Source organism: Crinia signifera, chromosome 2 (genome assembly GCF_055691185.1).
Source record: "Crinia signifera chromosome 2, ASM5569118v1, whole genome shotgun sequence".
In the NCBI taxonomy this organism is placed as follows: Eukaryota; Metazoa; Chordata; class Amphibia; order Anura; family Myobatrachidae; genus Crinia; species Crinia signifera.
In genome coordinates, this window is record NC_139218.1 from 389,181,206 (window position 1) to 389,325,384 (window position 144,179).

General features: G+C 47.5%; 3 protein-coding genes across 5 annotated transcripts; 1 reads left to right on the forward strand and 2 right to left on the reverse strand.

Moving 5' to 3' along the window:
* The first annotated feature begins 2,323 nt into the window (after nucleotides 1-2,323).
* On the forward strand, nucleotides 2,324-47,577 carry CCDC90B (coiled-coil domain containing 90B). Its single transcript, XM_083170318.1, has 9 exons — nucleotides 2,324-2,516; nucleotides 9,325-9,444; nucleotides 25,463-25,566; nucleotides 30,452-30,553; nucleotides 38,374-38,415; nucleotides 40,240-40,311; nucleotides 43,116-43,169; nucleotides 45,825-45,939; nucleotides 47,224-47,577. The coding sequence occupies exons 1-9, from the start codon at nucleotides 2,432-2,434 to the stop codon at nucleotides 47,277-47,279; spliced, it is 750 nt and encodes a 249-aa protein (XP_083026444.1). The 5' UTR covers nucleotides 2,324-2,431; the 3' UTR covers nucleotides 47,280-47,577.
* An 808-nt stretch (nucleotides 47,578-48,385) lies between these two features.
* Nucleotides 48,386-81,722, reverse strand: ANKRD42 (ankyrin repeat domain 42). Of its 2 annotated transcripts, none has more exons than XM_083171350.1 (12): nucleotides 81,575-81,722; nucleotides 79,443-79,609; nucleotides 78,363-78,470; nucleotides 76,090-76,209; nucleotides 75,815-75,950; nucleotides 75,114-75,314; nucleotides 69,179-69,304; nucleotides 68,325-68,430; nucleotides 66,833-67,002; nucleotides 65,959-66,085; nucleotides 63,372-63,513; nucleotides 48,386-48,610 (listed from the first exon to the last, which is right to left on the reverse strand). In XM_083171350.1, exons 1-12 carry the CDS (start codon nucleotides 81,597-81,599, stop codon nucleotides 48,503-48,505), a joined length of 1,536 nt encoding a protein of 511 aa, XP_083027476.1. In that variant the 5' UTR covers nucleotides 81,600-81,722; the 3' UTR covers nucleotides 48,386-48,502. The 2 variants fall into 2 exon arrangements, with proteins under 2 accessions (XP_083027476.1, XP_083027477.1); XM_083171351.1 differs by lacking the exon at nucleotides 48,386-48,610 and adding an exon at nucleotides 59,679-59,900.
* A 6,456-nt stretch (nucleotides 81,723-88,178) lies between these two features.
* Nucleotides 88,179-108,665, reverse strand: PCF11 (PCF11 cleavage and polyadenylation factor subunit). 2 transcript variants are annotated; one of them, XM_083170320.1, is made up of 16 exons: nucleotides 108,280-108,665; nucleotides 105,333-105,458; nucleotides 103,947-104,132; nucleotides 103,565-103,762; nucleotides 100,241-101,328; nucleotides 99,953-100,136; nucleotides 99,369-99,819; nucleotides 97,524-99,268; nucleotides 96,710-96,812; nucleotides 95,778-95,888; nucleotides 94,856-95,000; nucleotides 93,948-94,131; nucleotides 91,966-92,121; nucleotides 91,783-91,875; nucleotides 90,158-90,193; nucleotides 88,179-88,647 (listed from the first exon to the last, which is right to left on the reverse strand). In XM_083170320.1, exons 1-16 carry the CDS (start codon nucleotides 108,445-108,447, stop codon nucleotides 88,432-88,434), a joined length of 5,190 nt encoding a protein of 1,729 aa, XP_083026446.1. In that variant the 5' UTR covers nucleotides 108,448-108,665; the 3' UTR covers nucleotides 88,179-88,431. The 2 variants fall into 2 exon arrangements, with proteins under 2 accessions (XP_083026446.1, XP_083026445.1); XM_083170319.1 differs by having other exon boundaries at nucleotides 95,778-95,892; nucleotides 96,708-96,812.
* Between the last annotated feature and the right edge of the window lie 35,514 nt (nucleotides 108,666-144,179).

Below are 144,179 nucleotides of genomic sequence, written 5' to 3' on the forward strand. Positions count from 1 at the left end.
TAGCAATCTCCCTCATGTCACCTAGCCCACATTACACTGTTACATCATAGTTACCTCCCATCCTGCATTCTGCAGGAGACTCCCTGAAATAGCAGCAGTCTCCCTCTCTCCCTCATTAGTCTAGCAATCTCCCTCATGTCACCTAGCCCACATTACACTGTTACATCATAGTTACCTCCCCTCCTGCATTCTGCAGGAGACTCCCTGACATAGCAGCAAGCTCCCTCTCTCCCTCATTAGTCTAGCAATCTCCCTCATGTCACCTAGCCCACATTACACTGCTAAATTTTTTGGGGAAAAAGGAATGAGAGACAGACACATATACATTGAATGATCAGCACCATTTCCCAGCACTTTACCAAGTATAGTAGCTCTTACTAACTGCTTTGGGGCTCATCCACGTTTGTATAAGTCATTTTAAATTACACACCCACGCTTCTAGGTGCCACGTTCACAATTGCTTTTCACAATCTCTCCATATATGGAACTAGACACATCCTTAAGGTGGAGCATGACACGCCCCCTCAATGGGGCGCTGTGCAAAAGTCTATTCCCAACTATAATCTCCCTGAAACTAGTTTACAAAAGTAGGCAAGTATGCTCCTGTCTGACGCTGCACGATTCTGGGCCGGCTGAGATTGTTTCCGTAGTCCGCATTATTTGTTTCCGTAGTCCGCATTATTTATTTCTACCATGCCATTTATGAATGTCGGCGCATTTCATGATGACATGACAAGCAAGGCAACATTACAACCACGCCGACATTCATTATGTTGAATCTGAACATGACTGGAATGCCGACTTACCTGGTGCGGCGACTATAGCGGTGTCTTCCAGGTCCAGCGGTGACGTCCTGATTACTTCATGTCATCATTTCAACAACATGTCAACATCATAGCTGTCGATATTGCGGTGCTGACATTATGGCGGCATTCCCCCGACGGATCGTCTATGGACCATTTTGCTGACATCTCAGGAAGGGTAACCCGGGATCCTCACTACATTAGAGACAGGCTGGGTACGCACCTATGGAAGAAGTGCCACTTTGATGTAGAATTGGGATCATTAATCTCTATGCAGCAAAAAACATAATAGTGTCATCAACATGGGTACGATCTGTCACTGCAACATGCTGCATGTACTTGGGCACTCCATAGGGATCTATAATACCGGTACTGTTTACCTAGCACGGCGCCCATCGCGTTGATCGCATGTACATCGCATGCCATTATAGTGGCATGCGATGCCTGCGATGCGATGGGTGCGATTGTAACAATTTTACATAGGGAACAATGTTAAATTCCCTTCCAATCAACCAGATCAACCCAATGGCCCCGATTTTACATAGGGAACAATGTTAAATAGCCCCCAGACCACAAATTGAATAGAATAACACCCTGAAGTGTGAAATGCCCCCCCATTGTTAAGTCACCCCACGGTCAACGTCATCCCGAAGCGTGGCGAGCGCAGCGAGCCCGCGAGGGGCGGCGGTACGCGTCCTCCGACCTTTTCATACCCCCACTATCCACGTCGGCGTGGATTTAAGAATAGAAAGTGTGGCGAGCGCAGCGAGCCACCGAGCCTGAAGCGTGGCGAGGGGACGCGGATACCTTCACAGGTATCCGCGTCCCCTCGCAGGCTTCACAGGTTTCCGCGTCCCCTCGCGGGCTTCACAGGTTTCCGCGTCCGCTCGCCACACTTTCTATTCTCAACTCCACGCCGACGTGGATAGTGGGGGTATGAAAAGGTCGGAGGACGCGTATCACCATGCTTCGGGATGACGTTGACGTTACCAATGGGGGGGCATTTCACACTTCAGGGTGGTTATTCAATTTGTGGTCTGGGGGCTATTTAACATTGTTCCCTATGTAAAATTGGGTCCATTGGGTTGATCTGGTTGATTGGAAGGTAATTTAACATTACAAACACATAAGATGCATGCGATGCCTGCGATTTCCGGCAAGATACCCGCTATATAGATCTTAGGCGCCGTTCTAGGTAAACAGTACCGTAATACCTACTGCACATGGCGTGGTCAGACAGACTCCATCTTTACAGTCTGATGCTGTAACTAAGGAGGTGATTCTGATTGAAATGCAATGCTGAGAAATTTGCAGCTTTGCATGCCATTTAAACATGGTTGCCTACCTGATTATTATTATAAGCTTATTGCAAGCATCCACAGCCTGCCTGCCAACACCTGCTGATGAACCACTACACCCAGCACTACATGAAGGAAGGGGAACTAGCTGCTACCCTACATGAAACTGCTACACTCCTTGGCTTCCTTACTACTATACTTGTCTTGTACCACAGAAAACTACAATTCCCATGATGCACTTCGCCGAGCAGGAAGTGAGGCAAGGGGGAAGCAGAGCAGAGCATCAATGTGTCTGATACATTACACTGCTGGAACTGTCAGACAGAGGAGATGAGGGGGCTCTGTGTCATCTCCCAGCTGCTGCTGCCCCCCAAACACTGTGCCAGACTGGCAGCTGTTGCCCCCTGCAGGAGAGGTAAGGGCACAGCTGGGGGGGGGGGGGGGGGCTGGGCACAGGTACAAGAGATTTACAAGAGTATATATATATATATATATATATATATATATATATATATACACGAAGTCTGGATCTGTGTCCTGCACCAATGCTGAAGTCCTCTGTGCTTACAAATTGTTTCCCAGATGTTTCGCTCTCTATGTATGTTGGTTCCTGCAAGCTGTGCAAGCACACAATGTAGTATGTTTCTGTTACACCCGTGTAGTGTATAACTGTGTCTTGCTGCAGGGTGTGGTGTGTTATTGTCTGAATATATACAAAATAAAGCTGCTTTCCCAACAGTTCTTCTCACCCATTTCAGGTATGTGCCTGGGTTACATCAGGAGAGAGCAGTAGTATATGTGCCTGGGTTACAGCAGGAGAGAGCAGTAGTATATGTGCCTGGGTTACAGCGGGAGAGAGCAGTAGTATATGTGCCTGGGTTACACTGGGAGAGAGCAGTAGTATATGTGCCTGGGTTACAGCAGGAGAGAGAGCAGTAGTATATGTGCCTGGGTTACACCGGGAGAGAGCGGTAGTATATGTGGCTGGGTTACACTGGGAGAGAGCAGTAGTATATGTGCATGGGTTACAACAGGAGAGAGAGCAGTAGTATATGTGCCTGGGTTACATCGGGAGAGAGCGGTAGTATATGTGCCTGGGTTACACCGGGAGAGAGTAGTAGTATATGTGCCTGGGTTACAGCAGGAGAGAGCAGTAGTATATGTGCCTGGGTTACATCGGGAGAGAGCAGTAGTATATGTGCCGGGGTTACATCGGGAGAGAGCGGTAGTATATGTGCCTGGGTTACAGCGGGAGAGAGCAGTAGTGTATGTGTCTGGGTTACAGCGGGAGAGAGCAGTAGTGTATGTGTCTGGGTTACAGCGGGAGAGAGCAGTAGTGTATGTGCCTGGGTTACATCGGGAGAGAGCAGTAGTATATGTGCCTGGGTTACATCGGGAGAGAGCGGTAGTATATGTGCCTGGGTTACATCGGGAGAGAGCGGTAGTATATGTGCCTGGGTTACATCGGGAGAGAGCGGTAGTATATGTGGATTCGGTATGAAATCCCGAATGGTTCATAATCCCGACAAGGACAAAATCCTGACACTTAAAATCCCGACAAGGACAAAATCACAACATTTAAAATCCCGACAAGGTCAAAATACCGACATATAGAATGTACAGGTAAAACAGTCAACATGACTTTGGGTCGACAGGTCGCAAGGTCGACATGGGTTTTTTCACTGTTTTTTTACTCGAATGTCGACATGGACACAGTTTGAAGTGAACCACAGCTCCTTGCATCGCTCGCGATGCTTCGGGCACAGTGCCTCGCTGTGCTCGGCATACTATTTTGTTCTCCCACCACGCCCTAGTGCACGGCTGGGCAACACCGGCCCTCCAGATGTTGATGAACTACACATCCCAGCATTCCTTGCATCAGTTTTAGCATGGCCACATAGCAAAACTAATGCAAAGCATCCTGGGATGTGTAGTTCATCAACATCTGGAGGGCCGGTGTTGCCCAGCCCTGCCCTATTGGATGGTAGGGCATGAAATACCGCCTGTCGGCACATGTCGGGTCAAAAAAACAGTAAAAAAAACATGTAGACCTGTCGACCCAAAGTCATGTTGACTGTTTTACCTGTACATTCTATATGTCGGTATTTTGACCTTGTCGGGATTTTAAATGTCGGGATTTTGTCCTTGTCGGTATTATGACCCATTTGGGATTTTGACTCTGTCGGGATTTTGACCATCGGGATTTTGGATTACAGCAGGAGAGAGTGGTAGTATATGTACCTGGGTTACAGCAGGAGAGAGCAGTAGTATATGTGCCTTGGTTACACCGGGAGAGGGCGGTAGTATATGTGCCTTGGTTACACCGGGTGAGATCGGTAGTATATATGTCTGGGTTACAGCAGGAGAGAGCAGTAGTATATGTGCCTGGGTTACACCAGGAGAGAGCAGTAGTATATGTGCCTGGGTTACAGCAGGAGAGAGCAGTAGTATATGTGCCTGGGTTACACAGGAGAGAGCAGTAGTATATGTGCCTGGGTTACAGCAGGAGAGAGCGGTAGTATATGTACCTGGGTTACACAGGAGAGAGCGGTAGTATATGTGCCTGGGTTACACCGTGGGAGAGCAGTAGTATATGTGCCTGGGTTACAGTAGGAGAGAGCAGTAGTATATGTGCCTGGGTTACAGCAGGAGAGAGCAGTAGTATATGTGCCTGGGTTACAGCAGGAGAGAGCAGTAGTATATGTGCCTGGGTTACACAGGGAGAGAGCAGTAGTATATGTGCCTGGGTTACATCAGGAGAGAGCAGTAGTATATGTGCCTGGGTTACACAGGGAGAGAGCAGTAGTATATGTGCCTGGGTTACACCAGGAGAGAGCAGTAGTATATGTGCCTGGGTTACACAGGAGAGAGCAGTAGTATATGTGCCTGGGTTACACAGGAGAGAGCAGTAGTATATGTGCCTGGGTTACATCAGGAGAGAGCAGTAGTATATGTGCCTGGGTTACACAGGGAGAGAGCAGTAGTATATGTGCCTGGGTTACATCAGGAGAGAGCAGTAGTATATGTGCCTGGGTTACACAGGGAGAGAGCAGTAGTATATGTGCCTGGGTTACACCAGGAGAGAGCAGTAGTATATGTGCCTGGGTTACACAGGAGAGAGCAGTAGTATATGTGCCTGGGTTACAGCAGGAGAGAGCAGTAGTATATGTGCCTGGGTTACACTGGGAGAGAGCAGTAGTATATGTGCCTGGGTTACAGCAGGAGAGAGAGCAGTAGTATATGTGCCTGGGTTACACCGGGAGAGAGCGGTAGTATATGTGGCTGGGTTACACTGGGAGAGAGCAGTAGTATATGTGCATGGGTTACAACAGGAGAGAGAGCAGTAGTATATGTGCCTGGGTTACATCAGGAGAGAGCAGTAGTATATGTGCCTGGGTTACACAGGGAGAGAGCAGTAGTATATGTGCCTGGGTTACACCAGGAGAGAGCAGTAGTATATGTGCCTGGGTTACACAGGAGAGAGCAGTAGTATATGTGCCTGGGTTACAGCAGGAGAGAGCAGTAGTATATGTGCCTGGGTTACACTGGGAGAGAGCAGTAGTATATGTGCCTGGGTTACAGCAGGAGAGAGAGCAGTAGTATATGTGCCTGGGTTACACCGGGAGAGAGCGGTAGTATATGTGGCTGGGTTACACTGGGAGAGAGCAGTAGTATATGTGCATGGGTTACAACAGGAGAGAGAGCAGTAGTATATGTGCCTGGGTTACATCGGGAGAGAGCGGTAGTATATGTGCCTGGGTTACACCGGGAGAGAGTAGTAGTATATGTGCCTGGGTTACACCGGGAGAGAGCAGTAGTATATGTGCCTGGGTTACATCGGGAGAGAGCAGTAGTATATGTGCCGGGGTTACATCGGGAGAGAGCGGTAGTATATGTGCCTGGGTTACAGCGGGAGAGAGCAGTAGTGTATGTGTCTGGGTTACAGCGGGAGAGAGCAGTAGTGTATGTGTCTGGGTTACAGCGGGAGAGAGCAGTAGTGTATGTGCCTGGGTTACATCGGGAGAGAGCAGTAGTATATGTGCCTGGGTTACATCGGGAGAGAGCGGTAGTATATGTGCCTGGGTTACATCGGGAGAGAGCGGTAGTATATGTGCCTGGGTTACATCGGGAGAGAGCGGTAGTATATGTGGATTCGGTATGAAATCCCGAATGGTTCATAATCCCGACAAGGACAAAATCCTGACACTTAAAATCCCGACAAGGACAAAATCACAACATTTAAAATCCCGACAAGGTCAAAATACCGACATATAGAATGTACAGGTAAAACAGTCAACATGACTTTGGGTCGACAGGTCGCAAGGTCGACATGGGTTTTTTCACTGTTTTTTTACTCGAATGTCGACATGGACACAGTTTGAAGTGAACCACAGCTCCTTGCATCGCTCGCGATGCTTCGGGCACAGTGCCTCGCTGTGCTCGGCATACTATTTTGTTCTCCCACCACGCCCTAGTGCACGGCTGGGCAACACCGGCCCTCCAGATGTTGATGAACTACACATCCCAGCATTCCTTGCATCAGTTTTAGCATGGCCACATAGCAAAACTAATGCAAAGCATCCTGGGATGTGTAGTTCATCAACATCTGGAGGGCCGGTGTTGCCCAGCCCTGCCCTATTGGATGGTAGGGCATGAAATACCGCCTGTCGGCACATGTCGGGTCAAAAAAACAGTAAAAAAAACATGTAGACCTGTCGACCCAAAGTCATGTTGACTGTTTTACCTGTACATTCTATATGTCGGTATTTTGACCTTGTCGGGATTTTAAATGTCGGGATTTTGTCCTTGTCGGTATTATGACCCATTTGGGATTTTGACTCTGTCGGGATTTTGACCATCGGGATTTTGGATTACAGCAGGAGAGAGTGGTAGTATATGTACCTGGGTTACAGCAGGAGAGAGCAGTAGTATATGTGCCTTGGTTACACCGGGAGAGGGCGGTAGTATATGTGCCTTGGTTACACCGGGTGAGATCGGTAGTATATATGTCTGGGTTACAGCAGGAGAGAGCAGTAGTATATGTGCCTGGGTTACACCAGGAGAGAGCAGTAGTATATGTGCCTGGGTTACAGCAGGAGAGAGCAGTAGTATATGTGCCTGGGTTACACAGGAGAGAGCAGTAGTATATGTGCCTGGGTTACAGCAGGAGAGAGCAGTAGTATATGTGCCTGGGTTACAGCAGGAGAGAGCGGTAGTATATGTACCTGGGTTACACAGGAGAGAGCGGTAGTATATGTGCCTGGGTTACACCGTGGGAGAGCAGTAGTATATGTGCCTGGGTTACAGTAGGAGAGAGCAGTAGTATATGTGCCTGGGTTACAGCAGGAGAGAGCAGTAGTATATGTGCCTGGGTTACAGCAGGAGAGAGCAGTAGTATATGTGCCTGGGTTACACAGGGAGAGAGCAGTAGTATATGTGCCTGGGTTACATCAGGAGAGAGCAGTAGTATATGTGCCTGGGTTACACAGGGAGAGAGCAGTAGTATATGTGCCTGGGTTACACCAGGAGAGAGCAGTAGTATATGTGCCTGGGTTACACAGGAGAGAGCAGTAGTATATGTGCCTGGGTTACACAGGAGAGAGCAGTAGTATATGTGCCTGGGTTACATCAGGAGAGAGCAGTAGTATATGTGCCTGGGTTACACAGGGAGAGAGCAGTAGTATATGTGCCTGGGTTACATCAGGAGAGAGCAGTAGTATATGTGCCTGGGTTACACAGGGAGAGAGCAGTAGTATATGTGCCTGGGTTACACCAGGAGAGAGCAGTAGTATATGTGCCTGGGTTACACAGGAGAGAGCAGTAGTATATGTGCCTGGGTTACAGCAGGAGAGAGCAGTAGTATATGTGCCTGGGTTACACCGGGAGAGAGCAGTAGTATATGTGCCTGGGTTACATCGGGAGAGAGCAGTAGTATATGTGCCTGGGTTACAGCAGGAGAGAGCGGTAGTATATGTGCCTGGGTTACAGCAGGAGAGAGCGGTAGTATATGTGCCTGGGCTACATCAGGAGAGAGCAGTAGTATATGTGCCTGGGTTACACAGGGAGAGAGCAGTAGTATATGTGCCTGGGTTACACCAGGAGAGAGCAGCAGTATATGTGCCTAGGTTACACCGGGAGAGAGCGGTAGTATATGTGCCTGGGTTACACCAGGAGAGAGCGGTAGTATATGTGCCTAGGTTACACCGGGAGAGAGCGGTAGTATATGTGCCTGGGATACAGCAGGAGAGAGCGGTAGTATATGTGCCTGGGTTACACAGGGAGAGAGCAGTAGTATATGTGGCTGGGTTACACCGGGAGAGCGGTAGTATATGTACCTGGGTTACACAGGAGAGAGCGGTAGTATATGTACCTGGGTTACACCAGGAGAGAGCAGTAGTATATGTACCTGGGTTACACAGGAGAGAGCAGTAGTATATGTGCCTGGGTTACACAGGGAGAGAGCAGTAGTATATGTGGCTGGGTTACACCGGGAGAGAGCAGTAGTATATGTGGCTGGGTTACATCGGGAGAGAGCGGTAGTATATGTACCTGGGTTACACAGGAGAGAGCGGTAGTATATGTACCTGGGTTACACAGGAGAGAGCAGTAGTATATGTGCCTGGGTTACACAGGGAGAGAGCAGTAGTATATGTGGCTGGGTTACACCGGGAGAGAGCGGTAGTATATGTGCCTGGGTTACACTGGGAGAGAGCGGTAGTATATGTGCCTGGGTTACACAGGAGATAGCAGTAGTATATGTGCCTGGGTTACACAGGAGATAGCAGTAGTATATGTGCCTGGGTTACAGCAGGAGAGAGCAGTAGTATATGTGCCTGGGTTACACCGGGAGAGAGCGGTAGTATATGTACCTGGGTTACACCGGGAGAGAGCGGTAGTATATGTACCTGGGTTACACAGGAGAGAGCGGTAGTATATGTGCCTGGGTTACAGCAGGAGAGAGCAGTAGTATATGTGCCTAGTTTACAGCGGGAGAGAGCAGTAGTATATGTGCCTGGGTTACACAGGGAGAGAGCAGTAGTATATGTGCCTGGGTTACACCAGGAGAGAGCAGTAGTATATGTGCCTGGGTTACACCGGGAGAGAGCGGTAGTATATGTACCTGGGTTACACAGGAGAGAGCGGTAGTATAGGGAGAGCAGTAGTATATATAAGCTGATCATTATATCTTTGTATTGGTAACCAGTGTCTTTGTTGTTTTGCAGCACTTGCGACCAGCAGGGTTTTGTATAATTATGATGTCAGAAGGGTGGACATAACATCATCGGAGCAGAGGAAGTTAACGTTCGATACTCATGCTCTAGTGAAGGACCTGGAGACTCACGGTGAGTAGTTTCTGATGATACATCGTTCCTCCAATCTCCATTATAACAGAGTCGCTGTAATGTCCTCAGGCCCCCATCCATGCAATATCCCGCCACCTAACCCTGCAGCTCCCCCGCAGCTGAACCGCATACGATACAGCATATGCTGTATCGTATGCAATCCCATTCATGGCTGTGGGATCCGACAGATCCTTGCGGCAGCCGTGAGATCTGCGATTGCGATGCGCATGGGAACAAGCCTCGCATCATAATCGATTTGACACTTTTCACACGATCTGTCGCAACAATTCGTCGGAATCGCATGAAAGGTGCCCGTATCGCACTAGTGGACGGGGCCTTCACACTCGGAGAGTGTCGCTGACGTCACATGACTTCCCCTAAAACACCTGGGCGTGTCTGTGTTTTCCCTGACACTCCCAGACACGCCCACATACGCCGGCTTCCTGTCAATCACCTTGAGTACAGCCAGCGATTAAAAGAGTATCAAGACAGCCTGGCGCATGCGTATTATGCAGCCGTGCGATCAGGTGTGAATAAGGCCCATTGTATGCGTAGAGGTTGGATGAATGGCTCCGATACACACTGGGCCGAGTCTCGCTTATCCCCGTGATCTGATCATCCACTGAGGAGTATTTCGGTTCCCCCACCTTGTCTCTGTACGGGGAATGGGGATGGACTGGGTCAGGAGAATAGAACTTTAAATGGACAAGGAGGTGTGGCCATTACTTACAGAGGCGTGGCTTGAGGAATTCCCCCAAGTCTCTATATACCGAGCACTGGTAGATGGGGCTGCTCAGCTGGCCCAGATCTCTGTCTGCCTTGTGGCCGGTTTGGACCGTCAGGCCATCAGCCATTCTGACCCGATGTCCATTCCGGTCCTGTCTGTATACGCTATACACTCGTGGCTGCTATCAGGCATCCCATTAGTCATACCCTTATCTGAGTTTGCAAGGACCCTGTATATTGTTGTAATATGATGGAAGAGGCTGGATTGTAATGGCCGAGTTCTCCCATAGGCTAAATTTAGTACTGCCCAGTTCTCAGGATTCCTATTTCCACAAGCATGGCTGCCGAGTTTCCCAGCAGCCAATCATGGACGAGACTGAAGCATCGCATGGGTCTGACTGATCGGTGCAGGCTTCGTCAAATTACTGATTGAAAATGTGGTACGTTTTTCATTCGTATTTTGTGCTGAATTCACGGACGAATTCAGCTATTCGAATAATACCCCTTTCACACCAGAAATGCAGGGACAAACCCGGGAATTCATTTTCTGGGACAAGCAGGGACATTCCCGGGTTTGGACTCATTCACACCTGAAATGTCCCTGCATTTTCTGGTGTGTGAAAGGGGCGGGAAGGAGGCCGGGAGGAGGGGGGCAGTCGGCAGGATGGCGTCGGGCAGTCGGCGGAGGTGGGCAGGAGGTGGTGACAATACTCACCCCAGTTGCTTGTCCTCTGTGCAGGCTGGGGATCCACACAGGCGGCGGCGCAAAGGAGGGGACAGGCGGCGGATGAAGATGACGCAGCTCTCCGGCGCCCTCACTGCCGCCGGAGAGCTGCGTCATCATCATCCACCTCCTGTCCCATCATTTGCGCCGTTCGCCTGCGTCAATTCCCGGCCGGACAGGACACCGAGGACCGGCAACTAAATATACCCTACCCAATTCACACCAGCCAGGTCCCCGGGTTGAACCCGGGAACAACCCTGCTACCAGCGCTAGTACAGGGTTGTTCCCGGACTCAACCCGGGAATTTAGGCTGGTGTGAAAGGGGTATAATTGTAAATTTGCCGATCTGATAGAACGCTACAGCCATATGCAGCCGAGTTTTATAGATGGTGTGCTCATTCGTACAGCCATATTCAGCTCAGCTTGCTGTACGTCCAGATCCGAGCACATTTTATCACCGCAATGTATGGAGGGAAAGGACAACTGGCCGGATTCACATGGGGCCATCTCAGAATTAGGGCGTGCGTGGGGCCTGAAGCTCATCCCGCCCTGATAGAACATTCTAGCAAATATCTCTCCAAAGTAAAACCAGTTGTGTCGTTCGCTGTCTGTCCTTAAAGGAGAATTTATATAAAACACATGTGTGATAAAAGGTAATTCTAGTTTAAATAAAGAGATTTAAAAAGAAAACGTGTCAGTACCCATGTGACTGTAAGGGAGGATCGGATGGATTGTCATACGGTACATTAAGCCCAGACATGTTTCAATGGCCTCGGACCGCAATTCTGCTTTTACTGTCATGATAAGAGGAGCGCTGTGTACACACGGGACAATTTGGCATTTGATTTTGACTATATAGTCAAAATTGAATCGGGGTCGCGTATACATCGTATGGCGATCGAACAGGTTTTTAACCTTTCAATGCCGTTCAGCACTAATCAAATAGACAGTGCAGCAATGACTACAGTATATAGAACAGATCTGTACAACAGATGGGGCGCCTCTCATTTAGCGCCAGCCCTCGCCAGGTCCCCTCCACTGGCTAGAGCTGGCGGAGAGGCGCTCCAACTGACGGGGACACGCAAGCGTCTCACACACTTCTTGGCGGTGGGCAGCTGAAGCCCTACCCATCTCCGCTTCAGGGAGACGGGCAGGATTAAGGTGTGGGCACTGATGGGGAATCGGCGGTGGGCTCTGATCGAACGGGGCACGCGAGTGTCTCATCCTTCCGGCTGATGGCAGGCCCTGTCGATTGGCGATAGAATCGATTGGCGATGAATACATGTCTTTTGGCTTGCAGTGCGATTCGAATAGCTAGGCTGTTGCACCGTGTGTACACAACATAAGATTGTTCCATGCACTGTTGTTCCTGGGCAGGAAAATCCATTAGACTGAATGCATTTAGTCTAAAGCTGGGTACACACTGGCCCTTATTCAGATCTGATCGCAGTGCAAAACCAGAGTTACATTTGGGTGGGGTGTGTTGAACCTGTAATCTAAATTGCAGTGTAAAAATAATTCAGCCAATATTTACCCTGCACAGAAACAAAATAACTCATACAAATCTAACATCTCCCTGCAGCGCAGATGGTTTTGCCCATATTGAGACCAAATGTGTACTGCGATCAGATCTGAATAAGGGCCACTGTTATATATAGAAGGAGTGTAATATAGTGTGTATCTGCGATCCATCGTACCCACCCATCGTTCATTGGATTCTACCATCTGATTCTACCATCTGCTGCAATGTCATGTGATAATTAAACTGGCGACACAATGTCTGCATTATGTAACACTGCATGGCACCGGCATACATATCATATAGTACAAATGTAGCCAGCCGTCGTAAACCTCTGCTGGACGCCAAACAGGCAGGAGCGCCTGCAGCCGTGATAATCGTGGCTAAATCTGTACCATCAGTGGCAATATGTATTGGTGCATTGCACCCTCACTGGAACACACCATTGCATAACGTATACCCAGCTGAAGGGGCAGATGTAGCATCCTGAAAACTGCAGGCGTCGTCTGCCCGATGGTTTAAATCAAACATTTAAAAGGAAAAAGCAGGTTGATTTTTGCCTTTCAAATGATTGCTACTTTAAACCATTGGGCAGACTTTCCCGGAACCAGCAACGGTGCTATCGGCAAATTCAACTGCGTCCCATTTGATTTGTGGGGACACTGACCTGTTTGGCTGTAAAAAAACACAAGGATACGGGATAACTGGGTGCAGGGCAGGTGACAAAAATCCCCCATATTTCCGGCTATCTGGGTAAATTGAATGAGCACATAAGCATCAATTACAAACACAAGCTTTGGTGATGGATGCTGGATTGATGACATCATCACCTTCTACGGTGATGTAATTTCCTGTAGTCTGCCCTGCCATTGTATGTGTATAATGTAGTAATGTCCCTTCAGCCACATTATTCCTTCCTTCCGATCTGATTTCCCCAGCCTAATGCAATGCTCCCACCTTCCGCCCCTCGTGGATGTGAAGTCGGATCTTGCTGGTAACACACGGCAGCGGTATAATTGCATCTCTGAAGCCGGCTGTCTGTGTGACTGCGGTGACATTTCCTCTGTCCCACTGTCCTCGCTGTTCCTGCAATAACATTTAGCTCACACTCTTGACGCTGCTAATATTCTGCAGGAATCGTAATTACTCTGCGCAGTCAGACGTCTCGTGCCGGCGGAGGATCTGCCCCCAAACCGCGGCTGTTTGGCCACTGTTTTATGGCCGAGCGTCCACTCTTTGCTTTATGGCTTTATACGCCACGCTGCTCGCGTTCTCCCTGCTGACTTTCTGTTCTCTCTGATTTATACAGCAGAGTATAAAGATATAACTTGTACGTCCAGCCATCTTTACAGCCTGATTTGTGTCCTGTCCCCTCGGCACTGGGAGTATAAATTATGTTATTTATTTATTTATTTACAGTTTCTTATATAGCGCAGCAGATTCCGTTGCGCTTTACAATAGTAGACAGTGATAAGACAAACTGGGTAACAACAGACAGACTTGGAGGTAGGAGGGCCCTGCTGCAAGCTTACAATCTATAGGGATATAGGGGGGAAACATAAGGACAGGCACCAGTAATAGCATAGCAGTTACAAGTCCAGAAGGGAAGCTATATAATACATAAGTGCCTCGGAGGGTTATGCATGTAGAACTTAAATATGATAGGCTTGCCTGAAGAGGTGAGTTTTCAGGGAACGCTTGAAAGTTTGGAGACTGGTGGAGAGTCTTAATGTGCGTGGAAGGGCATTCCATAGGATGGGAGCAGCCCGATAAAAGTCCTGTAATAATGAATGGGAGCTAGTGATCCTTGCAGAAGAGAGACGCAGATCTTGTGTAAAGCGTAGTGGTCGAGATGGGAGATATTTTGTGATAAGTGCAGAGATATATGCTGGTGCAGTATGGTTAATAGCTTTATAAGCAAGTAGAAGTGTTTTATATTGAATACGGTAATATACAGGCAACCAATGGAGGGACTGGCAGAGCGGATCAGCAGACGATGAGCGTCTTGCAAGGAAGATCAGCCTAGCAGCAGCATTTAAAATTGATTGCAGTGGTGAGAGTCTGTTCTTGGTAAGACCAGTTAGGAGACTATTGCAATAATCAATGCGGGATATAATGAGTGCATGGATAAGAGATTTGGTAGTGTCTTGTGTGAGATAGGGTCGTATTTTGGATATGTTTTTTAGATGCATGTAACATGATTTGGAGACAGATTGAATGTGGGGAAGAAAGGACAGTTCAGAGTCGAGGATGACCCCTAAGCAACGAGCTTGTGGGGTAGGGTAGATTATCGAGTTGTCAACAGCGATGGAGATGTCAGGATGGTAACTGTTCTTAGTTGGCGGGAATATAAGTAATTCCATTTTGGAAATATTGAGTTTGAGTTGTCGACAAGACATCCAAGATGAGATGGCAGAGAGACAATCAGAAACTCGACCCAAAACCACTGGTGACAACTCTGGGGTTGATAGATAGATTTGAGTATCATCAGCATACAAGTGATACTGAAATCCGAAAGAGCTGATTAGTTTGCCAAGAGAGGAGGTATAGATTGAGAAGAGCAGAGGACCTAAGACTGAACCTTGCGGAACTCCGACTGACAGAGGTAATGAAGAGGAAGTAGAGTTAGAGAAGCGAACACTGAAAGAGCGATCAGATAGGTAAGATGTGAACCAGGAAAGGGCTGTATCATTAAGACCTAGGGAGTGTAGTGTTTGTAAGAGAAGAGAGTGATCAACGGTGTCAAATGCAGCAGAAAGATCAAGAAGAATAAGTAGTGAGTAATGGCCTTTAGACTTAGCCGTTACCAGATCATTCACCACTTTAGTCAGTACTGTCTCAGTAGAGTATTGAGAGCGAAAACCTGACTGAAGTGGGTCTAATAGGGTGTTAGAGTTAAGAAAGTTAGTGAGGCGAGAGTAGACAAGTCTCTCCAGTAGCTTGGAGAGGCATGGGAGCTGAGATATAGGACGATAGTTAGAGAGAGAGTTAGGGTCAGAATTCTGTTTTTTTAGAATAGGAGTTATCACTGCATGTTTGAGCAGAGAAGGAAAAGTACCAGTAGTAAGAGAGAGATTGCAGATTTTAGTTAAGGTTGGAATAATCCCAGGAGATAGATTTTTAATGACTTGCGCAGGTATAGGATCGAGAGGAGAGGTAGTAGAGTAAGAGGATAAGAAGAGTGCGGATACTTCCTTTTCATTTGTGGGCTCAAATGAAGAGAAAGTGCCAGAGGGTTCAGGTGTGGCAGAAAGAGGGTTAGAGATTGTGGAAGAGCATACCATTTCATCTCGGATGTTATCAATCTTGTCCTTAAAGTAGGAGGCAAGTTCTCGTGCACTGATGGTAGCCGGTGGGGGAGGAGGGGGAGGGTACAGAAGAGACTTAAAGGTGTTAAAAAGTCGCTTAGGGTTGGTGGCATGAGAAGAGATGAGAGATTGGTAGTATGTTTGTTTGGCAGTGTCCAAAGCATTGCTGTATGTTGTATGTATGTTTGTCACTTCCATTCTGCTTACAGGGTATGAAACACTGTAACGCTCACAACTGTATGTATTAATGTGCCCGTGCGCTGGCCGGTTGCTTCATTGTATATAGGATTGTTTGCAAATGATTGTTATTGGATACAAGTTCTAAATGTTCACTACAGTGTCCCTCTTTCCGTGGGAATGTCCCAGTTTTTTTGGGACGTTCCTGCATCCAGCCCGATGCCAGCATTGTCCCGCGGCAGGGGGGGGTTCAAATTGGATCCTTATTATTAAACCTGTTCTCAAATATCTTTTTAAAGGCCTGAAAATCTTAAGCCCCCCCCCCCCATAAACTTGTCCCTAAAGTAATTATTAAATTAATTAGTAGCGCTACTAGTTCCCATCCACCGCAGGGACCCTGCCGCTGACTGCCCATCTGCCGAAGGGACCACACTGCCTCCCCAGCGATGCATGGACCCCGCTGCTCGGATCCCCGTGCTGGCCAGGTACCAGGAGAGGGAGCTGTGAAGACAGAAATTGGCGGTAGGAGCAGATAGGGACTGGGCGGGTGGAGTGGAGAGTTTGTGGGCTAAAAACTGTCACCGCTCAAAGTGAAAGTAACAACTGTCACAGCTCAAAGTGAAAGCACATTGCAAAAGCCGTCATTTTGACTGGCTCTTCACTAATACAGGTAAACCAGCGATTTTCTGGCATCGGCGGTTCCAGTGCCATGACGGATTATCGATTTTGCCGGATTAAAGGATGATCTGTTAATATGTCAAATTATTTACTCATTTTGCACCTTCCGTACTTATCTAAAGCAATAAATAGTAAAATATATGCTACAAGATATTGCTTACTGAATAAACACGGTCGTGTATGCAAACTGTTTATTCCAGCTGTACCCAGTGACACTTGCCCATGTGCGGTACTTTCTGTGACCTTGGACCCCACCGATGCTCCCCTGTGTCACCTGCAGTGTCCGCAGAAGCTGTACCCACTGACACTTGCGCCTATTGCGTGTTACTTGTCTCTTTTAATCCGGACAAAGCAAAATTGTCCGGATTAAAAGAGGTTCCGGACCAACGGTTGCCGGAAAATCGGTGGTGTACCTGTACTAGATAAATTGTGTTGCCTCCTTGACCCTCAGGTGGCTGAATTAAAATATTTAGCTTTTCCCTAATTCCCACTCCCCCCAGTTAAACTAATTGCTGGGTTCTGGCGCTGAGAATGTGCTATTGGAATCCTATAACCGCTATGCAAATTATTATTAATAATTTAACAACAGCAGAATTGCCTGTAAGAAGTATAGGAAATCTCCCCTTCGTGGGGGAAACATGTAATTACAATGCACAGTGTTATATACGGCTATGTCCGATCTTCATGGAGATTGTGTAGTAGCTTTATACGTATTCTCTGTATCATTCAAATAATTCAGAGTGTTGGGTTAAATGGACTAGGAAATAACCCCGTAAGTGCTGGCTCGCTCTGTATCATACTTGCCTACTTTTGAAAACTAGTTTCAGGGTGATTATAGTTGGTAGTAGACTTTTGCACAGCGCCCCATTGAGGGGGCGTGTAATGCTTCTCCCAAAGGGCGTGTCTAGTTCCATATATGGAGAGATTGTGAAAAGAGATTGTGACCGTGGCACCTAGAAGTGTGGGTGTGTACCGCTACATCTGAGAGGAATCTTTTATAATGACTTATATCCAACTGTAGATGAGCCGCAAAGCAGTTAGTAAGAGATACTATACTTGGTAAGTGCTGGGAAATGGTGCAGATGATTCCTTATTTCCCCCAAAACGTAACAGTGTAATGTGGGCTAGGTGACATGAGGGAGATTGCTAGGCTAATGAGGGAGAGAGGGAGATTGCTGCTATGTCAGGGAGTCTCCTGCAGAATGCAGGAGGGGAGGTAACTATGATGTAACAGTGTAATGTGGGTTAGGTGACATGAGGGAGATTGCTGGACTAATGAGGGAGAGAGGGAGATTGCGCTTATGTCAGGGAGTCTCCTGCAGAATGCAGGAGGGGAGGTAACTATGGTGTAACAGTGTAATGTGGGCTAGGTGACATGAGGGAGATTGCTAGGCTAATGAGGGAGAGAGGGAGATTGCTGCTATTTCAGGGAGTCTCCTGCAGAATGCAGGAGGAGAGGTAACTATGATGTAACAGTGTAATGTGGGCTAGGTGACATGAGGGAGATTGCTAGACTAATGAGGGAGATTGCTGCTATGTCAGGGAGTCTCCTGCAGAATGCAGGAGGGGAGGTAACTATGATGTAACCGTGTAATGTGGGTTAGGTGACATGAGGGAGATTGCTGGACTAATGAGGGAGAGAGGGAGATTGCGCTTATGTCAGGGAGTCTCCTGCAGAATGCAGGAGGGGAGGTAACTATGGTGTAACAGTGTAATGTGGGCTAGGTGACATGACGGAGATTGCTAGACTAATGAGGGAGAGAGGGAGATTGCGCTTATGTCAGGGAGTCTCCTGCAGAATGCAGGAGGGGAGGTAACTATGGTGTAACAGTGTAATGTGGGCTAGGTGACATGAGGGAGATTGCTAGGCTAATGAGGGAGAGAGGGAGATTGCTGCTATTTCAGGGAGTCTCCTGCAGAATGCAGGAGGAGAGGTAACTATGATGTAACAGTGTAATGTGGGCTAGGTGACATGAGGGAGATTGCTAGACTAATGAGGGAGATTGCTGCTATGTCAGGGAGTCTCCTGCAGAATGCAGGAGGGGAGGTAACTATGGTGTAACAGTGTAATGTGGGCTAGGTGACATGACGGAGATTGCTAGACTAATGAGGGAGAAAGGGAGATTGCTGCTATGTCAGGGAGTCTCCTGCAGAATGCAGGAGGGGAGGTAACTATGATGTAACAGTGTGATGTGGGCTAGGTGACATGACGGAGATTGCTAGACTAATGAGGGAGAGAGGGAGATTGCTGCTATGTCAGGGAGTCTCCTGCAGAATGCAGGAGGGGAGGTCACTATGATGTAACAGTGTAATGTGGGCTAGGTGACATGAGGGAGATTGCTAGACTAATGAGGGAGATTGCTGCTATGTCAGGGAGTCTCCTGCAGAATGCAGGAGGGGAGGTAACTATGCTCTGTATCAGACACGGGTGTGTTATCATTGCTGCAGTCGCACAAAAAGCACCTGTTGCCGCGACCAGGCAATTTTTTGTAGTCATTTTACCACATTATACATCTGCTGCAATGTGACTAGGACGCACCAGGAGACTGAGCCGGTTAATATAATATGTGAGACTTGTGTATCTGTGTGCGACAGAGTCTCTGCGTCTACGTACCAAGTGCTGGAATATAGCAGCGGTCGCGCATTATTTTGCACACACAACAGATTTCCTGTCATTGAGGGACATATATTTCTGCGCACAGCATACTTCCTTTCACATCGGCCCGCTTCCGTTCCCAGGGGAACGCCAAGCCTTTTCATGGGGAAACCCATAAATGCTGAGCATTCCCCTGCTCCGGCCCAGTGCCCGCCCCCGGCCCTCCCTCCCTGCAGCGAGTGTGTAACTCGCCAAAGCCGTTCGTAGCCGGCGGTTTGCACATGCTCAGAAATGCGCGAACCCTGACCATCGGGGGCTGGGGATGAATACTGTATCGGAATCTATACCGTATCCCCCCTCAGCCTAACCCTAACCGTCACCTTTCTCCCGCAGCCTAACCCTAACCGTCACCTTTCTCCCACACAGTCTAACCCCAACCAAACTGCCCCCCCCCTTCAGCCTAATCCCATTCCAATTTAGGGCCTAAACCTCCCCTTCCCCTGCTGCCTAACCCTAACCAGGGCTCACTTAAGTTTGCGATGCTGCCAGTTGGGATCCAGCGCTGGCAGTGTAAGCAGTGTTGGAGTTCCAAAACCGGTCTTCTGACTAGTGTCCCTGTTCCGGCATTGGTGTTCCGGCTACCGGCACCTGGAACTCCAGTACCCTGACTGGAGCCCCATAGCAGGTATTGTGACTAGGGATGCCAATCCCAGGGCATTTTTTCAATCCCGGAATTCGGGATTGAAAAATGCCCAATCCCGGGATTCCCGGGATCCCGGGATTGGCTTCCCTAATATAAAAAACATGCCTCGGCCGCCCCGCATATGTACTTACTGCGTGGTGCGGCCGGGAGCCGGGTGGGTGGGTGGGCGAGCAGAGGAGATGGAGCCGGGTGGGAGGACGAGCTGTGTTGATGATGGGGAGCGGGCTGGTCTGCTGCTGGGCGGGTGGGCGCCGGCGGTCTGGTCTGTGGCTGGGCGGGTGTTCGTGCCCGGGGTCAGTCACAGCTCAGACAACATGGAGAAATCCTATGCGGCCTGCGCAGCGTGACCTCTGACGTCGGCACGCTGCGCAGAGCCGCGCTGTCCGGGACGGGAGAAGCCGGGCAGCTGCTGAGCACCCGCTCAGACGCTGCCCGGCATTAGACTGCGCATGCGCAATCTAATCCCGAAATCCCGATATTGGAAACTCCAATCCCGGGATTGAAATCCCGGCGTTTTGGGGGCCAAATCCCGGGATCCCGCCGATCCCGGGATTGGCCACCCTAATTGTGATCACCAGAACATACAGTAATATGAAGCAGAATGTCCTTCCCAACTGAGCTTACAATCTAAAGTGTGTGGAGTGCTACATAATGGGGGTTATTCTGGTTCACTCTCAAAGGCACAATCACTCTCTATTGGACAAAACCATGCTGCGCTGCAGGTAGGGTAGATGTAACATGTGCAGAGAGAGTTACATTTGGGTGGAGTTTGTACTTCAAACTGATATCTATATTGCAGTGTAAAAATAAAGCAGCCAGTATTAACTCTGCACAAAACCAATAAAACACCCAAATCTAACTCTCTCTGCACATGTTACATCAGCCCCACCTGCCGCGCTGCTTGGTTTTGTCCATTTGAGAAGGACCTTGCCTTTGCGAGTGAACCAGAAAAAGGGCCAATGTGTATTAAGGGCATTAAAAGGTCATAGCTGCCTCTGAGCCCCTTCACGTCAGAGACGCAGCATCCTGAACGCTGGTGCCGGTGACCAATCGATCGGAGCGGATCCGGTTGCTGCGGTGGCGGTTTCATCGATTTGTCTTTGTTCCTCCTCAGGTCCTGGGACAAGGTTGGGCGAAGGGCGCGGGATCGGCTTCTGTTACACGTATCCCCTTGCCCTGACACAGCGCCTGTCACCGTACATTGTTACCATAATGCAATTCTCTGTGTTTATGGGATGAGATCGAGTTATCTCCAGCGACGCAGCGGAATACGACACTTCAGCCGCCGCTACATTTAATTCTAGATTTCATTTTGCAGAAGGGAATTGAAAGCTATAAATGTGTGATCCGATAAATGCTTCGTGTATAATTCATGGGAACTGTCAGCTCCGTCTTGTTTTTATCCTCAAACAAAATGGATAGTTTACTATAAAAATATATTTGTTTATGGGGTTAAAGAACGCTCCCTGGAGGATTCATCGCAGGTGATAACAGAGAACAATAGCTTGTATTTTGGGTTCTGGCTTAGTCTTGTTTTACGAATTTCTACCTTCCTAAATGTCCAATCAGCGCTATCCTGAAACCTGGCACCGGTGACATATTGATCGGAGCACGTGAGGTGCCAGATTTAGCTGCTGATGTGGCGGACTTATTGATTTGTCATTGTTTCCTCTCCGCTATTGGGACAAGGACTTAAGAAGGGCAGGGATTGGCTCCTTATATGCTTAGCGGCGTGCCTTTAGGAACGGCCTGTCACTGTGTAATGTATTTCTCAAAAATTAGGTTTGTAAATGGAATGAAGCATGTCCATTTTTGTGTTAGACTGGGGGTGCTTCTCTATCTGATTCGCCAGCATGAATGGGCAGGCTAGAAGGCATGGACAGAGCCAGTGATGTCACAGCTGCTTAACTGACTGCAACATTGACCAGTAAACCTATCGACAAGGACACTGAGCTTAAGATATAGGAGGTGATATTGTACATTATAGGAGAGCTACAGAGGAATGTCAGGGTAACACTGAAAATGTAACTTCTTCAGCTGTCTCTTATGTGTACGTAAGGGACACATGGACTGTGATTAAATGTGACCTGCAGCGTCCCTGCTGGGGGTCTTCAGTTGAAAATAAATATCTGATTTTGTTTTGGTGCAATGCTTCCATATTTCCTACTAGCTGACCCGCCCGGCGTTGCCCGGGAAACCCTTGGGGTTTCTTTATTTCCAAAATTGCTGAAAAATGTCATCTTACAGTATGCTGTGCAAAAGACCTAAGATTGTAATTTGTTATAAATTCCACCATAATGTTAGAATGTGTTTGCATTGATACTCAATGACGGCAATGAAATCAGGTGTGGTGTTGTTGTTTGAAACACAACGCTCCTGAGTTGATAACTTGTATGTGTTGATGAATTCCACATCCACTCCTGAGATTTAGCACCTACTGTATGACATATCCTCCAACATCTGAGGGTCAGAAATCGGTACAAAATCAGAAAGGGACGTGGCCACACCTCCATTTCTATACTTTCAATGGTACAGTTTCTAGGGTGTGTAATTACAGGCGCTGAGTGCGTGGGGACCGGGGTGGGCATTATTTACCCCACCATAATTAATTAAAGATTCACTGCTCCCTGCCACTGCCACTCCCCTCACCAAACCTGCCTGCAGCAGTCTCTGAGGTCTGGGGATCTGTAAAGCACATGCACCGGGCATCTCCACCAAAAAGTGGGGCAGCCCCTGAGTGTGGGAGCAGGTCCACGGGCCTGGCCACATGATGTCATGACGCGACGCACACTATACGCACCACTGTAATGCCCCACTGGGAATGGGTGCAATGGGCCAAATTCTTCCCTACACCCGCCGAGCCAATCCACTGATCCAGCCATCACAATCATCAATGGGTGCATTGATAAGGTTTGAGTCTAAGAAGTTGAAGAATAAGACTGAGAAAAAGAATTGCCATGTTACAAAGTGTACAATTTACTCAATAAATCGTGAAAAAAAAATGTAAGTGTACATAGAAGTACAATCAAGAAATGAAAGTAGGATTAAAAAATAAGTTCTGATTCAAACTGATAATTGTTTGGATGGGGTGGGTCTGTGAAACAAATCTATAGGTGGGGGTATGGATATTGTGGGTATAATTTGTGTTTGTTACACCTACAGGGGACCCTCAATTGATGGGATTTTCACTACAGTGTCACAGTCACAGTGTCACCATAGGGAGATTCCCAATTGGGTTCCAGGTGGTCTTTTAGGGACCCTTTACAATCCTGTAGGTCTCTTCTCCTTGAGCTTATGGTCTCCCTTAATGATAGTCAATCACTGAGGGAGACCATAGGCTCCAGGAGAAGAGACTTCAGGTGGTCCCTAAAAGACCACCTGAACCCCAATTGGAAATCCCCCTACGGTGACACTGTAGTGAAAATTTCTCATCAACTGGGGAGCCCCTGTAGGTGTACCAAACACCAATTATGCCCACAATATCCATACCCCCTCCACCTCTAGATTTGTTTCGCAACCCACCGCCATCCAAACAATTATCAGTTTGAATCAGAATTTATTTTTTAATCCTACTTTCATTTCTTGATTGTACTGTACTTCTATGTACGCATATTTTTTCACAATTTATTGAGTAAATTGTACACTGTAATGTGACAAATCTTCATTTCAGTCTTATTCTAAACTTCTTACACTCATTACATTCAAACAAATGCATGCAGCACTCATGCCCATCGACCAAACATTATCTATGAACCAAAAGAGTCTGAGAAACCCTTAAGGCAGAGCAGTGCCTGATATCCAACTGACTAACAGGGTGAGTGCAGTGTACCCACTTTGTATTGATCAATGGGTGCATTGGCCAGGACAAAGATTTCTCAGTGCAACCGACCGGGGAGCGCAGTGACAGGCTGGAGGACTGGAGAGACGGATATGGGGAACAAAGTAAAAACGGTACATTAGGTACAGTTTTTATTTGCCGGTACAGACTTTTAAATAAACGGCAAATTTTGTTTTATGTGTTCTGTGTGTTTGTGTGTGTTGTAATGTTTTTGTGTGTGTGTTGTAGTGTATGTGGTTGTGTGCGTTGTATTGTATGTATCTGTCCAATGCGTAAGTGTGTGAGGTGTGCTATGTATATACAGTATGTGTGTGTTGTGTCTTTGTGTATCTGTGCAATGTTTAAGTGTGTGTTTTGTGTGTGTTGTACCATTTTTTGGGTGTGTGTGGTGAATATGGGTGTGTGTTGTGCTGTTAGAGGTATGTTATCTGTGTGTGGTGTGCTGTGTGTATCTGTGCAATGTTTAAGTGTGTGTGTTCTGTGTATTGTACTGTTTTTGGGTGTGTGTTGTAGTGAATGTGGGTGTGTGTTGTACTGTGAGTGGTGTGTTATGTGTGTGTGTGTGTGTGTGTGTTGTGTTGTGTGTATCTGCCGAATGTGTAAGTTTGTGAGGTGCGCTACGTATATATGTGTGTGTGGTGTGCTGTGCGTATCCTGGCAATGTTTAAGTGTGTGTGTTCTGTGTGTGTTGTACCGTTTTTTGGGTGTGTGTGGTAAATGTGGGTGTGTGTTGTGCTGTTAGAGGTATGTTATGTGTGTATGGTGTGCTGTGTGTATCTGTGCAATGTTTAAGTGTGTGTGTTCTGTGTTTTGTACTGTTTTTGGGTGTGTGGTGTAGTGAATGTGGGTGTGTGTTGTACTGTGAGTGGTGTGTTATGTGTGTGTGTTGTGTGTATCTGCCCAATGTGTAAGCTTGTGAGGTGCGCTACGTATATATGTGTGTGTGGTGTGCTGTGCGTATCCTGGCAATGTTTAAGTGTGTGTGTTCTGTGTGTTTGTTGTACTGATTTTGGGTGTGTGTTGTAGTGTGTATGGATTTGTATTGTACTGCATGTGGTGTGTTGTGTGTGTGTGTATCTGTCCAATGTGTAAGTGTGTGAGGTGCTCTACGTATAAATGTGTGTGTTGTGTGCTATGTGTGCGTATGTGGTGTACTGTGTGTGTGTGTGCGCGTGTACAATGTGTACGTGTGTGTGTTATGTATGGTCTATGTATATCCTCAATTATTTCCTAATTGTTTAAAGCCTTCACCATAATGTTAGAATGTGTCTGTCATACTCAATGACAGCAATGAAATCAGGTGTGGAGTTGTTCCTTCATCCACGGCTTCCCAGATCGTCGATCTTTTCCCCAGATCATCAATGAAGGAAAATTAAAACTTGGTGTTTTTTAAAATTCTAAGTGAAATTTTCCAAAAACGGCTTCGAGGTGCACACTACCGGGTCCAGAGGTATCTTGTTGTCAAATTTGGTGTCTCTGAGTGCCACGGTGTGTCCGCAATGCGACGGACACGCACACACACACACACACACGCACACAGACTCTTCAACTTATTATATAGATAGGTGTCACTATCTCTTCTATAATGGTCGGTGCTGCTATTACTCTTCTTGCGCAACAGTGACACCTACTGGCTGCAAGAATTGACCACGCTTCAAAAAGTTGGCATAACTAAATAGTATATAAATAATCAAATGAAACTGCACAATTTTTTTAACGGTGATTAATTCAGTTTTCTTTATTTTTTAGGGTTTGATAAAGCCCAGGCTGAGACCATTGTGTCTGCACTGGCCTCACTGACCAACTCCAGCCTGGACACGGTATATAAGGATATGGTGACACGAGCTCAGCAGGTGAGTGTAATGTGTAACCTAAATTGGCAAAGTTATATCGGGTATGCTCCCAACAGGCCAGGCTTTCAGGATTGCTTTCTGTGGAAACCGGTGGGATAATTACTGAGCCAGCAAAGTAGATTAGCTCAACTGTGTATGATTAGGAAATCCACAAAACATGGCCTGTTGGTAGAATTTTAGGGACTGGCGATCAGGGGTATTCAACACAAGGCCGCCAGCTGCTGTACAACAACGCATCCCAGCATGCCCCAGCACATGTGTTTGCTAATAAGGCAAGCTGAAATTGTAGCAGGGCATGCTGGGATGTATAGTTCCACAGCAGCTGGAGGCCGAATGCTGAATAATTCTGGATTACTGGTTTTTACACATCTATATCGGTCTCTTGCTTTTTTGGATTACTGGTTTTTACACATCTATATCGGTCTCTTGCTAGAAGGGAGAGCTGTGTACGGATCTCCGTGACATCACTGCGCACGATCCCCGTGACGTCACTGAGTACTGTGGTGTGTCCTCTGCCCAATACATATAGTTCTATTACACAGATTTAGTATTTATTTATTATCAGTTTCTTATATAGCGCACACATATTCCGCAGTGCTTTACAGAGTATAGTTGAACAGTCACATCAGTCCCTGCCCCAGTGGAGCTTACAATTTATATTCCCTACCACATGTACACGCACACAGACATTCTAGGGTTAATTTTGTCGGGAACCAATTAACCTACCAGTATATTTTTGGATTGTGGAAGGAAACCGGAGTACCCGGAGGAAACCAATGCAAGTATGAGGAGAATATACAAACTCCACACAGTTAGTGCCATGGTGGGAATCGAACCCATGACCTCAGTGCTGTGAGGCAGTAATGCTAACCATTACACCATCCGTACTGCCCCTTGTCTGACATCTCTGAGCACCGATCCCCGTGATGCCACTGAGCACCGATCCCCGTGACATCACTGAGCACCGATCCCCGTGACATCACTGAGCACCGATCCCCGTGACATCACTGAGCACCGATCCCCGTGACATCACTGAGCACCGATCCCCGTGACATCACTGAGTACTGTGGCATGTCCTCTGCCCAATACATACAGTTCTATCACACAGATGTCTGACATCACTGAGCACCGATCCCCGTGACATCACTGAGCACCGATCCCCGTGACATCACTGAGCACCGATCCCCGTGACATCACTGAGCACCAATCCCCGTGACATCACTGAGTACTGTGGTGTGTCCTCTGCCCAATACATACAGTTCTATCACACAGATGTCTGACATCACTGAGCACCGATCCCTGTGACATCACTGAGCACCGATCCCCAGTGACATCACTGAGCACCGATCCCTGTGACATCACTGAGTACTGTGGTATGTCCTCTGCCCAATACATACAGTTCTATCACACAGATGTCTGACATCACTGAGCACCGATCCCCGTGACGTCTCTGAGCACCGATCCCTGTGACGTCACTGCGCACCGTTCCCCGTGACATCACTGAGTACAGTGGCATGTCCTCTGCCCAATACATACAGTTCTATCACACAGATGTCTGACATCACTGAGCACCGATCCCGTGACATCACTGAGCACCGATCCCGTGACATCACTGAGCACCGATCCCCGTGACATCACTGAGCACCGATCCCCGTGACCTCACTGAGCTCCGATCCCCGTGACATCACTGAGCTCCGATCCCCGTGACGTCACTGAGCTCCGATCCCCGTGACGTCACTGAGCACCGATCCTCGTGACGTCACTGCGCACCAATCCCCGTGACGTCACTGCGCACCGATCCCCGTGACATCACTGAGCACCGATCCCCGTGACATCACTGAGTACGGTGTTGTGTCCTCTGCCCAATACATACACTTCTATTACACAGATGTCTGACATCACTGCGCACCGATCCCCGTGACATCACTGCGCACCGATCCCCGTGACATCACTGAGCACCGATCCCTGTGACATCACTGAGTACGGTGTTGTGTCCTCTGCTTAATACATACACTTCTATTACACAGATGTCTGACATCACTGAGCAACGATCCCTGTGACATCACTGAGCACCGATCCCTGTGACATCACTGAGTACGGTGTTGTGTCCTCTGCCCAATACATACACTTCTATTACACAGATGTCTGACATCACTGAGCACCGATCCCCGTGACGTCACTGCGCACCGATCCCCGTGACATCACTGAGCACCGATCCCCGTGACGTCACTGCGCACCGATCCCCGTGACGTCACTGCGCACCGATCCCCGTGACGTCACTGCGCACCGATCCCCGTGACGTCACTGCGCACCGATCCCCGTGACGTCACTGCGCACCGATCCCCGTGACGTCACTGAGCACCGATCCCTGTGACATCACTGAGTACGGTGTTGTGTCCTCTGCCCAATACATACAGCTCTATCACACAAATGTCTGACATCACTGCGCACCGATCCCCGTGACATCACTGAGCACCGATCCCCGTGACATCACTGAGCACCGATCCCCGTGACATCACTGAGCACCGATCCCCGTGACATCACTGAGCACCAATCCCCGTGACATCACTGAGTACGGTGGTGTGTCCTCTGCCCAATACATACACTTCTATCACACAGCTGTCTGATTCCTTCAGTAGAGAATGTGTTAAGCAATGGTATTTTGTCAGAGGGACATATTACACAGGCCCTGGCAATTTACTACTCTGTTTCCGATCAATAGCGTTGTCCTCTGCACTATACTACCAGGAGTCACTGATAGCCTGGCTCGCCTGGTTTCCACGCTCTAGGTATTGATCTGCAACCTCAGCTCATCACCAGAGAGCAATTAGCGGAGCCGCAGTTATGGCTGCTGTATGAATCAGAGGCTGGGAGGTTGCATCAGCCGGCTCCTCTACAGAGCTGTGTTATTATTAACTGGTTCTAGATGATGCGCCTATTACTGCCGGCTCCACAGTGACAGAGGGAAATCTTACAGCGGTAAAGGGATCATTTAAACCACAGGTTCTCAAAGTCGGTCCTCAGGACCCCACACAGCGCATGTTTTGCAGGTCTCCTGACGGAATCACAAGTGTAACAATTAGCTCCACCTGTGGATCTTTTAAAGGGATGCAGTTGGAATCCCGGCGGTCGGAATCCCGTTGGTCAAAATCCCGACGCCGGAATCCCGACCACCGAAATCCCGGCACTTTGTCTCTCTATGGGTGTCCACGACACCCATAGATAGAGAATAAATTAGTGTGTCGAGCGTAGTGGGGCACCAGGCCCGCTACGTGGCGAGCGTAGCGAGATCCACGTCCCCCCCCTTGTCGAGATTTTGACCGCCGGGATTCCGACCGCCGGGATTTCGTAACAATCCCCTTTCAAAATGTGTCAGTCCGTAATGAGTGCACCTGTCGGGTGACCTGGAAAACGTGAAATATATGGGGTACTGAGGATCAAGTTTGAGAACCCCTGATTTAAACCATTTATAAGATGGGTGGATTTTTAAAAAAATGATAATTCTGCTCCACATATAAGAGTGTTAGCCTTTATGTCCAGTGAACTTTTTATCATTTTTATTCCTGTCCGTTGGGCCGCATGAGTCCTTAGTAAAATACCTAGACCTGACACTTTCCCATCTATGTTTTATGCCTCACACTATCCCGAGCCTGTGATTCACGCAGACTCCTGCAGGGCGGCGCTGTGAGAGCCGACAGAGCTTATTGGCCGCTGCTTATTGATAAGTCAGCAGTTTTCAAGAATCTGTTTTATAAAATTTAAATGCACCTACAGTATAACCAGAGAATGTTTTATGAGAACACCTGCAGGGTCAATCCCCCGAGCCGCTGGCCCTTATGTTCCAATGAGCGGATCCGTCGGGGGATCGGGGATATTAAACATGTTTAGAAGTTCTGATTCCGTGATGCCCACTGGGATCTGAGAATCTGGATACATGTTTAATATCCCCCATCCCCCGACACAAATGTCAGGGGATTGCCCCAGTTCAACGCTATGTATGGGCATTTTTACATGTGACCTGTTTGTGTCCCCGCTGTTACCCCAAGAGCAGTCAAAAGGTTGACACATGGAAAAAATGCTGACTTGCATCATATCGACATAAAAAAGGTTGAAATGAGTTTTTCACGATTTTTTCCAAAAAAAGGACTGACATGGAGGGGGGATATAATAGTGCTTGAAGGATGGCGAGCAGATGTGGTGCACTTATAAGGTGTCCATGTCGACATATATGTCAACATAGACACCAAAAATCGTAAAAAAACAAAAACAAACCTCTTTTAATGTCAACCGTTTGCTTGTGTCGACCTTGACCATGTTGACATTTTTTCACGTGTCAAACTTTTGCCGGTCGACCAATTGACGGTCGACCTTAATTGTGTCAACTGAATGACCTATACCTGTGGGGCCCAGATCTGCAATCATTTATAATATTTAAGATTCTAGTGGCTTCCAAATAAAGTGTAGGTATCGCCTGTCTCTGGGTGTGATAATGGGGCAGATGTATGATGCAGTGATAAGGGAGAAGTGAGCCAGAGGAGGAGTGGCCCATGGCAACCAATCAGCTGCTCTGTATAATTTTATGTTATGTAAATTATAGATGTTACGTCAGTGCTGATTGGTTGCCACGGGCCACTCCTCCTCTGGCTCACATCTCCTCCCTTATCACTGCTTCATACTGTACATCTGCCCCCGTGTGAGAGCGTTGAACTGTGGCAGGTGTCTGGTTGTACTGCCCTGGTAATAACCCGCTGTTAAGGCCACACATTGCATTGTAGCAGGACGCAGTCGGACAGGACCTGTTGTGTCCGATCCGTGCCGCAGTGATAGAGGTAGCGGGGTTTGTGGTACAACCACCCTGTGTAAACGCACCATCTGTCCTTTCCAGGAGATCACCCTGCAGCAGATCATGGCCCATCTGGACTCCATTCGGAAGGACATGGTGATTCTGGAGAAAAGCGAATTTGCCACCCTGAGGGCAGAAAACGAGGTATTCTGAAACGTGTGCCTGCTATAAATGCATTATTATTATTATTATAATTTTATTTATAAGGCGCCACAAGTGTTTCGCAGCGCCGTACAAAGGCTGTATACAGATGTATATTGGGTGCGCCGGTGCCGGTGGGCTGAGGATATTGGCGATCAGTAACAGGAGATCATCTCTAATCAGAGACTTTGTATATATTCTAAATAGCATTTTTGGTCTAACAAATAATTAGCAAATATAGAACATTGCTACACGTGATCGGGCAACTGTAATGCCAGGCGGCCCTGCTCTGTGTGTGTGTGTATAGATGTGTGTGTGTGTGTGTATAAATGTGTGTGTGTGTGTATAGATGTAGGTGTGTGTGTGTGTGTGTGTGTGTGTATAGATGTGTGTGTGTGTGTGTGTGTGTGTGTAGATGTAGGTGTGTGTGTATAGATGTGTGTGTGTGTATAGATGTGTGTGTGTGTGTGTGTATAGATGTAGGTGTGTGTGTGTGTATAGGTGTGTGTGTATAGATGTAGGTGTGTGTGTGTATAGATGTGTGTGTGTGTGTGTGTGTGTGTGTGTATAGATGTAGGTGTGTGTGTGTATAGATGTGTGTGTGTATAGATGTAGATGTGTGTGTGCATAGATGTAGATGTGTGTGTATAGATGTAGGTGTGTGTGTGTGTGTGTATAGATGTAGGTGTGTGTGTGTGTGTGTGTGTGTGTGTATAGATGTAGGTGTGTGTGTGTGTGTGTATAGATGTAGATGTGTGTGTGTGTATAGATGTAGATGTGTGTGTGTGTATAGATGTAGGTGTGTGTGTGTGTGTATATAGATGTGTGTGTGTGCATAGATGTAGATGTGTGTGTGTGTGTATAGATGTAGGTGTGTGTGTGTGTGTATAGATGTAGGTGTGTGTGTGTGTGTGTGTGTGTGTATAGATGTAGATGTGTGTGTGCATAGATGTAGATGTGTGTGTGTATAGATGTAGGTGTGTGTGTGTGTGTGTGTATAGATGTAGGTGTGTGTGTATAGATGTAGGTGTGTGTGTATAGATGTAGGTGTGTGTGTGTATAGATGTTTGTGTGTATAGATGTAGATGTGTGTGTGCATAGATGTAGATGTGTGTGTGTGTATAGATGTAGGTGTGTGTGTGTGTGTGTGTGTGTGTATATAGATGTGTGTGTGTGCATAGATGTAGATGTGTGTGTGTGTGTGTGTGTGTGTGTATAGATGTAGGTGTGTGTGTATAGATGTAGGTGTGTGTGTGTGTGTGTGTGTGTATAGATGTAGGTGTGTGTGTGTTATCGCAGGACCCCTTAATCCGGCCCTGTCTCCGCGCACCCCATAACAGGGCACTTATGGTCTTACGCCACCTAAAGATGAACCAGTTGAGCTTAATTAAAAGTACATTAAATATTAAGAGACGCTTGTCGGTTGCTATGGGTTACAGTAACGTTCTCCTGTGTCCAGTTATTAGGTTGAACCATATTGCGTCGACCACTGAAGGTGGACATGGCTTAGACTGTACATATGAAATAGGTCGACCGGGTTGAAAGGTTGACACAAGCATTAGGTTGAACATGGCTAAGACGACAAAAGGTCGACATGAGTTTCCAAGCTTTTTTTTTTTGTTGAGGCGACAGGCGGTATTTCTGGCCCTACTATCCACTAGGGTGAGCCGTGCAAGGGTACACGGTACACTTTGACGGTGTCTATGTCGACATTCGGTGGGAGTGAAAAACTCAACCCTGTCCACCTTAGCCGTGTCGACTATTTCATTTTGAAACAAGTTCAGACCCCAAGAAGAAGAATGTCCTCGCTCGCAGTAATGTTTCAAGCCGTGGAAACGCCTTGTTACACAGTGTAGTCCTGGATCCCGTCTGTGTGTGTGTGTGTGTGTGTGTGTGTGTATGTATGTATGTATGTGTATATATATATATATATATATATATATATATATATATATATATATATATATATATATGTATCCCCAATATTCCAACTCGCGCTGTGCACTATTTCATAAATTTGAATTCTATATTTGGCAGCCTCACCACTAAGTTCCCTGAGGGGTAGGGAACATACAAACCACAATATCTTTACCCAATAGTGGTATGGCGCCCAATGTTATGATATAACATAAAATGTCCAAATACAATGTATACTAGGTGATTCATCGCGCCCTACGGGCGCTCTTCACACCGTCGTAAGGGGCTGCGCCCCCTTAATTTGTGAACATTTGTATATGAGAAAGATGGTTAGAATTGTATTAAAGATGCCTGTATTGCAACTTGAGTTATAGGTGAAATGTGTTAAATAGAGAGCATATGATGTGGAAGGGGGGTGTATTGTTTTGTTTAATTAAAAAGCGGTTACAGAGTAAGATGTACATTGATAGTGTGGATGGTACAGTGACATTTGTGGGTGTGGGGGGGGCTGTGTGTGCATGTTGTTTAGGTGTGTGTGTAATATTATAGTAGGGTGTTTCTGAGTCAGCGGCTCCGTACTGGCGGAGGTCACGACACAGGAAAACAGGAGGCTGGGTAGTGATAGGGGTGTGTGGGCATAAGGGGGACTAAAGAGGAGGGTGGGAGATACTGTGCAGCTTCTGCCAGTGGGTGAGGGTCCAGCGTGGCAGCACAGGAGTACAGGATGGTGGCCCTTAGTCAGTGTCTCCTCCTACTGGGTGGGAGTTCGGGTGCATGAGAGCAGGAGGCTGGGCTATGAGGCATGATAGTGGCATGTGGGCAAAACAGCGTCAGCGACTTCAAAGTGGTGGAAGTTACGGTTCAGGAGAGCAGGAAGCTGGGTAGTGATAGGGGTGTGTGAGTATACGGGGGACTAAAGAGGGGCTTAGGGGTGCCGTGAATTGCGGGAGGGGCGCGGGGGGTGCCGTGAATCAAGGGAGGGAGGGGGCGCAGGTGTCGGCGAATCGTGGGAGAGGGCGGGGGTCCGCAAAGCGTGGGAGGGGGCGTGAATTGCGCGAGGGGGGGTTGCGGATCGCGGGAGGGGGTGCGCGGGGGGTCTGAATTGCGGGAGGGGGGGGCACGGGGCGTGATGAATCACCTAGTTGGTTATATATTCTTGTAGAAGGATGGTAGGATGTTGCTGTCATACAGAATGCATTTACATAAACAGTAATAGTAGCAGTAAAAGATCTGACTTAAAACAGCTACAGTAAAACAGAACAGGTGTTATATATTATACAAAGAATTGGTTGATGATGTGTAGGTTGACGTGCACATAGTTGTCACTGGAAAAAAATTGCCACAAGAAAAAATCAACACAGAAAGGTCAACACATGTAAATGTTGACATAAGTGTGGCACTTCATTGGTGTCCATGTCGACACATGAGAATGAATATGAAAACATTAAAAAAATAAAAATAAATCTTCAAAAACTCATGTCAACCTTTTTCATTGTCGACCATAGCCGTGTCAGTGTTTTGCATGTGCCATTTAATCCTGGGGTTGCCGTGAATCGCAAGCGGGGGGGGGGAGGAGGTGAGGGGTGTCCGCGAATCACGGAAGGAGGGGTCGTGGGTGGATGCCGTGAATTGCGGGAGGGGGTGTCGCGGGGGGATGTGGGTGCCGCGAATCGTGGGAGGGGGGGACGCGGGGGGTTGCAGTGAATCGTGGGAGGGTGAGTCACGGGGGCGGGGGGTTGCCGCAATGACAGGAGGGGAGGTCAGGGAGGGAATCGCGGTGCGGGGGGTACCGCGAACTGCGGGAGGGGGGGCCCGGGCTGTTGGCGCCAATCGTGGGAGGGGGGTCGTGGGGTGGGGCCGCAAATCGTGGGAGTCGCCGCGAATTGCGGGGGGTGTGCTGCGAATCGCGGGAGGGGGGTCGCCGGGGGGTGCCGCGAATCGCCACAGGAAAAAATCAACACAGAAAGGTCAACACATGTAAATGTTGACATAAGTGTGGCACTTCATTGGTGTCCATGTCGACACATGAGAATGAATATGAAAACATTGAAAAAGTGAAAAATAAAGCTTCAAAAACTCATGTCAACCTTTTTCATTGTCGACCATAGCCATGTCAGTCTTTTACACGTGCCATTTCATCGTGGGGTTGCCGTGAATGGGGGGGGGGGAGGTGCATACATGACCCTCTCCAGGAGGGACACATTGCTCTGTTTCTGGACTTTCTTCTTAATTTATGGATTACCATCACCTGTGCTTAAACACCTATCTTATCAATTACCCTGTTTAAAACAGGTGATGACAATCATAAATTAAGATGGAAGTCCACAAACAGAGCATTCTGTCCCTCCTGGAGAGGGTCATGTTGGGAGGTATGGAGGTGTGGGGCGCTCACCTGGTGTGTAGCTGTGTCTTTGCTGTGTAACATGAAGAGGCAGAGGGTGTCTGGCACTGTCTGTGGGCTCACTGGGCTGGTTCTCTGTCATGTGAGTCAGTCATGTGAGTCAGAGGCTCCACCCAGCGTTACAGCTTCAGACACACTTTGAGTGACAGATGTAGCCAAATATATAAGAGATTATCCAAATCCAATGAAGTAAACGGGGAGAAATCTTCCGATATTTGTTTATTTGTTTGTCTTCACAGGATTATCAAGATTCAAATCGCATGTAGAGAAATACCAACGCGTTTCGTCTCATAGAGACTTCATCAGGGGAAAACAATAATCTTTTGATTATGATTACTGTTATGAATAAAGTTGAAAGCTTCCTTTTGTAGAACGTCTTCGATGACTTTATTTACATGGGACTTGATAAACCCTATTTGTCTAACACATCCATTTATTATCATGTGTTTGTAAAAAACTGGCAATGAGTTGCCGATAAAAATAAGTGGTTCTGGTATTTCTGTCCACCTCCTCTGTTATGGGGGTCACTACTGAACCTATATTACGGATGAGGTCCCTTATCCGATGATAAAAAGTATACTCTCCAATGGTACTTCTGGTTGCTTCAGAGATTCTGCTGGCCTTCTCTGAAGCAACCAGAAGTACCATTGGAGAGTATACTTTTTATCATCGGATAAGGGACCTCATCCGTAATATAGGTTCAGTAGTGACCCCCATAACAGAGGAGGTGGACAGAAATACCAGAACCACTTATTTTTATCGGCAACTCATTGCCAGTTTTTTACAAACACATGATAATAAATGGATGTGTTAGACAAATAGGGTTTATCAAGTCCCATGTAAATAAAGTCATCGAAGACGTTCTACAAAAGGAAGCTTTCAACTTTATTCATAACAGTAATCATAAACAAAAGATTGTGTTCCCCTGATGAAGTCTCTATGAGACGAAACGCGTTGGGATTTCTCTACATGCGATTTGAATCTTGATAATCCTGTGAAGACAAACAAATAAACAAATATCGGAAGATTTCTCCCCGTTTACTTCATTGGATTTGGATAATATACATTGTATTTGGACATTTTATCTTATATCATAACATTGGGCTCCATACCACTATTGAGTAAAGATATATATGTGTGTGTGTGTGTGTGTGTTATATACAGTATACACGCATCAGACTTACCCTGCATTATCCAGGCTCGCAGATCATTAGACGCCATTGTTCCCTCATTATTGCACAGACGTTCAGAGGAGATGTCTGGAGAGCAGGGGGCAGAGGGGCACCGGCCCCGTTTTAATAAGCAGCAAAATAGTTAATTATGGAAATCTAATAAGCTACTGTTCCCCATGTAAGGTTACCATTTGGTCGCCTTAGGGGAAGTCTCTAAAGTTATACATCTAAGAAACGTTACCACAAAGCCGCATACTTACTATGGGGGTTATTCTCGTTCATTCTTTCTGACAAATTCCTTCTTAGCTGGACAAAACCATGTGCATTGCAGGGGGCAGATGTAACATGTGTTTGAAGTGAAACCCCACCCAAATCTAATTCTCTCTGCACAAGTAACATCTGCCCCACCTGCAGTGCACATGGTTTTGTCCATCTAAGAAGGAATTTGTCAGAAAGAGTGAACCAAAATAACCCCCTGTATCGGTACCCACAAGCTGCCTCCTGTACATGGTCTCTCAGCTTCTGAGCACATGAAATGCTTCTTTTATCTTCACTTCATCTGTTTTAAGTGTCTGGTTCCTTCATACAGGTTCCCACAGGGATATTTAGGACTCGGACAATTTGTCAATGAAGAAATGCAGACAGATGGGAAGAAACCGGCTGCAGTACAACAGCGGACGTGAACGATTTACGTAGCTCAGCTGCAGGTGGCGCTAGACAGTCAGCCAATCAGGAGCAGCTAGATAAAGCTGCTGACTGGCGTCATTATCGATGCCTATCATTATAGCAGCCTATGCGATTAACATGTCCCAGTGTCCAGTTCACAATTATATTACCACACCCTTATTGGCCATAGACTAGGACATGCTAGCCTCGCATTGGAATATCCGGCGGCCATTTTGCATAAGCGGTATCGCATGCAATCCCATTTTACTCCCCCTTCTCTTCCCAAAATCGCACTAGTGTATTCCCACCTTTAGGGATATATTTACTAAAAAGACGATTTGGATGAATTTCAGTTCGCGGCCACCTGGGAGACAAATAAAGTGCAGTTATTTTTATTGCTCGTTCTCAGCGGCTTTTCTCTTGTACGATTCCTCTGTACTCAGAGTTTTATTGTTATGTCACCTTCTGTAACGCAGCCATTTCGGCCCATAACTACCCTATAAAAGTGAGAAATAGGCCGTCTTTTACATAAACGCACAGGGCGATAACTATTACAGCAGCCTAATAAATAAGCGGTAACAATAAATGTGCAGAAATGGGTCTCAGGTCCCTTTGTTGAGTCCTGCGCAAAGTGCGACTCGGGGCGGAAGACGTCTAGTAATAATCTCCCTCATTGGCACCTCCGCTCCTCGTCGTAGGGAGACATCAGTGATTGGGATCTATCGACCGTTTTATTAAACAAATGTTTCTAAATGAAGTATCCAGCATATAGATAAATATATAGAAATATGGTCTTAAAAGGACAATTATTACCGGTACAATTTTTCTAGCATTCTCATATCTAAATAAATGTTTTTAAAAAATCAAATGCAATACAAAGGCTTTCAAAAGGCTTTCTGTGAACGTAGCGGTTACGCCCCGCAGTTCCAGGCCCACCGCAGTTACACGCCCACCACAGTACACGCCCCCACCACAGTTACATTTGAAGCATACCCTTGTTCTAGTTACTTTTTAAGTTCTGCCCCCCTCACAAACAGACGGTATAAAAAGGCAACACCCTCTCCTACCCTTTATCCTTCAAAACCCTGAGTCCGACCTGGGATTTAAAAAATGATTCCAATCTGGGTTGCATCAGGACAGACCCCTTTTACACTGCTCTGACAATCCCATCGGGGGTTATTCCAGGGTCGGCGCCATTTATGTTGCACATTGGTGCAGTCTCTCTCTTCTGCCGGTGCTTGGAGATTACACTGGGCCTAATTCAGACTGCAATTTTTGTTGTTAGACAAAACTTTACTGCACTGCAGGTGGGGCAGATGTAACATGTGCAGAGAGAATTAGATATGGGTGAAGTGTGTTCAAACTGAAATCTAAATTGCAGTGTAAGAATAAAGCAGCCAGTATTTACCCTGCACAGAAACAAAATAACCCCCCCAAATATTTGCACTCTCTGCACCTGTTACATCTGCCCCACCTGCAGCACAGCATGGTTTTGTCCATCTGCAAAAATTGCAGCCTCTCTAACAGTTCTGAGCCAGGACCATGATCTCCAAGCGCCGGAAAATCTTGACCTCCTTTGACCATTGGGAATGACCAGAGGTGCTGTCTTATTACCCAGATTAATTGTGGTGGGCAGATGTCTAAGTCTTGCTTTGCTGTCTTCTTAGAAAATGAAGATTGAATTAGAGCATGTTAAGCAGCAACTATTGGTAAGTGATCAACAGTCTCCGTTCTGCATAAAATGTCTTAAATTCTGGAAATCCAACTGATCCTTGTTTTCTTATCCAGCGTAACATTGTTAATAAAGTTAATTTTAGGAGCTGAAATATTTCCAAACATTACATCATTACATAGTATCAACTTTGTCTTCAGATGGGCATTGGGGAAGACGCGCGTTTTGCCCTCGCTTGATCTCTTGATAAACTGGCCCCGTCTACTTATGACATTACCAGATACACATGTAGAACAGTCAGTGAAGAGATAACGGACGTGTACAGCTTTGCAGTTGAAATATGAGGAAAATTCAGCAACGCGTTTCTTAAGTTTCTTTTAACGACTGATTCGTAAATAATATTTACTATGGGCTTTAAATAAATATTAGGACTAAACATAAAGAAATAAATATGTACCAAGTACAGTGAAAGTCGAATGGCAAAACGCGTGGTGAACAAGCCCTTCATAGTCCCAGAATTATCACAAAACATCTTGGTAACAAATATTCAGCAAAGAATTAACCCTGTTTATCGATAAAGTTTTTAATGTTTAAGCAAATTCAACGCATCGCTGTCACCCGGGGCCATACACACAGAGCGATCCGTGTAACATTTCTAGTCAGGTCGCTTAGAAATTTTGTTGAAATCGCCCAGTGTGTACTGTATGCCCCTTTGGAGATGACCTGTAAAGAACAAGACCCCTTTATAGAGTAAGGGTCAATGGTGTCTTAAGACCAACCACCGATTGGCGGGAGGACTGATCTTGGTGCAGTTTCCATAGAAACAAACCAAGCACTCAAGTTCATCCTCTATCCTGCGCCACCGGGTTACTCACTCCTGGAGGGGGTGGGCCCACTGGGGATATCCCATTCACCTGTGGGCCAGCCTGACCTTGCTTCATGACATTCTAGTCTTCAATAATATTGAGCATTGAGTCCCAGACAATGAGTAACCGGTGAGAATCGCACTCAGTATACAGAGTAAGAGGAACATTTCCCACAAAATCCAAAAATTTCTGGTACAATTTTTCAGGGACCTAAAACTGTCCCTGAATATTATGGAAAGTGGCAAAGTAATGAAGCATTTATGCCATCAAAGAGGCACTGCCTAAATGACTGAATTCTACACATTTTTGTTGTGGCTTAAGTAATTACCCATCATCCTTATTGAATGATATTAGCTATCTATAGAGGAGTGGTATATGTTTTATTAAAATCAGGGTTACACTACATAATACATTTTACCTTCATGGTCTATATCTGAAACAATTTGGGGTCCAGGTGGATTTTTACTATAATAAACCAGTCACATGCTCAGAGTGGAGGCAGCCATTTTGTGAGCTGAGCTAATGTTGGCAAAAGTGCAGCCTTTGTATTCACTAGAGGCCCGGCTCATGGTAACCTCCTTATACGCTAATGACAATAGTTCTTATTAAGTTGATAACCTGCATTCTTATGCTGGCCATACACTACACGGTCAGCGGAGACAATCAGGGTGCCATCTTAACTCCATGTTACAAAATGGCAGCCTTCATTGCATGTTGGGAACAAATCAAGACATCGCTGCCTGCCAATACTAACATCATTCAATATTATGGCGATAGATATTTGTATTGGTTGTTGCTATAATCCTGTGGTGTGCGATTTAATTGCAGTTTCTTCTGTTTTTGTTATAATTACCAATCATTTATTTATTTTTTGCAATACATTCTTTATAACTTGGCATTTTCACGTAATGTCCTTGGTGTGTGTGTGTGTGTGTGTGTGTGTGTGTGTGTGTGTGTGTGGCAAGCTTGATAAGTGTTCTCTTCTTATTTTAAAGAATGAAACTAATCGGATCCGCGCTGATACCAAACTGGATATAAACCTTGAAAGAAGTCGCCTCACTGATCTGGTAACGAGCTCTTCAGCTAAAAGACTTAAGGAAAGCGAGAGGCATTAGATTGTCTCTGCTGCCATCTGGTGGCTATAAGGGTGACAGTACAAATATTTGCAGCAGGTGACTGATAAAACAAACATTATCAGTGTCTCATGCTGCATGTGACAGTGCTATGAAGGTACACTTAGCCTGACACGCGGATAACACTTTAGGCCTATGTTCAGGGAGTTGAGTGATTATTCGCAACTGTACATGCACGGAAAGTTCTGAACACCCCCACAGCGCGAATGATACACAGGGGGATATTTACAAAGGTGGCCGATCACAGCCGACCCCTCTACGAACGTGTACAAACCGAATCGGCCGTGATGGGACCGAAAATATGGCCTGAGTTTCCCGGCAGTCAAGTACGGAGGAGTATGAAGTATCAGTCAGATCCGTGCGATGCTTCTCTGTGTAAAAAATAGCATAACCTTTTTGAACCGGTGCTGGTTCCAGAAATACATAAACATAATGAATAGGGTCTCCTGTATTTCAGCGGGATGCGGTCATCTATTAGAATGAACTTAGGTCTACAGTCATTAGGTCGACCCCACTAGGTCGACTGGCAGGAAGGTCGACCTGACTTAAGGCCGACATGGGCCAAGGTCGACATGACTTAAGGTCGAATTGGCATAAAGGTCGACATGAGGAAGGTCGACTGGTCATAAGGTCGACATGGGTTTTTCACTGTTTTTTTGAGCCGACATGTGCCGACAGGTGGTATTTCATGCCCTACCATCCACTAGGGCGTGGTGGGAGAATAAAATAGTGTGCCGAGCGCAGCGAGGCACCGTGCCCGAAGCATGGCGAGCGATGCGAGGGTCCGATTCTCATTGCCAACTGTGTCCATGTCGACTGTGTCGACATTCGGATAAAAAAACAGTGAAAAACCCATGTCGACCTTATGACCAGTCGACCTTCCTCATGTCGACCTTTATGCAAATTCGACCTTAAGTCATGTCGACCTTGGCCCATGTCGACCTTAAGTCAGGTCGACCTTCCTGCCAGTCGACCTAGTGGGGTCGACCTAATGACTGTAGACCTAAATGCAGTCTGACGAATGATCCCATTCCATTTCAGCAATTAGCACTGGGCTCTTGGACCGGTCTGGGTTACAAAAATACAGGGGTCAAAATGGGTCCCCCGTATTTTTATAACCAGCACCGGGCTCCAACAGCCAGTGGTGTAACTTTTTAAACAAGTTCCCCTGGACAAAGCATTACAAAAGTGGCTGGTCAGGTCCCTGGGGGAGTGGGGACCCCTAATAAAGGGGTTCCTTCCCCGGCCAGAGCTGAAGCCCGGGGCTGTCCCTGGCATTCCTGGGCAGTGGGTGCTGGGCTGGTGTTAAATGTGTAAAAAATATATAAATAAAATAAAGTATTGGGTTTTGTTGTAGAACCGCAAGTCCCAGCAAGCCTTTCCCGCATGCAGGGACTTGGTGAACCACAAGTCCCAGCATGCGCAACATTAATGATTCCACTGGGACTTGTAGTCCACAACAGAACCAATACCACAATAAATGTACACAGACACCGAATAAAGTATAACTGTATTCCACACACCATCCATACATAATTACCTATCTTGAGCCCGTAGGTTCGGTCCACATGTCACGTATAAATAAAAAGGGTACCTGTGAAAAAAATGTATACTCACCACCTCTGGTGTAGATCATGTCCTCTTCAGTCCCTGTAGGTATCCATGGGGTTAAAAAAAAAAAAAAAACATGTATACACATGTATCCCTTCTGTCACTTGCATTACTCTGGTAGCCAATCAGAAGAGCGCCACGTCAGCAGCGCTCTCCTGATTGGCTGAGCTCTCTTGACCCGTTAGTCTAGCGAAGCTCACTTTCTATGTACAACAGAGAGGGATTCTCCTGTCTAAATAGGCGTGGAAACTTTGTGGTTTCCTAAACCACAAAGGTTTAATTAGGTCAAGTGTGTGGTATGGCAGCTGTGTTCCCAGACACACCCCTGTGGGAGGGTCAGGGTTAGCCTGGGGGAGGGTCAGGGTTAGTCTGCGGGTAGAGTTAGCCTACTTTCGAAAAAATGTGTTAAGATTCTAACCTTCCACTGTTGCTATACAACCGGCATCATAACCGTAGGGATCCTGTACACAACCCTACGGTTATGATGCCGGTTGAATAACAGTGGAAGGTTATAATCTTAACACATTTTTTCGGAAGTAGGCTAACTCTACCCGCAGACTAACCCCGACCCTCCCGCAGGCTACCCCTGACCCTCCCGAAGGCTACCTACGTTTAGAATAGTGTTGTGATTCCGGCACCGGTCAGAAGGCCGCTGGCATCCTGACCGTCTTTATGCCAACTACGTCCCTGCCATAGGGTTGGTATAAGTTTCAATGACGCAACCGATGATGGCGTATAAGGATGCACCAATTACTATTATAGCATGGATTTGGCCACACAGATATACAGCATGGAAGTTTGCAAAATGTGTTGTCTAAAAGGCTTTGGGAAGTTACTCGTGATGGAACATAATTACTAATATAACAAATGTGGTCACAATATAAGTCCAAACACAGCAGAAAATAAAGACAATTCCACCTACATTAACCACTGTATAAACAAGCCGCAGTGCTGTGTGTGTATCTGATAAAGCCTAACCCCCAGCCCTGAGTAATAGTAACTGGACAGGGCTGTAAGGAGGAGACGGAGCAGGACCGTGTAACGGGAGAACCTAGAATGGTATATAGACAAAACGCGTTAGTCCTAGGGGAATCCCTCCTTCCAATGACTGTTTACCTCTGCTTCAGTTTACAGATCAAGAAAAGAAGATGATGGAGTCCAGCACAGAATTCCATAAAAAGGTAAAATATAATAAGCCTAATATAACGGGTGGGGATCAGTTGGTCACCAGCAAGTTATTAGACAGTCATTGGGTCTACACCATTAGGTCGACATGCAGGAAGGTTGACATGAGTCTAGGTCAACCTAGACCTAACACTGGGGTGTTCCAGGAACGCTGTGGTTAGCACTGGCCAAAAGTGATCAAGGGAAGGACAATTGGTGAACCAGTGTCAGGGTCTTGGCACCCAAGGCTCTCGGATACGTGTGAGGAGTGAAGGCTCGTCAGTCTGGTCCTATGCCATGGACCTCTGTAGCCACAGACTGGTCAGAGTGCCCATGCTGACTCTGCCTACAATGGAAACGTGAGCATCAGAAGTGGACTATGGAGTAATAGATAATATTATGTGAACAGCTGGTGCTTGGGCATCGTTACCCTGAGGAAGCAGTAGCACCAGGATGCACTATGGAGTGATGTAGGATAAGACTAAAGATCCAGCAAATCAGAACGGGTGGCAGGTATAACCACACCTCCTTAGTGTAGATGGGACAGTGAGCCAGCCACTTTGTGCCGCATTAAACTCTGGTTATTGCCTTGAAAAAGCAGCCAAGGCGAAACGCGCGTCATCAAGCTAAACTTAGTAACTCTTCTTTACCTTTTTAGTTTATACTGGTATTGGAACAGAATAGAAGCTGCTTTTTCCTATAGAAATAAAATTGTATGTTGGAATGAGAGCTGTTAGATGATACATTGCTTTAAGTAAAATAAATTACCGACCCTATGGAGTTAGTATTGCGCTAGAACTCCCAGCATGCTCTACCAACAAGCCTGTTCCACACAGGGCAGTTTTACATTGTGCAATAAAAAGACTCTTCTCTTAAGCAAACAAAAGGGGGAATTTATGGGTTTAATCGCCTGTGTTCTCAGTTCCTGGCCAGAACCGCCGAACATCTTTTAGGATTACCAGATTTTTTGTATCATTGAACTCAATGGCGGTGATTAATCTCAGGCAAGTCTGAATTTCAGAACCGAGTGCGTGGAAGGAATTCAACTCACTACACGGCGATTACGAATCATTCCCTCATTGGGTGCAGTTAGTTCGAAGACAAGCGCCCACCACTGTGGCATAGACCTAAGGATATCGCATCGGAGGCCTGGTTAAACATAACCAGAAGTATTTCTGATTGGCCATAGGTCTTAAGCTAAGGCCTTATTTTTCGGATACGGATCATAGGGTAGACAATGTCTAGGTGGAAAGTCAATGTGGACATGCGCAATGTCTACATTGGCAAAAGGTCAACAAGCAAAATGTTGACATAGAAAATGTCAACGCATGTTTTTTTTGGGGGGGTAGTGGAGTTTGTTGTGAATGTTGACCCCTGAGCAGGTTGACCTCAAATGAGTGTAGCCCTTTGCTCGCTTGCTTCGGGTGAGGTGCCCCACTACACTTCTGCTGCGCCCGGTACACTTAACCGTTCCCAATCAGATACCATGTGGATGTTAAAGTCTAAAAAAAGTAAAAAAAATTATGGGAAAAACACACGTCGACCCTTTTCACATGTCGACCATAGCCATGTCTAGCTTTTGTCAATGTCAACATTTGCCAATGTTGACCTTTTGGTATCAACCTATTGCCCAATGGTGGTTCCAGAGGAGGGGCTGCAGCACAGTTCAAAATTCAAATATGGGAGGAGCCGCACCAACTGCCAGTGAGTCAGTTTGAATTGGCAGTTCATGGAAGTGGGTGTGGCTCCCCTATTTAAATTTTAAATTGTGCTGCAGCGCCCCCACTGGTGCTGCCCATGCTATTGACAGTCGGCTTACACTGTTGACCTATCATCGGGATCCCAATTATTCCATATGTGTATTCGCTGGCAAATCCCCAAAAAGATGATGACGACAATCGTTTGGAAACGGCTTAATCAGACAGCACAGAAAATTAATATTTTCATTTATAAATGATGGTTAAATCCACGTCCAGTCTTACCCTGAATAATGTGCTGTTTATCACATTTTTTTTTATTGCTGCAAATGAATCCGTTGCATTTGCTTGTTAATATTGTAAATTAATCTAAATAAATAGTGGGGGCCTGTAATCCTCTTTGTAACATGCGGCGTTTACCTCCAAATATATGCAGCCTAGCAAATCAGGCCCATAGTGCCAACCAATAAGACGGCAGTTGCAAGCTGATTGGTTGGTGTTTTACCTCTCTCTCCAAGCTTTGATAATGAAGTGTTAGAATTTCTTTACAGTATTAAATAAACCATAAGCCTGATTGATTTGTAGAATTCTGTGGGTGATCTGAGGGTTTGATGTATGTGTCTGTATGTGTATGATCTTTGTAGCGCTTTGGGCTCTTCTGGGGTATACGGAGAATAAGATAGGATGACGTCTTACACATTCCCGCTGAAGCGACTTGATCAGTTACAGATAAGATCAGAGCCGCCTGGTTAGGACGCCGCATTATACTCTAACACCGCAGGACGGTTTTGTTCTTCCCAAGCTTGTACAGAAATGTTTATTCCCTACATAAGAATATTGTACATCAGCTTAGGCAACCAGCAGCTGTCACAGTACCAGCACAGGGCATGATGGCTCTTGTAGTTCCACAGCAGCCGGTGAGCCGCGGTTACGGCAGAAATAATGTCACCCCTGTCATTTGTCCATTTGTCACAGAACGCTGCTACTGACGGAGTCATCACAGAAATCCACAAAAAGATCGATATAGACATTGCGTCTCTGAAGACACTGATGGAGTCACATAAGCTGGACACTGTGCGCTATCTGGCAGGTGAGCACTTGTCTCGTTATGCAGAAAACACTTCATTTGTAGGTTCTGGATGGGCCGGTGGGTCAGGACCTCACATTTCTATTAATTATGGTTTGTACGGGCGTGGTATGATTTGTTGACAGTCAGTCATGGTTGGCATGGTGAAACAGTCGACATGGAGGATGATAACAGTGCCTACGTCAACAGTCAGCATGTATACCTGGATGATACAGTATGTCAACATTATCAACTGTCAACAAACCAACCCTGCGGATCTAGTGGTCTCTTAGCTTCTCCCAGCTGCTTACGGGTTCTGGGGTCATGTCTCTTTCAGGTCAGACCACTAAGGGATGGGTGTGGTATAACACACCGACAGTCGGGGTTCCAACAGTCATTCGCCCGACGTCGGAATCCCGACTGCACAGCGGGGGGAGCGCAACGAAGCCCCTTGAGGGCTCACTGTGCTCCCCATTAGGGAGCAGTCGGGATTCCGACGTCGGTGTAATGACTGTCGGAATCCCAACTGTCGGTGAGTCGTCCGGCACCCTAAGGGATTAGCATTTTTATAGTAAGTGTATCTCCACTAGCCCTTATCCCTGCCCCTAACCTTATCTCTAGTGCCTAATCCTAGCCTTACCCAACATTACTATATTACCAGCAGATGAGGGACGGGGTGGACGTCTTCCCATACACGGGTAAAAACACCCAGTGTGTATGCAACTTTAATTTGTCAACACGTGTCTGCATTTTTAAAATCAACAGAGATGTGTCAACAGTGTGCATTGGATCTCAAGACTCTTGCCCAGGAGATACTCTTTATCCTGCTTTCTGCCAATGGGAATGTTAATTTCAGTAACGGCCATGCCATGCCCCCTTTTCCAAAGGCACTGATTGGATAGCTGTCAGTGCTGTGTATTCAGTGTCCAAATCTAGGAGTGCTGAAAGGGCTTGGATCCACAATCTCTGCCTCCCGTTACCGGAGACTGATGAGCCGCCAAGTGGGTGGCTGCGAACCGCCAAGGTCTCAGACATTGGACCTTTTCTGTTCTGGTACTGGATCGGAAGGAGGGTGACGGTTATAAATGGGAGGAGATATTACAGAATAGATTCAGTTCATTTAAAGGAGCTATGTTTTATAATGGAGGGGGTGTGGCCAGTGTGGTGTAGGTGTGGCCAATGCTATGTGGGCGTGTCCACCCCCTACACCAGTGTTAGCCAGGCTTTCACAGCCAGAGATCTACACCAAAACCTGAAAAAAAAAATATATATATATATATATCTAATCATTTTTTTTCTGTTCTCCAGCATCCGTATTCACCTGCCTCGCCATAGCCTTGGGGTTCTATCGGCTCTGGAAGTAGAACATGGGACCTCTTACCTCCTGTTCTGTGATTGGCAGCTGCTGCGTCGCAGTGAATCATTACCTCCCAGCCGGTGGGACTGCGGCACATTGCAGTCCGATTCCGGCTCGTTCTTGCTTCTCGTTATCTCTACTCCATGCGGTTGCTCATTTATCACTCACAGCGACATTATTCCCAGCTAAGGAATGAGTCTAACAGGGCTCCGCAGTACCTGTATTGAAGTGCCTTTATATATATAATGTGTAAGTTAAATACATTTGCTATTTTATACTGTTCTAATAAATATACAGAAAGCTGCTGCAGTGCGAGTGATCTATATCCTGTCCTGTCTCATACATCAAATGGTCAGAGGAGCGACGGAATCTGAATATGTTCATCATAATTGTCTCTGGTGATTGTCCATTAAAAATCTAATTTAAATGTAAAAAAAAATGATGACAAAGTAAAGAAAATAGTTCTAGAGTTTGGCAGTTCTAGATTCTTGTCAGGCAGGGTGTCCTACATTTGTCCTAATGTGGCAAACTGGTTCGGTCACGAAAAATGTGTGACAGAAACAATATATATCTTCTGAAAGTGACTACGCCCATGATTAGCAAAACAAATTGCATTGTGTAATGCAGAGCCGGTCCTAGCTGATTTGATGCCCTAGGCAAGATGTTGGTTGTTGCACCCTAGCACTGTTGTTAGTTCCGCCCCTGACCCATTGCTCCTTATTCAAATTATATCACCAAGTTTTGCTGCTTATTCACACTGCACCACACTGTATTGCTCCTTATTCACACTGCACCACACTGTATTGCTCCTTATTCACACTGCACCACACTGTATTGCTTCTTATTCATACTGGCTGGCTGCTTCTAGCTTAGTTGTATGAGCTGCATGCCCAAGGCATTCAAAATGCCCCAGGCATTTGCCTAGTTGCCTGCACAAGTGAAGGCAAAAAGAAACTTATTTGTGTTTTAAAGAAAAAAGGTGTCCTCCTTTTGAAGATGGGCCACAGACTGTGGCAATGCAAGCACTGTATGGCGCACTGATGTTACGAGGACAGCTTGCGATCGGCAGGAGAGACATCTCTGATTTCAGAGCCCCAAAAATTCATAGGCTTTGATGTCAAAATATGCTGTATATTTATTGATATATTGGGTATAAATAACATTATTGCTGTTTCAGTTGACCTGAATTTCTCTACCCATAATCCTCTGCACGTCTTTCCAGCCTCCATATTACTTCTCGCTCACTCTCCTCACAAATACGCCTCCAGGACTCTGCTGCTGAACGCTTTTCTTCCTGGGCTTCTTCTTCTCCTTATACGCCTCCGACAGCTTTTCCCCCTGGAGAGTAAACATGTCAGAAGGCCAATGATGACAAACTTGGGCAGCAGAGGTTTCATTTCAGCCCATACGTTTGCTGCTTTTATCAAGCAAAATGTGATTTATGAGGGTCACCTTAAGGTTTTCTGTAGCATACACTCGGAAAAGAATGTGATTGATGACGTATAACACTGCGAGGACTGTAGTGACTGACATGCGATACAGACAGCATTATGGTCACCGGTATACAATACAGAGAGTATATTTGTGACTTGCATCAAATGCAGAGAGCATTCTGGTGACCGATGTACAATACAGAAAGCATTCTAGAGGCTGATATACCATACTGAGGACATCTTGGTTACCGTGCTATAGTACAGAGAACACTGCAGCCACTGATATACCATACAGACAGCATTCTGGTGACCACTATACAATACAGAGGGAATTCTGGTAACTGTACAGAAAACGCTGTAGTGACCAGCGTACCATACAGAGAGCATTCTGGTGACCAATGTACAATACAGAAAGCATTCTAGAGGCTGATATACCATACTGAGGACATCTTGGTTACCGTGCTATAGTACAGAGAACACTGCAGCCACTGATATACCATACAGACAGCATTCTGGTGACCACTATACAATACAGAGGGAATTCTGGTAACTGTACAGAAAACGCTGTAGTGACCAGCGTACCATACAGAGAGCATTTTGGTGGACAATTTCCAATACAGAGAACACTTCAGTGACCAACATACTATACAGAGAGCATCCTGATGTACAATACACAAATCCTTCTTATGACTGATGCCTACGCCTCTTTAAGAATAAAATGCATTTCATGGTTCAAACCAACTGAGAATATGAAATGTGCAGGTGATGTGATGTAACCCTCCTCAAATTAAATTAAGCAGATGAGTAATGGGGGGCTGGGAGAGGGAGGCAGTGGGTAACAGGGGGTGGAAGAGGGAGGCAGTGGGTATTTACTTAATGAGTGTTCCCCTGCCCCTCTCCCCTCCACAGACATATACTATAACGTCTGTGCTCAGTGCCCCCCTCATGCTGCTTTCGGAAACTGCCCCTACTGGTACCCCTCCCCCATTCTGCACTTACGAGAGGTTATTCACAGAGTCCTGCTTGTTGAGACCTGGTTCCTCTGAGTCTGACTGCAGGCTTCCTTTGTTATCTGTAGGTTTCACATCTCAGAAGCCCCAGGACCCGGGAGTGCCCTCGCTGCCAGCCGTGTGAGCCCCTGTGAATATCTGCATGTACTGTAGAGGCGGGAGCTGGGGGTGCAGCCTGCTTGCAGCAGTGGCTGCTGGGTGGGACAGAAGGGGCGGAGCACTGGGGTGGGGGTGGAGCTGCCTAATGGCTCCTCTGATCTCTAAGCCAATGATATGAGGAGTCTGAAGTACTGTAGCAGTTTTATCAGGTGCATGGTAAGCGTTCCAGGATGGTGACCCGCTAATGTTTATAATGGGTGATGGGCCTTTTACTGTCTAGTCTTATAATGATCTTGCATGTTTTCTGTTCTATCCCTTTGTGGAAAGCCGTGTGGAAAGGATTATCAGGCTCTAGAATCTGTACATTCGCCCTGATTCACGCCCCCACCACCGAATCCCCTCTGTAACATGCAAGAGGATTACGCGGACACATCCCCTCACATGCGGATCACTGCTCAGCACACATCGCGGGTGCATCGGCTGTGTGCCGCGACGTGTTCTGAGCCATCTGTGCTTGATCACCTCGCTCAGCGCCGAGGCTGCGTCGCCCAATGGGTAGGAGGTTTCAGAGCTGCACACATCTCACAGCACGTCGCCCTATTCCATCACCTCCCAGCTAATCAGGTTTAGCCTGGAGTCACGTTAGAGCGGTGTCGGAAATCAGGGAGATCGATGTCGGTGAGTAATTAGGCTGCTAGCCAGCGTTTGCTGACACGTGACCTACTAGACTGTACCTGAATTCTCCACCCAATAATTACAGATATATTATCACCCTGACTCAGCACACACTGCCCCACAGCCACTGTCACCCCGGCCGCTCCGGGCTGATCCGACATTTCTTACATTCACAATTATTTATTTGTTTACTACCAGTTATTATATAGCGCACACATATTCCACAGCGCTGTACAGAGAATATTTGAACAATCACATCAGTCCCTGCCCCAGTGGAGCTTACAATCTACATTCCCTACCACATGTACACGCACACAGACATTCTAGGGTTCATTGTTTTATTGGGAGCCAATTAGCCTACCGGTATATTTTTGGATTGTGGGAGGGAATGGCAGTCCCGAAATCCGACAATCCTCTGATTGACATGTATACAGGTATGAGCTGTTAGAGCTGCAGGTTACGCCGGTGGAAGGAACGATAATCCTCTGATTGACATGTGTACAGGTATGAGCTGTTAGAGCTGCCGGTTACGCCGGTGGAAGGAATGATAATCCTCTGATTGACATGTGTACAGGTATGAGCTGTTAGAGCTGCAGGTTACACCGGTGGAAGGAACGATAATCCTCTGATTGACATGTGTACAGGTATGAGCTGATAGAGCTGCGGGTTACACCGGTGGAAGGAACGATAATCCTCTGATTGACATGTATACAGGTATGAGCTGTTAGAGCTGCGGGTTACACCGGTGGAAGGAACGATAATCCTCTGATTGACATGTATACAGGTATGAGCTGTTAGAGCTGCGGGTTACTCCGGTGGAAGGAACGATAATCCTCTGATTGACATGTATACAGGTATGAGCTGTTAGAGCTGCGGGTTACTCCGGTGGAAGGAACGATAATCCTCTGATTGACATGTATACAGGTATTTGCTGTTAGAGCTGCGGGTTACGCCGGTGGAAGGAACGATAATCCTCTGATTGACATGTGTACAGGTATGAGCTGTTAGAGCTGCGGGTTACTCCGGTGGAAGGAACGATAATCCTCTGATTGACATGTGTACAGGTATGAGCTGTTAGAGCTGAGGGTTACGCCGGTGGAAGGAACGATAATCCTCTGATTGACATGTATACAGGTATGAGCTGTTAGAGCTGCAGGTTACACCGGTGGAAGGAACGATAATCCTCTGATTGACATGTGTACAGGTATGAGCTGTTAGAGCTGCGGGTTACGCCGGTGGAAGGAACGATAATCCTCTGATTGACATGTATACAGGTATTTGCTGTTAGAGCTGCGGGTTACGCCGGTGGAAGGAACGATAATCCTCTGATTGACATGTGTACAGGTATGAGCTGTTAGAGCTGCAGGTTACACCGGTGGAAGGAACGATAATCCTCTGATTGACATGTGTACAGGTATGAGCTGTTAGAGCTGCGGGTTACGCCGGTGGAAGGAACGATAATCCTCTGATTGACATGTGTACAGGTATGAGCTGTTAGAGCTGCGGGTTACGCCGGTGGAAGGAACGATAATCCTCTGATTGACATGTGTACAGGTATGAGCTGTTAGAGCTGCGGGTTACACCGGTGGAAGGAACGATAATCCTCTGATTGACATGTATACAGGTATGAGCTGTTAGAGCTGCAGGTTACACCGGTGGAAGGAACGATAATCCTCTGATTGACATGTATACAGGTATGAGCTGTTAGAGCTGCGGGTTACACCGGTGGAAGGAACGATAATCCTCTGATTGACATGTATACAGGTATGAGCTGTTAGAGCTGCGGGTTACACCGGTGGAAGGAACGATAATCCTCTGATTGACATGTATACAGGTATGAGCTGTTAGAGCTGCGGGTTACACCGGTGGAAGGAACGATAATCCTCTGATTGACATGTATACAGGTATGAGCTGTTAGAGCTGCAGGTTACACCGGTGGAAGGAACGATAATCCTCTGATTGACATGTGTACAGGTATGAGCTGTTAGAGCTGCAGGTTACGCCGGTGGAAGGAACGATAATCCTCTGATTGACATGTATACAGGTATGAGCTGTTAGAGCTGAGGGTTACACCGGTGGAAGGAACGATAATCCTCTGATTGACATGTATACAGGTATGAGCTGTTAGAGCTGAGGGTTACACCGGTGGAAGTAACGATAATCCTCTGATTGACATGTATACAGGTATGAGCTGTTAGAGCTGCGGGTTACACCGGTGGAAGGAACGATAATCCTCTGATTGACATGTATACAGGTATGAGCTGTTAGAGCTGCGGGTTACGCCGGTGGAAGGAACGATAATCCTCTGATTGACATGTATACAGGTATGAGCTGTTAGAGCTGCGGGTTACGCCGGTGGAAGGAACGATAATCCTCTGATTGACATGTATACAGGTATGAGCTGTTAGAGCTGAGGGTTACACCGGTGGAAGTAACGATAATCCTCTGATTGACATGTATACAGGTATGAGCTGTTAGAGCTGCGGGTTACACCGGTGGAAGGAACGATAATCCTCTGATTGACATGTATACAGGTATGAGCTGTTAGAGCTGCGGGTTACTCCGGTGGAAGGAACGATAATCCTCTGATTGACATGTATACAGGTATGAGCTGTTAGAGCTGCGGGTTACGCCGGTGGAAGGAACGATAATCCTCTGATTGACATGTATACAGGTATGAGCTGTTAGAGCTGAGGGTTACGCCGGTGGAAGGAACGATAATCCTCTGATTGACATGTATACAGGTATGAGCTGTTAGAGCTGCAGGTTACACCGGTGGAAGGAACGATAATCCTCTGATTGACATGTATACAGGTATGAGCTGTTAGAGCTGCGGGTTACGCCGGTGGAAGGAACGATAATCCTCTGATTGACATGTATACAGGTATGAGCTGTTAGAGCTGCGGGTTACACCGGTGGAAGGAACGATAATCCTCTGATTGACATGTATACAGGTATGAGCTGTTAGAGCTGCAGGTTACACCGGTGGAAGGAACGATAATCCTCTGATTGACATGTGTACAGGTATGAGCTGTTAGAGCTGCAGGTTACGCCGGTGGAAGGAACGATAATCCTCTGATTGACATGTATACAGGTATGAGCTGTTAGAGCTGAGGGTTACACCGGTGGAAGGAACGATAATCCTCTGATTGACATGTATACAGGTATGAGCTGTTAGAGCTGAGGGTTACACCGGTGGAAGTAACGATAATCCTCTGATTGACATGTATACAGGTATGAGCTGTTAGAGCTGCGGGTTACACCGGTGGAAGGAACGATAATCCTCTGATTGACATGTATACAGGTATGAGCTGTTAGAGCTGCGGGTTACGCCGGTGGAAGGAACGATAATCCTCTGATTGACATGTATACAGGTATGAGCTGTTAGAGCTGAGGGTTACGCCGGTGGAAGGAACGTGAGTGGCAGACGAGAACAAGCTGCGTTCTAATTCCGTTACTGTTATTCATCAGCCCATCAATGGGGGGTTGTGCACCACTGGCTCAGTCTACATACTGAGCAAAAGGTCGACACATGAGAAAGCTTGACATACATTACAGGGGCAAACGCAGGATTTTCGGAAGGGGGTTTCCAGAGGGGCGGAGCAAAGCACGGAGATGGATACTTAGTTGACCCAGTATATGCCGGGTCAGTTAAAGTATTAAAGATAGACCGAATGTATATAAATAATAATAATAAAATATATATTAGACTCCTGGGGGGGTTCTGGGTACTCAGAAACCCCCCTGCGTGCGCTACTGCATTAGGTCAACATGACTAAAAGGTCGACACAAGCAATTGGTCGACATGAGTGTTTCATGTTTTGTTTTTCATACTTAACTATCCATGTGGACATAGAGGGAGAATATAACTAATTACTAATTACTGTAGGTCGATCCTATGACCCGTATGACTACACAATCCCGCTGACAGGCGTCGGCATATCTGTCTAACAGTTCATCTTTGTCACCTTGTCATTTATAATGAAGAATAAACAAAACCGGGTAAGTGTAGGGTGCGGTCAGTGTCGGCTCGTACCTTACGGTAGTAGGGGGGCTGCCGCTGGCCACGATGCTGGCATCTGCCCCCCCCCCCCCCCGCCACTCCTCCTGGTCCCCGCCGCAGTGTTCCCGGCGCCTGTACAATGATGACAGTTGCCAGGACTGGCGCATGTGGCTAACTTCTATGCGCTGCTTTGGCAACAGCCCATGGAAAGGATACCCACAGACTGCTCCTGATTGGCTGATGGCTATTATCTAGCCTTTATACCCACAGACTGCTCCTGATTGGCTTATGGCTATTATTTAGCCTTTATACCCAGACTGCTCCTGATTGGCTTATGGCTATTATTTAGCCTTTATACCCAGACTGCTCCTGATTGGCTTATGGGCATTATGGAGCCTTTATACCCACAGACTGCTCCTGATTGGCTGATGGCTATTATTTAGCCTTTATACCCACAGACTGCTCCTGATTGGCTGATGGCTATTATTTAGCCTTTATACCCACAGACTGCTCCTGATTGGCTGATGGCTATTATCTAGCCTTTATACCCACAGACTGCTCCTGATTGGCTGATGGCTATTATTTAGCCTTTATACCCACAGACTGCTCCTGATTGGCTGATGGCTATTATTTAGCCTTTATACCCACAGACTGCTCCTGATTGGCTGATGGCTATTATCTAGCCTTTATACCCACAGACTGCTCCTGATTGGCTGATGGCTATTATCTAGCCTTTATACCCACAGACTGCTCCTGATTGGCTTATGGGCATTATGGAGCCTTTATACCCACAGACTGCTCCTGATTGGCTTATGGCTATTATTTAGCCTTTATACCCAGACTGCTCCTGATTGGCTTATGGGCATTATGGAGCCTTTATACCCACAGACTGCTCCTGATTGGCTGATGGCTATTATTTAGCCTTTATACCCACAGACTGCTCCTGATTGGCTGATGGCTATTATTTAGCCTTTATACCCACAGACTGCTCCTGATTGGCTGATGGCTATTATCTAGCCTTTATACCCACAGACTGCTCCTGATTGGCTTATGGGCATTATGGAGCCTTTATACCCACAGACTGCTCCTGATTGGCTTATGGCTATTATTTAGGGTACTTGTGTATTTTGGCGGCGCCCCCGATGTCCGTCGTACGATGAACGCATCGCATCGCATCGTATGCCATGCACCCGATGGCATACGATGCGACGCGATTTTGACCCCCTATACGATCAAAAATCGTATAAGCACCCTAAAGGGTGCTTTTGAGCACCCTAATGGGTGCTTACAATGTTAAATGCACCCCCACGCCACCCCCCCACTATAAACGTGAACCCGAAGCATGGCGAGCGCAGCGAGCCCGCGAGGGGCGGCGGTACGCGTCCTACGACCTTTTCATACCCCCACTATCCACGTCGGCGTGGAGTTGAGAATAGAATAGTGTGGCGAGCGCAGCGAGCGGACGCGGATACCTTCACAGGTAAACGCGTCCCTTCGCGGGCTTCACAGGTATCCGCGTCCGCTCGCCACGCTTCGGGCTCGGTGGCTTGCTGCGCTCGCCACACTATTCTATTCTCAACTCCACGCCAACGTGGATAGTGGGGGTATGAAAAGGTCGTAGGACGCGTACCGCTGCGCTCGCCTCGCTTCAGGTTCACGTTTATAGTGGGGGGTGGCGTGGGGGTGCATTTAACATTGTAAGCACCCATTAGGGTGCTTAACATTGTATAAGCACCCATTAGGGTGCTTATACAATGTTTAATCGCATCGCATCGTATGGCATCGTATGCCATGTACAATGGCATACAATTTCAAAATTGTATGCCATCGTGCACGTCGTACGATATCGCGTCGCATCGCATACCATCGTATGCGTTATGGTATGCGATGCGATGGGCGCCGCCAAAATACACAAGTACCTTATTTAGCCTTTATACCCACAGACTGCTCCTGATTGGCTTATGGGCATTATGGAGCCTTTATACCCACAGACTGCTCCTGATTGGCTGATGGCTATTATTTAGCCTTTATACCCACAGACTGCTCCTGATTGGCTGATGGCTATTATTTAGCCTTTATACCCACAGACTGCCCCTGATTGGCTGATGGCTATTATTTAGCCTTTATACCCACAGACTGCTCCTGATTGGCTGATGGCTATTATTTAGCCTTTATACCCACAGACTGCTCCTGATTGGCTGATGGCTATTATTTAGCCTTTATACCCACAGACTGCCCCTGATTGGCTGATGGCTATTATTTAGCCTTTATACCCACAGACTGCTCCTGATTGGCTGATGGGCATTATGGAGCCTTTATACCCATAGACTACTCCATAGTGGTTGACCACTATTATCTAGCCTTTATACTAATAGACCAGGCATGTCCAAACTATGGCCCTCCAGCTGTTGTGAAACTAATTCAGCATCTCCACACTTCCGGAAGCCACAATTCACAATTCGGCAACTCCACATTTCCGGGAGCCTCCCGGCGGATCCGGGAGAGTAGGCAAATATGGGTGAGGCCTTCAAATCCAGCATTTCACATGAGAAAATGCCCCCTTCCTGTGAGACCATGCCCCCTTCCTATGAGGCCACTCCCCTTCCTGTGAGGCCACACCCCCTCCTGGCATAATTATGATGCCGTATTTTACCACCTGACTGCCTTAGCTGTAGTTGTACTTGTGGTTATTACACGACATAGTCCGCAATCCCTGACTATAGCACTTTCCTTGTTCCATGTGGCCTTTCATAGAGACCAGTCTTTATGTCACGGGACACTACTAGGCCTGACCTCCCTTATCCCGCTCGACAAAAGATTTCCTGTGACAGCTGAATGTAGAGATGCTGATGAGGGATCAGGCCTTTGTATGAGTGCAGGGCTCCAGTAATGCGGCATGTAGGGTATAACAGGCCCAGGTACGGTATCTGTACGACAGGTCAGAGCTCTTTACTATAAGCCAGGAGAACACACTCCCTCCCCCACCCAACCCTATGTACTATACTAAATCCAACCCCCCAACTGCTATAACAAACAGCCATGCATGCTAATGCCCTGTAACACGCACACACACACACACACACACACACACGCACGCACGTCATGTTCATCCTATTAACAGTCTATAATGACCGATGTCGGCATCTGGTGACACCTGACGTACCTGCAGGTCGCTGTGTACACTCGGCGTTCCCAAACCGCTGCAGAGGTTTTATATTTCTCTGTTACTGTTATCTGCGTCCATTACCAATGTAATACATCAGCATTACAAAGATGCATTTTCATTGTTATTGCAAACTTATGTTTTATAAAGTAACAAAAAATATAATCACTGTGGATCCCGCTCCTCCTATAATAACTCTCCTGGGGCAGATGCATTAAGCATGGTGAAGTGATAAAATGCAAGGTGGAATTGCAGCAGCCGGTAAGCTCCTAACTGTCATTGAATAGAATAGGTGGTGAGAGCAGCGAGCATGCAAGGGGCAGGAATGCGCTCGTCCTCCTGTCGGGCTCCTAGCAGTCAGAATCCCGACTGTCAGTGAGTTATACCACATCCATCACTTCAATAGGCTTAATACATCTGCTACTTAGTCTGTGGCTTTGAGCTGCCTCCGTTCCGGTCCTCACATCATGTCACTGTCCCTGTCACATGCAGCGCTGTCCTCACTAACACATCACGTATCTCCTGATATACTCTGTGCTGCTGGGGACCCTGCTCCTCCCACTATATAACTCTCAGTCTGTGGCTTTGAGCTGCCTCCATTCCCCTCCTCACATCATGTCACTGCCCCTGTCACATACAGCCCTGTCCTCACTGACACATCACTCCTCTCCTGATATACTTTGTGCTGCTGGGGACCCTGCTCCTCCCACTATATAACTCTCGGTCTGTGGCTTCCTGCTGCCCCCATTCCCCTCCTCACATCATGTCACTGCCCCTGTCACATGCAGCCCTGTCCTCACTGACACATCACTGATCTTCTGATATACTCTGTGCTGCTGGGGACCCTGCTCTTACCACTATATATTTCTCAGTCTGTGGCTTTGAGCTGCCTCCATTCCCCTCCTCACATCATGTCACTGCCCCTGTCACATACAGCCCTGTCCTCACTGACACATCACTACTCTCCTGATATACTCTGTGCTGCTGGGGACCCTGCTCCTCCCACTATATAACTGTCTGTGACTTCATGCTGCCTCCATTCCCCTCCTCACATCATGTCACTGCCCTTGTCACATGCAGCCCTGTCCTCACTGACACATCACTCATCTCCTGATATACTCTGTGCTGCTGGGGACTCTGCTTCTCCCACTATATAACTCTCAATCTGTGGCTTCCTGTGGCCTCCATTCCCCTCCTCACATCATGTCACTGCCCCTGTCACATGCAGCCCTGTCCTCACTGACACATCACTACTCTCCTGATATACTCTGTGCTGCTGGGGACCCTGCTGCTCCCACTATATAACTCTCAGTCTGTGGCTTCCTGCTACCTCCATTCCCCTCCTCACATGTCACTGCCCCTGTCACATGCAGCCCTGTCCTCACTGACACATCACTACTCTCCTGATATACTGTGTTGCTGGGGACCCTGCTCCTCCCACTATATAACTCTCAGTCTGTGGCTTCCTGCTGCCTCCATTCCCCTCCTCATATCATGTCACTGCCCCTGTCACATGCAGCCCTGTCCTTACTGACACAGCACTCATCTGAAATACTCTGTGCTGCTGATCTCCTTAAACTACTCAAGTTTGTCTTGCAGCTGGGGAATCCACGGCTCTTGGGGCAGCAATTTGTAGAGCATTGGCTGAGTGGTAGGTTTGTCTTGCAGCTGGGCACTCCATGGCCCTGGAAGTAGCAGTTTGTGCAGCCTTGATTGACTTGTGTTTGATTTGCAGTTACTGAGTTCGTGTCTATTGAGGCTGCATGTCTATCAACATGGTCTGATGCTGACGGAAAAATGGGTGGGGCCACTGGCATAGGGGGTGGGGTCTTGGCGGGAGGGGCATGGCCGAGCAGCACAGCCCACAATTTCATCATTTTGGGGGCGTGCCCGAGCAGCTGGTCAGCCCTCGCCTCCCCTCTCTGCACTGATTTGTCCCTATTCAAGGCAATGACAGCATCCAGGCAGAGAGTGTTACACTGACACCTGGGTATCTTATATATAACATATAACAGGACAACTGGCAGATAGGGCTACTGGCGACACCCCAAAAACAACACGGGGCTGCCCCCTACATCATGGATGTGATGGAAGAGCTGGTAATAATATATAAAATGCTGACAGTTACAGTACATCCGACTCACTGATAACTCAACAACTGGAACATGTAAACATGGCCGGCCCTGGTACTTCTGTTCCGGGTACTTCAGCTAGTGTGTAATAAATGCCGGTCACCCACTCCTTCCTGTAAATATATATATTGTATGTAGTATGTATATATGCCTCGCCCTCAGTGACGTAACTATACATTTTGCTCCCCCCTGCCAAAAAGTTTGTTGCGCCCCCCCCCCCCCCTCCAGGCTCCTCTCCAGCATGTTTCCCCAGCGTGTGACGTGATGACATCACAGGCATAATGGAGAAGCTGAAGCAGGAGAGAGGAAGAGATACCAGCATACACTGCTGCTTCCCTTGGCTCCGACGCATCGCAGGCCGCCCTAGAACGTCCATCTGCCCGCCCCTCCTGTACACGGTAGCCAATAGCCGGCTCTGTGTACAGTCAATTGAATCAGTGGGGGAATTTGTCATCTCTGCCATGGCCGCACCCGCGCTGCAGCTGACTCGCCTCCAGTGCTCAGTCAGTGGGCAGCGGCAGGCAGCAGCATGCCAGTGCATCCAGCGGGTGCCGGCGCCCATACAGATTCTGCTGCTGTTTGCTCCCCCAAGCGGCTGCTGGGGCTGCCTTACAGTAGTTACAACATGGCTCTTCCTCATCCATGTATATATTTAGTAATTTTGTGGCTCATAAACTGCACAGACATAGGTAGGCGATGGCGGATGGATGTGGACGTTGAACCCACAGGGCAAGTGTGCTGTTTGCCGGGCACAGGCTGCACTACCCCAGTGACGGCTCTGATACGTGCTATGATGTAATGCACAGATAGCGCTAATGTTGTGTAATCTGTGTGACGCCTTTTGTGCTACATTCAGACACTATCTACACCAGGTTATGCACTAAATGGCCAATGTATTTTGCTTAATAGATCTCCCACATGGTCACTGAGGAGCTCTCCCTCCCACATGGTCACTGACGAGCTCTCCCGCCCACATGGTGACTGATGGTCTCTCCTTCCCACATGGTCACTGACGAGCTCTCCCTCCCCCATGGTCACTGACGAGCTCTCCCTCCCGCATGGTCACTGACGAGCTCTCCCTCCCCCATGGTCACTGACGAGCTCTCCCTCCCGCATGGTCACTGACGAGCTCTCCCTCCCGCATGGTCACCGACGAGCTCTCCCTCCCGCATGGTCACTGAGGAGCTCCCCCTCCCCCATGGTCACTGAGGAGCTCTCCCGCCCGCATGGTCACCGACGGGCTCTCCCTCCCGCATGGTCACGGTCGAGCTCTCCCTCCCGCATGGTCACCGACGAGCTCTCCCTCCCGCATGGTCACCGACGAGCTCTCCCTCCCCCATGGTCACCGACGAGCTCTCCCTCCCCCATGGTCACTGAGGAGCTCTGCCTCCCACATGGTGACTGACGGGCTCTCCCTCCCACATGGTGACTGACGGGCTCTCCCTCCCACATGGTGACTGACGGGCTCTCCCTCCCACATGGTGACTGACGGGCTCTCCCTCCCACATGGTGATTGACGGGCTCTCCCACCCACATGGTGACTGACGGGCTCTCCCGCCCACATGGTGACTGACGGGCTCTCCCGGCCACATGGTGACTGACGGGCTCTCCCGCCCACATGGTGACTGACGGGCTCTCCCGCCCACATGGTGACTGAGGAGCTCTCCCGCCCACATGGTGACTGAGGAGCTCTCCCGCCCACATGGTGACTGAGGAGCTCTCCCGCCCACATGGTGACTGACGGGCTCTCCCGGCCACATGGTGACTGACGGGCTCTCCCGGCCACATGGTGACTGACGGGCTCTCCCGGCCACATGGTGACTGACGGGCTCTCCCTCCCACATGGTGACTGACGGGCTCTCCCTCCCACATGGTGACTGACGGTCTCTCCCGCCCACATGGTGACTGACGGGCTCTCCCTCCCACATGGTGACTGATGGGCTCTCCCTCCCACATGGTGACTGACGGGCTCTCCCTCCCACATGGTGACTGAGGAGCTCTCCCGCCCGGATGGTGACTGAGGAGCTCTCCCGCCCGGATGGTGACTGACGGGCTCTCCCTCCCGCATGGTCACTGACGAGCTCTCCCTCCCGCATGGTGACTGAGGAGCTCTCCCGCCCACATGGTGACTGACGGGCTCTCCCGCCCACATGGTGACTGACGGGCTCTCCCGCCCACATGGTGACTGACGGGCTCTCCCGGCCACATGGTGACTGACGGGCTCTCCCGGCCACATGGTGACTGACGGGCTCTCCCGGCCACATGGTGACTGACGGGCTCTCCCTCCCACATGGTGACTGACGGGCTCTCCCTCCCACATGGTGACTGACGGGCTCTCCCTCCCACATGGTGACTGACGGGCTCTCCCTCCCACATGGTGACTGACGGGCTCTCCCTCCCACATGGTGACTGACGGGCTCTCCCTCCCACATGGTGACTGAGGAGCTCTCCCGCCCGCATGGTGACTGAGGAGCTCTCCCTCCCGCATGGTGACTGACGAGCTCTCCCTCCCGCATGGTGACTGAGGAGCTCTCCCTCCCGCATGGTGACTGAGGAGCTCTCCCGCCCGCATGGTCACTGACGAGCTCTCCCTCCCGCATGGTGACTGAGGAGCTCTCCCGCCCACATGGTGACTGACGGTCTCTCCCTCCCACATGGTGACTGAGGAGCTCTCCCGCCCACATGGTGACTGACGGGCTCTCCCTCCCACATGGTGACTGACGGTCTCTCCCTCCCACATGGTGACTGACGGGCTCTCCCTCCCACATGGTGACTGAGGAGCTCTCCCGCCCGGATGGTGACTGAGGAGCTCTCCCGCCCACATGCCGACTGACGGGCTCTCCCTCCCACATGGTGACTGAGGAGCTCTCCCGCCCGGATGGTGACTGACGGGCTCTCCCTCCCGCATGGTCACTGACGAGCTCTCCCTCCCGCATGGTGACTGAGGAGCTCTCCCGCCCACATGGTGACTGACGGGCTCTCCCGCCCACATGGTGACTGAGGAGCTCTCCCGCCCACATGGTGACTGAGGAGCTCTCCCGCCCACATGGTGACTGACGGGCTCTCCCGCCCACATGGTGACTGAGGAGCTCTCCCGCCCACATGGTGACTGACGGGCTCTCCCTAACACATGGTGACTGACGGGCTCTCCCTAACACATGGTGACTGACGGGCTCTCCCTAACACATGGTGACTGACGGGCTCTCCCTAACACATGGTGACTGATGGGCTCTCCCTAACACATGGTGACTGATGGGCTCTCCCTCCCACATGGTGACTGACTGGCTCTCCCTCCCACATGATGACTGATGGGCTCTCCCGCCCACATGATGACTGATGGGCTCTCCCGCCCACATGGTCACTGACGAGCTCTCCAGCCCACATGGTCACCGACGAGCTCCCCCTCCCACATGGTCACCGACGAGCTACCCCTCCCACATGGTCACCGACAAGCTCCCCCTCCCACATGGTCACCGAGGAGCTCCCCCACCCACATGGTCACCGACGAGGTCTCCCTCCCACATGGTCACCAACGAGCTCTCCCACATGGTCACCGACGAGCTCTCCCTCCCACAGACACTTACGCTGGCTCGTGACGGGGGCTTCATCTGCTCCAGGCAGCTGTTGAGCTGGGCGACCTGTACCCTGTACTCATCCAGCTGCATCTCCATCTTCTCCCTGCGCAGGCGTTCGTACTCCAGCTGCTCCTCCAGGTCCTTTATCTTCCTGCGTACAAAGAAAGATGTACGAATATGAGACGGAAGAAGAGCGTGATCTTGGGTAATAAGATACATATAATCCATCAACCAATGTTTGCTTTACCATGATCATTATCAGCCGTATAACTAGATATTCGTAGCAAAGGTTTGTTAGGGCCCTTATGTACCAGCTAATGGTGATAAATGTATACAGCACATATAAGTTATACAGGGATGATGGGCCCCCCATAGCAGCATCCCCCCTGCACCTATGGTAGCTACACCCCTGTATTTATATACAGGGGTGTAGCTGTCACAGGGAAGGTGGCCCCTCTCAGCTCTGGGCCCCATAGCAGCTGCACCCCCTGCACCTATGGTAGCTACACCCTGTATATAACACATGTAACTGTGACAGGGAAGGTGGCCCCTCTCAGCTCTGGGCCCCATATCAGCTGCACTCCCTGCACCTATGGTAGCTACACCCCTGTATATAACACATGTAACTGTGACAGGGAAGGTGGCCCCTCTCAGCTCTGGGCCCCATAGCAGCTGCACTCCCTGCACCTATGGTAGCTACACCCCTGTATATAACACATGTAACTGTGACAGGGAAGGTGGCCCCTCTCAGCTCTGGGCCCCATAGCCGCTGCACTCCCTGCACCTATAGTAGCTACACCTCTGTATATAACACATATAACTGTGACAGGGAAGGTGGCCCCTCTCAGCTCTGGGCCCCATAGCCGCTGCACTCCCTGCACTCATGGTAGCTACACCCCTGTATATAACACATGTATCTGTGACAGGGAAGGTGGCCCCTCTCAGCTCTGGGCCCCATAGCCGCTGCACTCCCTGCACCTATAGTAGTTACACCCCTGTATATAACACATGTATCTGTGACAGGGCAGGTGGCCCCTCTCAGCTCTGGGCCCCATAGCCGCTGCACTCCCTGCACCTATGGTAGCTACACCCCTGTATATAACACATGTAACTGTGACAGGGAAGGTGGCCCCTCTCAGCTCTGGGCCCCATAGCCGCTGCACTCCCTGCACCTATAGTAGCTACACCTCTGTATATAACACATATAACTGTGACAGGGAAGGTGGCCCCTCTCAGCTCTGGGCCCCATAGCCGCTGCACTCCCTGCACTCATGGTAGCTACACCCCTGTATATAACACATGTATCTGTGACAGGGAAGGTGGCCCCTCTCAGCTCTGGGCCCCATAGCCGCTGCACTCCCTGCACCTATAGTAGTTACACCCCTGTATATAACACATGTATCTGTGACAGGGCAGGTGGCCCCTCTCAGCTCTGGGCCCCATAGCCGCTGCACTCCCTGCACCCATGGTAGCTACACCCCTGTATATAACACATGTAACTGTGACGGGGAAGGTGGCCCCTCTCAGCTCTGGTCCCATAGCAGCTGCAACCCCTGCACCTCTGGTAGTTACACCTGTATATAACACATGTAACTGTGACAGGGAAGGTGGCCCCTCTCAGCTCTGGGCCCCATAGCAGCTGCACCCCCCTGCACCTATGGTAGCTATACACCTGTATATAACACATGTAACTGTGACAGGGAAGGTGGCCCCTCTCAGCTCTGGGCCCCATAGCAGCTGCACCCCCTGCACCTATGGTAGCTACACCCCTGTATATAACACATGTAACTGTGACAGGGAAGGTGGCCCCTCTCAGCTCTGGGTCCCATAGCAGCTGCACTCCCTGTACCTATGGTAGTTACACCCCTGTATATAACACATGTAACTGTGACAGGGAAGGTGGCCCCTCTCAGCTCTGGGCCCATAGCAGCTGCACCCCCTGCACCTATGGTAGCTACACCCCTGTATATAACACATGTAACTGTGACAGGGAAGGTGGCCCCTCTCAGCTCTGGGCCCCATAGCAGCTGCACTCCCTGCACCTATGGTAGCTACACCCCTGTATATAACACATGTAACTTCTCCTCTAAGGGACAGGAACTCGGTGGAGCTGAAGTTTGGATGAATGTGAGTCTTGTTTCAATTAAAAAGACCACAAAGATTAGCCAATAAAAGTGAGTGGTCCTGAAACTCCGCTGGCCCCATCTCTATGGAGGAGCCCTGTCCTGTGCATGTCCTCTGGTATAGTGGTATTTTAGGAAATGGCATAAACACAGAAGACTGCAAAGGCTTTGGCACAGTGCCAGCTCCTGCGCCATCTTCTGTAGATAACACCTGAAAGATGGCGCTGTCCGCAGATCACGGCGGGAGAGAACCGCTGCATGATACCAGTGGGGTCGGTATTAGGTGCAGGGAGTGTATTGTGGGTCACCTGTGACCCGGGGCCTGTATCTGTCATAGATAAACCATGATAGACTCATTTACAGATACCAAGTCGGGATTTAAACACCACGTTCTGAGTAAAAAGAGACAATTAACATTCCCAGTGTGGTCACTGTAAGGAGCATCTTCCTTCCCGATATATTGTCCATGTTACCTCTCTGATGCCTTCTGTTCCCTCTTCTGCTGACTTTCTTCTTCCAGGATTCCCCCGAGATGCTTATAATTGCTTTTGGCAATCTCCAGAAGTTTCTCCAGTTCTCTCATCTTATTGTGAGCTCTCACTGCAAGAGATAGGGCGTGACGGATCAATAACCAGCGGAGGTGTGACTACAAATCCCAGCACAATCTACCTGCTAGCGGCTGCCCATATACAGTATGTATATATTGACCTAGTTTTCTGTTATTTGTCATTTCAGTGTAAATACTGATACTGTTACCCTTTTACACTAGGCAAGCCGGGTCGCACCCGGGTAACTATGGGTCAGTTGACCCGTCCCCGCACAGCGACCCAGGCTATTTTTGCAAGTGGAATCCTGGGATTTTTCCCAACGGTGACGTCATTAAGCCCCGCCCCCCATTACGGCAAATAGCCGAAATAACTGATCTCCATGGAGGGGGCGGGGCTAAAATGACACGATTGTGTCATTTTAGCTCCGCCCCCTCCTCTGTGACCCGCGGATTGCGGCATTTAAATGCCGCGATCGGGGGGGCTCAGTGGGGGTCCCCCTGATTCCGGGAGGGTTGCCCACCCTTCTGGGGGCCGGGAGGGGGGACCTGATTTTCGGGAGACTCCCGCAAATTCCGGGAGGGTCGGCAACCCTGCTATACCTCTCATAATCTCATATGGATGACATGCATTAAACCCACATGGTCAAATGGTTGACCCAGAAGGGTTGACACATGTCGACTTATCACATGGATACCATAATATACACAGGGGTCAGATTCAGAGTCTCCTGGTGTTTTGGGTCCAATGCGAGGAAGCACCCGAGTTCGCACCCAGTTACCGCCCATGACTCGGTACATACCGCGCGCCTGCTTCCGCTCGGCATCGCTCAGGTTCACGTCGTCCAGACGGTCGGTGCTTCCCTCCACTCCGTGTCTTTCGAAAAACATTGGATCATCTTCATTTAATTCTTCATCAGAATCTTCGTCCACTCTCCCACCCAGGAGCCTGACGGCTGCGAGCTGAGCAAACCTGTCACAGACACACGCAACGGACATTAGCAGGTCAGCTATGCCAGTGGTTCTCAACCTCGGTCCTCGAGGACCCCCAACAGTGCATGTTTTCCAGGTCACCCGGTGAGGGTTGATATGCGTTGGAGCCACCTACAGCACACTACACCTGCAACAAGTCTCCTCCAGCCCGGAGTTGAGCGCGTGTACTTCGCCGACACTGCGCTCCCGGAAGGCGCCGCACAGCGCCATCCGGAAGCTGCAGCTGTCAGCGTAGAAGTCACACGGATCTACAAACTGACCACCTCTGCCAGCCGGGCAGACGTCAGTGAAAGAAAAGGAGAGAGACGCGAGGGACGGTCGGAAGGATAGGAGAACTAGGGTATCAGGTATGTGTTACTAGTGCACCACCAGAGGTTCAGGGACGTCAGCCTCTGGTGCCACTCAGGCACCACCGTGACCCAACCAGAGACTCTACCCCTTCGTTCACCCGGGACTCTGCCCTATACCCACTTGGCATCACTTACCCCTACCTACACTCCGAGACTTTCCAACACCCCCCCCCCCCCCGATCCAGTGATCTGTCAACACCACTCAGGCTCAGTGAGCCGCACTGGCCCCCAAGCCCACTCCCCCTTACCATACCTACCGTATTCTGTTGTACACTTATTGAGAATTCTCAATAAATCTGTTTTTTACCCCCATCTCTTGCACCATATTACTTTCTTTACCATCAAGGGGTCATATAGCCATTATATAGCGCAGGTCTCCCTACCGTTTTTTCTATTGTTACCATTTTGAAGAGGGTGGCCTCCCCCTTCCTTGGGAGACCAGCTGCTGCACACGTAGACCATACAGAGAGCACCAACCTCCTTCTATATATTATTACACTGGCGGCTGGCATTCTACAGTAGCTCCCGGGCAAAGGGAGGAATTGTTCCCTCATTATATAATATAATGCCCCCATACTATGGAGGCTGGGAAATAACAATAGGGACTAATGGCTACATACAGGTGAATCCACAAACATCTATCCTCCAAGCGATACAAGTCCGTGTGACTGTGCAGTGACTTTTTTGTGACTTTTTCCACTCAGTAGCGTCTTATTTGTAAAACTGAGCGAATAGGGCGCACAAGCAGCTTCTTTTGAGTAAAATATGTGGTATTTGACATGCGATTCCCTAACCAGGAATAGGGGAGCTCAGGTAAGGAATCAGGGCAGACATACATCAGGTTACACAACACAAGAATAACATAAGGGATGGGAAAACAAAACAGGAAAACGCAACCTCAGGGGTCCCGGGACCCCAGAACAATGAGGTAACTGATATATAATAATATTACCTTTTAGCAATATCCTTTGGGGTCTCGCCAGCCTCATTGGTGATGTTGTAGTCTGCCCCCATTTCCAGAAGCCACTGTAGGCACTCGATCCGCCCCTGCCCTGCAGCTGGGAGAACCATGCGGGTGACACCAGGAGAATCATTTCATTGGTACATTGTATGTATTACTGCAGCCCTATGTAGTGTGATGCAATGGTGGTAACACAATGTCGCTGCTTCTGATTGGCTGTCTGCAGACTTACCCTTTTAGCTGATGCTGTAGTACAGGGCTGGCCAAACCTCTCCTTCACATCTACCAACAGTTCATGCTTACCAGCCCACCTAGCTGGTGCACAGGTGCAGTCATTACTGTCATACATGTGCTGCACTCATTCCTAACCAACACACTTTTTCAAGGTGGTCTGGAAAACCGGAACTGTTGGTAGATCTCATGGCCGCCAAGTCACATGACATTAGGGATATTTCCATTGGAATGCGTCAGGGAAGAAGATTCCCATTTAGGATCTAAAGGAGAGGACAAGACGTTTACATTTAACTGAATCCCAATTAGATTTCTTTTTATTTGTTTTTGAATTTTGGAATTGTGGATCTGTGATTGTATTTAGTAAAATTTCTATGGGATATGTGTTGTGATAGACCCTCAAGGGTAACACAAAATTCTCATTTACCACTAATACTCCTACCACTGTAGTCTAGGCCTTGTACAGGAATGGGACCTTTAAACCAGCCCCCACTGCTGCAAGTCATTACTGTCTGCACAAATCAGGGAAATAATTCTATACACAAAGAGAGACAGTGCTGTAGTATAGAATAATTGTATGTATATACAAGCGACTATCTGACAAGAATATTTACCTTTATGTAAGGGGGTGGAGCCTTTGTCATCTCGTTCATTAATATTGATGATTCCACTCTCTACCAGTTTCCGTAGGGTCACCAGGTCGCCATTGAAGGCAGCGACATGCGCAGGAAATGCCAAGTCTAACAAAGAAACGCGACCGGTTATTCGTGTTACATTAACATGGCCCCTGCCACCTACGCAAGTCAAATCCTCGCGAGAATGGGCCCCACCAATCACTAGATAGCGACTACTTCACGCCTAAATTATTGGAGACAGCCGTCTATCCATTCACTAGTCACACCATGAAATACGCCACGGGTTCTAGAGGATGCAGTTTCATAAATATATTGGTTCAGGAAACAAAATGGGCGTCTCCACAAAAGTGTCTGAGTGATGTCCCTTGGTCCAAGTAAGGTGTTTATTGTAGGAAGGCACAGAAGGGTGTGGGAAGGTTTAGGGTAACATGTACGCTTAGCCCTATAGATAGCCCATCCACATAATGACTTGTCGCTCTCTTAACCCCTTACCGCCGCAGCCTGTTTTTGCCTTCCTGACAGAGCCCTTTTTTTCAAATCTGACATGTATCACTTTATGTGGGGATAACTTTTTATTGCTTTTACTTATCCCAGTGATTTTGAGATTGTTTTCTCGTGACACATTGTACTTTAAGTTAGTGGTAAATTTTGGTCGATACAGTCTGTGTTTTTTTGTGAAAAATACCAAAATGTCGTAAAAAAATTGTCGTTAAATTTTCTGCTTGTGAGACAAATAATCATACCACTCAAAATAGTTAATAACTAACAAAGACCATATGTCTACTTTATGTTGTCATCATTATTTCAACCTCCTTTTATTTTTTTTGGACACTAGGAGGCTTAAAATATGAATAGCAAATTCTCAAATTTTCAAGAAAATTTCAAACACTGATTTTTTAGGGACCAGTTCAGTTCTGATGTGACTTTGAGGGACTTTTATGTGAGACACCCCCATAAATTATGCCATTTCAAAAACTGCACCCCTCACAGTATTCAAAACAGCATTTTGGAAGTTTGTTAACCCTTTAGGTGTTTCAGGAATTAAAACAAAGTGTAGGTGAAATTTCAAAATTTCATTTTTTTTTTGCAGATTTTCAATTTTAATACATCTTTCTAAGGAACACAGTAGATTTTACTAGAGAAATGTGACTAAAAATTGATTCCCCCAATTCTTTTGTTTTCATAAATATCCTATATGTGGCCCTAGTGTGCACGTTGACCAAACCACAGGCTTCATAATAGAAGGAGCACCTACTTGATTTTGGAGCCTCCTTTTTATGAGATTATTTTTTTAGGCACCATGTACGTTTCTAGGCACCATAAGATGCTAAAAGTTAGGAACCCCCCCACAAGTGACCCCATTTTGCAAACTACACCCCTCAGGGAATTCATCTAGGGGTATAGTGTACATTTCAAACCCCCAGGGGTTTCACCAATTTTGGTACAACTGGGCTGTGAAAATGAAAAATTACATTTTTTTACACAAAAATGCAGTTCTGGCTCAAAATTTTTCATTTTCACAAGGAATGAAGGAGACAAAGCACCCCAAAATCTGTGCCGCAATTTCTCCCGAGTACGGCAATGCCTCATATGTGACCAAAAAATACCATTTGGGTGCATGGCAGGACTCAGAAGGGAAGGAGTGATATTTGGATTTTGCAGCACAGATTCTGGTGGAATGAATGGTGGGTGCTATGTCGCATTAGCAAGACCCCCGAAGCACCAATACAGTGGAACCCCCCCACAAGTGACCCCATTTTGCAAACTACACCCCTCAGGGAATTCATCTAGGGGTATAGTGTACATTTCAAACCCCCAGGGGTTTCACCAATTTTGGTACAACTGGGCTGTGAAAATGAAAAATTACATTTTTTTACACAAAAATGCAGTTCTGGCTCAAAATTTTTCATTTTCACAAGGAATGAAGGAGACAAAGCACCCCAAAATTTGTGCCGCAATTTCTCCCGAGTACGGCAATGCCTCATATGTGACCAAAAAATACTATTTGGGTGCATGGCAGGACTCAGAAGGGAAGGAGTGATATTTGGATTTTGCAGCACAGATTCTGGTGGAATGAATGGTGGGTGCTATGTCGCATTAGCAAGACCCCCGAAGCACTAATACAGTGGAACCCCCCCACAAGTGACCCCATTTTGCAAACTACACCCCTCAGGGAATTCATCTAGGGGTATAGTGTACATTTCAAACCCCCAGGGGTTTCACCAATTTTGGTACAACTGGGCTGTGAAAATGAAAAATTACATTTTTTTACACAAAAATGCAGTTCTGGCTCAAAATTTTTAATTTTCACAAGGAATGAAGGAGACAAAGCACCCCAAAATCTGTGCCGCAATTTCTCCCGAGTACGGCAATGCCTCATATGTGACCAAAAAATACCATTTGGGTGCATGGCAGGACTCAGAAGGGAAGGAGTGATATTTGGATTTTGCAGCACAGATTCTGGTGGAATGAATGGTGGGTGCTATGTCGCATTAGCAAGACCCCCGAAGCACGGTGAAATGATGAACCTAATAATCCATAGATGTGTGGTATATTTTAAAACACTCCTTCATACATAGGCCGGGTTTGTCGGGGCAAGTTTCACAGTGGAAAATAGTTTGCTTTCTTATTCCCTTTTTATAGCAAACTTTGCACCTTTTTTGTGTCCTGCCCTTTTTTTCAGTGGAGGGGATTTCGTTAGGAAAATGCTGCCCTGATACAATACGGGGGCCAGTACTAGAAGTACTGGGGCCAGTACTAGAAGTACTGGGGCCAGTACTAGAAGTACTGGGGCCCTCTGCCTGCTGGTTCCCAAATATTAGGCCCTTTATGACTTCCTCTTGAAAGTGCATAAATGTCCTCGTCTGGCTGGTAGAACGGAATAGTACGTAAGCGTTATACAGTGCCATCTGGATGATATACACGGCCAGCTTCTTATACCATATTTTTGTTTTCCGCAGGGCACTGTACGGCTTCAGTACCTGATCTGAAATATCCACTCCGCCCATGTACTTATTGTAATCTAGGATACAAATAGGTTTTGAGGTGTGGGTACTGGTACCTCGTACAGGGACGGAGGTGGTACTGTCTCCGTGAATTGTTGTCAGTATAAGGACATCCCTCTTGTCCTTATATTTGACCAACAACATATTTTCGGTGGATTGTGCCCTGCTTTCACCCTTTCTCAGTAATTGGGCAACGTGCGTTTTTGGGAGGCCTCTTTGGTTCTTGCGCACAGTACCGCAAGCTGCTGTACCTCTTGAACCAAGGGCCTTAAACAGGGGGATGCTGGTGTAAAAGTTATCCACATAGAGGTGATAACCCTTATCCAGGAAGGGGTGCACTAAATCCCAGACAATCTTTCCACTAACACCTACGAGGGAGGGGGGGCATTCTGGCGGTTCAATTCTTGTGTCCTTCCCTTCATATACCCTAAACCTGTGGGTGTACCCTGAGGTACTTTCGCACAGCTTATACATTTTTATGCCATACCTTGCCCTCTTATTGGGAAGGTACTGGCGGAATTTAACCCTTCCTTTAAAATGTATAAGTGACTCGTCTACACAAATGAATTTTTCGGGGATGTACATCTCAGCAAATTTGGCGCTGAAATGATCAATGACCGGCCTGACTTTGAATAGCCGGTCAAAGGTGGGATCATCTCTGGGTGGGCACTGTGCATTATCGTTGTAATGCAAAAATTTAAGGATCGTCTCAAAACGAGTCCGGGTCATGGCCATACGATGAAGTGGGGTGCTGTACAGAACATCTGTACTCCAATATTGTCTAATTTCTGGCTATTTAACTATGCCCATATGTAACAGCAGACCCCAAAATGTCATCATCTCTACTGCATCTACAGGGGTCCACCTAGCAAATGATGACGTGGGGTTTTGAGCAATAAACTGCTGGGCATATAAATTACTTTGGTCCACCATTAAATTTATAAAATCATCAGAGAAAAAGACTTTGAAAAAGTCAATTTCTTTGAGGCCTGTAGTATCAAATTGGATTCCTGGGTTAGCCAAAAACTCAGGAACCTGGGGCTCAAAATTGTCTGGTGGTGGGGTCCATACGAGATCAATCATTGGGGGGGGGGGGCTCTCAGCTGCTCTACGGGGGCGTCTTTGAGGGGGTCCCTCATCACTAGAGGAGGAAGAGGAGCTTAAGACGAATGCAAATTCATCGCTTACATCACTGGCTGTGTCAGTGTCAGAGGCAATAAGGGCATATGCCTCCTCCGCTGAAAACAGTCTTTGGGATGATTGGGACATTTTTATTATTTTTGTGTTTGTGTAAGTGTAGTGTTTCAACACGTGTATAGTGTAGGGGGGGTACAAACTTTATTTCAACACGGGGGGTATGTAGTGTGTATGTAGTGCTTTAACACGTGTAAGTGCACTTAAGGGGCAGCAGCTTCAAGGCAGCTTTTGGTACAACCTTGAAGGGGTTAAAAGAAAAAAAAAAAAGCTCCTGCGCCAAAAATTGAGCACAGATGTTGGTCAGTAACGTCCGTCACTGATCAGCGCTCAGCGGCCACAGGACACCCACAAAATCACCGTGGGTGTAAAAAATTTTTTTTAAAAAGACCCCACAGCACCCTCAAAAAAAAACCAAAAAACTGCTGATCAGTCAAAGGCAACAGGAATTTGATCCAAAAAAAAAAAATTAGATCAACCCTGTGCCAAAAATGCTGATCAGTGATGTACGTCACTGATCAGCGCTCAGCAGCCACAGGACACCCACAAAATCACCGTGGGTGTAAAAAATTTTTTAAAAAAAGACCCCACAGCACCCTCCCAAAAAAAAAATTAAAAAAAACTGCTGATCAATGATGCAACACTGATTAGCAGTGAGGGGCAGCAGGCGCACAACTTTTGGTGCAACCTGACGGGGTATATATATAAAAAAAAAAAAAAAAACCCTGCACCCCAAAAAAGTTGCTGATCAGTTAATTTATACTGATCAGCACAAAAGGGGGGCAGCAGAGACAAAATTATATTACACAATGACGCTGCAGCAGCAGCAGCACAAAATTATATTACACAATGACGCTGCAGCAGCAGCACAACAACCAGGAAGCACCAGCAGCAGGCAGCACGGATGCCACCACACCACCAACGCTGATCAGGTCAGTATAAGAGGACAGATGGGCACGGAGACCGCTCTGCACGCTGTTCCTGACCGGAATGGCGGCTGCAGGGCTGTCTCCGTTATTTTCTCTGAGGTGTAATGGCTGTGATTGGTCCGTCGGTCCGACGGACCAATCACAGCCTTGGGGGCAGGTGGGGTGAGGTGGGGTGACCACCAGTGACCCCTTTACACCCAGTGGTGATTGGTGCTGTACTTAACAGCACCAATCACCACCGATCCCTGTGTTACCGAGCGCCATTATTCGCCGGTACACAGAAAACGCTGCAATTGGCTGTTCACATTTGAACAGCCAATCGCAGCGATCGCCGATGGGGGGGGGGGGCATCGCTGCCCCCCCTGGGCAATGAGGGAAGATGTCTGCTGTCAGGGACAGCAGCCATCTCCCCTCTGTCACCGCGTCTATAGACGCGGTGACACTTTAAATGCATGACGTACATTTATGCCATGCGTCGGGAAGTACATCCCGACCATGACGTAAATGTACGTCAAATGTCGGGAAGGGGTTAAACATAGAATACTCTCACTGGCTACAGTCAGCATCAGAATGGGGTCATAAATGTGCACAAAGACAACGTTAAATCACCCATTGGTTTAGTTGACCCTATGTCCACACCAGTAACACTAAGCAATGAAGAGGTATAAAGTACAACAACCACAGCCTATAACGTGGCAGATAGGAGCTGATTGGCTGGGGCTACCATGGCTTAGTTTATAGACACCTTTGTTCCGTACCACACGAATCGGGTACAGCCGTACTCACTCTCTTGTTCCTCTGGGTGGTCCCGCTCGTATTCCACACCGTCTACGTACTGGACAATCCTCTCCTTATAAAACCGCTGAGCCAGGTCCTTTGAATTGTCCCCATTACTGTTCCTGGCTCCTAACGCCTGGGTGATACTGGTGACTTTGCTGAGCAGGAATTTTAAGCAGTGCAGGTGTCCCTCCATGGCAGCTAGATGCACTGGGGGGAGGTAGACAACAAATACTCATACATAAGACGTAATGCACTTCTGCGTCTTCCACTAAAGTCAATATATTTGTATAATAAAACACATCATGTTACCTAGGAGGCATCAAGCCAATCAGCAAGTGCCTGATTCAGAGAGGCGGGGAAATTTCGCCCCGCCAAACAACACACACGCCCCCCACCACCGAGCGAATCCCCTAATTTGCATGTGGCTGAACGGGCAAAAAAAAAATCACACCTGCGTTCACAGGGTTACGCCCAGCATTTTTACAGACACGCCCATAAAACTCTGGTCCTGATGTCCACATTAAGATTGTCGACATGTCACATATTGACATAACATACACGTCAACATTCTGAATGTTGACATTTTGTACCTCAAACAATAATGGACGTGTTTCTTTTGTTTCAGGTATATATTATTCAACGTATATATATTGATGACAAGTTATAGTTATAATTTACAGCAAATATGATGGAGTTTGCGTCAATACCTGGAGAGTTTCCGTTCTGATCCACAACTTCCACAGAAGCCCCCCACCGAACCAGGAGCTGCAGGCAGCCGAGCCGGCCGTGGAAGGCAGCATAGTGCACGGGCGTCCAGCCACTGGCATCCACGCTGTTGGCGTCCTGTTAGAGATAACGGACAGGCATTATATACACCAGGATGACCTGGTCCCCACAGTCAGACAGAGTAACCCCCTTACTCAGATATCAGTAGCACCCCATATAAATGTCATCACCAGTAAGCCACTGGCACCATGCTTACCGCTCCACTACGTAGGATAGTTTGCAGAGTGAATGAATGTCCGTGGGCTGCAGCTAAGTGGGTCGGGCAGCACCCCCGGTCATCTTTGGCGGATAGGTTTGCTCCGCTCAGAACCAGGGCCTGGGAACGAGAACCGTAACGTTAGGTGGTGGTAATCTTTAATCCTGATTCAGAGGTGACAATGTTGTTTGGCCGCGCATGCATCCTGATGGTTACTGGATGGAGACGCAGAACATATTGGATTGAAAGGAGAGTGGATTTTAGTGGGTGGGAGTGGCGAGCCAAACGCGGGCTTGTCGCAGGCAGAGGTGATGTCCAAACGCACACAGGGCGCTATGTTTATACGGACAACCTGTACAATGCTGTGGGGATTTAGAACACAGCTAGTGGGTCCAATCTCAGGACTCTTCTTTTGCTGCACTCACTCCAATGCCCTCCCACGCACAATAAGACTCTCCTCTAGTCTTCAAACCTTTAAGCATTCCCTGAAAACCCATCTTTGCCCTGTCTTACAGCTCTCACTGACTGTCACTTTCCCACAGCTCTCACTGACTGCCCCTTCTCCACAGTTCTCTCTGGCTGCCCCTTCCCCACAGCTCTCACTGGCTGCCCCTTCCCCACAGCTCTCACTGGCTGCCCCTTCTCCACAGTTCTCTCTGGCTGCCCCTAACCCACAGCTCTCACTGGCTGCCCCTTCCCCACAGCTCTCACTGGCTGCCCCTTCTCCACAGTTCTCTCTGGCTGCCCCTTCCCTACAGCTCTCACTGGCTGCCCCTTCTCCACAGCTCTCACTGGCTGCCCCTTTACCACAGCTCTCACTGGCTGCCCCTAACCCACAGCTATCACTGGCTGCCCCTTCCCCACAGCTCTTACTGGCTGCCCCTTCCCCACAGCTCTCACTGGCTGCCCCTTCCCCACAGCTCTCACTGGCTGCCCCTAACCCACAGCTCTCACTGGCTGCCCCTTTACCACAGCTCTCACTAGCTGCTCCTTTACCACAGCTCTCACTGGCTGCTCCTTTACCACAGCTATTACTGGCTGCTCCTTCCCCACAGCTCTCACTAGCTGCCCCTTCGCCACAACTCTCACTGGCTGCCCCTTTACCACAGCTATTACTGGCTGCTCCTTCCCACAGCTCTCACTAGCTGCTCCTTCCCCACAGCTCTCACTAGCTGCCCCTTCGCCACAACTCTCACTGGCTGCCCCTTTACCACAGCTATTACTGGCTGCCTGCTAGACATAGCCTCACTTCTTACCAAGCCATCGCTGTGTGTGTGTGTGTGTGTGTGTGCGTGTGTGTGTGTGTGCCGGCCAACCACCACCAGTGCCATCACCAACACACACACTTTGGCAAATCTCTTTCTAAGAGAGATGTGAGGATAAGGTGGACACAGACAAAAAAAAAAAAAAAAGAATAGAACAGAGCAAATAACAGGAGCTAGAATCAGCAAATAAGAGACAGACAGAGAGAAACAGACTTGGGGCAGCGATGGGAACACATCTGTCGGTGCTTTGGAGATGGCTCCCCAAGCCCAACACCTCTGGGCACTACCCACAAACCCTCTCACCATTCAAAGGGGGGGGGGGGGCAGGGATCAGACAGAGGAGATGGGGTAATAGCGGGCGCATACGGCTGGAGAGAAACAGGGGGTGATTCATTACCGCTTGGAGAGAGATAAAGTGGAGGTAGATAAAGTGCTAACAAATCAGCTCCTGCACTTTTCCATACCCTTGTAGGCAGTAAGAAGCTGATTGGTTAGTATTTTATCTCTCTCCATAAATCTACCACCAGGTGAGGGGAGCTGGGCCATAACTAGGTGTGTACGAGAGGTGCTGTAACACGGGGCACAGCACCATCCTTGCCCCACGGCAACTGCATGTGGCTTGCCCAATGCCGTAGCCAATAGCGCTGCTGCAGAACCACCTGCAGTGTACAAGGGATACTCCAGGCGAAGCTACTCGGATTGTCGCAGCACCGGTCAGTGCTCTACTTCCCAGAACCGGTGGTCTGCCACATCATGACATCACAGGGGGCCGGCCAACACAGGACGCACTGCCACACTGTTACCAGGCTGGGATTGAGGCTATATGGCGGCCACACTAGCTGGGGTCCGGGGGGGAATGACGGTTTAAAAATAAATAAATAAAGCAAACGGAGTCCTGCTTTTGGGTGGTAATACTGCAGAACAGCTGCAGGGAACCAGAGTCACTCCCATGTTGTGCAGCACAGGATTATGTTATCACATCCCCTGTGCTATATCCGGACTCCGTACCTGCATGCACGCATCTTGGCCTCTGATAGCAGATAAATGAGCCGCCGTCCATCCTCTTGTTGTGACGTCAGTGATGTCTGCTCCGTGCCACAGTAGCCAGTGAAGACACTAAGAGGATAAACCGACAGAGGATGAACCGGAGCAGGATTGTACCATACCTCCCAACATGACCCTCTCCAGGAGGGACACATTGCTCTGTTCCTGGACTTTTCTCTTAATTTATGATTGCGATCACCTTTGGAGAAACACCTTTCTTATCAATTATCAAGGTTCAACACAGGTGATGGCAATCATACATTCAGGGGGAAGTCCAGCAACAGAGCATTGTGTCCCTCCTGGAGAGGGTCATGTTGGGAGGTATGTTGTACTCTGTATGTATAAGGAACAGTGCGATCTCTCATATTGTGACGGTGACACCTACAGGCGCGGACGTGCACGGCTACATCTGAGAGACGCGTCATATAACGACGCACATCCAATTGTAGCTGAGCCCCAAAGCAGTTAGTAACATCTGTGGGTCCTGACCCCAATGTGGGTCCCGACCTTCTCAGCATGGGGTCGCGACTCCATGTTGCTGACCATCAGGATGATGACTTTTCTAATCTCAGTCATTGATTCAAAGAGTCTGAAATATCTGTTGAGTTGTCTGTCCTCCCATCATTTTGTGCCTCCACAATGCTGCCATGTATGTGCTGTCTGCTGACTACACGTGTGATGTGATCAGCGGCGTAGCTTTGTTTGGGGCGCCCCCCCGCCGTTAATGGTGGGGGCATTGTGCCCTATGCAGAGAAATGCTGTTGATGATTCCATTTGAATGTATACAGTATATCCATAATTGCATATCCTCCTGGAATGGGCGGGAGGGTCTGGAAAATCAGGTCCACCACCCACCACCCCCCACCCCCACCCAGAAGGTGGGCAAGTCCCCTGGAATCCCCCCAGTTTCCTGCAATCACCCCTCATGGGGGGATGGGGGGGATAAGCAGCCCCCACCTTGCCATATTATCTCTGTCACCGTTCCATACAACTAGGCTACTGGGTGGCCATGGCTCTCACCATTGGTGACATATTAGCACTTACCTCCAGGCTCCCCGAGTGCGCAGCCCACTGCAGGGGGGTAAATCTGTGGACGGGATCCACCTCATTGACGTTGGTCCCATTCTTCACCATCCGGGCCAGCTGTTCCACATCTCCGCACTTCACGGCCTCATGAATGCTGAAGAAACTCCTCTTCTTCTGCACCACAGCTAAATGTATGGTTAAACGTCAATACATTGTAACGGTACATTGCAACCCCCCCCCCCCCCCCGGGTGATGTCACTGAGCATTATAAAGTCAGTGCCATAACTGAGACTCAAATGCTGTTGCTGGGAACCACAAAGCCGGGTTCTGTGGGGTTCAGTGATAGCGTCTCTACTGCAAGAGCCTAAAAACATGAAGGGGTTCATTCTGAGGCGTACGGTGCAGCGTATTCTGCCGGTACCGCTAATGTTACTTTACGGAAGTACCACTACCAACCAGGTATACAGCCCTGCATCTGAATCATGGCCGGATCCAGACTGGTGGGGGCCCAGGGGCAATGACTTTGTGGGGGCCCCCACGAGTGAATTTGCTGGCAAAGTCCCCCTCCAGTGACTGAGCAGCAGGCTGCTGCTTTACATACTATTGGACAGCTGAGCTGCTCGGCTGTCCTGTCCTATTCTGCTCAGCTGAGCACGCAGGCTGCAGGGAAACTCCGGCAGCGTGGCCTCTGAGCCTCTATCGCCCCTCCCTTAATCCGCCACTGGTCTGAATGTTCACAGGCCAAGACGCACAAGGTGCAGATTCTGCCTCAGAGTACTGCCTCCAATGTGACTCACTATGCGCCCGGGCCCTGGGTGCGATAGATAAATACGCCCGACTGCGTCTGACACCGGCATCGCGTAAGACTCGGGTAAATTTACTAAGATGGGAGTTCTATTGAAGATTGGATGTTGCCCAAAGCAACCAATCAGATTGTACTTCTTATTTATTTAGCACACTCTAGAAGATAAAGGATAGAATCTTATTGGTTGCTACGGGAAACATCCCATCTTAGTAAATTTACCACTTAGGATCAAGAGTGGTGTCAAACACAGCATTTACGTTATATTCTCTATAGCTATATCGCACTCTAGCATCGGTCTTCTAACCCGCGGTACGTTGGCGGCATTGAGCGATGCAGTAAGGTGCTGGCTCATTTATGAAGGATCGCATTTACAATGCAATCTGGGTGGAATATTACCACCAAATGCGATCCTGTCACCTGAATGTACTATCCCCCAGGCGCAGGGACAGGGTTCCGAAAGGAGACGATCCCTGCGATGTACTGAGCCGCAAGCTGGGGTCTGCGCATTCGCGGTTAGCACTGTCCCCCTGCCGACCGCACTGCACCAGCAGCCATAGCCCATAGGCTACAATGGGATATCGCCGTCTCAGAATGGCGGTAGCCCAGGGATGCGAAGCACTGCTGCCCGATGTTGATACATCAGGCAGCTTCGTATCCCCCATAGAAACCTATGCGGAGCAGGAGGGATCACAGTAGGGATCAGAGATTCCTGCAGCGGTCCCCCCTGATACATTTGGGTAATACTTAATATTTGCGGCTAACCCCCCAAAACAGGTGTTTTCAGAGATTTAGCTGCAAATATTGATTGATAAATGCGGCTAGACTTGTTTAGCGCCGTTTCCGGTCTTAATCCATTGGCCAAAGTCGCCTTCTATTGGAGGCATTATCTTTATGCCAGCAATTATATGTCAGAATTTATAAATAAGCAACATGACAGCTCCAAATTCACATATAAATCTTAGGAGTGACGCCAGCGATGCAGAATGGCGCATCATCTCTGCCTACATTGCCTTGGAAGTGGGCAGGAAGATGGACAATATTAACAGTACTGCAAAATAGGCTAATCTGTGCGCAGCCCTACACTGTGGCGATGTACAGCGCCGTGACCCCAAGAATTGCATGAGGGGGTCATGATTACAGATATAACATGCATTCAGCTCATATATATGTGTACAGACGACCAGAACATCCTGTGTCACCCTAGCTGTAGACTACAAGACCCAGCGGCATGATCTGCCTGCATGCTGAGACTTGTAGTTCCCCAGCACCTGTGTTGTATCTGGCGCTGTGGGATACATGTCTGACAGGATGATGGAGACGGGGAAAGCAGCAGGCTGGCACTCACCGTCCGCAGAAGCCGCCGCCGGCATGTTTTACAGCTCCCTGGACTTAGTTTTGTTTGGCCGCCGCCATGGAAACGGCCGCCGGCGGGATCACGTGATGAGCCCGTGTAAGCGTAGGCGCCATGTTTGACGCTGGAACTTGCCAGCGTGATCCCTGCACTTGTATAGGGAGAGCAGGTTATACAGTATGTAACTCAAACCCCGGGCCCGCTCTGGGTCGGAGAATACAGAGAAATGTAAAAACAGAGATGGATCTCCAACTGCTATTTGGAAAGCTCCAATAGACAGGGGCTGCTGAGACTTGTAGTCCAACCTGTAAACTTTATTTTTCTGGTTGGCTCCTAGGGTACCACTCTACAGTTATTTTTGTCAACTATATGGTGTTGTGTTGTGCTGGTTATTTCATACCTCCCAACATGACCCTCTCCAGGAGGGCCAGAATGCTGTTTCTGGCCTTTCCTTTTAATTAATGATTGCCATCACCTGTTTTAAACAGGTTAATGGAGAAGAAAGGCGCTGCAACACAGGTGATAGTAATCATACATTAAGAAGGAAGTGCAGAAACAGAGCATTGTGCCCCTCCTGGAGAGGGTCATGTTAGGAGGTATGCTATTAAATTTACTGACCCTGGCTCTAAGCCAGGGGTTCCCAACCACTGTCCTCGAGGCACACTCAGTTGTTTTGATTTAACCATCTGTGCTCAAACATGGATATTACTAGAACATGGTCTATTACGCGCCTCAGGGCTGGTCTGACTATTACGACAAGTAAGTGGGTATGGGTAAAAACCGGAACCAGACAGCACTCCGGAGCGATGGACCGGACAATACCTGTCATTCTGGAGCTTGTAGTGTCTGGTCCAGGGGAGCTGCCTGTGACACCTGTCACCAGGGAGAGGAGAAGGTAGAGAATAAAGCCTCCCTGCATGGTCCGGGCATGTAGCAAAAACCGGAACGGTCCGGACCACACAGGGAGGCTGTAATCTTCCCTTACCCGTGTCCGTGGTGAAAGCTATCACAGGTATCCCCCTGGATGGGACACGCCCCCCCCCCCCCCCCCCCCCCCCCCCCGGACCAGACACTACAAGCTCTGGAATGCAGTGTTTGATGTCTGGTCTAGCGTTCAGGGATCTTGTGCGGATCCAGTTTTTACTTAGTCCCGGAAGAGGGGTTAGGTTTAGGCATCTGTGGGGGAACAAAGGTTGGGGGGGCAATTTTAGGGCGAAATCCCGGGATTGGCCGTCCTAGCTACAAGTATGCATGTGAGAGGGGGTGCTGGCAGGGGCTATGTATAAATGGTGGTACATTCCACTGCCATTGTCACAATGCTAATCGCGTATATACTTACTACAAGAGCTGGCCTTTGCGGTACACTTATACAGTGTTTATTTTTAAATAGACACAGAAATTATGAAAAACCCATGCCAACCTTTACTTGTGTCAACCATTTCCATCTCGATCTTTACCCGTGTCATCCATTTCCATGTCAACGTCAACCTACTGCGACTTAATGTAAATGCCACTACAGACTCCTTCTCTTGTGTACGTAACATCGCCTGCATGTGCAAGGACTGAGTCACCTGCTATTAGTAGTCAGGCCCCGGGTTCTCTGCCCGCTGCTGCAGCACAAATAAATACAGAGAGTACGTTGTGAATATACCTTTCTATACTCCCGCACGCTGCACCAGGGGACAAGCATTATTACACCAAAGCTGTGACCATGCAGTTACGGAGCAGTGGCTGACGTTGCGGAATGCATTCTAAGCTGGAACTGGTCAGAACATTGACTTTACCTCACTCATGGTAGACTTTCTTGGGACTAAGGGCCTCATTCAGATCAATTCGGTACATTCGCACGCAGTACCGATGTTGCGCGTCTGCGCATGCGCAGGTGGGTATCTGCGCATGTGCAGGTGTATGGTGCGTGCACCCACGGCGACCTTTGTGGTCGCCGTGTGCACGCACCCATGCCGGCGGGGGGGGGAGGGAGATGGGCGGGGAGCCAGGCTGCCCCATTACCATATGGGAACGCCCAGTGTTCTCATGGTAATGAGGCAGTGACGCGGGTGTAGGGGGGCGGATGGCTGACATCACTGGATGTCAGCTGCCCGCCCATATCTGCGCCCGCGTGCACACAAATGTAAGTAACTGAAAAGTCACTTATATATGCGTGCACGCTAAACATCATTCGATGGTCGGTGACCATCATTCGATGTGGGCGGTTCCCCGAGCCATGCGAATGGATGTTTATGCAAAACATCCAGTCACAGCTGTTCGGGCGAAGCCGCACTTTGAGGGGGCGGCGGGGTAGCGGTCGTTAGCCGGGCAGGTTTTGGTGGACTCACAAGGCTGCGAATTCGCAGCCTTGCAAATCAACCTGAATAACCCCCTAAGACCGGAACCGGACAAGACCCCGGAACGCTGGACCAGACATCAAACTCTGCACCCTGGAGCTTGTAGGATACGGTCGGAGGGGGGTGTCTTGTCCAGGGGGATGCCTCCCCGTGTGGTCCGGTGATGCAGGCAGGATTTATTCTCTCTCTCCTCCCATTCCCCCCGGACCGTACACTGAAAGGACAGAAATTGATGAATGGAGCCTGTCCAATTCGGTATTACGGGGTCCTGTACGGTTACGGTTTTTACCCATACCCGACTTTCTTAGACCTGCAGCACCTGATCGCCCCTCGTATACCGCTGCTGTATGGTTATTTCCGAGGGGAGATTTAGTTGTATCAAAGTGGGTTATTGCCCCAAATTCTACCCAGAATCAGGGTAGAATGTGCCTTTGTCGCATGAAGTATAGCTAATCACAGAAGTAATTGATCTCATCATCCCTTATGAGCGATCCGAAGACCCACCATATCCTCATGAAACATCAGATCTGGACATTAGGACATCCACAGCTCCAAAACTCTACATGCTCTGCGAGGAGACTGATAAGCTCTCAGTCTGCATCGGAGACATTGTGACATTTGATGCTCTTCCTCATGTAGACACAGGGCTCAACAGAACCTTCTGATATCTTGAATACTGTTGTCAAGGTCGATATTTGTGCTTCTTGGCATTGTTGTCTAGGAGGGAACGGGAAACATCTTGTTCTTCGGACAAGCGATATGAATCGTGGAAAGCCGCTTTTGATCAGAAGGAAAAAGGTCAAGTTTTAACAAGCCTGATCTATATCATGGATTGCTGGCTTGGGGCCCCAACTACATTTCCAGAAGCAAAGTCCATATAGTATCCATAAGATGCTTTAGAGGAAACTAATAACCAATTATGTAATTTAAATAATTATCTTCTAATGGTCTAAATAAATGAATGCCAAATAATGATCCACACCACTGCTATGCACAGAACACCAGAATATAATGTAGCCCATACACCTGTGCGATAGGATGCTATATGTCATTGCAACTTGTGGTGCCCAATGTCGTGTGCACCACATCGGGTGCGGGAAGAGGGCTGGCGGGGGTGTAGCGGAGCAGGCGTCAGGAGGCATTAGCCGCAGTAGTCAGCGTGGACGGCAGAATTTGATAAAACATTTCAAAAGACTGGGCGGCCCTCTGATTGGCTGATTGTGAGCCCAATCAGAGGGCTCACATTCAGATGGTCGCTGATTGGCTGAGAGAGCTCTCAGCCAATCAGAGGGCCACCCAGTCTTTTGAAATGTTTTATCAAATTCTGCCGCTTGCCGCTGACTACCGCCGCACATGCAATTTGATAGATATTATGTGCAGAACAGAAGATCTATCAATGCGACATTCAACCCCCGGACCTGCGCATCGCATTGGGTGACACGTTCGATGTGCATACAATCCTTCGATTTATCGCACAGATGCAGTCGAAATCGAAGGATTATAAGCAATATCGCCCTAGTGTATGGGCGCCATAACTGTTGTATTTTAGGTAATAAACTGTTTATAGAAAATGGAAACAAAAGCCAAGACTAGATGATATGTCACATTCTGTATAACAATATATTGAAGATCACAGTACAATAAAACCACTCCACCCTATACTGATCCCGCCCCCTGAACATGTGAATGCTTTGGGCTGTTCTTCAGGATAGAATTGTCACATTATGTAGGTGAACAAAGCAAAGAATCCCTCTAGTAAAGGATAAGGGTGTGGTATAGGGGATCCGACAGTTGGGATCCCGACTGGCCGGACCCAGACAGCATGGCGAGTGCAACAAAGACCCTTGCGGGCTCGCAACGCGAGCCACCTATTCTATTCTCCCTCTATGGGGGTCGTGGACCCCCATGAGAGAAAATAGCCGACTCCCGTCGGGAACCCAGCTGTCTGTGTTTTGACAGTCGGTATCCCGTCCGGCACCCAAGGATAATACATGCTCCACAAACACAGCTGAGAGTTGCAGCCTTGAATCCCTTGTACATGATCTTCATATAAAGGACATGTAACCCAGACATTTCTAAATGCACTCCTCAAGGCACTTCCACAGTCCAGTGTTAACGTATAACCCCGTTTGGCCACAGGTGACTTATTTAGTAACTCAAGTCGTTTTGATTTAGACAAGTTTGGCCAACAGGTGATGTCACTAGAGACCATGGGCACCTGCAGATAAGCAGAACACCCCGAGGGATATGCCCAATGTCATTCCTTTCAGCTGGAAACAAAAATAATTGACCCGATATCATCTCAGTATGTACCAAGCTCTGACTTTCATGGACAATTGCAATCTAATAAGATTAAATATATGCCAACGTTGCTGTGAGCGAACCGCAAAATTTCTGTTAAAAATGCCAGCGCTGCTCACAGCAACTGGGTTTTTTTTTTGGGGTGGTGAAATATTTAACTAAAAATCAATTTACTTTGACGTTTTTGTATTTATTTATACTGAAAGAACAGTCCCTGATCGATGCTGAGAGTCCTAGGTGATGCTCGCAGCAACATTGGCACTCAAAGGGTTAAATTACCATTTCAAAAGCTCTGGTCACCAGAACAAGCTGATTTAACTGAAAGCCAGATTAAACGCTAAATTCAAACTTTTCACTATGACTCATTGACCGAATGCATTCAAGCGTCCCGCCGCAGATGGCAGGAAGGATCACCTGGCCACTCAAGACAGCTGAAGCCCCTCCTACATTGTCAGGATGGGATCTTAAAAAGGGTACGGCTACAAATCAGAACAAACTTTAATCATTGCAGCGCCGCTATTGTAAATATTAAACCACTGGGCCCGATTTAGATCGAATCCCAATGTAAAACCATGTGCACCGCAGATGGGCAAAAAAAAAAAAAAAAAAACACTTTATTTAAATATATTTTTTTCTGATGTAAAACTTTTTTTTCCCCCATTAATGTTTTATTGAAAGAAAAAAATTGAATCGTGTTTGTTAGAATACTGTGAAACATTGCTATGTATTGGAAACCTTGATCAACCATGTTTTAACGCTTTCTAATATTAAAGGGGAAATTATCATATAGTTCTATTGAAGATGGGATGTCGCCCACAGCAACCTGATTCTATAGGATTTGAGTTCCCAGTTTCAAAGCTTCGTAAAAAAAAAAAAATCTACATTACCTGACGATGATTCAGCAGTCAGAAGTTGTTCAGTAATGAGAAATACATTAGGATGAACGAATGTTGGTGGAGAAGCTTGATGCTAGGCAGACTTAGCACCTCTTATCTGAATCACTTAATATTGTTTATTTATAAAGACTCTCTCTGTTGTGTGTTTGCTGCATTGGTTCAGCTCACTTAGATAAAGACCACAAGCAACAAGAACATGGAACACCACCAGGGATTCCCTTACAGTAGTCTGTATTGTACCTGTAGTCACAACATATTATTTGCTTTTGTTTGGTGTAAACCAGCTAAACCCTGGCAAAGAGTCTGGAGGAGTTCTAGTGTTTATGTGCAGGGTAAATACTGGCTGCATTATGGTTACATTGCAATTTAGATTTCAGTTTCAGCACACCCCGTCCAAATGTAACTCTCTCTGCACCAGTTACATCTGCACCACCTGCAGTGCAGCATTGTTTTGTCCATTTGAGAAAGAATTCTGCATCAGGCCAAGTGTTCTGCATTCAACACATTTCTCACTCAGCCACTCGCAGAAAAAAAATCAAAAAGCCATTCAAGAATAAAACGACTCGACAGGTTTTTCTTTATTTAATGTATTTATTAGTTATTAATTAATCGCAACATCTTTTCATACTTTGCATCTAAATGTCGAACACTGAGAATGAAAAGGAGGGAGGAAAAGAAAATCACTGGCAAATCACTCAATCTGTATCTTGAAAGTAGAAGCCATTTTGTCTATGTACATCCGCAACGTAAAAGTTCTTCTCCGGGTAACTGTGCTGCTTCTTAGCACAGACTTCTTTGTTTCTTTTTTATTAATCTTTTAATTTAGTCATTACCTGTATAGACTCTTACCTTTTTTAGGCATTTATAAATTAAAACTACGTTCGATCCAAACACAAGTCACTAGTCCAATATGTAAGCATAGGAAAAAAGAAATGTCCAGAATTCTGATTGGTTAAACAAAAAAACACTTTCCAAAAAAATTACAATGTCAACCAAAGGAAGTAAAGCACATTTTTTTTTAAACCTTTTAATGGTGTGCATAAACATTACACTCCATGTATAGCAAAAATATTTTTATTTATAATTTACAGTCAAGTGAAATCTATTTTACAACACCTCTTTCTCCGCACGCATCTACAAGAAGCTTTTACACATGAAACTGTGCAGGCGTAAGAAAATTCAAATACAAAAATGTATTCAGTAACCACAACAGCTGCAACCGTGGGCCCTGCCCAGGAGGTTCGCAGGTCGGGGACAGTTCTTAGCCTTTGCAGACGCTAACTGTTACGGCAGCAATGTTTCGGTGACGTTACACAGGTTCGTTGGGCTCTGGTTTGATCTCTGATAACAAAGGAATGCTCTCGCCACAAGATGTGGCGGCAAAGTCAGTCGGCTCCTCCTTTACTTTAACAGCGGTGTCGGAAGGGTTTACCACCTCCTCCTTAACCAGGTTTAACATTGCACTCAGCGGGTTTTCTAGGAGTGCTTTACTAGGGGATGGTGTGGTGTCTAAAAAGGAGGATGTCTGTAAGAAAAAGGCAAAAAGAGAAAATATTGATTAAAACGGCAGCAGCGATAGAGAGGAAAAGATCACGGCCCCATCAAAATGCATTCATGGGTATGGTGGGAGGGGGCACGTGACTTTAGCAGAGCTGCACGATGGATTGAAGCTAGATCAGGGGTTCTCAAACGCAGCCCTCAAAGCATTCCAATGGTCAATGTTATAAGCTTATTAATGCTTGGTCACAAGTGACTGAGGAGGTTATTCGGACCTGCTCACAGCTGAGTGAATTGGCGGTGTCCACTTAGCGCAGAATTCGCAGCTGAGCGAAAATGTCAGGCTTGCCATGGAATAATTTTTTGACTTGGCAGGGACAGAGTAGCCAGGGACTTACTCTGCGGCAAATACGGGCACATCCGGTCTAAAGCAGACGTCGCACACCCTCCCATAAAAGCTTTGGGGCACCTGTGTTTTTCCTGGCAGGCCGGCATTTTTGTTAGCGCTCGCACTAAACTGTCCTTACTAACCCCCAGCCATCTGCTTCCTGTCAATCACCTTGAGAATGACAAGCGATTTCAAAATAAAAAAACAGGTGTTGCAGTGTATCGATAGCCTGCCGCTGTGTGAATTTGAACAGCAGCGATCAGGTCTGAATTGGGCCCTTAATTAGCACCCAAGCCAATTTGATTTAACCATCTGTGGGGTGCAGTCAGGTCCACGTTGAAGGACCTCTGGGCGAGATGAGGAAACTTCTGTATATGCCAAGTTTCACATCATTTTTAAAAGCCAATTGAAAGAAATTTAATCAGAGCAACCAACCGATGGATTGGTTCTGATGTCTGATGGTTAATCTGTGATTAGTGGGACTCAATTCTCCTTTAGCAGCAATTGTTTTCTTGAGGTGTAGTGCCTACGGAATGCCAGTCGAAAAAAATTGACGGTTTATGGCCATCGATGGGGGAGAACCAAATGGTTTCCCTAAATCGATAGCACAGCATTACCAATGTTTGATTTGTTTTTTTTTCCAAAAGTGCCGGGACACTGCCCTCAACAACCCTGTACCCCCCTAAAACTATCGATGGCTATCCATCACACAAGTTGGTACTAATCGATGGCAATCATCAATGGCGACTGCACCGATGGCCAACCCTAGTAGTGCCTCGGCAGGTATTCATGTTGATTGGCGGCAGCAGCCTCCAGTGAATCAGTATAAAGAGAGGGTGATACAGCAGCCTGCTCAGAGTGTCACAGCAGAGCGACCTGCCATCCACACTTCATAATGATTGGCTGGAGACTGGCCACAGGAGCGGAGACACACACAAAGGAAGACCGTGCAAAGGGATGGGACAAGGGAAGAATACATTCTTGGTTAATGTAACCAACGTTGCGTTACACTCGGTGAAACACCAGTATTATTAATTGCTGACTTACGATGTCCCATAACTAGAAAAAGGGCCAGATGACTGCGAATGTAACTACTTACGCAACCAGAACACACAGTGCGCATTACCTGATCACTACAGAAGATACTTACATTTTTATAATCTTCATAGCATGAAGGATGGTAAATCTGAAAAACACGGGTGAAAATAGATTAAAAACTACACAAGAAATCCAGCAGTGACCAGTGTCATAACAGGAGAAACCTTTTACATTGTACAGGTACTGTGGAACAAAGGAGACCACAGAATCCCTATTACCACCTTTGTACAGGCTGGGCCACTGATTCACCGGCACCTCTTATTCCAGACACATCAGGTACCAGGGGGAAGTGAAGCTGGCTATATACTGCGGCAATGTATAGCAGCAGTGCAATCTGACCCCCTTTGAACAGCCTGGCACCTTCACATTTATTTAGATCTTATACAGTGCAGCATATTCCACTGCGCTTTACAATTAGAAAACAGCGATAAAACCGACAGAGGTAGTCTGTCTGCTAACAATCTATAGGATACAGTGTATCAGAGGTTTGACTTGCTTGCAGGATCCTATCCGATGCGCACAGTGGGGTCAATACGGCCCAAATCAGGCTAGAGTGCATTATAGAATATGGGAGAGATCAGATCGGCTGCAGATAGTCCGTGGGGTAGAGTAAAGGTGCGAACACACGGGGCAAGATGTCACTAACAATATATTGCTCAGTGTCCCGTTTTCATCTGCGACCAAAGATGGTCGCAGATGAAAATGTTACACTGCCGGGAGAAGTGGCAGTGGAAGTCGCTGGACGGAGGAGCATGCTCCTCCAAACAGCGACCATTCAGGGGCTGAAAACGGGAGTGCGCACCTGGAGATTTATCGCTGGTGCACACTCCAATCGCTGGCAATTAGTCATGGGCAAGACGATTCAGTGGAATGAGTTGAACCGCATGGCTCAACTCGGTGTGTTGAGACAGTGACTCGGCTCTAGAGTCACTACTCATATGATATTACAGGCACAGGGAGACCGTGCAGGGCTCACAGCACACTCAAGGTGCCCACAGACGCATCAATACATTACAAACATGGGTTCATCACATCGCATCGCATGCATCCAAGTGCGCATCGCAAGCTGGAAGAAAAATTGCATAGCACCATTGTACAGTCAAAAACGCATAGCACAGTAAAATTGATGCGTCTGGGCACCTTCAGGGAGTTGCAGAGTCTCTGTCCCTCAGTGTGTGCTGGCAGACAGGAAATAAGTCAGTGGCTGGGCTCATGACTCGTGGTGTGGAATTACAGGCACAGGGAGACAGTGCACGGCTCACAGCACACTCAGGGACTTGCAGAGTCTCTGTCCCTCAGTGTGTGCTGTGTGCCGGCAGACAGGAAGTAAGTCAGTGGCTGGGCTCATGACTCGTGTGAAATTGCAGACAGAGAGACAGTGCACAGCTCCCAGCATAGACTTAACTTGGACTCAGCTGTTACTGAGTCCAAGATGAGTCCAGATAATCCGGCACAGTGCTAGAACCAAAGGTGCCTGAAAATCAATGGTCAACCTGTATTTCGCTTCATTCTAAAGTTATTCCTATTACAGGTGAAGGAAACGATGCAGTGATAAAGCCCCAGAGTACAGGGTGACTACTAGCTGTGACACCACTAACAGAAGGGCGACACTTCAGGTACCTTCCAGTGTGCTTATAGCCAAGTGTCTTAAGAGCACTTAGAATGTCGGCCACATACCTTGTCGTTGACACGCATGGCGTTCTTTAGGTGCCATTCCTCCTCTTCCTCATCCCAATACTGTTCAAACTGTTCCTGGCATATCTCACAGATCTGCAAGGGAAGGAACAGTCAGATTTGGAAACTGGGTAAAATCAGATATTATCGCGTGTGTGGAGTAATGATAGGCCGCAGTTACCGTACCTCATCAGCACCGGCAGGACCAGCCGGCACACTCTGAAATTCCTTCTCCTTAGCAGCCTCCTGAGTTTTTAGTATGACCTCCTCATGAACTCTCTCAAAGAACTGACTTTTAGCCCTTTCTTCCAAGTCTGCGATCTCTTCAAATTCTATCCAATCCTGGAAGGGGAGAATTGGATATCAGATAAAAAGGTAGAGAACGTTTTATATATTAGTGGCGTATTAGCCCTTTACCGCAACTCTCCACTTCCCCTAGTAGTAAAACCAGCACAGGGTACACACTAGAAGTGAATAATAATCATCAAAATCATTTGCAGCGATAGGACCCAACAACTGCATACACAACGCAGACCACATCAGTCATTTATATAGCGCATACATATTCCACAGCGTTGTACAGAGAATATCTGGCCAGTCACATCAGTCCCTGCCCCAGTGGAGCTTACAATCTATATTCCCTACCACATTTACGCACACAGACATTCTAGGGTTAATTTTGTTGGGAGCCAATTAACCTACAAGTATATTTATGGATTGTGGGAGGAAACTCACGCAAGCACGGGGAGAATATACAAACTCCACACAGTTAGGGCCATGGTGGGAATGGAACCCATGACCAGGCAGTAATGCTGACATCACCGTCCATGCTGCCCTGCCATCGGTAACATTCCCTCCATGTAGAACCAATGAAGGGGAATAATGACAACCTGCAGGAGCATGCAGAATCCGCGGCACAGTGGGTACACACTAGGCAATGTGCCCGATATGTTGGACTGATCTGACGAACCAGGCGTCTTAGCTAATGCAGTGGTTTTCAACCTCCATCCCCAAGTAACCCCAACAGTGCACGTTTTCCAGGTCACCTGGCAGGTGCACAGGTGCACTCATTACTCATTTTAAAAGACCCCAGGTGGAGCTACTTATTTCACCTGTGAGTCTGTGTGGAGACCTGACAAAAACGTGAACTGTTGGGGGTCCTTGAGGACCGAGGTGGAGAACCGCTGTTCTAGACAATCACAAATCCGTCCCAGATTATAAAAAGCACAATTCCAACAGTAGTGTTGGTGGTTGACACCGATAAGAAAATGTGGACGTTCGTAGTAAATTTAAGATGCGAGTTTCTATTGAAGATGGGATGTTGCCCTTAGCAACCAGATTCTACATATTTAGCACCTTCTAGAAGATGGGTTTGGTTGCTATGGGCTACATACCATCTTCAATAGAACGCCCATCTTAGAAAATAACAATTTCCCCTGTACTTGTCCTGTTCTATTACGTATTTTGGAATATTTTTATATTTGAAAGCGGTTTCCTGCATTTATAAGCACATCAAACATATGAAACAATTATATTTATTTGTGCATGAAACAAGGCTTTAAAAAAAAAAAAAAATGAAACAGTTTGTGTACTCAAGACACTGAATCTGAATACCAAGCAATCATGTCCCAGTTACATACAACATATAAACTTACACCATTAACTGAGAAACTCCTGTCCTATACAATAGAATGAGAAGTTTGACAACTTTGTAGAAAGAGTAAAGTTCAATATAAAAGAGATTGACAATTAAAATTAACACCTTATGACAAATCATCATTCTGTAGGCCTTAAGGTGCCCACACACTAGAACGATTTTCGATAAATCGGCCGATATATCATCCAATGTTTACCGATAATCGGTCGAAAATCGGCCGATTTTGGTCCGATGCGCGCTCCCGTGGATCTTTAGCGGAATCTTCTGATCTTACAGGCTGCACAAAAGATCAGAAGATTTAACAAAAGATCCATAGGAACGCACACGGGATCTTAAGAAAAATCTTTGGTAAAGATGTGCGCTTGCCTGAAATCATTTGTCCAGGACAGGCAAAAGATCAAGGCTAATTTATGCGCACATCTTATGATCGCAGATCTTTCTAGTGTGTGGGCACCTTTTGTCCTGTATATATCCACTTCCATTAAAAACAAAAACATACAATAGGACTTACCCTCAAGCTATAGTACCACCTTCGGTGGGTTATTTTTCTACTGACATCCTTTTCGGTGCGGTTTTGCCGATAATGCCAATCCAAGTGGTCAGCATATACGTCAGTCTGGGATTTGGTAAACCTCATACCACATGAATAGCACTGGATACCAGTGTATAACCGGGTTATAACACTGTCGTAACGCCTGCAAGTAGAGATGCACATTAATTCCGACATAGGAAAAATAAAGCGCACCTATATGTAGCACTACAAGTGATTGTGGTGCGCACTCTTCCCTGTGGCTCTGCAGTATTAGCTTAAAGGTCCATACACACTGGGCGACTATTCCCAGCGAATATGGACAGTGATGAGGACAATCTGCGGGGAAAGCGGCTCAGTGTATACACACTGAGCCGTTTTCCCCCGGCGCCGACAGAGGGGGGCGTTGCATAGCGCAGCGCTATGCAAAGGCGTCCTGAAAGCCGCTCAGCAGATGAGCGGCTTTCCTGGCGATGTTGCGGGAGCGCGCAGCAGCGCTCATCGCCGGGCCATACACACTGGGCGGCTTTGAGCTGAAAGCCGCTCAAACCTGCTGTTTTGAGCGACTTTCAGCTCAAAGTCGCCCAGTGCGTATATGGGCCTTAAGACTAACAGCTGGGCTATAGCAACCTCAATGTGTACCCATAGCCTACAGTGTGCACTGAGCCATCATTTCTAAAGCAGTCTATCGATTCACAACACACCCACAGGGATAGCCAACCCCAGGTCTGATACTAGTATAGACAGAGGAACACCGTAATCTGGACATAGGGAAATTAATTTAGCAATTGCTGGGTGCACAGTGTTTGTTATGAGATCTATTAGCACAGATTGTCTGTAATTGAAGCAGCTATATAAACACACAATGATATGGTTGGTGTAATACTCACTGCTTCAGAACTTCCATAGCAAAGCCAGTTACGTCAGGAACATCTTGATCCTGAGAGGGATCATCTTCTTCCTCTTCCTCCTCCTCCTCTTCCGCCTCTTCCTCCTCCTCCTCAGGTTCCTGCTTTATACAGTTCTCGGTTGATTCTGTAACAGATTGTTTTAAATGAAAATCAATGTTTGCGAGGCAAAACTTTGTACAAGACTTGGCCAATAGGTGAATTGCATTTGGAACAAAGGAGTTGAGGCGTGACAAAGCAGCATAAATAGTACAGAAGTGGGCACTAAGTTGGGGGATGCAATGCCTACAGAATGAAGTTGTCGCGGTAAATGGCATTTTCCCACCAACTTTATTTCCAAGTGCTTTGTTGATGGTGCAGGTGATAACCCAGCAACTTGTGTTGCGTCATTAGTCAGATTTCTTCTCGTACTTAGGAGAGTTTGAGCACAAGTTCTCTAGTAGGGCCTTTAATTGAATTGCTCTGGCCACTCATTCCCAGCACTTTTATACATCACATTTATTTGAGTGCCCCCCCCTGCAGGACAGAACGCGGTGACACCCTAGTAAACTAACAAAGAGAGAGATAGGAAACCAGCACGTGGGTCACTTACCCTTCATAATGTTAACATTTTTACACATAGATTGGAAAGGATGTGGATTTCCGAATCCACTTCATTTACCACAAAAACTGCTGCCAATTCGAAAATACCTCGTCCGGTTCCATGAATGCAGATTCAGCTTTTCAAAATAGCAGAGTCTGCAGCTGCGAATCCCTGGCTAAAACGGCCGGGATTGAATAGTGAAATCCCCTTATTTCAGATAAATCAGAAATATGGAGAAAGATTGAACCCCCCCTTAGTCTGGTGTCTGCAGAAAGTTTATTTTACAGTGAATAATTACATTGGAAGATTCTGTACACTTACTAGAGGAGGGGGCTTCCGTCTGTGACACTTTGAGAATTCCCGTGGAGAGCAGCTTTGAGAACAGTTCATTTACATCCAGCTGACCCAAGTGATTTTCAGGATTAGGAAACGCTGGACAAAAACAAAACCACCACAATTATCGCATATTAAAAGCATTTCTCCTATAGCTACAGCACACAGAAAGCTTCCACATAGGATCCTCCCATTTGAAGTCCAGTGGGCACAGCACTAAGGCTGGATACACACCTATAGATGGGTGCCGGATGACTCACAGGCAGTCGGGATTCAGACGGGCATTTCTCAGACATCGGAATCCCGATGGTCAGGAGGCGGGCTATTATCCCTCATGGGGGGGCCACAACCCCCATAGAGGAAAAATAGAATAGGCGGCAAGCGTGAGCCTGCAAGGGGCTTGAATGCGGTCACACCAGCCCGGCTCCTGACAGTCAGGATTCCGATGTTGGAGAAACTATCAGAGTTATACCATAGGACTACATAGACACTGCTCGATGAGTTGAGACACGCACCTAGCCAGTTGCCCAATCAATCACGACTGGCAAGTGCAGAGTGTACGTGTGGTCGGTGTATTGCCCATGCACACAGAACACTGCGCAGATTTAGCTTATCTTTACATATATCGGCCATTGGCTTACAAGCCTATCGCTGGTATGTACTGGCTGATGGACCAGCGAAAACACCAATCTTTTCCTCTCCCATCAACCATTTAGGATTGCAAGTTTATAACATCTGTCAAATTAATTTAAAAGTACATCTGGCGCCCAAACCAAAACATTGCAACACATTATACTGGGGCCGGTTACCAGCACAATCATGCAGACATCAGAAATAGTCCCCCTCAAGTCCTATTGGCGTAAATGTACAAGAAATGCCTCCTCCGCTGATTTTAAAATAGAAATACTTAGAACCCCCACCTGGTTGGTGATGAACAAACACTCCGGTATTAGGTACTTGTGCTGAGGATAATGATTCCTGATTAAAAGGAGCTGGTTGGGAGACGCCACCAATAGACAGGTACTGAAAAAGATGAAAAGAAAATGCTTCAAAAATAGAACCCGGCCAAAACAAACAAGCAAGCTGCAATGATGGGAACATGTATTCAGCCTGAAGTGAAAGGGCCACATTCAATGCAGCCGGCGAGGGTTTTAAACGGCGGGATCACGGAAAACAAGCGATCCTCGCCGTTAAACCCCACGCCGGTTGCTAATCCTATTCAACGCGCTGGGGAAATCCTCGCTGTCAGAGGACGGCGAGGTTTCCCCAGAACAGCGAGGCTTGTGGCTAATGCTGGGAGCCTACTGAATTTAGCTGCCAGTCTCACTGTTTTAGTGTCCGCATACTCCATTTCCCCCCTCGCTCCAAAAACCTAGCGATGGGGAAATGGTGTGTTTAAGGGGTCAGTTGAATACTGACCCTGTGAACTGTGACAGCGAGCAGGCAGCACTGTAATTGCTGTACTTAGCAACCAATTGCTGAAGAGTGCAGTTAGTGATTTGTAGTCAACTTTCTGTTTCCAGCAGCCAAGTACACAATGAAATAGTGGAAGAATACATTTTAAGGTCGGAAAAGAGGATTGGATGCAAAAATGTAGAAATATTTGTCAACACATTTCTTAATTAAATTATGCACCAGCTTTAAAATGTCTATTTCAAACAATGATTAAAATTAAATCACCAACTTATTTTAAATACACTAATTAATTTCATACAAAAAATCAACAACACTTACTGGTGGGTTTGTCTGCATATTTCCAACGGGCATGTTGAAGTTTCCAAAAGTAGGTCCTGGTTGGTTTTTATCTTCAAAATAAGGTGCAGATTGCCTAGGAAGTTGGTTGGGAAAGCACTGCACTCCGGGAGCAGGAGGCCCTGAAAATCCTGCTCCTTGCGGCATGTCAAACCTTTGATCCGGCCTTTGGAATTGCATACCTTGTGGTTGTCCAGGAAACATGTTCTGAGGATCAAATGGTCCAGTTTGTGGGAATGGTGGTGGAGCATTTTGTCCAATGGGTGGATGATTTACATTATCAAATCGTGGTCCTTGGTGCCCAACAGGCATCTCAAACCGTGGCTGCTGATTGGGGCCATCAAACCTTTGTGGCATAGGTCCGTCAAAACGTGGCTGCATTTGCATTGGTGAATCAAATCTTGGAGGGGTCTGGTGACCAGGAGGGCCATCAAATCTCTGAGTAGGCTGTCCAGATAGACCATCAAATCTGGGCAAGCTAGGTGCTTGGTTTTCAAATCTGTTAACTGGTGCATTTTCAAATCTGGGTCCTCCTTGCCCCATCGGTCCATCAAACCTCATTAAAGTTTGTGTATTAGATCTATGATCAAACCGTGGAGGTTGATTTGCATCAAATCGGGGGCCCAAAGGACCGTCAAACCTTGGACCAGGTGGTCCATCAAATCTTGGGCCAGGCGGACCATTAAACCTCGGGCCAGGAGGTCCATCATACCTTGGGCCGGGAGGACCCTCAAACCTTGGGGCAGGAGGCCCATCAAACCTTGGATTGTGCGGTCCATCAAACCTCATGGGGCCCATAGGTTGTACAGTATCAAATCTAATTTGCTGCCCCATCGGTTGTTCAAATCTAATGGGTGCGCATTGTCCGCCCTCAAACCTTTGTTGCATTAACGGTGGCCTAGGTGAGCCTTCAAATCTTTGAGGTTCAAATCTTTGAGATCCAGAACTACCTTCAAACCTCTGCGGTGCTTCAAACCTTTGGGGCCCTAAGCCACTGTCAAATCTTTGAGATCCTTCAAACCTTTGTGGACCTGTTCCACCTTCAAATCTTTGATGCCCATCAAAATTTTGTAGTCCAGTATCAAACCTTTTGGGTCCCGGGCCACTACCTTCAAACCTCTGAGGGTCTAATTGTTGCACACTCTCAAAGTGTGGTGGACCCAACTGTTGGCCAGGAGCACCATCAAACCTCTGTGGACCTAAAGGATGAACTTGAGGAGCATCTAATCTTTGATTGTTCATTGGCAGATTAGTAATCATTTGATTTGGCACTCCTTCAAACCTCTGCATAGAATGACTCTGTAAATTGACCGGTTGTCCAATCATATTTTCAAACCTGGAGGCATCGGCCAAGTTACAAGCCCCAGCATCAAAATGGGTATCCACTGGCTGTCCTTTTAAGTTGTCAAAGCGCTGACCTCCAACTTGATTGACTTGTGCACCATCAAAAAGGCTGCATGGCTGTGCAGGAGAACTTTCTCTAACATTCAGAACTTTGGAGGACTCTTCAAATACCTTACCACCAGGGACATCGGCTCGGTTACCAGCTAAGTGTGTTGGGGCATCGAGCAGCGGTCTGTGTTCCTCAAGCAAACTACCATGTTGTAAGTTCTCTTTTCCTGATGGTGCTGTATTGTCTACAAAAGAGGTCTGGTCAGAATCATCGTATCTGGATCTTTTTTGAGAATATCGTTCGTTGCAGGAGGGTCCATGCTCTTCTCTTAAGCCTTTAAGGGGTTAAAAAAATTAAAATGAGACATTAATTTAAACTAAGCCAAGAAACCATGAGCAACACAGCAAGCTTCAAAATAGTATGGTTCAACCTACCAAGTGTAGACAGATCTCTTAGATCATCTGGTCTTCTGTGAATTTCTTGGACCAGGACATCCTCGTGAGATCGTGCTCCTAACACCGGAGAAGAACGTCGGACGCTATCTGAGAACACGTCACTACTTTCAGATAAATTGCGTGGTCTTCTACCATCATGCTCGATGTCTCTACAGTCAAGAATCATATCGTCCATATCCAAAAACTCGTTATCTAAGAAGCCATGTTGAACCTGCGTTCTTCGCAGCTTGGCTTTATGTTGGTAGTAATTCAATTCAGCATTGGAAAGAAGGGGTTTCTTTTGCAGCCCACCTTTGACATCATCTGTGGGACTGTCATACACGCTGCACCGCTGCCTTTCTTCTTGATACTGAAAGAGTTGCCGAATTTGATGCGCCACAACGAGGAATTCTTCCTGTGAGATTTCACCAGAGGTCAAGCGCTCATTGGCCTATAAAAAAGAAAAAAAAAATGTTCAAATTCATGTGGTGGGATTGAGGTTAAGTGGTGGGGTCCTATGGACTGTATATAAACGTTCTACCCCCTTAAATCCATTCTTAGCCTTATACCAACCTAAAGCTTACCTTTTCAAGCAATTCTCCCTTTCTTGCACTTGTTAATTCTTTAGGGATTTTTAGGTCGGCATCTACGCTTAACCACTGCTGTTGCTTTGGCGTTCGAGGAGATAAGATGCCCTTGCTATTAGACCAACTGTCCCGATGCCTTAGGTGCGGGATCCTCGTGCTTTGATGGTGGTCATTTTGTAGGCTACAACAAAAGCATATTCATTAGCATGGAACATACTGAGGGGAGATACAAGTCTTAGTAATTAAGGGTACAACAAATACAGCATGTGGACATTGCACACTTACTTCTTGTTTTCTTCCCACCCAGGTTGCCATCGTTTGCTGGGCTTCGTTCCTTGCCAGTTCTCCACATTTTCCTTCGGTTCTAGACCTGTCTTGGCAGAAACATGAGTTGCTGGGTCCTGCTGTCTCTCTGCTGAGGTTTTCTTTTGCCGCCTGTTGTCTCGGACATCAGTTTTAGGATTTCTCTTACTCCGGTCATCCCGTGTACTTGCCGGAAAGTCTCCTGCATGAGATGGTTTACCTCCAGGGGGACGCAACTTGGCTATTTTCATGAGAGGAGGAGGTGGAAGAGTAGGAATGGGAGACAAGCTTCTCTGCCTTCTCTTTGGCGATGACCGTCTCTCTCTCCTCTTGGGCGAATGTACTGGTGATCGAGACTTTGTCGGAGAGCGAGAGCGTGAACGCTTCCGATTAGGGATTCTGCCCAGTTTAGCAACCGGTTTATCACCATCGTTCAGGCCAGAGTCCGTTTTCAGCACAACTCCGTTAGCCAGCTTATTTCTGTTTGCTGACGGTCGATGTTCGGTGGATTTGTGATCCTCCCTTTTCTCTGTACTTTTTCGTTTCTCTTTTATTTCCTCTGGTTTGTCATCTGTTTTATCACGGAGGTGTTTACGTAACCTTGGATCCCTTCCACGTAGATCTGTATCTCTTGTGCTATCAGCACCTTGGGACTTAATGTCCTTTGGTAGTTTTGCTTTCAGGGGTGAGGGAGACTTTGATTTAAGCTCTGTGTGTAGGGATTCTTTTTTCTGCGTTCTCTCACTTGACTTTGCCTTCTCTGGTTTTGCTGAAGAGCTTACTCGGTCGTTTGGTGCAGGTTTCGAAGGCTTAGTGTCTGGTGCAATAGAAGTGCTGTTCTTGAGATCTTTTTTATGAGACTGGTCTTTAGAATGCGTTGAATGTGGAGCCCCCCTGTTAAGTCGAGGGTCTCTGGTTGGCACTTGTGGCTTGTCATGATGCTGAGAGGGTGTCGACGTCCTATTCTTATCTGGATGTGTAGAAGTAGGCTGCAAAGCCTTAGCAGGCGCATGTGGGATCTCTAGGGCAACATGAGGCTTGGCAGGAACTGAAGATGAAATACTGTTGGCCTAAAAAAAAAAAAAAAAAAAAAAAAAAAAAAGACAATGAAAGCACGCCAATAAAGGACGCAGTGTTACAAATTGGCCGTTTACAAAATTAAATGATCTTAAAAGCGACAGAATCATTATCACAAGATTTTATGCTAAAACCACCCACTGAAATGGTAAAATCTGGTGAATGTCTAGGCCGTATTCCAGGCTGCTGCCCCACCTGTTAGCGCATACAATACATCCCCCATTTATGTAACTGAAATCCATCTGGGAAAGGTTGCTTAGATGCTAAATCAAACCTTTTGCAGGGCCACGGCCATAATACTGACAGCCAGAAAGCAGAACCCAAAAAATAAGTACTGGGTATAGGTGTATTAAGGTCGGTTCGCTCAGTGTGTTGGCACCCCAGTGACTGCAATGCTTGGCAACATCACCGGGCTAGATTTATACTGCATGCAGTATAAAATCTAGTAAATCACCAGTGTTCTCTCACCAGAGAACACTGGCCATGCCAGATCTCTAGGCACACAGCAATGGTGCATCGCTGTGTGCCAACCTATCTGTGCCAAGAAGAAATGTTCAGCATGGAGGCACAGTTGCCCCATTTGTATGGGGCATAACTATTATCACTTACACCACCAGATTAAATATTTTTTTATTAATCGTGTGTACGATCAATATTGTTAATGATTGGCACTCCAGCGCACAGTTATACTCAATTCGTACACCTAAGGCTGCAGACCATATCATTAACAATAAAATCGGCAACAATGTGGGCTGACCAAGGGGCTGAACACTTCTCCAGAAAAGCTATTCTGTCCTTGAGTTACAGAAAGGGCAGCTTGCTACACTAGACCACCCTGCCATCGTGGAATATGGAGAGCTGCGTGAAAAGCCACCAATGCCAATACCACCCTTGTAGAAGGGATTGGTAGAAAAATTTGTTGCTATGGAAAATTATAGGAGGAGGTTGTAAAGCAGAAACACAGCTCCCAAAGAGCTATTGGATCATCTTACAGAACATGTAGCAAAGCTTTAACCTGGAGCTTAGCATATATTATTCAGTGTACACATATATCTATCGATTTCACCAGAATGTTGCAAAGGCGCAGTGACTGAGGAGGCATCAAATACAGGCTGGAGCTCGTTCTCTGCCTGTATTGTATAAAGGTCATCATGACAACTAAGGTCTAGCCATGGTGGACACCCGCTAAGCCTGACAAACTCCTCCGTGCAGGAGTCAGTTACTCCCCCCGAGACTCTCGCATTGCCTCAAGCTCTAGAGCAGGGCTGGGCAACACCGGCCCTCCAGATGTTGATTAACTACACATCCCAGCATGCCTTGCATCAGTTTCAGCATGGCCACATAGCAAAACTAATGCAAAGCATCCTGGGATGTGTAGTTCACTAACATCTGGAGGGCCGGTGTTGCCCAGCCCTGCTCTAGAGTATAGTCTGGTGACTAGGCCACAAAATAAGTCATCTGGTCATCTCTCTAAGAGAAGGCAGAGACACTGGCCAGTGTCTTTACACTGAATCATTCAGTAATAATCTTTCTTTCTTCTTACCTGGGCGTAGAGCAGATGCTACGGTTCATGTAAATAAGGTAAAACACACTAAACAACGGCATTTTCATGCTATTCTATGCAAAAATCTGCAAAGACAAGCCTTTATATTCCAAATTAGCAGCGCCCCCTAACAGGATTCAAGCTTACATATATGTGATTCCAGTATAAAGTGTGTAGACATTCAATTGTCTTTTGCTTAAAGCGTCAAGACACCCCAAAAACACTATCGCCTGATCCATTCATTTCCAGGTGCAAAAACTGCTGCACCCCCTCACCTCACAATTTCTGTTAACAATGGATTACATATGGTAAGGACATTTTTGCCCGGAGGCACTGCACATTATCAGTACACCTACTGAGGGGCACTTTACAAACAATCTCTAAATGGATATTTGACATTAGGCTACAGACATGAAATCAGGCGACACAGAAAGTAAAGGCCCCCTTATACTTTGTCAACTTATTGTCTCAACAAATTGAACCTGATTGACTTGAGATTTATCCTATGTGCAGGAGGTTCAATCTCTTCCAATCTCTTGGTTATACCCAATGGCACAGGATTGTGTCCTACACATCAGGCACATAAGATTTTGTCAGACGGCACTTCAGATCTTGTCAGATAAATTGACTCAAATTGGATGAAATCTTACAAAATCTCACAAGTGTATGGGGCCCTTTAGACTTACCAGCTGCGCCTTTGTTTGCTCCAATTCCAACTCAAGCTTCTTTTGCTGAAGCTCCAATAACTGTTTTTGCTTCACCAGCAATTGCTGCCTTATCATCTGCTCCTGTGACACCAGGGGCTTCGGTACCTCAGCAGGAACAGGTGGTGCGCGAGGAACAGGTTTTGGCACCGGAACGGGAGTTACAGGAGCCTCATCCGGCTATTAAGTGGGTAAAACAAAAAAAATACACTGATAAGAGGGGTATTTTTTTGGTTTAAGGGGTTAAAAAAAAAAAAAAACACCCAACACAATGATGTCAATAAAATGAAGATCAGCTCATACTTCCCCCACCAGGAGGGCAGAGCACATAAACCACAGGGCATTATACATCCAAAGTACTCACTTTATTTAGGAATTTAGGATTCACATGGATGCTAGCGGTATTCACATTAGGGGGTAAAGGTTTGACGGGCCAGGCTGGGTCTACTTGCTTGACCCTTACATCAAGTGCATATAGTTTCTTTGGAGGGAAAAGTTCGTCCCATGTCGAACGTAATTTATACAAACTTTTCCTTGTATTCTCATCCACCTGGAAGCAAAGAACAGTTTCTTGTTTGGACAGTTCCCATTACTGTACTGAGCATATGAATATGGACATGTTCATTCATACTAGATTGTGTACTGCTGTTTTACTGTAATGACCTATTATGCAAACTCCATATACAACAAACTGAAAAAAGGGAATCAATATATGCAGATATGACTGATCAATAATGAGTGACCTAATTAAACATCCCCAGTCTGATTGCAAACATTTTACATTCTTCATACATCACCAAAACGGAACAAAACCCATTTAAAAATCTACCCAAAGTTATACTAAGCATGGGGGGGCTATTACTGTAGCTATGGAACCCCTAAATATAACTCTCTGTATTATTAAAATTGCAACTCTCCACTGCATTGACCAAACATGAGACTTAAGGTGCATACACACGGAACGATGGAGGAAACGATCCGACATCGTTACCGATTGTTACAAATCGTTCATTTTGTGTATAGGCGAGACAATTTGAAACACTTCACAAAAGCTTTGTCTTATCTTCCTGCATGCATAAAAGATCATAGACAAATCTTAACGATCGGCGGATACGCGCATCGTGAACGATACACAGAACGATTTGTCATTCCTATTGATCGGAAACGGCCACATCTTACATCAAATCTTTCCGTGTATATACACCTACAGGAGAAACCACAAGGGTACTTATATGTTAGTTGGGCGCCCACTAAGCTATTTGCTTAGTTTTCCGCAGGGCCGACAAGGATAGTGGAGGTATGACCGTACTAACTATAGTGGGCGCCCAACTAACATAAGTACCCACACAACTAGGATGTAACAGGGGTAGAATGTACTGGCAGATGCAATAAACAGTGCTTTTACGCTGATAATCTTTTAAAACAGGCACCAGCTTTCTCAATTAACAGAAGGGTGTGGCTACCATGCATTTTATATGGTTTAAGGACTACAGAGCCAGCCACAAGTCTAAAGGTGCCTACACACCAAACGTACACAGTTGTTACCGACCACCCAATTCATCTGTGCATGCTGTTCAATTTGACAAGACTACTGCATTGTAAAGAGCAGGGACCGGATATCGTTGCGAAACGTCCAGTGTGTACGCACCTTAAGACGAAACCTGCCCCAGTTATTACAAGACGAACCTCAACTAGAGTGAACATGAAAAAATAATTATGAATCACATAACCAAGAATTATGAATCTATACCTTTTCAAACACAATTATAAACGTGGCAACTATGTTTTTAGCAAACGCTGCGAGATAGTCCCTTCCGACATTTTTAACAATGGAATCCATGAGGTACATGACCGGAAGCTTCTCTGTGCTAGGCGCCTAAATAAAAGAAAACTGATAAGTTTAATAGGACAAAAACCATCAACCCATTACTGAAACCGATGTGTATACAAACCCAGACAAAAGGCTATTAATGGGCCTTAGATAAGAGTGGAGTGTACTGCAGCTGTAAATATTTTTTGACCTTCTGTTTTAAGTTAAAACCAGGTATTTTTTTTTTTGTAGCGTTACCATTATTTTGTTATAGCAACTTGTTTCCAACTTTTTTTTTTTTATTAATATTTCAATTTTGAGGGAGTTTTAAATCTGTAGACAATTTATATTTTTCAACAAGCAATCGGCATCCTTTCCATGGCCTCCGGGATCACATAGCGAGAGGAAGCATTTCTCCGTGCTGGATGCGTTTACAGACATTTGCCCCCATCTGGCAGCGGCTGGCCACACATTGGGTAAAGGCAGTGAAACTCCACGTCTTTCCGATTACTGCCCAGATGTGCACAGCGACATGTGTTCGTCCATTGTGGCTGGAAGTTAATTTGTGAAATCTTTCACCTGTTTAAATATACTCTGAGCAAAGCATTATATGACCTCCTCCCCAGCACCTGTCACCTGTTCCTCTGCATTAGTCACCTTCAATGTGACAGTGTCCCCCACACGCCCAAGGAGAACGCATGAAACAGTTTGCCTTTAAGCTGTACGGATCACAATTAAGTTCGTAGAAAAGTATTAAATTGCTTTGCTTATTTTATTTTACTTTTATCTGTCATGTGTTACTGGAACCCTTCACCGACAATCCATTTAAAGCAGAATAAAGTAAAAATTAATGTACAATGCAAACTTAGTATAGCTGGAATGAACTAGGTTTATCAATGTTAATCAGCGAGCATGATCCCTCTGTGTATTGAACACTTTTTAAAGACTCGTGGAGCAGGTAATGCATGTGACAACACAGACGTCATATGGTTACGTAACTTAACTCCTACTGAACCGAATGCAAGTTCGGACACCCTCTGCCAAACATTACGTTTATCTAGCTGTGTGAGGATACTAATAATGTGCAAGTAACTTGTACCACCAAATGGATTAACTGTGTGTATGTGCAACCACAATGCAGTACAACTAGAATGTTACCCCTATGATGTAAGGTTAAAAAATGTTCTTCATTTCGTATATGCAATTCACTGTATGCAAATGAACCCTGATCATGTAGAACACTAGATCTAATATGTAAACCAACTTTATTGACCATGACAAAAGAAATGAAACTCCCAGACTGAAACAGTTACATCCTATTCAGCAAACTGTACAGAGAAATCCCCAACCGTAAACGTTTCAATTCCCAACGAGATTTGTTTCACCTTGTGGGCAAAACACATACCAAACATAACAATGGGAAATAAAAAGACAAATACATATTTTATACATTTTATTTACAGATTGCAGCATAACCAGTCACACATTGTAAAGCAATTTATTAAATATATATAGAAGATGTACTAAGAACTCAGAAGACAGTGGTGCAAACAACGTGGTCAGAGCATGTGGGAGGTCACACGTGGCGGCTCGGCTACCACAGGATGGCTTTAATGTGGATACAAAGTACAGCGGGTAAAAGCATTAACAACTAGAGGGTCTCAGCGCCAGGAGGGCATGCCAAGGAAGGGGTTATATATAGAGAATGCATTGCTTTCCAAAGATAGACCTTTAACGAGATCAAATATAGAGCTAGACAAGTACATTTTAATCTGACCCCTATATTGTATATAAGTAGGACAGGTTGAAAGGTAAATGTGTAGGGAGTGGGGAAGGAACCATGATTTACCCATGGGGGGGGGGGACGACACAGGGGGAAGTGTAATATTTTTTTGGGGGGTGGGGGGACCCCGTCACCAATAAAAAAAATATAGCAATTTAGAGGGATTAGGGATCTACCCATGCACGACATGCCCAGGAAAAGGGTGCCTGTTGGACCCAGGGACCCCTTTAACATAACATAGGGAGCAGGTATCTAACCATGCCAGCACTTGGGGAGTAGGTGCGTGGACTTACATCCTCACACATACAGATGGAACATGTATTTAATTTGACAGGCCTATAAAGGGATCAGGTGGGGAAATAAGCTCCAGGGGACAAGTTATGTAACCATGACACCGCCAGGGGTGAGGAATCAATTCTAGGGAATCTCTATACCATATAAACAGAGGGAACAGGTATCAAACCATGCCAGCCCTTGTTGTGGGGAGTGGTCCAGTTCTAAACCAGGACTGGGTATTTAATGACCGGGCAAGAGAAGGAGGGTTAGCAATTACATGCAATCATGGTGCGAGGACATCATGGTGCGAGGGTATAATCATGACCCCCCCCCCCCCCGTTAAAAGTAACATCTGGGCACCCCATAATACTATAACATATATAGGACAGAGGTGTCCTATATCCATGACATCCAGTTGCTGGGTAACACCATAATGGGAAGGGAAGTTATGGCACAGGCCACAAACACCCCATTCTAACGGGCAATACCCTTGTACAGGGTGGGGGGCAGACAGGAACCCTAGGGCCGGGGAGACTCCCTACCAGACGCCATCTTGCGATGAACACGCAGCTTCCCATGGGCACGGGGGGGGGGGGGGGGCATCGGCTACCACCACTGTGCGGGATATATACCCGGTGTACCAGGGTGGGTATGGGAACTGGGACTGAGGACGGCGCCGGCGCCATCTTGGATAGCATGGCAACGGGCTGGAAGGGTGGTGTGGTGCCTACTGGGTGACCCGAGGGTGAGTGGGGGCAGGCGGGTGATGTAGGGGAGGGGTTGGGGTCGTTTAGAGAAAATAAAAGAAAATTCTTTTGTCATAAAAACCTTGGCGATCTGAGCTTCGATAAGAGTGACGATATCCCTGGCGAACTGCACGTTCTCCTCGGCCAGGATGGTCAGCATGTTGATGTGGGGCTTGCTGTTGAACGTCAGGTCCTCCAGGGACGACTGGTAGTCCCGGCACGCGTCCTCACGGGCTTCGACCCCCGACATCTTGTCTTGTCAGGCTGCTGCGGCGAAGGGCGGTGGGGGAGCGGGCTCGGCCGTGTGCGTGACTTATCGGAGGCCGGCTGAGGACGCCCTGGGCCCCGCACCCAGCATCGTCTGAGAGCAGGACGGGCCGGCTGGTACGGGGTGAGGGCACTGCGGCGCTGCTCGCTCTGCAAATTCTCCCCGACAAAATGGCGACTGAGGGGGAACGGTCACCATAAGGGAGAAAACACGGCGGCCCGTCACGTGGGGCGCGCCACGGCCCCCGATTGGCCGGGAGGCGGCTGTTGCGCAAGCGGGTGGGCGGGAAGGTGAGGCCGCTGTTGCCGCCCACTCTCCTTACGTCATCCCTGGTCGGCTGAGAGGTCGCTGATTGGTTGCTATGGCCGTCTACTTTACCTAGCAACCGTGGTGTCACCCAGGCTGCGTAGGGATGGCCATCGGTGGGCTCACTACCGATGGTACCATCGGTGGAGAAGCCGTGAGCGGCCACCGATGTTAACCGCCTAATATATGGGAAACCATCGATGTTGTTACCCATCAGTGAGCCAAGCAGTGTGCAATGTAATATAGTATGATTGTGTGTGTGTGTGGGTGGAAGAAGCAGCTTCTCACACACGCACACCATTGTGTTTTACTACGTGCTACTCTGGTTCTCCCAGTTCTATGCTGCTGTGTTATTGCAACATGACAGCAGTTTGTGGGCTGTGCCCTTGCGGATATATGGCGTGTATGACATCACCTCAGAGGCTTAAATGCCCATTATATTTTATAATAGTACATGTTACACATGGATTTGGGGAGGGGCAGATGCCAAGTTATATTATTAACCCTTTGAGTGCCAAGTGTATTTTTTAAAGATAGGTTTAAAAATTGCAAACATTTGTATTCATCATAATGACCTGTAATGTTACCTTATATACGAAATATATATATATATTTTTTTTACACTTTTTTAGTTGAATTTATATAACAAATGTGAGCGACGGCGGCATTTTTAGCGGATATTTTGCGCATCTCTCACAGAGATGTTGGCACTCAAGGGGTTAAAGATCCGTAACATTAATGGAAAATACTTCTAGCATTACTGCCTCACAGCGCTGAGGTCACGGGTTCGATTCTCACCATGCACGGGGAAAACATACAAACTCCACACAGCGCCCAGTGGGAATCGAACCCGTGACCTCAGCTCTGTGAGGCAGTAATGCTGACCACTACACCATCCGTGCTGCACACAATGTAACAGTTAACCCAGCCCTGTCAGACAATGGAGGCTGTAGCATGCTTCCACTTTCTAACTTTTCTTTAGTGTGAGGCACGGTATCAGACTAATCTCTATAACAGGGGTTTTCAAACTCGGTCCTCAGGACCCCACACAGTTCACGTTTTCCAGCTCACCCGGCAGGTGCACAGGTGCACTCATTACTCACTGACACATTTTAAAAGATCCACAGATGGAGCTACTCTTATTTAACTTGTGATTCTGTGAGGAGACATTCAAAACATGCGCCCCCCCCCCCCGGCAATCCGCCAGCGCCGCTCCAAAGTGTGTCGAGTGTAGCGAGGGGATGCAGTACACTTCAAACTGTGCCCATTCGGGTAAAAAAAACTGTGAAAAACCCCATGTCGACCCTTTTTGACTGTCAACCTTGCTCATGTCGACATAATGCTTGTGTCGACCTAATGTCCTGTCGACCTAGACACATGTCGACCTAGACCCATGTCGACCTTGCTGCCTGTCGACCTAGTGGTGTCGACCCAATGGTTGTCGACCTTGTTTAATGTACACCTAACAACCCACACCCGTAGGGGGATGTAGCATAGTGGTGCAGTGCAGTGTGTAGGGGGATGTAGCGTGGTGGTTGAGTGCAGTGTGTAGGGGACGTAGCATTTCTTTTGTAGTGCAGTGTGTAGGGGGATGTAGCATAGTGGTGCAGTGTGTAGGGGGATGTAGCGTGGTGGTTGAGTGCAGTGTGTAGGGGATGTTGCATTGTTTTGTAGTGCAGTGTGTAGGGGGATGTAGCATAGTGGTGCAGTGCAGTGTGTAGGGGGATGTAGCGTGGTGGTTGAGTGCAGTGTGTAGGGGATGTTGCATTGTTTTGTAGTGCAGTGTGTAGGGAGATGTAGCATAGTGGTGGAGTGCAGTGTGTAAGGGGATATAGCGCAGTGATGCAGTGCGGGATCCGCCCCTAGCTATAGGCATCATATCATCTTTTGAAGCTTCAGTAAATGTACCCATTAGACTTTGTTACAGCAACTCTCAGTGTACAGTGTGGAGCAGATAGTGCTACGCTCTGTGGCGTAGCTTGGTTTGGCGCCCCCCCATTAACGGCGGGGGGGGGCGCCTCCCCCCCCCCCGGCCGCCGGTGCCCCCCATCGCCGCAGGCTTACCTGTCTGCGCGTCCCGGCTCCCCTCCTGGCTTCAATTAATAATTCTATGCAGACGGACCACGATCAAATGGCCGCCCCCATAAGGGGCGGCCATTTGATCGTGGTCCGTCTCCATAGAATTGAGTGAAGCCAGGAGGGGAGCTGGGACGTGCCGACAGGTAAGCCTGCGGGGGATGGGGGGCGGGGGCATTACTATAGCACCGCAGCCCCCCGGCACCCCCACATGCACAGCGCCCCCCCCCCCCCGCGCGACCGCGGGGGCTGCGGTGCTATAGTGATGCCACTGGCTACGCTGATGGCAGATTCTCACTGTACAGTGTGTAGCAGACAGTGCTACGCTGATGGCAGACTCTCACTGTACAGTGTGGAGCAGATAGTGCTACGCTGATGGCAGACTCTCAGTGTATAGTGTGGAGCAGATAGTGCTACGCTGATGGCAGACTCTCACTGTACAGTGTGGAGCAGATAGTGCTACGCTGATGGCAGACTCTCAGTGTATAGTGTGGAGCAGATAGTGCTACGCTGATGGCAGACTCTCACTGTACAGTGTGGAGCAGATAGTGCTACGCTGATGGCAGACACTCACATACCTCCCAACTTTTGACGGGAAGAAATAGGGACACTCGCGCGGCGAAGCCACGCGAGCGCACGGAAAGGGGGTGGGGCGTATGCAAATGAGGGTGTGGCTTATGCTAATTAGTCACGACCTCATTTTCATACAAGAATAGACGCTGTGCGCATTCTACTAGATTGGGGGGGTCTCCCAACTGCCACCCCCCGCAGCGGGACAATGCCTGCCGCGGGTGGGACAGCGGGACAGGACCCGAAAATCGGGACTGTCCCTCTAAAATCGTGACAGTTGGGAGGTATGCACTCACTGTACAGTGTGGAGTAGATAGTGCTCTGCTGATGGCAGACTCTCACTGTGCAGTGTGGAGCAGATAGTGCTACGCTGATGGCAGACTCTCACTGTACAGTGTGGAGCAGATAGTGCTACGCTGATGGCAGACTCTCACTGTACAGTGTGGAGTAGATAGTGCTACGCTGATGGCAGACACTCACTGTACAGTGTGGGGCAGATAGTGATACGCCGATGGCAGACTCTCACTGTACAGTGTGGAGCAGATAGTGCTACGCCGATGGCAGACTCTCACTGTACAGTGTGGAGCAGATAGTGCTATGCCGATGGCAGACTCTCACTGTACAGTGTGGAGCAGATAGTGCTATGCTGATGGCAGACTCTCACTGTACAGTGTGGAGCAGATAGTGCTATGCTGATGGCAGACTCTCGCTGTACAGTGTGGAGCAGATAGTGCTACGCCGATGGCAGACTCTCACTGTACAGTGTGAAGCAGATAGTGCTACGCCGATGGCAGACTCTCACTGTACAGTGGGGAGCAGATAGTGCTATGCTGATGGCAGACTCTCACTGTACAGTGTGGAGCAGATAGTGCTATGCTGATGGCAGACACTCACTGTACAGTGTGGAGCAGATAGTGCTATGCTGATGGCAGACACTCACTGTACAGTGGGGAGCAGATAGTGCTATGCCGATGGCAGACTCTCACTGTACAGTGTGGAGCAGATAGTGCTACGCCGATGGCAGACTCTCACTGTGCAGTGTGGAGCAGATAGTGCTACGCTGATGGCAGACTCTCACTGTGCAGTGTGGAGCAGATAGTGCTACGCTGATGGCAGACACTCACTGTACAGTGTGGAGCAGATAGTGCTACGCCGATAGCAGACTCTCACTGTGCAGTGTGGAGCAGATAGTGCTACGCTGATGGCAGACTCTCACTGTGCAGTGTGGAGCAGATAGTGCTACGCTGATGGCAGACACTCACTGTACAGTGTGGAGTAGATAGTGCTACGCTGATGGCAGACTCTCACTGTACAGTGTGGAGCAGATAGTGCTACGCTGATGGCAGACACTCACTGTACAGTGTGGGGCAGATAGTGATACGCCGATGGCAGACTCTCACTGTACAGTGTGGAGCAGATAGTGCTACGCCGATGGCAGACTCTCACTGTACAGTGTGGAGCAGATAGTGCTATGCTGATGGCAGACTCTCACTGTACAGTGTGGAGCAGATAGTGCTATGCTGATGGCAGACTCTCGCTGTACAGTGTGGAGCAGATAGTGCTATGCTGATGGCAGACTCTCACTGTACAGTGTGGAGCAGATAGTGCTACGCTGATGGCAGACTCTCACTGTGCAGTGTGGAGCAGATAGTGCTACGCTGATGGCAGACACTCACTGTACAGTGTGGAGCAGATAGTGCTACGCCGATAGCAGACTCTCACTGTGCAGTGTGGAGCAGATAGTGCTACGCTGATGGCAGACACTCACTGTACAGTGTGGAGCAGATAGTGCTACGCCGATAGCAGACTCTCACTGTGCAGTGTGGAGCAGATAGTGCTACGCTGATGGCAGACTCTCACTGTGCAGTGTGGAGCAGATAGTGCTACGCTGATGGCAGACACTCACTGTACAGTGTGGCGCAGATAGTGCTACGCCGATAGCAGACTCTCACTGTGCAGTGTGGAGCAGATAGTGCTACGCTGATGGCAGACTCTCACTGTGCAGTGTGGAGCAGATAGTGCTACGCTGATGGCAGACACTCACTGTACAGTGTGGAGTAGATAGTGCTACGCTGATGGCAGACTCTCACTGTACAGTGTGGAGCAGATAGTGCTACGCTGATGGCAGACACTCACTGTACAGTGTGGGGCAGATAGTGATACGCCGATGGCAGACTCTCACTGTACAGTGTGGAGCAGATAGTGCTACGCCGATGGCAGACTCTCACTGTACAGTGTGGAGCAGATAGTGCTATGCTGATGGCAGACTCTCACTGTACAGTGTGGAGCAGATAGTGCTATGCTGATGGCAGACTCTCGCTGTACAGTGTGGAGCAGATAGTGCTATGCTGATGGCAGACTCTCACTGTACAGTGTGGAGCAGATAGTGCTACGCTGATGGCAGACTCTCACTGTGCAGTGTGGAGCAGATAGTGCTACGCTGATGGCAGACACTCACTGTACAGTGTGGAGCAGATAGTGCTACGCCGATAGCAGACTCTCACTGTGCAGTGTGGAGCAGATAGTGCTACGCTGATGGCAGACTCTCACTGTGCAGTGTGGAGCAGATAGTGCTACGCTGATGGCAGACACTCACTGTACAGTGTGGAGTAGATAGTGCTACGCTGATGGCAGACTCTCACTGTACAGTGTGGAGCAGATAGTGCTACGCTGATGGCAGACTCTCACTGTACAGTGTGGAGTAGATAGTGCTACGCTGATGGCAGACACTCACTGTACAGTGTGGGGCAGATAGTGATACGCCGATGGCAGACTCTCACTGTACAGTGTGGAGCAGATAGTGCTACGCCGATGGCAGACTCTCACTGTACAGTGTGGAGCAGATAGTGCTATGCTGATGGCAGACTCTCACTGTACAGTGTGGAGCAGATAGTGCTATGCTGATGGCAGACTCTCGCTGTACAGTGTGGAGCAGATAGTGCTATGCTGATGGCAGACTCTCACTGTACAGTGTGGAGCAGATAGTGCTACGCCGATGGCAGACTCTCACTGTACAGTGTGGAGCAGATAGTGCTACGCCGATGGCAGACTCTCACTGTACAGTGTGGAGCAGATAGTGCTATGCTGATGGCAGACTCTCACTGTACAGTGTGGAGCAGATAGTGCTATGCTGATGGCAGACACTCACTGTACAGTGTGGAGCAGATAGTGCTATGCTGATGGCAGACACTCACTGTACAGTGGGGAGCAGATAGTGCTATGCCGATGGCAGACTCTCACTGTACAGTGTGGAGCAGATAGTGCTATGCCGATGGCAGACTCTCACTGTGCAGTGTGGAGCAGATAATGCTACGCTGATGGCAGACTCTCACTGTGCAGTGTGGAGCAGATAGTGCTACGCTGATGGCAGACTCTCACTGTGCAGTGTGGAGCAGATAGTGCTACGCTGATGGCAGACACTCACTGTACAGTGTGGAGCAGATAGTGCTACGCCGATAGCAGACTCTCACTGTGCAGTGTGGAGCAGATAGTGCTACGCTGATGGCAGACTCTCACTGTGCAGTGTGGAGCAGATAGTGCTACGCCGATGGCAGACTCTCACTGTACAGTGTGGAGCAGATAGTGCTACGCTGATGGCAGACTCTCACTGTGCAGTGTGGAGCAGATGGTGCTATGCTGATGGCAGGCTCTCACTGTACAGTGTGGAGCAGATAGTGCTACGCCGATGGCAGACTCTCACTGTACAGTGTGGAGCAGATAGTGCTACGCCGATGGCAGACTCTCACTGTACAGTGTGGAGCAGATAGTGCTACGCCGATGGCAGACTCTCACTGTACAGTGTGGAGCAGATAGTGCTATGCTGATGGCAGACTCTCACTGTACAGTGTGGAGCAGATAGTGCTATGCTGATGGCAGACACTCACTGTACAGTGTGGAGCAGATAGTGCTATGCTGATGGCAGACACTCACTGTACAGTGGGGAGCAGATAGTGCTATGCCGATGGCAGACTCTCACTGTACAGTGTGGAGCAGATAGTGCTATGCCGATGGCAGACTCTCACTGTGCAGTGTGGAGCAGATAGTGCTACGCCGATGGCAGGCTCTCACTGTACAGTGTGGAGCAGATAGTGCTACGCCGATGGCAGGCTCTCACTGTACAGTGTGGAGCAGATAGTGCTACGCCGATGGCAGACTCTCACTGTACAGTGTGGAGCAGATAGTGCTACGCCGATGGCAGACTCTCACTGTGCAGTGTGGAGCAGATAGTGCTACGCTGATGGCAGACTCTCACTGTGCAGTGTGGAGCAGATAGTGCTACGCCGATGGCAGACTCTCACTGTACAGTGTGGAGCAGATAGTGCTACGCCGATGGCAGACTCTCACTGTACAGTGTGGAGCAGATAGTGCTATGCTGATGGCAGACTCTCACTGTACAGTGTGGAGCAGATAGTGCTATGCTGATGGCAGACACTCACTGTACAGTGTGGAGCAGATAGTGCTATGCTGATGGCAGACACTCACTGTACAGTGGGGAGCAGATAGTGCTATGCCGATGGCAGACTCTCACTGTACAGTGTGGAGCAGATAGTGCTATGCCGATGGCAGACTCTCACTGTGCAGTGTGGAGCAGATAGTGCTACGCTGATGGCAGACTCTCACTGTGCAGTGTGGAGCAGATAGTGCTACGCTGATGGCAGACTCTCACTGTGCAGTGTGGAGCAGATAGTGCTACGCTGATGGCAGACACTCACTGTACAGTGTGGAGCAGATAGTGCTACGCCGATAGCAGACTCTCACTGTGCAGTGTGGAGCAGATAGTGCTACGCTGATGGCAGACTCTCACTGTGCAGTGTGGAGCAGATAGTGCTACGCCGATGGCAGACTCTCACTGTACAGTGTGGAGCAGATAGTGCTACGCCGATGGCAGACTCTCACTGTGCAGTGTGGAGCAGATGGTGCTACGCCGATGGCAGACACTCACTGTAGAGTGTGGAGCAGATAGTGATACGCCGATGGCAGACTCTCACTGTACAGTGTGGAGCAGATAGTGCTATGCTGATGGCAGGCTCTCACTGTGCAGTGTGGAGCAGATAGTGCTACGCTGATGGCAGACACTCACTGTACAGTGTGGAGCAGATAGTGCTACGCTGATGGCAGACACTCACTGTACAGTGTGGAGCAGATAGTGCTACGCTGATGGCAGACACTCACTGTACAGTGTGGAGCAGATAGTGCTATGCTGATGGCAGGCTCTCACTGTACAGTGTGGAGCAGATAGTGCTACGCCGATGGCAGACAATGTGTCCCTCCTGGAGAGGGTCATGTTGGGAGGTATGCACCTCCCTCCCCCCCCCCCCATTCACGGCATCCCCACGATTAAATGGCACATGCAAAACACTGACATGGCTATGGTCGACAATGAAAAAGGTTGACAAGATTTATTTTTCACTTTTTCAATGTTTTCATATTCATTCTCATGTGTTGACATGGACACCAATGAAGTGCCACACTTATGTCAACATTTACATGTGTTGACCTTTCTGTGTTGATTTTTTCTTGTGGCGATTCGCGGCACCCCCCCGCGACCCCCCTCACGCGATTTGCAGCACACCCCCCGCAATTCGCGGCACCCCCGGTGACTCCCGTGATTCGCGGCCCCACCCCGTGACACACCCCCCTCCTGCGATTTGCGGCACCCCGCGACCCCCCCTCCCACGATTCGCGCCAACTCCCGGGCCCCCCCTCCCACGGTTCACGGTGCCCCCCACGACCCCCCCTATCGCGATTCCACACCCCTGACCTCCCCTCCTGTCATTGCGGCAACCCCCCGCCCCCGCGACCCACCCTCCCGCGATTCACTGCAACCCCCCGCGCCCCCCCTCCCACGATTCGCGGCATCCACCCACGACCCCGCCTCCCGTGATTTGCGGACACCCCTCACCTCCTCCCTCCCCCCCCACCCCCGCGCGCGATTCACGGCAACCACAGGATTAAATGGCACATGCAAAACACTGTCACGGCTATGGTCGACAATGAAAAAGGTTGACATGAGTTTTTGAAGATTTATTTTTCTTTTTTTTAATGTTTTCATATTCATTCTCATGTGTCGACATGGACACCAATGAAGTGCCACACTTATGTCAACATTTACATGTGTTGAACTTTCTATGTTGATTTTTTCTTGTAGCAATTTTTTTCCAGTGACAACTATGAACTATGTGCACGTCAACCTAGACATCATCAACCAATTCTTTGTATAATATATAACACCTGTTCTGTTTTACTGTAGGTGTTTTAAGTCAGATCTTTTACTGCTACTATTACTGTTTATGTAAATGCATTCTGAATGACAGCAACATCCTACCATCCTTCTACAAGAATATATAACCAACTAGGTGATTAATCACGCCCCGTGCCCCCCCCCCCCTCCCGCAATTCACAACCCCCCCTCGCACAATTCACGCCCCTCCCACGCTTTGCGGACCCCCGCGATTCGCGCACACCTGCGCCCCCTCCCTCCCTTGATTCACGGCACCCCCCGCAATTCACGGCACCCCTAAGCCCCTCTTTAGTCCCCCGTATACTCACACACCCCTATCACTACCCAGCTTCCTGCTCTCCTGAACCGTAACTTCCACCACTGGGGAGTCGCTGACGCTGTTTTGCCCACATGCCCCTATCATGCCTCATAGCCCAGCCTCCTGCTCTCATGCACCCCAACTCCCACCCAGTAGGAGGAGACACTGACTGAGGGCCACCATCCTGTACTCCTGTACTGCCACGCTGGACCCTCACCCACTGGCAGAAGCTGCACAGTATCTCCCACCCTCCTCTTTAGTCCCCCTTATGCCCACACACCCCTATCACTACCCAGCCTCCTGTTTTAGTGTGTCGTGACCTCCGCCAGTGGGGAGCCGCTGACTCAGAAACACCCTACTATACTATTGCACACACACACCTAAACAACATGCACACACAGCCCCCCCCACACCCACAAATGTCACTGTACCATCCACACTATCAATGTACATCTTACTCTGTAACCGCTTTTTAATTAAACAAAACAATACACACCCCCTTCCACATCATATGCTCTCTATTTAACACATTTCACCTATAACTCAAGTTGCAATACAGGCATCTTTCATACAGTTCTAACCATATTTCTCATATACAAGTGTTCACAAATTAAGGGGGCGCAGCCCCTTACGACGGTGTGAAGAGCGCCCGTAGGGCGCGATGAATCACCTAGTATATATATAATCCAGTTCATTTCATATAACGATCAACCATGATATAAAACGAATAATCCCAATAACAAGCAGCTAGTCTTAAGTGCCTCAGTCCATCCCCACCACCCCACAGTTTAATTTTGCCCTGCCAATGGCAGACAGTCGTTAGGTTAACACTATTAAAGTCAACATACATTGTGTCGGCCACTGAAGGTCAGCAGGCCTTAGATCGACACAGACAAAATGTCAACGTGGCTAAAGTTTACAGGGTCAAAAGACCATATCGACATTCAGGTCAAAAAACCTGCGAAAAACCCATGTCAGCCTTTCAACTGTCGACCTTCCCAATGTCGACCGAATGCTTGTGTCGACCTTTTGACACTAATGCTTGTGTCGACCTTTAGTGGTCGAACCAATGTATGTCGGCCTTAATGTTCCTAATCTTGCAGGAGACTCCCTGAAATAAGAGCAATCTCCCTCTCTCCCTGAAGAGTCTATAAATCTCCCTGATTTCTTCTAACCCACATCATTCGATGGCCGGCGACCATCGGATGACGTGGGTGTTCTCCCGCAGGCTGGGAATGGATGGCTATGTAAAACATCCAGTCGCAGCCAGTGTGAACGTACGCACTTTACGAATGGTGGGCCGGCGTACCACCATTCGCAAGGCGGGATCTGGCTGACTCGCAAGGATGCGAATTTGCATCTGAGCAAATCAACCAGAATTACCCCCTAAATATCACAGCAAATACTTGCAAATAAATAATCCGATATTGCAGGCAGCACTGTATTATCAATACTCACTACATTTCCCCAAAGGATATACTATAGTTACTGATGGGATCTAGAAATATCTCACAACAAGCGTTTCAGCCGCCCATATATGGAACTAGCCACACCCTTTGGAGGGAGCATGACACGCCCCCTTGATGGGGCTCTGGGCTATGCGGCGCTTCCGATGACTGTCGACCAATGTACAAATCATTTGATGATGAGTGTCTTACTGAAGGATCTGGACATTGGTCGGCTGCATATATACTCACACAGCAGATACATTAATTCGTAAGGCGGGACTTCACTATAGCGAGGCGGTGCGCCTGATCACCGGACGCTGGTGATTCGCTCTGCAGCGGTCAATTCTGACTTGGGCCCATTGTGACCATGTTGACATTTCATCAGTGTCATATCGACATGCTTGTGGACATTTTTCATTGTGTCGACATGGCCACTGCCTACATAACATACCGAAACTGATGTAACATTTTACCAAAGCATAAAGCTATCCGCAAGCTGTAACATACTGGGGTGATGCGTCTCCCCTGCAACCAGCCGCTGGTGTATAATGGGGACCGTGGGACATTGCCGTAAGATGGTCATGCTGCTATGGTCACAGAGTAAGGGGCCAATTCAGGATTGCTTGTTGCAATCAGACGACCATCAAATGATTTTTCTCCCTTTCGGCCACATCCCCTTGCTGGTACCAAGAGGATTCGCAAGAGGGGAGTTGCCGGTGTTTGGCCTGGCTGTGGGCGGCGTTTATGGGCTCGCAAGCCAAACTGAATCAGGCCCTAAGTGACAGCAACCAGAGCCATGTGGCTTGAGTATAGGGACACCGGCAAACACTAATGGCAGTCAATGGTGATTTCCAATTATTACATTTTGTATCTTCCGGGAAAGGTGACTCTTAGTGACTTTCCATGGGCAGAGAGAGCTTGTGATCCCACTTACCGCTGGAAGCCATTGACTGACAGGACAGAATAGCCTGCAAAGTACAGTTTAAAAAATAAGCAACCACAGGGGCGTCACCCAGCAGATGGTCCATTGTGATAGGCTAGTGGTGGGGATCACACGTCTTGCTGATCAGGTTGAGGGCAATCATCACACCCTACCAAGTATCTTCTGAGGACAGATGCTTGAGATAGGAGAAATGCTTTGATGGGAGCTAATGTTGTGTTTGCACAGGGGCAGAGTCACAGTCTATAATGTGCAGTACTGCCGCTGGCCTCGATGCCGCCCCTCCTCCGCTGCTGACGCTGGCCCCCACCACCAATGCTGCAGATGGTCTCCGCCATGGTCACGGGACTGGCGCATGTACAGTATCGTCCATGTTACTGTGCATGAGCATGTCTAAAAGCTGCTTCATGGTCCCGGCACCTGTACACTGCAAACGACAGGCATTGACTGGCGTATAAGCAGTGTCTGCCTCGGAACTGCGCATATCCCAAATTCAGTGCCGCACATAGGTCTGCTTAACCATGTTGTCTCCTCGCTGAATCATGCTGTCTTGGACCTCTGCCAACGGATAAGTAAAATTTCTCTTTTGCACCTTGTAAGCACCTTGATAAAGATCCTCACTGCCGAAACCGGAAAAAAGTAGTCAGACCTCACATTTCCTGGTGCAGACAGCAGGACGTTGCTAGGCAACACTGCAGCTTGCGCTCCACCACGCCTTCTCTGCCTCTCACCAGCCTGTCCCCGCTCCAGTCCTCACCTGCGTGCCTGATCTTTCTCCAGGCTAGATGAGGAAAGCACGCCAGTGCCTCCCAGTGCAAGGCCGCCTCCAAGCCCAGATTCCTGCGTATGCCAAGGTGCGCTGCTCGGTGCTCTGATGTGTCATTGCTTGTGCATGACTGGGTGCAGGGGGAGCTGCAGGCCCTACAGACAGCTCAGGCCCCATAGCAGCTGCACCGTCGGTACCTACGCCACTGTCTGCGGCGCACCTGTAGTTAATTAGCTCTATACCAGGAGCCCTGCTAACATCTGCAATAGAGGACAAGATGGCTCCTGCCTGGTACCACTCAGCCTGCGCTGCAGCAAGCAATGCTGCTGGACTCTGAGATGGTACTCAGGTGATGGTACTTATGACACACACCATATTGGGTGCAACTTTCCTCTGGGCGACTGTCATGAACTTACGCCCCTGCTTTATGTACATTGTGATACAGCACCTGCTGAGCTGCCTAAAGCCAAGGTCCCCTTTACACGCCACAAGCACATGGGCGGTTTGACTGGCGAGTCCCTGAGCGCCCATACACGTGTGTTTAGCAGCATTACATGCACATGGGCAGTATGACCGGCGAGTCCCTGAGCGCCCATACACGTGTGTATAGCAGCATTACATGCACATGGGCAGTATGACCGGCGAGTCCCTGAGCGCCCATACACGTGTGTATAGCAGCATTACATGCACATGGGCAGTATGACTGGCAAGTCCCTGAGAGCCCATACACGTGTGTATAGCAGCATTACATGCACATGGGCAGTATGACTGGCGAGTCCCTGAGTGCCCATACACGTGTGTATAGCAGCATTACATGCACATGGGCAGTGTAGATATGTGTGTATCAAAGAACTCACGGACACCTGTGCAGCTTGAATCAGGTGCGTCTTTATTCCTGCTCCGGGTAACACTGACTGACTGTCCGGCCACCTGACCGGAAGTGAGTCACACCTGGAGACTACAAGTACCAAGATGCACCGCATGCATCTACATCCCCCCTTTTAACTGGAAGGACACAATATGCATGGACAAGAACAAAATGCAAACAAAGATGCAAGAAAGACTGGCACCACATAGCTGTTTGGATGCTCTGCAGGTCGCTTCACCACTGCTACTCTATCGAAGCCCTGTTCAGTCTGTATGCGAAGCGGCTGGCCTGGGGAGAGTGGTGGCAGGCGATGTGCCGATCTGTCATAGGAAGCCTTGGAGCCTGCTCTGCGCCTGTTGATACAGTCACGCACCTGGGATTCCACTCTGGGTTGTAGAAGCTGCATTGCTATTGGACGTACTGTGCGGGTGCGCCGTGCCAACAGACACTGTGCAGGGGAAGGTAGTCCATCTCTGGGTGTATTTCTCAGGTTGAGTAAAGCTAAGTAGATATCTGAGCCATCTCGTGCACATTTTTCCATCAGGTGCTTTGCCGAACGGACTGCTCGCTCTGCCAACCCGTTGGACTGTGGATAGTGAGGGCTGCTAGTGATATGCTGAAAGTCCCAAGTATTCTCAAACTCTGTGAACTCTCTGCTTTTGAATTGCATGGCATTGTCAGTAATTAGTTGCTGTGGAGTGCCATGTGCTGCAAAGTGCCTTTTTAGTTTTGAGATTACCATCAGGCTTGTGGTGGTGGTTAGGTAGTTTATCTCGAATGAGCACCATATACTCCTTCCCCCTCCATTCAAACAAATCTGCCGCAAGGATGGACCAAGGTAGGTCCGGGATGTCGTGGAGCAGCATGGGCTCCCATGGCTGATGTGGGCGTAAGGCATTGAAGGGGGCACACAGAGATACAGCCCTTTCAATGTCACCGTACATAGAGGGCCAGAACGCAGTTTCTCGGGCCCTGCGTTTTGTGGCCTCCAAGCCTGCATGACCATGGTGCATGTGCTGTGTGTACGATGACTGCAGTGTGGCTGGGATCACAAAAGCGGTGACCTCGCATAATGATGCCATCAGCTATGGTGAGTTCATCCCTCATGCAATAAAAGGGGCGTAGGCAGTGTGGCAAGTCTCTGGACGAGGGTGGCCAGCCAGTGAGGAGTTTGTCTGTGCTGGTGGCTGCACGCAGCTCCTCCATCCGTTTAGTGGGAAGGACTTCCACAGCCATGACCTCAAACTCGTCCTCAGGGCTTCCTGAGTCAGTGGAGGGTAGAAATGATCTGGACAATGCATCAGCAACATACATTTCCTTACCTGGTTTGTAGATAACGTCCAAATTGTACCTTTGGAGCTTAAGCATCGTGCTCTGTATGCGGGATGAGGCAGAGTGTATGGGCTTCTTCAGAATAGTGATTAATGGCTGATGATGTGTTTCAGTAGTGACAGGACGGCCATAGATGAAGTCATGGAAACGGTTGCAGGCAAAGACAAGTGATAACAGTTCTTTGTCAATCTGTGCATACCTGGTTTGTGAGGGCCCTGGATGCAAACGCCACTGGTCTGCGGTGCTGAAGGCACACGGCCCCAAAGCCATTCTGTGAAGCATCAGCAGCAAGGACGACAGGATCGTGCACAAATACACATGAAATACTGCAAAACTGGCGGGTTTGTGAGCATGGTCTTTAGTTGGTTGACAGCAGCTGTGTGAGTGTCCAGCCAACGCCATTCAGAATCTAGGTGCAATAACTGCCGCAGGGGTGCAGTGGTTTCGCTGTACTGTGACAAGTAGTTGGTCATCCCCAGGAAGCGCTGGAGTGCCAGTTTATCTGCTGGGAGGGGCATCTGCAAGTTGGCGGAGACCTAGTTTGGGTCGGGCATGACACCTTTGTATGCCACCTCCGTAACTCTGAATCTGCACTTGTCGGGGTTAAGCTTGAGATTGAGGGCGCGAGCCCATTGAAGTACCTGGTGTAGGCGTTGATCATGCTCCTGGCCCCAGATGAGGATGTCTTCAACGATGATGTCACAGGGGTAGCCAGCAAACAGTTGCTCCATGAGAGGTGGCAACCCTAGCAGTGACTGATGTCAGTGTGGAATATGTGTGCGCTATATAAATAACTGGTAATAAATATGATAAATCCCTATCTGTTATTTGAAATGTAACCACTAGGGGGCAGACTGAGTCCAGGCTTAGCCCGGGTCTCTGTTCGACTTCCTCACTAGTTTGTTCCTGGTAAAGCGTATTTACTTATCCCCTGTTACAGTCTCTCTGCCCCTTTGATGCATGTGTGTATTTAACCAGTGTTTGCTTTATAGAGTTATGCTGCCAGAGGCCTAGCAGGATTCTGCACAGTGCAACGCAAGCCATCGGCAATACACAAGAGGACAATTATACTACACCGTGGAGACCTAGGTCCTCCGGTACACTGCATAATATCCAAATCCTCAGAAGTCTGCATCTGTAGCAGTATGAATCTATTACAGTGTACAAGTGACAGATGTATACAATTGCAGGGGGGGGGGTCTGGTTGCCTGGAACCTGGAAACCCCCTACACTTGGCAAGTGCCCTAAATTATGGCAATAGCACTGGTATATAATATGATCAGTAGAGCTGCCACCACATCATGCAGTGTAATGGACAGAGCGGAGCTGCTGCACATGCCCAGTGTACCAGCTTCTTCTACCACATTTACTGTGTGTGTGGCTCTGAGCCCTCAACCAGAGAGCAGCTGCCAGGAGGAAGAGACAGGCGCCTTACCATGAAGTGGGAGATTGTGAGCTTAGAAAGTGCAGTACTGGTTCTATAACGTGTGTGTTATTTATCATGTTTAACCTTTTCCTGACCACTTATCTTATTTAAATTTTGAAACAGTCTGAACTATAGACCATTTGTACTGTTAAATATTAATACATTTTCAAGACAGTTAACGCTCCTCCCGTACTTACTCCAATGCGCTGCAGATTTTGGATTACAGTACATTTGGAAACCCCCTTTTAAAAATCCTGCATTTGCCAGTGTAGTACACATCTGTCATTGTTGTAGTAGTAATCTGTAAGCCCCTGTAGGTGAAGCTGGGTATCTAGTATTATACTTATTATTATTATTATTATTATTTATTTATATGGCGGAACCCTATTTATAAGGGTTCCGCAGCACCTAACAATACATAAATAAGCAAAAAAAATAATGAATTACAATACAAGGCAATTACGACAAGTACATGGTAAATAGAGAGAGTTGCATCAGGGGACTGAAGCAGTTACTAGGGTGACAGAGTTATATATATATTCTAAGAAGAGCACATGAGGAGAAAGGGCCCTGCTCGAGACAGCTTACATTCTAAAGGGGAGGGGCAGCTCCTCTCACCCATCTGTCTTTTGTACCAGCTCCTCCGTTCTCCTCACTTTCCCGCCTTCTCTGCCTCTCAGCGTCTTGTCCCCGCTCCAGAGCAATTCCCGGACTGTCCGGAGCAATCCCGGACGGGTGGTAACGCTAGAGGAATGCGTGATGATTTGTGAGTTAGTGTAAGGAGCTGGAATTGGATTCCGAAGGGAAAGGGGAGCCAGTGTGGTGCGTGTAAGAGAGGGGAGGTGGACATAGTACATTTGGAGAGGAAGAGGAGCCGGACGGCAGCATTGAGGATAGACTGTAGTGGAGAGAGGTGTATGTCATGAAGTCCAAGGCAGCCAATGACGGCCAGTGTTTCACAGGGCGCTGCAGGTAACACAATCTATGGCTGGGAAGCGCTGGCAGTCTCCGTTTTGTGCCAAATATAATATGAATTAGCCAATACCAATACATGATCTTATCATTTGCAGGTTAGTACATAATAATAATACATCTCCTGTAGCTATACGGTACACTGTGAAATGCGTTTCACTTAGTGAGATTACTCTTAATTTTATGGCTTATTTTTATTGCATTTATGAACACTAAATACGATTATTGGAAGGCAGAGGATGCTCATCTAAAGTACTTTACAGTAAGCAAACACACCCTTGGGGAATCACTGTAGATGAAACGCGTAGGTTGAACTGCGTTGTTGTCTACTACCAGAAGTCCCTGCAGTCTGAAGCTCGTTCCTCTATGGGGTTGAGACAGCGAGTGGATACCATCTTGCCGTCACTCGGTCACACTGCTCGGATAAGGATTGTAAATAAAAGAGTATTTTATGCAGATTTTTTTTTTTTTCCCAAAATACTTTTTATTATTTTATAAAAGGAATAATGTCGCTTAAACAAAGCCGTATTTTTAACATTACAACACATTGCAATCCACATTACGTTACATTATTACATTATTTCTGTCCAGTGGGCAAATTGCATCGTGGTGTACAAGACCACTGGGTCCACTTTACTGGGCCACTAACGGTGTTGCCCAATGCGCAGCACCCTGCGACCGAGTACAGCGACATACCCCTACATACATACATAAAACATACTACATAAAAAAATGAAGACAAACAGACAATGACATTATGTACTATATAGAAACGATGGCAATGCTAATAGTAGTGAAGAAGCTGCAAATAACATTACATTTACAGGTTACTCTATACCTTTTTCGGACAACGAAGCACCCTTTTAAAGATCATTTTCTTTACACTTAATATGCCAGACTGTGAGCCCTTGGGGGCATGGACCTGCTGTTGCCCACGGGGTTAGTTGGAATGCACAAATATGAAGAAACACCAGTTTACTCTTTTTTTTTTTTGTACTTAGACGTTGACAGGTCATATCGATATTGCACTTAATCTCCTCCACAACAAGACTTCCCTTGCGCACTACTGGATAACAAAAGGCATACGACGTATCCTACCATTTAATAGAATGACAGTTATATCAGATTTTACCCACTCTAAGGTTGTGCTTTATATTAATATTGATGTGTATTGCTAATAAACCTATTATATTACCCTCTTACGTGGTTTTTAACCCCTTCCCGACATTTGACGTACATTTACGTCATGGTCGGGATGTACTTCCCGACACATGGCATAAATGTACGTCATGACTTTAAAGTGTCACTGCGTGACAGAGGGACGATGTCTGCTGTCCCTGACAGCAGACATGTCCCTGCATGCTCAGGGGGGGCTGCGATGCCGCCCCCCGTCGGCGATCGCTGTGATTGGCTGTTCAGTGTGAACAGCCATTCACAGCGTATTCCTGTGTTACCAGCGAATCAGACGCTCGGTAACACAGGTGTCAATCACCGCCGGGCGTCAGGGGGCATGAGGGGGTCATCGGTGACGACGACACCTCACCCCACCTGCCCCCAAGGCTGTGATTGGTCCGTCGGACCGACAGCCAATCACAGCCAAGGCGCGACATTTAAACTAACGGTGACTGCGCTGCAGACGCCATTCCGGTCTGGAATTGCGTGCAGAGCGGTCACCGTGCCTATCTGCCGTGATACTGACCTGATCCTTGCAAATACTTACCTGATCCTTGCAAATACCTTACCTGATCACCTGATCACTGCTTGTAGCGTGCTGGATGCTTCCTGGATCTGACTTCTTGTGACTTCCTGCTGCTGCTGCAGTGTGATAGAGAGATAGAGAGAGAGATAGAGAGAGATAGAGAGAGATAGAGAGATAGTGACAGAGAGTGCTATATTTTGTGTCTGCTACCCCCCTTTTTGGGGGTGCAGGTTTTTTTTTTATATATATAACTGTCAGTGCTGCTGCTGCAGTGTCATAGAGTGATAGATTGTGATAGATAGTGAGAGATAGAGAGATAGAGAGATAGTGATAGAGAGTGCTATATTTTGTGTCTGCTACCCCCCCTTTTTGGGGGTGCAGGTTTTTTTTTTATATATATAACTGTCAGTGCTGCTGCTGCAGTGTCATAGAGTGATAAATAGTGATAGATAGTGAGAGATAGAGAGATAGAGAGAGATAGTGACAGAGAGTGATAGAGAGTGCTATATTTTGTGTCTGCTACCCCCCCTTTTTGGGGGTGCAGGGTTTTTTTTATATATATATAACTGTCAGTGCTGCTGCTGCAGTGTCATAGAGAGATAGATAGTGAGAGATAGAGAGATAGAGAGAGATAGTGACAGAGAGTGATAGAGAGTGATAGAGAGTGCTATATTTTGCTATATTTTGTGCTGATCAGTATATCTGTGCTGATCAGCAACTTTTTGGGGGTGCAGGTTTTTTTTTTTTTTATATACAGTATACCTGTCAGTTGCTGCCAGTTGCACTGTCAGTTGCACCAAAGGTTGTGCACCTGCTGCCCCTCACTGGTAATCAGTGTCGCATCAGTGATCACCTTTTTTTTTTTTTGAGGGTGCTGTGGGGTCTTTTTTTAATTTTTTTTTTACACACACTGTGATTTTGTGGGTGTCCTGTGGCCACTGTGCGCTGATCAGTGACGTACATCACTGATCAGCTTTTTCGGCACAGGGTTGATCTTTTTTTTTTTTTTTTTTATCAAATTCCTGTTGCCTTTGAGCGCTGTTCAGTGACGGACGTTACTGACCAACATCTGTGCTCAATTTTTGGCGCAGGACCTTTTTTTTTTTTTTTTTTCTGCACTACATACACACTACACACTACACACTACATACCCCCCCGGGTTGAAATAAAGTTTGTACCCCCCCTACACTATACACGTGTTGAAACATTTCACTACCAGAAACACAAAAATAAAAATGGCATCCCAAATGTCATCCCAAATGTCATCCCAGTCATCCAGAAGAATGTATTCAGCGGAGGAGGCATATGCCATGCTTGCCTCTGACTCTGACACAGCCAGTGAGGCAAGCGGGGAATTTGAAGGATTCATCTTAAGCTCCTCTTCCTCCTCTAGTGATGAGGGACCCCCTCAAAGACGCCCCCGTAGAGCAGCTGAGACCCCCCCCCCAATAATTGATCTCGTATGGACCCCACCACCAGACAATTTTGAGCCCCAGGTTCCTGAGTTTTTGGCCATGCCAGGAATCCAATTTGATTCCACAGGTCTCAGAGAAATTGACTTTTTCAAATTATTTTTCTCTGATGATTTTATAAATTTAATGGTGGACCAAACTAATTTATATGCCCAGCAGTTTATTGCTCAAAACCCCACGTCATCATTTGCTAGGTGGACCCCTGTAGATGCAGTAGAGATGATGATGTTTTGGGGTCTGGTGTTTCATATGGGCATAGTAAAAAAGCCAGAAATTAGGCAATATTGGAGTACAGATGTTCTGTACAGCACCCCATTTTACCGTATGGCCATGACTCGGGCTCGTTTTGAGATAATCCTTAAATTTTTGCATTACAACGATAATGCACAGTGCCCACCCAGAGATGATCCCACCTTTGACCGGCTATTCAAAGTCAGGCCGGTCATTGATCATTTCAGTGCCAAATTTGCAGAGATGTACATCCCTGAAAAATTTATTTGTATTGACGAGTCCCTTATACATTTTAAAGGAAGGGTTAAATTCCGCCAGTACCTTCCCAGTAAGAGGGCAAGGTATGGCATAAAAATGTATAAGCTGTGTGAAAGCACCTCAGGGTACACCCACATGTTTAGGGTATATGAAGGGAAGGATTCAAGAATTGAACCGCCAGAATGCCCCCCCTCCCTCGTAGGTGTTAGTGGAAAAATTGTCTGGGATTTAGTGCACCCCTTCCTGGATAAAGGTTATCACCTCTATGTGGATAACTTTTACACTAGCATCCCCCTGTTTAAGGCCCTTGGTTCAAGAGGTACAGCAGCTTGCGGTACTGTGCGCAAGAACCAAAGAGGCCTCCCAAAAACGCACATTGCCCAAGTAATGAGAAGGGGTGAAAGCAGGGGAATATGCACCGAAAATATGTTGTTGGTCAAATATAAGGACAAGAGGGATGTCCTTATACTGACAACAATTCACGGAGACAGTACCACCTCCGTCCCTGTACGAGGTACCAGTACCCACACCTCAAAACCTAATTGTATCCTGGATTACAATAGGTACATGGGCGGAGTGGATCTTTCAGATCAGGTACTGAAGCCGTACAGTGCCCTGCGGAAAACAAAAATCTGGTACAAGAAGCTGGCCGTGTATATCATCCAGATGGCACTGTATAACGCTTACGTGCTATTCCGTTCTACCGGCCAGAGGGGGACATTTATGCACTTTCAAGAGGAAGTCATAAAGGGCCTAATATTTGGGAACCAGCAGGCAGAGGGCCCCAGTACTTCTAGTACTGGCCCCCGTATTGTACCAGGGCAGCATTTTCCTGATGAAATCCCCTCCACTGGAAAAAAGGGCAGGACACAAAAAAGGTGCAAAGTTTGCTATAAAAAGGGAATAAGAAAGCAAACTATTTTCCAGTGTGACACTTGCCCCGACAAACCCGGCCTATGTATAAAGGAGTGTTTTAAAATATACCACACATCTATGGATTATTAGGTTCATAATTTCACCGTGCTTCGGGGGTCTTGCTAATGCCACATAGCACCCACCATTCATTCCACCAGAATCTGAGCCGCAAAATCCAAAAATCACTCCTTCCCTTCATGAGTCCTGCCATGCACCCAACTGGTATTTTTTGGTCACATGTGAGGCATTGCCGTACTCGGGAGAAATTGGGGCACAGATTTTGGGGTGCTTTTTCTCCTTCATACCATCTAAAAATGAAAAATTTTGAGCCAGAACTGCATTTTTGTGTAAAAAAATTTAATTTTTCATTTTCACTGCCCAGTTGTATCAAAATTGGTGAAACCCCTGGGGGTTTGAAATGTACACTATACCCCTAGATGAATTCCCTGAGGGGTGTAGTTTGCAAAATGGGGTCACTTGTGGGGGGGTTCCACTGTATTGGTGCTTTGGGGGTCTTGCTAATGCGACATAGCACCCACCAACATTCCACCAGAATTTGTGCTGCAAAATCCAAATATCACTCCTTCCCTTCTGAGTCCTGCCACTTTTTGGTCACACATGAGGCATTGCCGTACTCGGGAGAAATTGGGGCACAGATTTTGGGGTGCTTTTTCTCCTTCATACCTTCTGAAAATGAAAAATTTTGAGCCAGAACTGCATTTTTGTGTAAAAAAATGTAATTTTTCATTTTCACTGCCAAGTTGTATCAAAATTGGTGAAACCCCTGGGGGTTTGAAATGTACACTATACCCCTAGATGAATTCCCTGAGGGGTGTAGTTTGCAAAATGGGGTCACTTGTGGGGGGGTTCCACTGTATTGGTGCTTTGGGGGTCTTGCTAATGCGACATAGCACCCACCAACATTCCACCAGAATTTGTGCTGCAAAATCCAAATATCACTCCTTCCCTTCTGAGTCGTGCCACTTTTTGGTCACACATGAGGCATTGCCGTACTCGGGAGAAATTGGGGCACAGATTTTGGGGTGCTTTTTCTCCTTCATACCTTCTGAAAATGAAAAATTTTGAGCCAGAACTGCATTTTTGTGTAAAAAAATGTAATTTTTCATTTTCACTGCCCAGTTGTATCAAAATTGGTGAAACCCCTGGGTGTTTGAAATGTACACTATACCCCTAGATGAATTCCCTGAGGGGTGTAGTTTGCAAAATGGGGTCACTTGTGGGGGGGTTCCACTGTATTGGTGCTTTGGGGGTCTTGCTAATGCGACATAGCACCCACCAACATTCCACCAGAATCTGAGCCGCAAAATCCAAAAATCACTCCTTCCCTTCTGAGTCCTGCCATGCACCCAAATGGTATTTTTTTGTCACATGTGAGGCATTGCCGTACTAGGGAGAAATTGGGGCACAGATTTTGGGGTGCTTTGTCTCCTTCATTCCTTGTGAAAATGAAAAATTTTGAGCCAGAACGGCATTTTTGTGTAAAAAATGTAATTTTTCATTTGCACAGCCCAGTTGTATCAAAATTGGTGAAACCCCTGGGGGTTTGAAATGTACACTATACCCCTAGATGAATTCCCTGAGGGGTGTAGTTTGCAAAATGGGGTCACTTGTGGGGGGGTTCCACTGTATTGGTGCTTGGGGGGTCTTGCTAATGCGACATAGCACCCACCAACATTCCACCAGAATCTGAGCTGCAAAATCCAAAAATCACTCCTTCCCTTCTGAGTCCTGCCATGCACCCAAATGGTATTTTTTGGTCACATGTGAGGCATTGCTGTACTCGGGAGAAATTGGGGCACAGATTTTGGGGTGCTTTTTCTCCTTCATACCTTCTGAAAATGAAAAATTTTGAGCCAGAACTGCATTTTTGTGTAAAAAAATGTAATTTTTCATTTTCACTGCCCAGTTGTATCAAAATTGGTGAAACCCCTGGGGGTTTGAAATGTACACTATACCCCTAGATGAATTCCCTGAGGGGTGTAGTTTGCAAAATGGGGTCACTTGTGGGGGGGTTCCACTGTATTGGTGCTTTGGGGGTCTTGCTAATGCGACATAGCACCCACCAACATTCCACCAGAATCTGAGCTGCAAAATCCAAAAATCACTCCTTCCCTTCTGAGTCCTGCCATGCACCCAAATGGTATTTTTTGGTCACATGTGAGGCATTGCCGTACTCGGGAGAAATTGGGGCACAGATTTTGGGGTGCTTTTTCTCCTTCATACCTTCTGAAAATGAAAAATTTTGAGCCAGAACTGCATTTTTGTGTAAAAAAATGTAATTTTTCATTTTCACTGCCCAGTTGTATCAAAATTGGTGAAACCCCTGGGGGTTTGAAATGTACACTATACCCCTAGATGAATTCCCTGAGGGGTGTAGTTTGCAAAATGGGGTCACTTGTGGGGGGGTTCCACTGTATTGGTGCTTGGGGGGTCTTGCTAATGCGACATAGCACCCACCAACATTCCACCAGAATCTGAGCTGCAAAATCCAAAAATCACTCCTTCCTTTCTGAGTCCTGCCATGCACCCAAATGGTATTTTTTGGTTACATGTGAGGCATTGCCGTACTCGGGAGAAAATGGGGCACAGATTTTGGGGTGCTTTGTCTCCTTCATTCCTTGTGAAAATGAAAAATTTTGAGCCAGAACTGCATTTTTGTGTAAAAAATGTAATTTTTCATTTTCACTGCCCAGTTGTACCACAATTGGTGAAACCCCTGGGGGTTTGAAATGTACACTATACCCCTAGATGAATTCCCTGAGGGGTGTAGTTTGCAAAATGGGGTCACTTGTGGGGGGGTTCCTAAATTTTAGCATCTTATGGTGCCTAGAAACCTACATGGTGCCTAAAAAATAATCTCATAAAAAGGAGGCTCCAAAATCAAGTAGGTGCTCCTTCTATTATGAAGCCTGTGGTTTGGTCAACGTGCACACTAGGGCCACATATAGGATATTTATGAAAACAAAAGAATTGGGGGAATCAATTTTTAGTCACATTTCTCTAGTAAAATCTATTGTGTTCCTTAGAAAAATGTATTAAAATTGCAAATCAGCAAAAAAAAATGAAATTTTGAAATTTCACCTACACTTTGTTTTAATTCCTGTGAAACACCTAAAGGGTTAACTAACTTCCAAAATGCTGTTTTGAATACTGTGAGGGGTGCAGTTTTTGAAATGGCATCATTTATGGGGGTGTCTCACATACAAGTCCCTCAAAGTCACATCAGAACTGAACTGGTCCCTAAAAAAATCAGTGTTTGAAATTTTCTTGAAAATTTGAGAATTTGCTATTCATATTGTAAGCCTCCTAGTGTCCAAAAAAATTAAAAGGAAGTTGAAATAATGATGGAAACATAAAGTAGACATATGGTCTATGTTAGTTATTAACTATTTTGAGTGGTATGATTATTTGTCTCACAAGCAGAAAATTTAACATTTTGCAAATTGCTAAATTTTCCATTTTTTTACGACATTTTGGTATTTTTCACAAAAAAACACAGACTGTATCGACCCAAATTTACCACTAATTTGAAGTACAATGTGTCACGAGAAAACAATCTCAAAATCACTGGGATAAGTAAAAGCAAAAAAAAAGTTATCCCCACTTAAGTGATACATGTCAGATTTGAAAAAAAGGGCTCTGTCAGGAAGGCAAAAACATGCTGTGTCAGGAAGGGGTTAATGCTCCATTCTATATCGTTCAACGGGCCCCCGTCTATCGACCACTTTTCCTTAAGTTCTACCAGCCCATCGTCGCACTTCGCTGCCACTAATAGATTGTAAAGCCTTGACACGCCCTTATTTTTACTGCCCACTTGCAACGCTTTTTTTATGGGCGATATAGAGAAGCATACCACCATGTTCTTGAACTGGGATTCAAGTGTGCTTCTCAGTTGCAGAAACCTAAAAAAAAAGTGTCTGGGGAGATTGAATTCCGTTTCCAGATGCGTATATGACTTCAAAGTACCCCGTTCGTATAACTGACTAATGGAGTTTTACCCATACTGCCCCCAGATTTTATCAGGTTGAAGTACCTTTAGCTCCTTCAGGAGTTTATAATCTGACAGGGGGTGATCCACCTCTATGTCTGTAAATTTGGCTATTTTATTTGCTTCCCTCCAGATCTTGACTGCCTGCCTTACCAACGGTGGGTCATTTCGGGTTACCCCGCCCGACAGCAGACGTTGCAATGGGGTGGAGCTTACCTTACCTTGCGCTACCAATAGTTTAACTATACCGCTATCCATTTCTTCCTGTACCCAATCACTTAACTGCAATAACTGCCCAGCCAAGTAATAATATCTAAAGTTAGGGAGTGCAACGCCACCCTGCTCCTTTTTTCTCATCAATATACTAATCTGGATCTTCGCCCGCTTGTTGTTCCATATAAAAGTAGATATTAGACTATTAATTTTTGAAAATAAAGAAATTGGCAAATATACTGGCGACTGCTGTAGGACGTACAACAATTTGGGCAAAATGATCATTTTTATTAAGTTAACGCGCCCTATAGCAGTGAGGGGCAGGTGATTCCATGATTTAAATTTTGACACAATAAAAGCCAACAAAGGCTGGACATTTAACTGTATGAAATCAAGGGGGTTCCTGGATATATGAATCCCTAGATATTTAAATGACTCTGACCATCTCACTGGCAATGCCATATGAGAGTAGGAGATCGTCTGTGGTTTTAAGGCCAGTATACTAGATTTTTTTACATTTACCTCGAATCCAGAAAAACTACCATGCAGTTTAATTAACTGTAGTACTATAGGGGCAGATTTTACATAATCAGACATGAATATCAATAAGTCGTCTGCGTATAGGGCAACAGTATCATACTGCTGTCCCACGCTAAAGCCAACGACATCCAAATGATTTCTTATGGCACATGCCAGTGGTTCAATAGCCAGTGAAAATAAGCTTGGCGACAGTGGGCAGCCTTGCCTTGTGCCCCTAAATAGAGGGAAGGCATCGGATGTCCAACCATTTACGGACATGCGTGCCGTTGGATTTGCGTATAACAACTGAATCCACCTGATGTACTTGGGACCAAATCCAAATGCACGCAATGCCGCCCATAGATATGCCCACTCGACTGCGTCGAAGGCTTTATTGGCGTCTAGCGACATTATTGCTGAGTTGACAGTCTTATTTTCTGATATCTGAAGGTGCCTAAAAACTTTTCTGATATTAATAGATGTTGACTTACCAGGGAGAAACCCTGTTTGATTAGGGTGGATAATTTTTACCAAGTAATCATTCAACCTTGTCGACAGTATTTTTGCCAATATTTTAGCCTCTGCTGGCAATAATGAAATTGGCCTGTATGCCCCAGGGTCCGCCGCGTCCTTTTCTGGTTTTAATAAAAGAATAATCTTAGCCTCCATCATGGAGGGTGGACACACGCCGTCCTCGAAACATAACAGGAACAATTCAAGCAACAGGGGGGCGAAATGATCCATATACTGCTTATAGAGATCTATAGGGATGCCATCTAACCCTGGAGCCTTACCCCCTGGTAGGGCTTTTATGGCATTCTGAATCTCTTCCAGAGTTATGGGGACTTCTAACACACAGCTATCCACTGTTGTGAGTGAGGGGAGTTTTATCCCACCTAAGAACTCCTGGATTTGGTGTTGGTTACAATTTAATCTAGACTCGTAAAGTTCAGAAAAATAATCCCTGAACACTAACCCTATCCCTACTGCCTCGGTTAACAGCTTTCCGTTTTTATCAAGAATCTTGGGTATTGTGTTCATGGGTTTTTCCGCTTGAGCCAAATAGGCCAAACATCTCCCTGGTCTATCTGAATTGGCATAGATGTGTTTTGACCTCTGTTTCATACCTACAATATTTGTTGTTTTAACGTATTCTAGCCATTTCCCTTTGGCATTATCCCATGCCTCCTTGGCCTCTGTTGATTTTGCCACCAGGTAAGCTGCTTCACATTCATTAGATTTATTTTCCAAATCTGCCGCTTCCTGCCTACTGGCTCTTTTAATCTCTCCGACCCTTTTCTTAAGGGTACCCCTCACAAATGCTTTAAACGCTTCCCAAGTAGTAGTCCCTGATGCTGATCCTCTATTAATTACCCAGAATTCTGCCCATTGTTCTATCAACTCTGCCCCAGTCCTGAATTTTGACAACCATGTGGCATTAAATTTCCAGAACATACATCCCTTGGCAGTTGACTCCTTAAGTACTAATACCAATGGGGAGTGATCCGAAATCCCCCTAGTTTTATATGATATTTCAGACACCTGTGGCAGCAGCCCATTAGAAACTAACGCCAGGTCTATTCTGGAAAATGCCACATGAGATGCCGAAAAACAAGAAAATTGAATAAGGTCTGGGTTTCTATCCCTCCATGGATCTAACAAGCCCATATCTTTTATAAACTGGCCAAACCCTTAATTACTCCTACTTCTTCTATCCTCATTAACCAAACTTTTATGCCATCTATCCAGTCGATGATTGAGTACATTATTAAAGTCACCTATAATCACTATAGGAGTGTCTGGAGACTGCGATACAAAATCCGCCGCTTTGACCAGAATGTCAAAAGGAAAAAGGCGGAGGTATATACACAGCCAACAGACACACCTGCAGTGCATTCATAATACACTAAGAAAACAAAACACCCTCCCGGGTCTATCTTTACCCTTATACATTCGAAAGTAACTGCTCTGTTAATTAAAACAGACACGCCTCGAGCCGATGACGTGAATGGAGCATGGTATGCTTGGCCTACCCAGGCCTTTTTAATAGCCTGGAGTTTAGACCCAACAAGGTGAGTTTCCATCAAGCATACTATGTCCCCTCTATAGTGCCCAATCTGCCGCATGACAAGTGAACGCTTTATCTTGTCATTCATGCCTCTTACGTTCCAAGCTAGAATACGGACCATTCAGCCTGCATGTTAATCAAAAGAGAAATTAGCCACATACCATGCTCCCAGTAATGCCCACTTCTGGCTACAGTTACTTCTAGGTGCATCGCTGTCCGACATACATAGTTACCGCAAGGTACACAAAAAGCATTTGCCAAAGAACAACCATAATAATTACATATAGTACATAGATACAAAATACATAGACCCCCCTCCCCCCACCCTGTATACCTAACCTCCCCAGGCATACCTATGGTTCCCCAAAAAAGAAAACAACGAAAGAAAAAAATAAAAAATAAAAATAAAAAAATATAAATAAATCAACAAACAATGAACGTAACCACTGAAGGCTTTACCCCTAGGCCACGCTTTCTAAAAGTGGCAGTTCCCAGCTTCCCCCGACATCCTCAGTATACTATGTTTACACTTAATATTTCTAAGGAGCTAGCTGGACTTATCTGGAACTCTTTTATCCAACCATTCCCCGACTTCTCTAGGAGAATGAAAAAACACTGATTCGCCATCAATAATAATCTTCAATTTTGCCAGAAACATCATATAATATTTTATATCAAGATCTCTCAATCGCTTTTTTGCTTCTGAGAATTTAATTCTATTTTTCTGAACCTCCAAGGAGAAATCTGGTAAAAACTGACAGTTTAGACCCTTTGTATTCCAATGGGCCTTTTGTACGGGATAGTCTCAAGATTGTATCACGGTCCTGAAAGTTTAACATCTTAAATATCAGGGTGCGGGGTGGACCCCCGGGAGGATATGGCTTTGCTGGAACTCTGTGGGCCCTTTCGACCGCAAATTGCCCAGAGAAGGGTGCAGATGTGTAATTAGCGAGCAACAACTGCTCAATGAAGTTTGAAACATCATTCCCCTCCAATCTCTCCGGCAGCCCAATCATCCTCACGTTGTTTCGGCGTAATCTGCCTTCCACCTCAGACAATTTGGACTTAATCTCCCGGACCTGTCCCGCCATGTCTTCCATAGACCGCAACATTTTATTATTAGAGTCCTCAAGGATTGAGACCCGACTCTCGGCCTCCTTCATCCTGTCTTTTACCACTTTTATATCCTGTTTAATCTGACCCACATCTGTCTGAAGATCATTGATCTTATCTGATAGCCGTGTTTCACTGTTACTGATGGCGTCCAGTATTTGCTGGAGAGTAGAGTCTGGAATAGCAGCGGGGTTGGTCCCTTTTGCTGGGGTGGTTTGGGGAGTTGTAAGAGTGGTTTGAGATGTATTGCCAGCTTGGGACCTGGCATACTTTTCCAGACGGGTTGCTGCTGCCGACTTGGGCATGGTGTATTATACACTTATACCCCTTTGCAGCCTGTTTAGTGAATGATGATATTCAATTAGCGTACAAGATATCTGCAAAGGTTATACAGACTGCAGTCCCAGTGCACACCGTCCCAGCACCTGTCTGCTCAGTCTCCCACCTAACACCGTGGGGAATGGCAACTTTTATTGCTGTTACCAGATTTTTATTTAATTTTCCCCACCTGGGCAGCAATTTGCACTGAATATGCCTGTCTTTTTATATACACCCGGCAAGTTTCTTAAAAGGGCCAAAAGAGTATACAATGCAGATTTTTATTTAATTAAAATATTGAACTGAGCATTTTACAATGGGAGGCTTCTGGTCCTCCTGGCTTTCTTGTGTGCTATTGGTACAAGGGTCTTGTTGTAGGATTCAGCAAGTGAAGGAGGCTCCCATCCATCTAGTCTGTATGAAAAAAAGGGAATTCTAGGTACAGAGAGAAAAATACCATAATACAGTATACTGTATCCCACATACTGTAACTGCCACAAGCAACCCGTCTGGCTGCAGGGACCAATGGTCCAGCTGGTTGCTAGGGAACTGGGATGCCAGCCAAAGCCGGGATCCTGTGCACATGCACTTACCAATTTTCCATCCAATGGGTCATACCTGGTGTCACAAATGGGTGGGCATTTAAATGCACTCGCCCAGTTGAGCTGTCAGTCACTAGCGATCCCTGCAGCCACCAACAACCCGTACACACAGCCAGATGCCCCAATATATCTGTAGATATATCTTCTATTGGCAGCGCTGCAGGGCCGAAGCGATATGTCTGTGAATGATGAAATCTACAGACATTTTAAGGGTACACACCTGCCATCGGGCTTGCGATATATCAGTCGTGTGCCACCTGCACATCTTACATCCCCATCCCCCCCCCCCTGAAGTAGAGATGGCCATCTTTTTCTATTGCCATTGTCAGTTGCAATTGATGGCTATAGTGCAACTGGCTATCGATAGTGGCATACTATGCAATGGGTGACCATCAATGTTTTTTTTCTATCGATTGTCATCCATTTTCTTTGACTGGTTGACCTGTGGGCCAATGAAAACATGGGGGCATGGCTTCATGGGTGTCAGGGGGAGGAGCTATGCTCAGTCTCCCGGCCCCTTGGAGAAATAAGAAAACAAAAACTATTCGTTTATGTTCGACATAGATGGAGGAAACCTATGCTACATTGGCCATAAACCATCGATGATTTTGAATCATCGATGGTCGATGGCGATCCCTACACTGCAGTGCAGCATGATTTTACCAAGGTTACAAGGTTAAAAAAAAAACATGTATTTCTCTCAGTAGTAGAGGGACATTCTACGAGCGGAACGTGTATTTTTATGTTTACAGCCAATTAATGATGTCTATATCAATGTCATAAATTCTAAAGCTTTGATCATTCTCCGTGTTCTCCCGTTTAGTACAGCACTATAATTCATAGGCAATGAAGAAAAATGACTCGGATCATTCTGCAAGGTAATAGCAATAAAAATAGCAATTTAAATGCCCAAAGGGCTCCTGTGAAAAGCAAATACCATCTCTGTCCTTAACCAGCTTCACAAGGTGTGCCGTACATGAATTACACTAGATCTGACTGTTCTACAAAAGCTAATATCTTCTTCTGCGTTCTAGAGGGCTGTGCTCCTGCCATCGCTTCGCTTCATCCAGCCTATGAACTGTGGAAATGTTAAATGGTCAGGGGGTAAACGGTGGTCTCCCCAGAGCCGAGGGCAGCCCGGGGGTTGCTGCCGTACGCTCAGACATCTGAGCTTTCTCTGAGACAAAGGGAAACATGACAGTTTTCCAAGAACCTGTGACTTTGACTGCAAATTCTCTCGTGGTTCCCAGAGAAGAGAATATGATGGGATCAAGACAGACAAAAATCACTCTAGAAACTACAACTCTCCTATTTATCTTGAAGGGAGAATACACAGGGGTGCACTTAACCAGCCGTCTGTGACGCACGGCGTGCGGAATCTAATAAATATATTGCACATTAAGGGACAGATGTATCAAGCTTCAAAATGGAGAGTGATAAAGAGTCAGCCAATCAGCTCCTACCGGCCATGTTACAGGCTGAGTTTGAAAAATGACAGGTAGGAGCTGATTGGCTGGCTGTTTATTACTCTTCATTTGATCACTTTTTGAAGCTTGATACATCTGACCCTAAGAATCAGCCCCATTGTAGCTGAGACAATGATCGCAATGCGGTTATTAAAATTAGCGCTTACTTTTACCATTGTAAACAAAAATATATATTCCACTCTGGAAAAGTGGTCAAGTCTCCCAAGCCAGCCGCCAGCTATCTACAGTGCCGATAAGCCACCCTGTTACCCGTCAAAGGCGGACAACCAGAGCAGCAGGGGAAGTGGCAGTGACCGGCAGTACTGGACTAGCTTCATGAAATCTCAACCATCTAAATCTGATGTATTTAGGGGGTATCTTATTAAGGTTTACACTGCAACAAAAAAACTTGCATACCTTGCGCCCAATTCATGCACACTCCCGAAACCCACGGTAGCCAATCCCCAAAAATGTATTTACGATTTTGGGGTTTCTTTGCGGCCAAAATCATGCATGGCCCAAAAAATAAGTTCCATAATTACTGGTTTGTTCCGGTCGGTCCTGTGGGATCATCATCCGCAGTTACCAGTCACCTCCCTTGCATCTTACCATTGCGGAGGAGGAGGATGGTAGGGGGTCGCTGTGAGATGTACTGTAGTTCTCCCTGCTGCTTCCTCTGGACATACACACAGGGGGTCACACGCCTGACAGACAAGCATATCGGGATCCGGAGGAAGAAGACACCGCTTTTAAATAGTGACTAAGGGGCAGATTTATTAAGCCTGGAGAAGAGATAAACTGGAGATAAAGTGGAGAAAAGGTAAAAGGAGATAAAGCACCAGCCAATCAACTCCCAACTGTCTTTTTCAAACACAGCTGATTGGCTGGTGCTTTATCTCCTTTTACCTTTTCTCCACTTTATCTCCAGTTTATCTCTTCTCCAAGCTTAATAAATCTGCCCCTAAAAGAGGACTAATTAAGCTAATTGGAAGTGTGTGTGTGTGTGTGTGTGTGTGTGTGTGTGTGTGTGTGTGTGTGTGTGCGTGCGTGTGTGTGTGTGTGTCTGTCTGTGTGTGTGTGTGTGTGTGTGTGTGTGTGTGTGTGTGTGTGTGTGTGTGTGTGTGAAGCGCAAGGGGGGATTGTTGTGTCAGAGCAAGTCCCTAATGTTTTCCCTAAAAATAATGACTTTAGGAAAAACCGGACTTGGCCTATTTCTATACCAATTGAACAGTACAAACCTGGTGGCTGCAGGATAGACCTAATTAAGAAGGCGTTCATACTACACAAGGCAAATGGGGAAGAGGAAGCTTTCCTTAAGTACAAAGATTTAAATAAAGTTAATAAAAGGGAAATCAAAACTGCTAAAAGGGAAAAGGAAATAAGATTAGCATTAGAAAGCAAAACAAACCCAATTTTTTTTTAATAAATACATTAATAGTAAAAAGTTGAAAAAACAAACAAACATTGGCCTTATAACAAATGGTAATGCCTATGCATTACTGAGGATGAGGATAAGGCAGACATCTTTACTACAGAGGACCAGGCAGGGGAATATACAGGCAGATATAAAGATAAAGGACTGGTAGAACTAATAACAGAAATTACGGCAGAGGAGGTCCGTAAGCGGCTTTGCAAGATAAAAACAAATAAACCATCAGTACCGGATGGGATTCACCCAGTGGAATTAAGGGAGTAGTTAGCAAATCCACTGCATTACTTGTTCGTAAAATCATCTTCATCTGGAATAGTTCCCAGTAACTAAAGGCAAGTGGAAGTAGTACCAATATTTAAAAACTAGGTGATTCATTGCGCCCTACGGGCGCTCTTCACACCGTTGTAAGGGGCTCCACCCCTTCAACCTGTGAAGGCCTTTATTGGATAAAATATGGTTTGAGGACGGGGTCTGGCCATGGTGTGGATGAGGAGAGAGGCTGGTGTGCCGTGGGTGGAGGAGGGGCAGTTGTGGTGTTTTCACAGATGTATGTGGGGGTGCTGGTAGTGGCGGGTACTGTGGTGCCGTGGGTGAGGTTGATTGGGGGTGGTGTGGGTGGAGGAGTGGTGAGTGCCGGGATACTGTGGGTTGTGGTGTTTCAGGTGCACGGATGCCCGTGTGGTTGGTGTGGTGTGAGAGGGTGCAACGGTTGAGTGAAGGATAGTTGCGGGGGTGCGGGACCGATGGTGGTGGGGTGGGGGAGATATGGGTGCGTGGGTACTGCAGTTGGGTGATGGGTGGGTGCGGTGTTGGTCTTGATGGGTGCGGGGGTACTGCAGGTTGAGGATGTTCGGCAGCGGGGGGGTGGGTGCCGTGGTAGTGGCGGGTGCGGGGTTGGCGCAGGTGGGGGATGGTGTCCGGGGGTGCTGTGGGTGTGTGAGGGGCGGGTGCGCTGCAGGTAGTGGAGTTCCTGGTGTGGTGGGTGAGGGGTGGTTGCGAGGGGTGGGCAAGGGGCAGGTGGATGTGGGTGTACTGTGTGTGCAGTAGGTTCGGTTGCGGGTGTGCCATGGGTAGGTAAAGTGGTAGCGTGGGTTGAGGAGGAGCGGGTGTGTGCAGGGGTGACGTGAGTGGGAGAGTGGCATAAATAATATAGGAGATGCTTGAATGAATGACATACTGTAGGGTGCAGGTCTTTGCAATGCCCTCAGTGCGCACGCTCAGCGGCAGAAGCAGGTTACATGGGGAATCATGCTTATCACAGACACAGGGGGAGTTATTGTACATGGCACATGACATCACAGAGGAGGCACATAACACACCTGGAGATGACAACTTAGCTGCTCTGTAACTCAGAGGACAGGACACAGAAAGCCTGTCTGTGTCCTCGGAGTCACAGAGCAGCTCAGCTGTCACCTCTGGGTGTGTTATGTGCCTCCTCTGTGAAGTGTGATGTCCCATTGAACGACTATGCAGCCAGCAGCCAGCAGCCACAGGTGGGTGGGGGGAGGGGGGCGGGGCCCACAGTGCGTTACCTCTGAGTAGGCAGTGGCACTGACTGTCACTGTACTGTATCGGGGGACTTGACCTCCCAGCTCCCAGGCAGCGCAGCGCTGACTGTGGAGCTCTGTGCGGCGCGCTCCACGCCTCCTGCTGCCAGTCTCCCTCTCTCGGCGGAGGCGCTGTTGCTGGCCGGGAGCGCGGCTCTCTTCTTCCTTCCCCCCTTCAAACACCGCCAGCAGACCTCTCTCCCGGCGTGCGGCTGCCTCTCCGTCCTCCGCAGCGCCCCGTCTCTCTCCTCCCGTGCTATGCCGCACGCTGTTGAGTTGTCCCTCTCTGCAGGGGCTCTCGTGAGCACGCTGCCCGCTCCGCGCCCTGCTGCTCTCTCCTCCACGCGCTTCTCTCCTGCAGCCACCGTTCACCTCCCCGTCCTTCCTCCTTCACCCCGTATCCAACAGTCAGTGCTGTGCAAGCGGCTCGAGGAGGCCGGGCCGGGGACTCGGGGCTCATGGGAAGTGTAGTTCTACAGAGAGTCCGGTCCTTTTTCAATTAAACAATTTCATAGATAGATGCATATCACACAGGCAGGCAGAGTGTGCGCGTGTAAAAGGCTGGGTGGGGGGGGGGTGACCCCGCCCAGCGTTATAGACACACTCTGA

What these genes read in the sequence shown, in the direction of transcription:
- PCF11 (XM_083170319.1), bottom strand. Translation starts at nt 108,447, where the DNA reads ATGTCGGGGGTCGAAGCCCGTGAGGACGCGTGCCGGGACTACCAGTCG. An exon ending in TTATAATTGTGTTTGAAAAG is followed by an intron (nt 104,133 to 105,332) that starts GTATAGATTCAT and finishes CTTTGCTTCCAG; the next exon opens with GTGGATGAGAATACAAGGAA. An exon ending in GACGGAAGCCCCCTCCTCTA is followed by an intron (nt 95,001 to 95,777) that starts GTAAGTGTACAG and finishes AATCTGTTACAG; the next exon opens with AATCAACCGAGAACTGTATA.
- CCDC90B (XM_083170318.1), top strand. Translation starts at nt 2,432, where the DNA reads ATGAGGGGGCTCTGTGTCATCTCCCAGCTGCTGCTGCCCCCCAAACAC. An exon ending in CCCTGAGGGCAGAAAACGAG is followed by an intron (nt 30,554 to 38,373) that starts GTATTCTGAAAC and finishes CTGTCTTCTTAG; the next exon opens with AAAATGAAGATTGAATTAGA. An exon ending in CACTGTGCGCTATCTGGCAG is followed by an intron (nt 45,940 to 47,223) that starts GTGAGCACTTGT and finishes TCTGTTCTCCAG; the next exon opens with CATCCGTATTCACCTGCCTC.
- ANKRD42 (XM_083171350.1), bottom strand. Translation starts at nt 81,599, where the DNA reads ATGCCGGCGGCGGCTTCTGCGGACG. An exon ending in TCAGAACGGAAACTCTCCAG is followed by an intron (nt 75,315 to 75,814) that starts GTATTGACGCAA and finishes ACCTCCCCCCAG; the next exon opens with TGCATCTAGCTGCCATGGAG. An exon ending in CCACCCAGAGGAACAAGAGA is followed by an intron (nt 69,305 to 75,113) that starts GTGAGTACGGCT and finishes TTTCTTTGTTAG; the next exon opens with ACTTGGCATTTCCTGCGCAT.